The sequence below is a fragment of the Chlorocebus sabaeus genome, chromosome 16 (genome assembly GCF_047675955.1).
Source record: "Chlorocebus sabaeus isolate Y175 chromosome 16, mChlSab1.0.hap1, whole genome shotgun sequence".
NCBI lineage: Eukaryota > Metazoa > Chordata > Mammalia > Primates > Cercopithecidae > Chlorocebus > Chlorocebus sabaeus.
This window is the reverse complement of record NC_132919.1, coordinates 78,939,588-79,061,483: the sequence shown is the minus strand read 5'-3', so window position 1 is coordinate 79,061,483 and position 121,896 is coordinate 78,939,588. Positions and strand designations below refer to the sequence as shown.

Genomic DNA, 121,896 nt, shown 5'->3' with positions numbered 1-121,896 from the left:
GCCCCGGACTCTGGCTCAGGCTGGAGGGACCCCACCCCTAAGACCACCCTAACCCATTCCAGTCACATGACCCTTTCCTGGCCTGAGGCTCCATGCCCTGAGGGGCTACACAGGGGGCAGTGGGGAGGCCTGGTCCAGAAGCCCCAGCTCTGGGAACGAGAGGCTTCTGCTGAGCCCCGGGAGCCCTGGCCCCCCCAGGAGTACCGTGGGACACAGGACCCTGGACCCCCGAAAACCTGTACAATAGTCCATATATTTATTCTTAAGCAAGTTATCAATAAAAAATTTGATACTAAAATGCTTTTACATAGTCTGCTGTTCATAAAACCTTTGTGTGTTTTTTTGTCCATTTTGTTTTTAGTGTTTACATTGGAAAAAAAAATCCAACCATCCCCTTAGTTTACACATTTACAGGAATCGTGCTTTCGTCACGTTAAGCACGGCGAGAGGGGAGGGGCCACACCAATCGCACGCACACAGAAAGGAAAAAAAGAAAAAAACAAGGGACAAAGCGGAACCCAGCAGAGGTGGGACAAAGATGAGGTGGCTGCGCCCTCCTCAGCCTTCCCTGGAACTCCAGTGGCTTGGCGTACCCCCAGTGTGTTTCTCTTCACTTGACGTTGTTCTGATCCCCGAGCCTCGAGCAGGACCTCGTACAACCACCTCCCCAGACAACCACCGGGAATGAAATATTGCACTCATGTGAGACAAAGGCTAGGCTCGGGGGTGGGAGCGGGGGGCTGGGGGCAGGGACCCCTGACCACAACGTAAGCCCCCAGCCTTGAGCTTCCTGGGGAGCCTCCGGGAATGGCCCTTCAGGGGGTCTGCCCAGCAGGTGAGAAACAGGCCCTAATGGGCCCAAGAAAAATAGGGGGGCCAAGGGGACCTGGGATTGGAGCACAGGGCACCCGCCAGCACCCCTGCTTCCGAGGCCTGTGGTGTGTGGGTGACACAGAGCTTGTCCTAGGGCAGCGGCTAACTTGGGGGGGCTTTCCTGAAGCTCCCGTGGGGCCAGGGGAACCTTGGTGTGGGAGGACACGGGGAGTCCGTGGTCCCCCATGCATTTCTGAAGCTGAAGGCTGTCGGGCTCAGGTCCAGACGGCCCTATGTATCCTGGGCTGTGGGAGAAGGGGAGGGGTATGAATTCTCCTGGGATACTGGGGTAGAGCCCCTGAGGGGTGCTCCTTGCACCTGGGGCCAAGATGTGGGTTCGGGTGGTCAGAGGGACCCTTATTCTATGCCCCGAGCACGCCCATCTGCCCCACCAAGTGGCACTGAAAAGACCAAGAAACCTCTAAAGGCGTTGGGGCAGGCAGAGGGGTCCGAGGGCCAGGCAGATTCGGCTGGTGGAAAAGGGGGCCCAGGAAGGGGCTTTCCCCTGCTTGGGGTGGGCCGTGGGGCAGAGTCTGCACTTTATTTTCTTCTCCCTTGGCCACAGCACTGCTGGCCTGGCCTCACCACCATCTACCCAGCAGGCCAGGGGTTTGGGGACACCGATAAGGTGGGTGGGAAAAGGGGTGTCTTTTGCATGCACTCTGCTGGGGGTGAAGAGACAATCTGGCTGGACTGTGAACCTGCCCTCATAGGCCCAGAGCCCTGCCCGGTTCAGGATCCTGGCCAAGCTGCCCCTTCACGCGGCACCTGCTACTTTCAGGAAAGTTAAGACCCCAGGGGTGAGGAGGGCTCAGAGCTGGGCCTTGCTTCCTGAGTGTGCCAGGGTGGCGAGGGTGAAGGGGGCGAGGGGCCAGCCCCTCCCTGCTCTGGGTGGAGGCCAGACTCCTCGGCCTCAGACCAACTGGCCCCGGAAACAGAAATCAGATATAAGTTGGAGTATGATTCAGGAAATACAATCCAAACATCACTTTTTCTTATCAATACTTTAAAATATTTGTTCGTCTTTGTCTTGTTTTGAACAGAGGTGAGATGCACGCGGCTGCTGTCACACTCCCTGCTCTGGGCTTTGCCTCTTGAATTCTTTCCCTACACACCCCTCATCACCAGCCCCTGCTCTAACACTTCTTTTCTAGGAGACGCACTGACAGCAGATAAACTCGACTGACTTTCATCTTACACGGTTGTCCCCCCAAGAGATTGGAGGGTGCCACCAAGGGTCCCACCTGACCCTCCCGTGGCCTCTGCCCCCTACCCCGAGCTGCCTCTGTCATCCCAGGTGCCCCCATTAGAACCCAGCTGGGCTGAGAACAGTGCATTTCCAAAGGAAACCCCAGGACAAAAATCGCCACACACAAGTACACACACACACGCGCTCACACACACCTTGTCACACGGACGGGGAAAAACCCTTTTCCACATTTTTCCATAAAACTTCCCCGCAGAAATACAATATTTACATAGAGAAATAAATAGACAACACACCTGATTTCTGCTTTCCCTGGTGGGAGACAGTCGGAGGTACTAGGGAATATGGCTTGGATTCGAATCTCCCGTGAACTGCCGGTGCGGGAAACGGAGGGTGCTGTGGGCGGGGCGGGCCAGGGACCCATCAGGGCCACAGCCCGACCCTCCACTGCGGATGGGACGGGACTGGGTTCCGACACCTGGAACGCTCTTTCCAGGGAAAACCTAAGAAAGCCTGGTCTTGCCCTGTGGGCTTTTGCATATTTGCTCAGACTCGCCCCTGGGAGGCTGGGGCTGCCTCCTGCCCGGCGGCTTGGCTGATGCCAGGCTCCGCACACAGGGTCCCTGGCACAGGTGGGAGGCATCTGCGGTGGGCGGCTCAGCATAGGATGGGCACGCCATCGGCTGTCACGAGGCGCCCGGTGGTGGGGTCGTAGGTGCCCGCCAGGTAGTAGAGGTCCTGCCGGTCCTGGCACTTGCGGCTCCGGGCCATCTGCTCGTACTGCTCGCGTGCCACAACCTGGCACTTGTGGGAGATGGTCTGCACGTCGTTCTCATCCTCATGGCAGGACTGGTACAGTGCGTTCTGCGGGCAAGGCGCGTGGGGCGTCAGCGGCCAGCCAGGAAAGACCCCTGCCCCCCCATGCTCTGTAAGGGTCACCGGACGGGCCTCCCACTGTGTGACCGGAACAGGGCAACCAGTCCAGAGGCTGAGGAGCCTGCCGGGGACCCTCTGGGGACTGTCGGAGTCAGAGAAATACTAATTTCCCTGGAAGATGGACACGTCACACGGTCTGGAAAACGGCTTCTTCTCAGGGAGGAGCAGAGGGCGTGCTGAGGGCAATTTTTGTCCTGGGCTGGCATCGCAGGCAGGGAGGACCCACGGGGTGGGGGCTGCTACACATCCCAGGAGTGAACTGGGCCTGCCGGATGCTGAGCACTGCCGTGGGCCACAGCCCCCGACAGTGGGGAGGGACCCGGGGGCCCTGCTCTAGGGCATGGCTACAGGCTGTGTGGCTCCCCGCGGGGCCGTGGCACCTGCTGAGCGGGAGATGTGTGGTGGGGCCAGGTGCCCTGTGTTGGAGCACAGCGCTGGCTGCTGGCGTGCCCCCTCCCCAGGGCCCCAAGGGGGGCTGGGTCCCATAGCTGCCTGGGCCTCACCTTGCCGTCGCACTGCCTCTTGCCCAGCTTGGTCTCCTCGGGGTGGTAGAACCACTTGACCTTGACCACCATGTTGCTGCCCCAGGACTCCCACATGCTCTCGATGCGGCCGATGTAGGGGAGGTTGGGCCGGCCAGCTGACAGGAAGACGGCGCAGTCCCCGACACGCAGAGTCTCCTCCCCCCGCACGATGGCCTTGTAGAACAGCTTCCGGGCCTTCCCCTTCATGCCACGCCGCTGTGGGGGACATGGGCAGGGTGGCTCTGAGAGGCTGGGGGCGGGGGGGACAGGTGGCAGCCAGGAGGCCTGGAGGACGTGGTGTGGTGTGTGTCTGAGTGTGAGAGTGTGAGTGTGCAGGGCGCCCGCAAGGACGGGAAGCGGCAGCACCGCGGCTGAAGGCCATGGCAGCCATGGATCCGGAGCAGGGGCTGCGCCTCCCCTGAGCCTGCACGTGGAGTCATGACGTCTGGACACTGGATCTGGGGCAGGGACGTGTGGACGAGACATTCACCACAGTGTTATTTACGAGGGCAAAAGACCCATGAGCAGCCCCACGTGCGTCCCTGAGCAGTGACCTGGCGAGGACAGACGCTGGCATCTGAGCGTGGGGATCCACAGCTCTCCAGCTGGCCGTGCCACTATTGACGTGGAAAAGTGAGGCCATAACATGTGGAGTGCAGCTCGGGCCCGGCGCTGACATGAAGTCGTTTCCACTGTCACGCAGGCCGTGGGCTCCAGCGAGGGGCCAGCGGAAGTAGCTGTCTGCCTTACTGGGTCATGGATGGGTTTTTGTTCTTCCCTTGAGTTTTCCACATTTTTTAACTTGAAATCAAGTAGGAAGATGCAAAAAGGAGAGGAAGGGCAGCAGGGGCGCGTGAGCCCGCCCTGGTTTCCTTGGGAACACGGAACTCCTCCTGCCACCCACTGGGGACCTACCTGTGTGGGGTTCCCCGACCACTTCCAGAGCTGCCGGGCGGGCAGGAAGGCTGAGATCTTTGGCCGGTTTTCCACGGAGGGCAGCCGCTGCCTCCGGGAGAGCTCTTTGGCTTTGGAGAAGCTCAGGGCCTCTTTGCGCTTGAGCTTGGATCTGCTGCTGCTGGGGCCTGAGCCCGCACCGGTGCCAGCCACCGTGGCCCTGGACAGGAAGCAGCGCTGGGCATGCGCGTGAGGGCCGCCACCCTTGGAGCGCAGGGCCTCGGGCTGGGCCAGGAGGGTGGGCACGGGGTGGGTGAGGCAGGTCTGCAGCAGCAGCGCTGGGTCCTCGTCGTCTGAGCTGTAGGACGAGTCCTCGTTGTCAGAGGAGCAGAGGCTGGAGGTGGACATAGAGCCTGAGGAGGAGGAGGTGGACGAGCCAGAGGAGGACGACGACACGGACAGGCGAGCGAGGAAGCGGGAGGGCACACCGGCCGCCAGCCCCGGCCCGTCCTCGTCCTCGTCCGAGAAGGAGCTGTGGCAGTCGCTGTCGTAGGGCAGTGGGAACTCTGCCTGGCCCGCGTACTTGCGCAGTGCCAGCCCCATGGACAGCGGGGGGATGGGTGCCCGCCCCTTCTTGTCCTTGCCCACAAGGGCCGGGTGCGCATAGCTGGGGCTGGGCAGGGGCCGCCCGAGCTTGGGGCCGAAGTCCTTGTCCCCCATGAGCAGCGCCCTGCAGGTTTTGTTCTTGGGGGACGTCACACCCTCATGGTCCAGCTTGACCAGGAACTCGCCGCCGGCCCGCCGCCGCCCACCCTTCTCGGCCTCCACCCTCTCGGCCTTCTTGGCCCGAAGCAGCTTGTGGGCTCCCCCGGGGAGGCCCGGCCCAGTCCCCCCGACGAAGGGCGCGTAGGAGCTGGCCAGGCTGCTGAAGGAGTCAGCGCGGAAGCCGTTGCCGAACACGGGCGTGGCCATGCTGTGCATGGGGAACAGGGCCTCTCGGGCCCGCAGCTTCTTGCTGCTGCCGTTGAGCTGGAAGAGGTTCTGCAGCACCCCCGGCCCCTTGCTGGCCGCTGCCACTGCCTTCCGCTTGGTCTGTGCCACTGCGGACCAGCTCAGCAAGGGGCTGCCACGGCGGCCCAGGAAGTGGTCAGAGGCCCCCGTGGGGGATTTGGCACCTGAGGTTAGGAGTTCGGCTTTACCTGAGGGCAAAAGCCCAGCGGAGTCAGCCCCAGCTGGGCCCACAAAACTGCCTCCACCTGCCCCTCCCTGGACCCTGCGTGCCCCATGGGTCTCCTCATTCCCCCAGCCCCCAGAGGATGCCTTCCCCCATCTGGGTTCTGGGAAGTCCAGCAAAATACCAGCTTTGTCTTTGCTAATGGATTTCTTCCCGGGTGTCTTCAAAGCTTCGGGGCCATCCTGTGCTTTGGGGGACAGGCTGGGGGTGGTGGCTTCACTGGGCGGGGGGGCCTCGCTGGACGCCTTCTTGGTCCTCCGGCAGCTGCTAGACACTAGCAGGGCTGGAGAGGGCTCTGTGCCTGTGGACAGCATGGGCCAAGGGCTTCAGTGCCATGGCTGTGGGGTACTGCCACCCCAACCCTTCCTTGGGAGCCTGTCTGGACACAGTGGAGCCCAGGCAGGGCCCTGCCCCACGCAGGTCCCCGGCTCACACTGGATCTTGAAGTCAGGCGGCAGCAGCCTGACATTGGAGACAGCGATGTGGCCGGTGTCCCCATCGTCAAATTCCACCACTACCGAGTCCAGGTCCTCATCTTCGTCACCAGAAGCCCCTGTGGACGGCACACCTGAGCTTGTGGCTGGAACCCCCAGCAGGTGCCCGAAACAAGGAGGCGGGGCTGCCAAGGCCGGTCGGGAGCGTGAGGGGAGGGCTCCAGGGTTCTTCTCCTTGACCACACGGAGGGTGGAGCCGCCCTGCAGCCGGGGCCTCCTCTCCAACTCCTGCAGTGCCTCCCATGCGATGCCACCGTCGCCCCACCCCGACCGGAACCTGACCTCCCCACACGTGCTGATGCCCACGTGCCCACCTCCCAGCTGAGTCCCTCCTGGAGGCACCTCCCACCTGCCTGGCCACTTGCCTGTGGGATCTTTGTGCCTTTCACCCTAGGAACCTACATGCCCTGCCTGTAGTCAACCGATTTTGCCCAGGGGAGCTGGTGCCCCCCGATGTACTCTGTGACCCCCAGCAACAGTGCTCTGGGTCCCTTCCTGCTGGGCCCTTTCTGCTTGGCTGGAGGCCGGAGCCCCCTCCCTCCCTCCCCACACACACTGTGCTTTTTCACGGCGCCTGGGGAGCTCATTTTATTGTCGTACTCTGTCTAAGCAAAGAGCTGGTTCTGCCCTCGCCAGCCTCGGAAGTCAGGCTTTTGGGGCCAGACACGAGCCTGTGGGTCTCAGAAGGGCCTGCCCCAGCTCCCGCCTTGGGTATAGCTTACCCCGGACCACGTTGCCCGGGTACAGACATCGAGACTTCTGGCTCCAGTAGGCGCAGACCCGCGTGCCGGGCGGGAGGTACCGGCTGGATTGTGGCCGCACGTCAAGAACCTGCAGGAACGCGGGCGGCGGCTGTGAGCAGGTGGGGTCCAGCCCAGGGTTGCCCGAGAGCCTGGTCCCTGGGCCTGGGAGTGGCTGTGGCCCAGGCCAAGGCCTTCCTTTGTCCTGGGGCGAGTCAGCCAGGAACCTCCCCAGGGCAGGTGAGCCCGGTCCTCACCGCTTCCTGCAGCAGCTGCTCCAGCGAGTAGATCCTCTGCCGGTTGCCCCGCTCACCCTCGATGACGATGCTATAGCTGGGGGCATTGGAGAGTGTGAGGCGTCATGGGTCTCGGTTGCCCTCCAGGCCCCTGCCCTGCCCCACCGTGCCCAGGCCTCACATGTCGGGTGGCTGCAGGGTCCTGACGCTGCCCGCGTACAGCAGGCTGTCTTCCTTGGGGATGAGCACGGGCAGCCCGTCCCGCAGGTCCTCCTTGTGGATGGCACATGAGCGCGCTGTGGGCACAGGGTGTCAGCAGCCAGCATGGCCTACCCACTGTCCCTCCCCAGGTGGCTGGCACCTTTCCTGGCCCTGCTCACCCAGGGCGGCACTCTGCTCTGCGCTCAGGGGGCCGCTGTCCTCCTCCTCTTCGTCCTCGTCCTCCTCCTCTTCTGAGAAGCTGCTGTTGTCAAACTCAAAGTCGTCCTCCACAGCGAAGCTTTCCAGCAGGCGGCTCACGGCCCGGCCCTTGCCCTGGGGGCCAGAGGGGTCAGGCTTGGGTGGGGCGCAGGTGGGGTGTAGGTGAGTGCACAGTGGGCTCCCAGGGTTGGGGGCGCTGCTACCTGCTTGCCGGCCTTGCGCTTCACCTTGCTCAGCTTCCGGCCCTTCCCCAGGATGGCCTTGGCATTGCGTGCAGCCAGTGTGATGGACAGGGCCCCGTTCTTCCGCTGTGCATGGGCAGGCAGAGAAGGGGCTGAGCCGAGGGTGGTGGGACAGCTTCGGGCTGACCCAGGGCTCAGGGGCCGGCATGTGGGGGAGGGCAGGGAAGGCTTTTCCTCACAGGCACCCACCCTCTTGGCCCAGCACCCCAGAGCCCAGCCTCACCCGCAGCACTGGCTGCAGCACCGTGCCCTTGCGTGTGGCCCTCTTGAGGCGCTCGCTGGCCAGCTGGCTGCCCTCCTCACGGCAGGTGAAGGCCCGAGAGGGGCTGAAGAGGGTGTCCCTGCTAGAGGTGGCCCCTGGCTCTACCCGCAGGCCGCCCTTGGCCTTGCCCTTGGCTTTCTTCTTGCCCAGCGCACCTGGGGGCCTCTGCCCTGAGGCCCGCTCCAGGGTGGTGCCCACCTTGGCCTTCACTGACCGCCTCTTGATCTTGACCTCACTTTCAGGGCTGGACAGGTGACAGGCCCCTGGGGGAGGGAGGGAAGGCCGTCCCAGGGATCCCCATCCTGGAGACCTGGCTGGTTGGGCTGACTGTACCTGTCCTCTCCTCTGGTTACCTAGCAACCCCTGCCCTCCCTCCTGGTTACCTAGCAACCCCTGCCCTCCCTCCTGGTTACCCAGCAACCCCTGCCCTCCCTCCTGGTTACCTAGCAACCTCTGCCCTCCCTCCTGGTTACCCAGCAACCCCTGTCCTCCCTCCTGGTTATCTAGCATTTCCTGCCCTCCCTCCTGGTTACCTAGCAACCCCTGCCCTCCCTCCTGGTTACTTAGCAATACCTGCCCTCCCTCCTGGTTAGCATTTCCTGCCCTCCCTCCTGGTTACCTAGCAACCCCTGCCTCTCCTTCTTCTTCTTGGCCTTCTGGTTGGCCTCCATCTTGACCACAGAGGAGGGCGAGGGCCCCAGCACGGCCACACTGGCCCCGGCACGCAGCAGCAGCCCTGCCTCCCTGGGTGGTGCCTCTGTCCCCAGGAGACCCTCACAGTCCTCACTGTCATAGCCACTGCCTGGGAGAGAGGCAGAGGGGTCCCGATGACTTGATGTTAAGCTGTGCCATTGAGAGGTGGGGGAGATGACCCTCTGGGCATGCGGTTATGGCGGGGCTGTGAGTGGAACCAGTCACTGTCACCCTCTGGGCTGCTCTGTGGGGCTGCTTTGGGGGCAGGCGCCTGAGGTCCTGGCCTCCAGCCTGAAGGGATTTGTATGGGTGTGGGGACATGGGATTTTTTCTTTATACCCTGGGCAATGGGGCACCTGCCTGGCAGGGCTGGTGCCCCCTCCCCAGGAAGTCCCTTCCCCTCTTTCTGCTGTCCCCCACCCGCCCAGATGGCCCTCTGCCCCTCCCCCAGCCCCAAGCAGCCCTCCCTTTGTTCTTTCTCAGGCGTCTGAGACCTTGGGGGAAGGGGCTGGCAGAAGAAAGGAAGCTTCTATTTTTCTAGGCTCCTGTTTCTGGACACACGTGTTTGCTGGGGGGTCAGATAACGCCTCAGGGTCAGCCCAGCCGGACGCTACAGTTGCAAGGGCTGGGGCCACTGGGAGGGCTATTTTTAACCTGGACGCTTCCAGGGGGCGTCCTTCCTTCCCCTTCGGCCCCGACATGGGGGTGAGGCACACTGAGAGCCACTGAGCTTGCCTTGCGGATGGGGGTCTCCTGTGAGACATTCGCTTTCTTCCCCAGCCTGTCTAGTGAGAAGGTCTCCTTGGACCTGTCACACCCCACGAGCCCTGACCCAGCCCTGGTGGTGGCCGTGAACCTGCCGCCCCCTCCTCCAGCCCCCCAGTGACCATGACCGGGGCTCCTGGCAGTGGCCACTCACGCCAGCAACTTGCCTGCCTCCCGGGACGCAGCCACGGACGGCTGGGCTGGGCACCTGGGTGTCTCCCGGTTGCTGTGGCCCTTGGGCTGTGGGTGCCGCGTGGCCCCAGACACCTTGGCACTCTTGGCTCGGGACAGCTTCTCCCGGATGCGCCCCCCGGGGGTGGCCTCCTTCTGCTGGAAAGAGCTGAGGCCTGCAGGCAGCCCTTTGCTCTTGACCGTGGGCTTCAGCTGGGCCACCCTGTGGGCCACAGAGGGTGCCAGCCCGCCGGGGCAGCTGCTCTTCTTACACTGTGCCTTCTCCTGTGAACAGGGAGGGGCAGCTGCATTTTCAGGGTGCCCTCTGCAAACCGCAGCCCCTGGGTGGTTAGGTGCCTCTCCGTTGATGCCCAGCTCAGAACTGGTACCTCCCAGGTCCCTGCCCTCGATCCACAGGGACTGAAGGGATGTCTGGCCCAGAGACACAGGGCCTGCCCCGGAGCCTACGCTTGGGCCTTTCCCACCCACTCCACTGCCTACCAACTGCCCACCCCACTTAGGGGGCACCGAGGAGGCTGAGGGCCCAGTGGCTGTGGGTTGTGGGGCCAGGCCATTAGCTTTTCTCAAGGCAGAGATGAAACAGCATCTGGACAGACAGGCGAAGCATGCTGGGGCCCACCTCTCACCCGGCCCCGAGGCCACGGAGAGGGGAGGGCAGGAGGCATCTGCTGTGCCAAGAAGGAAGGGGTGCCGGCAGACGGGGGAGTCCCCGCCACACCAAGTGTGCCCCGGGCCACCTGAGGAAAGGCAGGGCCCCGCTCCGGGGAGTCTTTGTGAGCAGAGCGTGGCCTCGGCATTTGCTTTCCTGCTAGGGTGAGACGAGGAGGGTGGAGACACACGGGCAAGTGGCAGCAGGGCCACCCGGTCAGACCTTCCCACACCACAGGGTCGGGCTCCTCCTCCTGCCATTGGCACTCAGAGCTCCCCAGCCTTGGTTCGCTTGGTTCTGAGCAACGGGTGTCAGCACAGGGCTGGGGAGAGTCCGCTATTTGCTACCTGCCCAGGAAGGGACCTGAAGGGCCCTGGGGCCAGGCGGGTGCTTCGGCACTCACTACAGAGGCGGTCTGCAGGCCCGCGTAGACGCTCCTCTCCAGCTTGCTCCGTTTCTTTGCAGGCTCGCCCCCGCTGCCCCCTCGCAGCTCCGCACACAGCAGATCCAGGCTTGTCCGCACCGCCCTGGGGGAACGGGGTGGGGGGTGCAGGGCAGATGCAGTCCTGGCCGCCCCAGCCTTGTCCCCCTACTGTCTCTGTAGTGGGTCACACTCCTCCAAGGGCCCTACGTCTCAGGCAGACAGAGCTGAGGGTGAGGGGCCCCGGGGGCTGAGCCAGCTCTGACTTCCCCTCAGCACTTGCCTCCAGCCAGCCCCTCTGCCTGCCAACCACCAGCCCTCAGCAGTCCCTGCATCCTCAAATCCACCCCATTCCCCACTAAGCTATATTGGAAGCACGCTTCTGTTACCCGAATCCCATCCTTCCAGCCTGCTAGCAAGGAACGCCCTGGCAGTGCTGTCTGGTCCTAGCTATAGTGACCCAGAGGCCAGGTGTCCGGGGCTGGGGCCGCTGAGGGCTCTGAGGGGACGCCCAGTACTCAGGAGCCAGGGCTCTGCTGCTACTGGGGCTCTAGTGGGGCTGCAGCCTCAGCCTTGGCACCTGGAACAAGGGACAGCCGCACATGCGCCGTCTGTGAGTCTGAGGCAGGGCTTATGCAGGCTGGGTCCGGCCCTTGGCAGGTGTTCAGGGCCTGATGCTACCACCCTTAGGAGTGGGGTGGGCACCAGGCAGGTTTGTGAGAACTGCATCCACATTTCTGCCATAGCTGGAAGAGGACACGCCAACTGGAGTCCCACCGGGGCGGCGGTAGGGGCAGGCGGGCGGGGCAGGGTCCAGAGAAGCCTAGGCTTTCCCCTGAGTCCCCAGGGACCCCACTGCCTGGCTCAGGCCCTCCCAGGAGCCCGTCCTGTCCTCCACGCACGTCTTGAGGACGGAACTATGCATCCTCAGCCCCTCCCAGATAGAGCCCTGGACACTGCTGGCGCCGAGCCTCAGTGTTCCCCATGCCCCACAGCTGTGCTGTCCCCTAGGCTGGGAGCTGGAGCAGAAATCGACTCCAGCCAACATGGGCCTAGCAGCTACCTCCAGATGCCCCCAAACAGGTCCCACCTGATTCCCCCACATCCCGGACTCCCCATCTTGTGCGGGTGACCCGCTCTCCCCAGAACCTCCCACTGCCCCATTTCACATGGGGAAGCCAAGGTTCACGGTCTTTCTGCCTGTTCCTGGCTAGACAGGGGCTGGGGGCTTGGCCTCTCACCTTTCAACCCCCTGACTCACAGGTGCAAAGGGAGCCCCAGCTGCTCATGAAAATGAATCACAGATGGAGACAGAGAGCCCTGCCTGGCCCTGGCTGGCGCGGCTGGACATCCCTTTCCACCTTCCTGCCCACCGAGGAGGCTGGGCTTCTGAGGGCTGAGGGGCCAAGCAGGAAGCCGTGGGCCAGAAGACGCCCCTGGGCCCCCACTCCTCAACTTCCTGCCCGTCCCGGGGCCAACTGCCTCCGCCACCACTGCCTGGATGAGTGAAGGCAGGAGGTGGAAGGGTGAGATGGGGCCCTGACCCTCAGGAAGAGGGGTCCTGGACTCAGTTTCCCTGAGGTCCTGAGACTGCTGCCTTCTAGCCAGACCCTGGCTTCCAGGGGCCCTGTCCTGCCCAGCAGCTCCCACAGTGCTGGCCGGTTCTCAAAGGGAGACCCCAGGAGACCCCCCAGGAGACACCTGGGCAGGGCAGGGGCAGCTCTGGGGGGCTGCCATATGGTGACCCCCTCCACTGCCCACAGCCACGCAGCCCCTCCCTATAACCTTCCCTGCATTTGCTAATGTTTTGTGACATAAAGCCCTGAGATTAATTTTTTGCCTCTGTCTTAATTGAAGGAACCATTTAGTGCCGATTTAACTATTATTACCAAATCATCAGGATTGATGCAGTGCGCACACGCACGCGCCAATCGTGTTTGGAGGAGCTCGGAGGATTTATGCAAATGGGCCTGCCGGGAGAGGCAATTTGTAGCCGAGAAGGACAATTATACCAGGCCCGGGAGTGCACCAACGGCTGTGCCGGGCGGGTAATGGATAATAACATCGCGCCGGCAGCCGTGAGCAGCGCCGCAGCGTGACCAACGACTTTATACAGTGCAGATAAAGAGGCCTGCACGCAACGCCGCCTCACACTCCAGGGGGCCGGGTGGGGCACGGGCGGGGACGATGCCACAGCCAGGTGTGCAGAGCCAGTGTGGCCGGGCCTGGGAGCTGTGGCTTCCAGAGTGGGACCTGGGCCAGGGTGCTGCTGGGAGCTGCCAGCTAGGCAAAGCCTGTCTGGAGGAGGGCTCTGTCCACTGGTCAGTCTCGATGGTCTAGGAGGGGCAGGGCCAGGCCTTCAGAGTGGCTGTGAAGGGGCACCAGCAGCCCCGGAAGCCTCAGAGGAGCTGGACCCTGCTGCCCCAGCCTCGAGGGCCCAGGGCCAACCACAGGTGCCCTGCGATGCCAGTGCCCAGGACTCACTTGACTTTCTTGCCATCGCTCCTGGGGAGCGGCCCCGTGGGACGTGGGGCAGCCAGTGAGCTTGAGTGTTTGCGCTTCCTCGGCCGGCCAGGCCCCCGCCGCACAGGGCTCCGCGAGCTCTCGTCTCTCCTGGGGGCCACAAGGGGGATGGTCAGAGGCTCATGCAGAATCCAGCGCCCCAACAAGGTTCCAGCCGAGGGCATTGGCCTTAGATGGCTACTGGGTGCCGGGAAAGGTGGGGCCCAAACTTGGCCTGGGGAGCCTGACCCCTCAAGCAGAAGGCAAGGCCAGCCAGGGCCCCCGCCGCCCCCACCTCCCACCAGCCACATACACTGGTCAGGCGCTGCCCCTGCCCTCGTTGCAACTGCGGGGTGTCCCCTCCCCCAGAGAAATTTCCAACTTCTGCCCTGGCCCCCCAGCGCCCCTAGTCCTCCCTACTCCCCTTTCTGCCACTGTCCCCTCACCCGCCACCCTGCGGCCGGCCTCCTGCACACCAGGCTCTGCCGAGCGGCTCTTCCAGATCCCCAGTTCTGCCGCTTGGTCCCACCTGGCCGAATGCCTCCCTCCTCGGGCCCCACTGCCTCTGGGAAGGCCTTCCTGACAGACCCCAGTGTCTGCCCACAGGCAGGGTGCAGAGCCCAGTCCTGGCCCGTTCCCACATCGGCCACAGCACCGTGGGCACCTCCCAGGGGTGGAGGTGCAGCGACCCTCCCAGGCCCTCCCACCACGCCGGGCGTACTCATGGTCGTGCCTGCGCTGCAGGCGGGCCAGCTCCCGCTGCTTCTCCTTGTAGCGCCGCTGCAGCTCCGCCAGCTGCACACGCATCCCCACCTCTTGTGTGTCCAGCCGGTCGATGGCGGCCTTCAGGGGGCACACCTGGTGGGCAGGGGCACAGGGGCCTGTGAGCCAGGCCAGGGCCCAGGCTGGGGCTGTGTGGCAACACATTGGGCAATGTGGGCACTGGGACCCCTACTCACAGGCTTGGTCTTGGGGGTCCAGGTGTCCTTGCGCTGCAGGATCTGCATGCGGGGGGTGAGCCTGGGGCCGCTACAGGGGTCGGCCGTGAGTGGCTGTGCCGGGGCAGTGGTGCTGTCTAGGCCAGCGGCCTCCACCAGGGACCAGGCTGTGGCCAGCGTGGCCAGGTGCTGCAGGTTGAAGACTAGCACGTCCTCTTCCTCCTCTGTAGGGCATGGGAAGGTCAGAACGGGCATAGCTGGGCACACACTGCCCCTCAAAGGCTCTTGATGTCAGCCGTGGCCCCCTGAAGCCACCCAGCCGTGAAGACCAGGATGAGGGTCAGGAGGCCGGGAAGAATGAGGTGGGCATCAGGGTTGGCATCCAGCACCCGTTTGGTTCCAGGCTGGTTGTAGGGCTGGGCCAGCTGGGAGGACCCAGCGGGCAGGGTCCTCCGTGTCACAGAGCAAAACAGGCCCCAAACCATCTAAGTAAAAGCAAGCTGCTCATTACTGCTTCTAACAGAAACACCTGGGGGTCCCCCCACCGGGGGTACGCTGCTTCGAGGCAGCTCTGGGAAGGGACACTCGCTCTGGGGCCCTCAGAGACAGGCAGCGCTGCAAGAGGCCACTGAGGCTTCCAGCATGGAAGCTGTTGAAGTTCAACCAAGTTCCATTCAGTGGCTCAAGCCCGCGGTTCCCTCAGACGTCTGTCCATGTGGCTTTAACCAAGTTCAAAGTCACATGGAGAGATGGCTTTGGAACTGTGGGCTTCCGTACCGGGGCATCATTCAACCCAGGTAGTGGAAGCTGGTGTCCCCCAGCAGCTAAGATGTGCCACTGCCCGTCCTTCTGCCCATCAGTCCTTCCATCTACTCGCCTATGTAGACACCTAAGGAGCAGTGGCTGCAGGGAGGCCAGTGGTCAGTGCAGAGGGAGGGACAAGTCCCTTCGATACCTTTAGCTTTGAGACAGGCCCTGCTTTATTGCCCGGGTTGGAGTGCAGTGGCTCCATCACGGCTCAATGCAACCTCGAACTCCTGGGCTCCAGCACCTCCCACCTCAGCCTCCTGGGTAGCTGGGACCCCAGGCCCTCAATTCCTTGTGAGGAGGGCAGCGGCAGGGGTTTCTGGATGCAGCCTTACCTGCTGTGACCCTTCTCAGAGGGGCCCCCACCATTCCTCCATCCTCCCTCAGGGCACCAAACCCCTGCCCCTGCCCCGTCTCTGAACACAGTGCTGGGCTCTGCCAGGCCCTTTCCACACACTCCAGCCCTGTTGCAGGCAGGAGGGCCAGGGGTTGAGCACAGGTCAGGAGGGGGGGCTGCCAGGGCCGCATCCTCTGGGACCTCAACCTGGGGGCGGGGACGGGGGAGCTACCCTCACAGTGACTGCAGGAACAGCGGCAGCCCAACAGCCCAGGGGGTGGCCCGGGGAAGGGATGGCCCATCTCGGGGTCAGAGCTTGGGCCAGCAGAGGCTGGCATCATGCAGGGGAGGGCCCAGCATGAGGATTCAGGGCCTGAGTAGGGGGACCCAGCCCTGGGGGCTGACAACACAGACTAGGAACAGGGCCCCCATGGACTGATCCCACAAGGACATCCAGCAGGAGATAGGGGCTAGACAGCTTGCGGTAGGGGTTATGGCCAGGAAGGCGGGAGAATTGGGGGACCCCTGTGGGGTCAGAGTAGAGGTGCTGGCACCCCCGGGAAAGCCTAGGAGTAACGATAACCTCACAGCAATGAGCACCCTAAACCTGGTCTCTGCCTCTGAACCCCATGCTCCACTTAACGGACTTGGGCTCCCTAGAGACATAGTTGATCTCAGCCAGAGGCAGGAGTGCGGGGTGACCAGAGCAAACCCCTTCCCTAAGGGGGCACATCAACGCCTGACCGCTGGGGGATGCACCTGAGATTCCACCGAAGGCATCGACCTGAACGCCCCGGCCGGGAGGCGCTCCACGGTGTGCAGCCAGTTCCCTCCTCAAGTACAGGGGAGGGCCCGGAGGCCACAAGCCCAGCCCAAGGGTTGATCCATCCCCAGAGGTCATTACTCAGAAGCCAGGAGGAGCTCGGAGGGGCAGATGCTGGGGTGCAAAGCTCTGGGCCGAGAGCACAGATCTGGTGGGGACCATGGGAACGCTCAGGCTGCTGGGTCCAGGGTCCACAGGGAACGGGAGGGGAGAGAGGGCCGAGGGGGGTGGACTGAGCAGCTGTAGCCATCAGCAGCTGGGAAGATGCATCTGCAGGCCCCTTCCACTGAAGGCCCCAGGTCTCCTGGTCTCCGGGTCACTGCAGTTGGCCAGAAGTCTCTCTGTGCCTTCCCTGCCCTTGCAGGCTACAGGCGTGTGGCCCCCACATGGCCTCACCCAGATGGCTCTGCCAGGCCTGGGGGCTCTATGCCTGCCCGGCCCCGATGCTGGGGACTTTTTCCCCACTTTCCCCTCTGCAAATCCTGCTGTCTGAAATCCTGCTGTCTGGCACAGGACAAAACCAGTCTCCTAATTAATTTCAACCAAAGTGGTCACTATACTTGTAGAATTGAGCTCTGAGCCCAGCAGCTGCACAGACCTGCCCATTAATTGGGACAAGGAGAGGGGAGGGGCGAGGGTGGGGGCCCAGGAGGGGACCGTGAGGTGGAGACCCGGAGGGCAGAGCTGGCCCTGACTCTGCCTCTGCACACCCTGGTGACTGGGACACCTGGTCTGGCCAGTGTGTGATAATATCCATGCTGGGTTAAGCCACATGGCTCCCCACCTGGGACACGTGGTCTACACCTGATTATTCATGCAGTGAACAGGCTCCTGTCCTGCGGGCGTTCACACAGGCAGACGGGCCACGCTGGCCACACACACGGCACCTGCTTTCTGTTGACGCCTCCTCATGCTGCCGGGTGAGGGTCCCCGGCAGCTCAGGCCATGCCCCGAGGTGCCTCCACCTCGCCCTATCTACCTTCTCATACACCGCCGGCTGGAGGCCCAAGGGAGGGCCTCTGGGGGGTCCCGGTGGAGCCCACCCTGACTGGACTCCAAGCTTCCTCAAACCCTCTGCACAGCCCCACCCAGAGGCAGAGACTCTGGGCCAGATACCCCCGAGGGCAGGCAGCTCCCAGCACTGTGGGACATCCCTGCCGGGTGCGGGCCAGCAGCCTCGTCCAGCAGAGGGTGACCAGAGGCCCCTGGGGAAATGCACTGTTCGAGAACATTCTCTTGATCGTGGTGGTGAGATTTATGCATCCACAAAGCAGTGGCCAAGCCCTGAGGACTGTCAGGTTCGTGCTGTGAACAACCACGGCACCGTGCCCGGCTGGGGGACACCCTCCACCCTGGGGCTTTCTCTGGGGTCCACAAGGAAGACGGCAGGAAGCAGGGGCTTTCCCGGGAGCGCTGGACCGCAGGGAGTGCCCAGACCAAGGGCTGGGGTGGGCTAAGCAGAGACCCGGCCCTTAGGTGTCTCAGGTGATCTGGCCCCGCCCACCATTGTCCAGCTGTCCTTGGGGCCTCTGGGTGGGTGGAAGAGCCCAGGAGCTCCCGGTCCCATAGGCCTCCCTGCAGCAAGAGCCCCAACCTCCTGCTTCCCCCCCTGGGCCTGAGTGGGGAGCCGCCGGTTCCTGAACTGGACCCCCAGGCCAGGGCAGCAGCCATGGAGCCTGAGGAGGTGGAGGCCTAGCAGAGCAGGAGGCAGGCTCTCCTGTCCTCTTGCCAGGACACGGGCCCCTGTTCAGCCACTTTCAATAGGAGGTGCTGCCCGAGAGGCCCTTCCTCTGAAACCACCATGCAGGTGAGTCCCGCTCCCAGGACCCCACCTGGGATAGGGGGATTTGGAAATGGCACACCTGCCTCGGACTTCCACGGATGAGGGTCGGCAAGGGGAGGTGGACACTCTCCAGGGGACCCACCACACTTTGGGGACAACTGAGCGGGGCCCAAGGCTGCCATCTGGCCAGGTGACCCTGAGCCAGGCCTGTGGGTCCCACCGCTGGGGCTTTGGGGGGTGGCGGCAACCACCGGGCTTACCTGGCACAGCCCCCTCACTCCTCTGCCGCTGGATTGCCAGGTCGGCCAGCTCGCTGAGCAGAGCGATTCCATGAGTCCCTGAGCTATGGGGCAGGGGGGCTGTGCTGGGGGGCCCAGAGGCTGCTGGGGGCTGAGGGTCTGGTGGGCTGTCGCTGGGCAGGTCCCCCAGGTCGATGGTGGCGGCCACCAAAGCATCCAGGCCTGGTAGTGCCCTGGGTGGGTGGCTGTTGTTGGGAGCTCCCCCACAGTCCTCCTCTGAGTCCTCCATGCTCTGCTGCCCCAGCTCATCTTCCTCCAGCTCGTCCTCCTCAGCAGTCGGCTGCTCTCCCTCGTCCTCAGGGGCACCCGGGCTCCCTGCTTGCTGCTGCACGACTTGCGGGGAGGCCCCTGATGAGGGCTCCTGCTCCCCCTCCTCCCTGCTCCTCTCTTCTCGTGCCCCTCCCTGAGTAGAATGAGCCTGGCCGGTGGCCTCGGGGCCCCCTGCCTCGAGGAGGGCCCCACATTGCAGTTCTTGTAGCCCCTCAAGTGGGCTGGGGTCCGCTGCCTTCCCCTGGGGTCCCCGCTCGGCAGGGTGGGGGGGTGGCGGCAAGGTCCTGGGTGGCCTCCCTGGCCCCTGAGAGCAGCCCGGGCTCCTCCAGGCTCCTGGGGCTGCAGGAAGGTGGCTCCCCAGGCAGGAATGTCCTTGTGGGCTCAGGCTGGGCCCCCAGGGTGGCGGTTTGCATAGTTTCAGGGTCCTCGAGGTCAGAAGAGTGCACGTCTGAGGGTAGGGAGAAGCCCAGGCCAGCCACGGGGCGCAGGTATCCGGGAGGCAGGTCTGCAAAGGAGGGGACAGGTCAGCAGGGAGCTGGGAGTGGTGGTGAGGGGGTGTCCTGCGACAGGACGGAGGACAGTGACCTCGAACCCTCAGACCCAAGCCCATGTGGAAGGGTCCTGGGCTAGCTGCAGGTCTGCAAGACTGGTGGCGGGGAAAGTGTTAACGTTAATTAAGGGGGCAGCCTGGCCGGGCACAGTGGCTCACGCCTGTAATCCCAATACTTTGGAAGGCTGAGGAGGGAGGATCATTAAGGCCAGGAGTTCAAGACTAGCCTGGGCAACAGAGTGCACGAACCACTACAAAAAAATAAAACAACAATTAGCTGGGCGTGGTGGTGCATGCCCGTGGTCCAAGCTACACAGGACGCTGAGGTGGGAGGATGGCTTGAGCCCAGGAGGCCGAGGCTGCAGTGAACCATGTTCGTGCCACCACACTCCAGCCTGGGCGACAGAGGGAGACACCCTGTCTCAAAAAAATAAAGGAAAAAAAAAAAGTGTGAGCAGCCTGAGGCCAGCCCCTCATTCCCCTGCCGAGTGGCTCTAACGCTCCCCCAACAATCCTGGCCGCCTGGGCTGGGGTGGCCTCAGGAGCCATCTCTGGCATGCTGTGCTGTGGGCAACCAGAAAAGGGGAAATTTGTAAAACATGATGCTTGAATCAGGGTTTTCCCTGAACCAGAACGAGCCGGCAGCATGTCAGAGGCATCACGTCCCATTAACTGCAGGAAAGAAAAAAAAAAAACTAAGGGAGAAAAACTGAAAGCCTCTGCTGGCTCCGTCTCCTGACCGTGAAACTAGGACGGGTTTTATGTTCGCCACACAGTTTCCAGTGTGAACTCAGCCCCATTCAGACAGAATCAAATAGGCTGGCGGGGAGCGGATGAGCGGGTGGCAGGGGCCGAGGCCAGGTCCGAGACCCCCCCACCCGGGCACCCCGCCTCACTACCCCGCCCTCACCCAGCTTTGCTGAGACCCTGAATGGCAGCCTGGTCAGGTCCCACGCCCGGTGCCCCCCAGGGTGCCAGCACCACCACCAGCAGGCCCTGCCTTCATTGCTGGAGCGTCCCCACGACGGCCAGTGGGACCGTCCTCATTGCGCCTTCGTCAGCCCAGGGCCAGGAAGGAGGCAGCTGGGCCGCTGTGTGCTTCTCCCATGCCCATTGGGAGGGTTGGGAAGAGGGAAGAGAAAGGAAGGGAACAGCCACGCTGCCCTGGGCCTGGGCCGGTGTGGAGCAGCCCTGCAGGCAGCCCGGATTCAGCCCTGCCAGGCAGGGGTGGGAGGGCTTGGAGCGGAGCACAGCAGACCAGGCCAGCCGGCTGCTCTCACCTGGTTCGGACGTGACGATGTCAGCCGTGGACTGCGGACCCTCCCCAGTCTTTTCCTCGGCGCTGGGCACCCGGGAGCCAGGCCCGGGGCTGCTGGCAGGGCAGACATTTAAAGTGCACGGGGCGCTGGGCCGAGGTGGTGGGGTGGGGCAGCTGGCAGGGGGCTTTGGGGCGGGCGGGTGGCAGCAGGGTGGCAGCTTGGTGGGGCCTGCAGCGGGTGAGGGGGCGCCTGGGGCCGTGGGGGTTAAGGCAACTGGCTTGTGAGCAGACTTCGGGGCCTTCTCCTGGGCGGGCTCCTCCAGATCCAGGTGCTGGTCTTCGGGCTTCCGCTGTCAGGGATGGGGGAAGCTCAGGCAGGCTCAGGCTACCCTGACCCCATAGGGTCCCCTGCTTGGGTTCATCCTGCCGGAGGGCAGGCGTGCAGGGGTCTCCCGGAGCCAGGCTCAGCCAGGCAGGGAGGGGGAGAAGTGCCTGGCCCAGGCAGGCGTGGCTGGGGGCGGTACCTGGAACTGGGTGGCCCTCTGCTGCTGCAAAGCATAGAGCTCCTGCTGCCGGAGGAGCTGTGGCCTCGAGTACACGGGGAGCTGGCCGGGGTGCTGCATGTGAGAGGCAGGGCCCCGGCCCCCATACATGGGGGGCCACAGCGAGGCCTGGTCCATGACATCCGCTGCGGGCAAGGCCCAGGAGGGGTCAGCCTGGCTGGGGAGGGGACAGCTACGGGGCTGCTTCCCCGAGTCCCCGTCACCCTTTCCTTAGCCCACCAAGCCCACTGCTCCCTCCTGAGCCCTGGCCAGCCCACCCCCAGCTGCCCCTCCTTCCAACAGCCCCCCGAGTGTGGCAGCCTAGACCAGGGGCCCTTACCAAGTGCGTGGGGGGTGCTGTGGGGTGTGGGCTCTGAGGGCAGGATGACCAGCTGCGTGGGGGCGTCCTGGGGAAGGGGGAAGACAGAGGGCACGGGGCCAGCCACGGAGGCGGGGAAGCCGGGGGGCAGGTTCTGGTGCAGGGCAGGGTGCCCCAGGCCTGGGAGGCAGAGGGCACAGTAGTCAGGCCTCCCACTCTCAGGGACCAGGAGGGAACCCCCCGTCAGCCCCAGGCCAGCCCCCGCCCTGGGATCACTGACCGTAGGAGTGCCCCCCCATCCACAGGGAGGGGCTGCGGGTGCGGGGCAGCCAGGGGGGATGCGGGTGGGTGTGGGGGGCTGGGTCCCCGCCCAGCTGGCTGCTCTGCATCATGAGGTGGGGGGCCAGGTCCCCAGGGCAGCTGCTCGGTGGGTGGATCCGGGCGAACTCTACGCGGTCTTTGCTGTCCCTGTAAGACCCGGGGCTCAGCCCTGCCGCCAGCGCCAACGCCCAGCTCCCCATCCCACCCCCGGCCCTTTGCTGTCCCTGTAAGACCCGGGGCTCAGCCCTGCCACCAGCGCCAACGCCCAGCTCCCCATCCCACCCCCGGCCCTTTGCTGTCTCTGTAAGACCCGGGGCTTAGCCCTGCCACCAGCGCCAACGCCCAGCTCCCCATCCCACCCCCGGCCCTTTGCTGTCTCTGTAAGACCCGGGGCTCAGCCCTGCCACCAGCGCCAACACCCAGCTCCCCATCTCACCCCCTGCCATCAACCTGGGAGAGAGAACGGGACCTGGAGGCTCAGGGAAAACCCCAGGCTCCAGCCTCAGTGCTCTGCAGGGCTGACTGGGGGCCCTCTCCTGGCCCCTGAGAGTGGTAACCTGACTGTTGCAGGGGGTTAGCTGAGACCCCCAACTCAGGATGAGACCCCAGAAAGGCTCTAGGGGTGGGTAGAAACCCACCCACAGCCAGCCATAGAATCTGCTGCCCACAGCCAGCCATAGAATCTGCTGCCCCAGCCATGACCACCCTCTTCCTCCACATGGCTGAGTGGGGAGCCCCAAGCCCAGGCCCAGCCCCACTTCCCAGGGCCACAGGCCCAGCTCTCACTGCAGCAGCAGCTCACGGCCGGCGAGCCCCAGGCGGTCATCACATAGCCGGGTCCTCTCCTCCTCGGCCTCCAGGTCCAGCGCGTGTGTGGAACGGGGCCCACCGCCAGCTGCACAGGGTCAAGAGAGCAGAAAGGAGAGGGTTGGGCGGCCAGGGAGCCACCAGCTAAGGCAAGCAGTGACCCCGCTTCGAGCTGGTGGGCCTGATGCCCTGAGGAGGATCCCCTGGTCCTGGGGCATCGGAGGGTCTGCCAAGGGCAGGTGTGGGAGCTGGGGAGCGGGGGCGCGGGGCAGGGCCAGCTGGACATCCTAGACTGGCCCGGCCTGCCTCCCTCTCTGCGCAGGGCCTGTACCTTTGAAAGCGGGGGCGGCCCGGCCCTGCCGCGCGGTGTTGGTGCCGTAGGCTGCCTCAGACCGGCTTGCCGTGTCCTTCTGCCTGGCCAAGGCCACTGCGATGCCCACAGGGGGCTGCCGCACCTCCCCGTCACCGTGCATGGTGTCATGCTCCCGGCTGCGGGCACAGTCCGGCCTCTCCGACTGGCCTGGGGCCTTAGAGGACAGGAACTTCGCTTCCTGCTGGACACAGCTGGCCTTGAGGCTGCCCAGGCCCACCAAAGGTGCCTTCTGGCCCACCACTAGGGCCTGGCTGCTGTACTTGAGCAGGTTCTTCATGGCCGAGACCTCATCCGGTGGTGCAGGCAGTTCCTGGGGCAGAAGGGCCGCCTGCTGCAGGCCACTGCCAAAGGGGTCCAGGTAGGTGCCAGCCTTGCGCTCCTCGCTGATGGCCATGGCGGTGCCCGGGCCTGCCTGGACACCCCATGGGGGCAGGTGGGGCCCGCTGTAGCCCAGGGATGCCAGCTCCAGGGACTTGCGCTTGGCCTCAGCCCCAATGCCCCCCTGTTCCACCTCGGGGGCCACCAAGTGCTGCTGGTGCCGGATCCGGGCCACCTTCTGTGCCCCTGGGGGGCCGGCCGGGGCTTCCTTGCCGGCAGTCTTATCTAAAGTGCAGCAGGCCTGGGGGGCCTTCCCGCCCAGTGGGTCCTGGTGACCAGGCCGGGCACAGTCCTGTGAAGAGGTGGGCAACTCGAAGTAGCCGCTTTTGTCCAGACTACCTTTAGGGAGTCCAGGGAAGGAGGCCTCAGGGCCTGCGCTGCCGAGATAGTCTAGGCCCTTTAGCCGGGGGTTGAGGGCCGCCTCAAAGCCCCCAGGCCGCCGCTCGCCCTTGCTCTCAGCCTTCAGGTGGGCATAGGAGACTCCATAGGCTGCAGCGTGGTCAGGGGCCATGGTTCCCTCCAGGTGCCGGTCCTTGCCCTCCCCTGCCACAGCGCAGGCCTCAGTGGCCTGGAAGGGGCGGCCTTTGTCGGCCAGGTGTCCCACAGAAGGCACGAAGGTGGGCCCGCTGGCCTTTAGGTCCCGGGGGACTTTGTCCTGCAGCGGGCAGAGCCCATCAGGGCCCCCGTGCAGCTGCAGGCAGGGGAAGGAGCCAGCGGCCGTGCTGAGGGGCGGGGGCGGCCCGGCGTAGGACGCGGTGTGGTGTAGCATCTGCCGCCGCTCCAGGCACTCGCTGAAGGCCGGCCCGGGCTCCGGGGGGCCTGCTGCCTCCTTCGCACAGCGCCCAGAGGTTGCCACCCCCCGCGCCAGGCCGCCCCAGCACACCCCCTGCACAGCTGGCTAGCGCGGCCCTGCCCATCTCGCCATTGAGCACCTTGGTGTTGAGGAGGCAGGAGGTGAGGTGCTTGGAGCGGCCCTCACAGGCTCCTCGGGGTATGGGGCCACCCTCCCTGCAGTGCCCGTCAGCCGGCACGGGCAGCACCAGCTTGTGCCGCTCCTTGCCACCACCGTCCTCCTCTGCCGCCGGCCGCTCCTTGCCCTCAGCCGCCTTGCCCGCCTTCTCTCTGCCCAGCTCTTTGCCCACGAGGAAGCGGTCGAAGTCCTTGGGGCCCTTCTGCAGGGAGCCAGCCTCGCCCCGGTCTCGATCCCGGGTGCAGGAGCCCATGGGGTGGGCAGGGGCGGCCCGGGCCACGCTGGGGAAGTTGTGGTTGGCCGGCAGCAGCGTGGGCTGGGGCGGTAGGTTGCGCAGGTAGAAGTTATCTGTGTGGGAAAGAGCCAAGGTCGATGGGAGGCCTTAGGGGTGAGGCTGGAGGAAGACTCCCTGAGACAGGTGCTCCAGGTGCCTCCCGGACACCAGCTGGCACTGACCCCCAGGTTACAGCCTAGGGAAGGTTTTTGCTGTTTTTTTTTTTGAGATGGAGTCTCACCCTGTCCTCTGTCACCCAGGCTGGAGTGCGGTGGCGCGATCTCGGCTCACTGCAAGCTCCACCTCCTGGGTTCACGCCATTCTCCTGCCTCAGCCTCCCGAGCAGCTGGGACTACAGGCGCCGCCACCACGCCCAGCTAATTTTTTGTATTTTTCGTAGAGATGGGATTTCACCGTGTTAGCCAGGATGGTCTCAATCTCCTGACCTCGTGATTCGCCCACCTTGGCCTCCCAAAGTGCTGGGATTACAGGTGTGAGCCACCACGCCCGGCCTATTCTTTTCTTTTCTCTTAAAGACAAGGTTTCACCATGTTGCCCAGGCTGGTCTCCTGAGCTCAAGTGATCACCCGCCTCGGCCTCCCACAGTGTTGGGATTACAGGTGTGAGCCACCGTGCCCGGTCATTTTTTGCTTTTGTTTTTATAAAATTATAGTGAAATATGGATAACATAAAATTTCCCATTTTTGGTGCACAGTTCAGGGGCACTGGGCACATTCCCCCTGCCGTGCAGCCGTCACAAGCATTCATGGCCAGAACCTCTCGCCTCCCCGTACTGAAGTTCTGTCCCCGTGAAACACTCACCCTCCGCCCCCATGTTCAGCCCCCACACCTCAGAGATGGGAGATGCAAACCCGAGGCCCGTCTCTCCCCGACCTGGCCCAGTGCCAGTAGGGATTTTCGGGGGACACGGGGCAGGCAGTGAGTGTTACAGGGCATCCCCGCTGGGTCTTTACAAACAGGCACCAGGACCTTGGAAACCAGGGACAGGTGGCAGGCACAGCTCCTGGAGCCCCCGGAGAAGAGGCGAGAAAGGACAGGCGGTCATGGAGGAGGGGCTCACCCACCTGCTGGACCCCCTGGGAGCTCCCAGCCCCTCGGCCTCTCGTCTGGGTCTCAGTCTGGTGGGGCTAGGGTAATGGGTTGAAATGGAGAAAGGCCAGCGGCTCCGGGGGCAGAGAGCAGCAGCTATGCTCACCCTGCCTGGTGGCTGGTGGGTGTCTGGGGGCTCCCTCTGCCAGTCCCTGAAACAGTTGCCCAGCCTGGGCCCTCGGCCTGGGCCCGCCCTTCCCGGCTAGGGTCTGCCCCAAGCTCTCCACACTCCTGGCTGCCCTGGGGGTACCCATCACCCCCACAGAGGGGGCCAGGTCACCGCCTCTGGGGACCCTGGGTGGGGGGGGCTGTCCCTCTCCACGCCCAGCTGGGTGGGTGGGCAGCAGGGTGGTGCCAAGAATGGAGGGAGCAGACAAGGGGGGAAACAAAAGAAACATTTGGAACTTGTAAAATTGTCCTCAGGCATGTAAATTCCTTGTCAATTTCCTGCTAATTAGAAACAAGGGGGAAGGGGAGCGGGAAGGGGCTAGCCCCAGCGAAACCTAATTAGCTCCATTTCCAAAACCAAATACTGTTCTTGGACGTAGCTGCACCACAATATTGTGAAAGCCGAGAGGCCTGGCCGGCCCACTGCCCGGAGGGAGTCCCCTGTGCTGGTGGAGGGGTTGAGTTTCTGGGGCTGGGACCAGCCACCTGCCTGCCCTTGACAAACACTGTCAAAATAACTGCACGCGCAACCGGGCTGACGTGGGTCTGGGGGAACGGGGCCTGCGGGGCCGTCCTCTGGGCAACAGAGCCCCTCAGCCTGCAGCCACAGGAGCTGGGATGTAGGGTGAGGAGACGGGTTTAGGTGCCTGTCCTGGGTGAGAGCTGAATCCCCTGGGTGGGGCTGGTGGTGAGTTCCTGGCCCCCATGCCTGCTCCCCTGCAGCTGGCTGGCACGGGCAAGGCCAAAGCCCTCCCGAGCCTGAGCAAATCTCGGGCTCCTGCAGGTGCGGAGGTGCAGGCCACACAGAGGTCCTGGAGTGAGTGTGAGGTGGGGAGAAGGGGCTGATGGGCAGCCAAGCGAGGGTAGGCAGACTGGCCTCAGGTCCTCACCCCTCAGCTCACTCAGAGTTGGGGTCATCACGACCACAGGCTCACTGGGGTCCCCCACTCTGTTCTCTGCAGGGTGTCTAGTCTGCCTCTCAGGCCCTGCAGGGGCTTTCTGGGCCTTTCCTCTGCCCCGACCCGGAGCTCCAGCCCTAAACGCCAGGGTTCCTGAGCTCCCAGGGGCTGTGCGGAAGCCATTTGTCCCCACCTCCCTTCTCACCCCCCACAGCCTGGGTGTCCCTCTCCACAGCCGGGACAACCTCCCAGTCCACCTCTCCGCACTGACCGCACCCCGTGTGTTCAGACACCTCTCAAATCCTCCTGGGGAGACGTCCCAGCCCCTCTGCACTGAGGCAGAACTCACCCCCCATCCAACTGCTCCTCCCAGGTGCACCCTCCCATAGCCCAGGCCGGAAACTCAGGGTCACCTAGACCCCTCTATCCTTCCCTGCCCCCAGTCCCCCTCCTAGATACCACTGATGCCGGCCCCTGTGGGACCCCACACTTGTATTGCTTCTCATTGAAGCCCAGTAACTAACTGTCGGCTTCCTGCTCCAGCCTCCTGGTGTCACCCCAAGGGGAACTTTTTAAAATGCAAATGAGATGTCACCCTACCAACTTGGAGATAAGGACCCACACCCATCCCACCTCCAGCCAGGCCGTCTCGGGGACTCCGGGGGGGGACTCCCTGCCACCAGGACTTGGCTCTGCTGGGCCTGCGCTTCCTCTTCCCCAAGGCCCCACCGATTCTGATTTCTCAGCAAAGACTCAAACTCTGCAGCCCATCTTCGGGGATGCCTGCTGCCAGTAGGGTAAGCAGCCCTTCTATCCACCAGGACACGGGGCTGGGGGCTGGGGGCTGGGCCTCCTGCAGCCCAGCTCTAGCCCAGACCACTGAGTGTGTAAGCCAGGAAGTGCAGGCTTCTGTGGGCTTCCTCCAGCCCCCACCGGATGTGTCCTCCTCCTGAGCCACCCCACGATCCGGGAGCTGTTGGGGGCTGCAGGGCAAGGCCAGGTCCTGAGGAAGCTGGTGGGACTAGGGTGATAAGGAAGGTGAGCACCAGCTCAGCTGCTCCCACCTGAGCAGCGAGAGGTCTTGAGACAGCGTGATCTGGGAACTGAACCTGCGCCTGGGGGTGGTCCTGGGCCCCGGCTTTAAATCCTAAGGGGCAGACCCACCCTCTCCTCTAGCCCCCACCCTGGCCTCGATGACACCTGTGGGAGGGCTCACCTAGGCTGGCCTTTCCCTTATGACCCAGAAGCTCCTGTGCCCCCTCCCCACCTCCAGCATGCCTGCTCCCCACAACGGCCCCATGCTGCACTTGCCTTTTTGGGTTCCATAGAAACGGTGCTGCCCATAGAGAACGTTGCTGTTTCCATGGTGATCCAAGTGGCTCACGGGTAGGAAGGTGGATGCCAGACTCCCCGAAAATCTGGGGTACCCCGGAGCTAGAGAAGCAAGGAGACCCAGCTGCAGAGGCAACTCCCAGCCCCCGGCCCACACTCGCCCTGACCCCAGGGAGGCAAGAAGCCGGCAGGCAGCCCAGGAGTGATGCCCCGCAGAGCCCAGCACGCCGCCGCCGGCAGGGAAATCAACCCGTCAATACATCATATTAACTCTGACTGGACTAATGCCGTCCCTCCGGTGCGGCACAAATTGAATTGCTGATGGGCTGGGGAGAGGGGAGGACGGACGAGGGGGCCTCTGTGCCCTCCCAGCAGCACTCAGGATCACAGAAGCTCCCAGGCTGGGCAAGAAAAGGGACTCCAGGGAAGTTTTGTGGAAGGAGGGGGCACGGTGGACAGACACTGTGCCAAGGTCCTGCCCAAAGGACAGCCAGGCCCGGACTTGGCCTCCCCAAGGCAGGCCCCAGGGCCCAGTGGACAGCCCAGGCCAGGGACCAGTGCTGCTGGGGTGTGGCCAGCCTCCCCCGACCCTGGCTGGAGGTCACAGGTGTGTCCATCTGATGCCGAGTTCCCACCACGGCCAGGCCTCTTCCGGCTCTGAGATCTGCACAGGGTGGGAAGGGGACGGGGGCAAAGAGTTCCTTGCACAGGCCCCAGCCCCCAAACCCCAGGTGGTGACTCCGAGTCATGCCAGACAGTCCCCTCTCTAGGCTAAGGAGTCTGTCTGTCCCTCAAGGCAGCCACATTTCTGAGCGACCTGCCTCTGCCCAATACAGGAAAGCCAGCCACACCCAGCCACCCACGCAGCTGGCCCTGGGCCTTGGGACAGCTCTGGTTGTGTGGGGCACACTTGCCCCCACCCAAGGGGTGAAGCACAGCTGGCAGGTCAGGACAGGGCTGAGCATGACCTGGGAGGCCTGCGGGCACCAGAACCCAGCCCAAGGGCTGCAGAGAGCATGTCTGCTGGACACCAGAGACACCAGTCACAAGGAGTGTGGCTTCTGGTTCCCCAGCAGGAACCCAGGCCACGGGCAGAGTTCTCAGACTCAGACCTTCCCAGCCCCATCCCCAGCCCTGCGTGTAGTCCCGGTGGTGCTGGTGCTGGCCGGCCCGACACAGCAGCTGCCTGAACATGAGGGCCGAGGGGCTGGCTGTGGCTGGGGGTCTGGCAGCCCTCTATAAGCCTGAGGGGAAGACATTTGAGGCAGCAACCTAAAGCTTCAACCTGCCAGAAGGAGCCAGAATGAACCAGAACGAACGCAGCTGGGCAGGGCAGGACGGCAGGGTCCTCACCTTTTTTTTTTGAGACAGAGTCTTGCTCTGTCCCCCTGGCTGGAGGGCAGTGGCGCCATCTCGGCTCACTGCAAGCTCCGCCTCCCGGGTTCACGCCATTCTCCTGCCTCAGCCTCCTGAGTAGCTGGGACTACAGGCGCCCGCCACCGCGCCCGGCTAATTTTTTTTTGTATTTTTAGTAGAGACAGGGTTTCACCTCGGTCTCGATCTCCTGACCTTGTGATCCGCCCGCCTCGGCCTCCCAAAGTGCTGGGATTACAGGCGTGAGCCACTGCGCCCGGCCATGGCCTCACCTTCTAAAACTCCTGCTCCGAATCTTTCCTGGAAAATGGGCCCCCGAGTCCAACTGGTGCACCCCATACCCCAATCTCACTGGGACCCCTAGCAGTGGCAGGCACCACCCAGCTAGCGTTTGATCTTCTCTGGCTCAGTGGATCCCAGGGAAATCTGTGGAGCTTGAGCCCCAGGAGATGCTCCAGGAAACCCAAGCTCTGGGTCACCAGCTCTAAGCACGCACCCCACACCCACCCCATCTGGAGTCTTGTGCAGGGCATGAGCACAGGGAAGGCTCTGGGAAGTCCTGAGACACGGAAGCCTGCTTGACAGGGCGAAGTCCCATCTCCCTGTGAGGCCGCACATCCCAGGCCAAGTCTGGGGACCTGGGGAAGGCGCCCTGGCCCTGGTGCGGCCCTGCAGCTGCCCTCCAGCTGAGGACACAGGGCTGAGGCTTGAGCCTGGCCGACTGGCCTGGTCTGTGTGGGAGCTGCATCTGGAGCAGCTGTTTACCAGACTGAACTCTGCTCCTGGAAGACTTGACCAAAGCTGAGAGGGACTGGGTGGGAACGAACTGGGGCGGGGGTAGGGGAGTGGCAGGGAAAGGGGCAGGGCCTTGGGGGGCACTGGCTAAACCTCCGCAGCTGTCCCCCTTTAACTGGCTGCTGTTCAATGTTTTACGAGGCCTCGTTTTGGTAAACAGAAGTCTGTAAATTCCTCCTTCCCAGACATCGTTTCCCAGGCACGGAGCCCCTGTCCTCCAGTCCATCCACTCTCAGGGGGGAGCAGCACTCAGCTGGCTGAGGAGTGGGCTCCTTCCCGCCGGTCCCCTCTGCGGGCAGCTGAGGGTGGGCAGCTATGCATGTCCCTCAGCTGCTGGGCCTTGACTGGTGGCCCCTGGGCTGGGGAGCAGAGGGCAGCATTAGTCAGGGCCCTAAGACCAAAGGCCTGGCCGGTGCCCCCATCCTTGCCTGCTCAGTCCCCACCTCTGAGGCCCCAGAGGGGAAGTTAGGGAGCGGGGAGGAGGAGGGAGTAGGCAGATGGGATGCAGGGGCAGGGAGCAGAGAGGGAGGGGCTGGGGTGCCGAAGGGGCCCAGCCGGCAGGGTGGGGTCCTCTTTGGGCAGGGGGCAGAGAGAGGAAGGGAAGAGGTCCTCCTGGCCCAGCGACAGAAAGCCCCTTTCTTTTTCCCAACAAGACTGTACTCTCAAAACTGAAAAAGAAAATAAAAAAAAGATTTTCATGAATCAGAGCAGCTGTTTTGAGACCAGAAGCCAGAAGGCAGGGCTGCTGTGGCTGGGCCGGGGACACACCAGCATCCTGGAAGGGGCTGCCACTAAGGAGTGGGGGTGGTGGTCCTGGGGAGGGCTCCAGGGGGACCGCAGAGGCCCCAGATGGCATGGAGGAGACACTCCAGGGCCAGAGACCAAGAGGGCTCAGCCAGCAGGGCCTCGGGGCACATGAGACCAGAGCCAGAGGTCCTCAACTGCAAGTTCCTGCTAGAACACCAGGGCCCCAGAACCTCCCCTTCCCACACCCCTTTGAGACGGGAGCTTTTATGATCACCCCAGCAGACAAGGGCAAGCCCTGTGCTAAACGAACCTCCCAGAGAGGCGGGCAGGACTCAGGCTGCTGGTGCCCTCAGAGCCTGGCAGAGCGTAGGGAAGAACCCTGCGCGCAGTGGGGGTTGCACCGAGGTCCCCACATCCTGCCCCTGCTACTGTGGCGGGCAAGAGCCTCCAAACTCAGTCCCATGATGGGACGGACTACAGGAGACAGAGGCTCAAGGTCACAAGCACCTGATGGGTGAGTAAAGCCGGGAGGCCACACATGGGCTTGGCGGGGGGCACAATGGCCACATCCCCAGACCCCTCCCAACCTCTCCCAGGCCTGAGCTCACCATGTCTGGGGAGGTCAAGGGTTGCAGGTAGGAGGCCTGTGGTGTGGGCAGGAGAGACAGTGGACAGTCGGGGGGGGGGGGGGTCAAGGCTGCCCCTGGGCAAGGCTGAAGGACAGAAGAATGGGAGGGCACAGTGCCAAGAAATGGGGGCTGGGGGCAGCCAGGGGTGAGGGGACCCTTCCTCTCCTCCTGCCCACCTGGAGAAGGGAAGCCTGGAGGCTTCTCACCCCTGGGGAGGGAGAAGCAGCCCCCACCCACGGCACACAGGGCCTGGCCCAGTGTCTCTGCTCACACCAGCCCTGGCTGCCTGCCGGGCACCCCCACTCTAGGCACCTCATTTCCCTCATCCGTCCTGCATTCTGACACATTTTCCCGGCAGCCCAGTGCGTTGAGGCCCTGCCCTCTCCAGACCAGCCCTGCGCCTTCCTCCTCTTGCAGACTGGAGAGGTGGCCACAACCCACTCCCCCAGGGAACATCCCTGCAGTGGAAGACCAGGGGGCTGCTCCTGGGTCTCTCAGGATGCTGGACTTGGGGTGTCTTCACGGCCAGGTCTAGGAGGGAGGACGCCAGCCAGCAGAAAGACTGAGATCACCCGGGGAGGGTCAGGGGACTTCCCACTGCAGGGTCATCCAGGGAGCTCCACTTGGGGCCACGGAGCTCAGGGCCCGGATGCTGCAGGCTTAGCAAACTTCTGGAGGTGCTGAAGTGCACCTCAAGCACCCTGCCCCAGCCCCCACGCCTTTGAGGACAAAACCTTCTGCAGCGGAGACCCCACCATCCTGACAAACAGCAGTGCCTCCTCCCTGGGGGAAGGACTGGGCACCTGCGTCAGCCACGCCGGCCTCCCACGGCTGAGCCTCGACCTGTCTCCCACTGTGGTACCACTTCGGCTCCCACATGCAACTGGACGGGCGGGCAGTGGTCATGCAGCCAACTGAGCGTGGCCCCAGGCCTGAAATCTGCACGTGGGCAGCCAGCCTGGGAGGCCCTGGGGAACATGGGAGGCTCTGGGGACTGTCTCAAATGTCCACCGTCCAGTAAGGGCCCATCCTCCGGGCTCAGAAGCAGACAACCCTCCTCCACCTCCTGCCAAGTCTGCCAAATCCCCTGTTACTCCTCCCACAGTGACCCCAGGGGAGTCCCGGGAGACCCCTGGCCTGGCAAGTGGTCCCTGCTCTTCTTGTGACCCCATACGTCCCCCGTCACGTAGGATGTCCCTGCCTCCCTGCCATGCAGCCACATGCATGCGGCTCGGCCTGGCCTCCACCAGCCCGCAACTCGGCACTGGCTTTTCAGGGGACACCCCCTTCACTCAGGTGTCAGTGGGTTTCAGGTGCAGTGCACGGGTCTATCTGATGACTGCTAGTCCCCAAGTGCTGGGCTGACACGGATTCTGAAACCCTGTCCGCATGCGGCACACAAAGCGCAGTAGTCGACTGATGACGCCTGCCCTGGGCACATGGGGGCCTCGGTGGGCTGATGACGCCTGTCCTGGGCACAGGAGGGGCCTTAGTGGTGACCACAGCTGCAGGCAGTTGTCACTCCCACTCTAGGGCTAGAAGGGCCTACAACCTTCCAGTGGCCCCTTCCCTAGTCCTGTCTGCTCTCTGCCAAACAGGCCTGCTCCTACACACAGGCCCCTCACCCCAGGTGGGCAGACCCCTGGGCGTCCAGGCTGTGTTTCAAAGTGCAGCTCCCAGGACCTGAGTGGTTGGTGGGGCCATGGCAGGAGAGTCCTTCTTGGAGCAGGACTGCCAATCTCTGGGGCCCCTTCCCCATCCACAGGCCTGCAGGGAACTGGCCCAAGTGGTGACCCACAGCTGCCTCAGGGGCCAGCTGCCGGGCCAGCTCCATCTGTTCCTAGGCTAAGAGCAGGGGCAGGTGCCAGGTTCCCATGGGAGCCTCTAGAACAAACGCAGCGAGCAGCCTGCCCAGGATCCAGGCACCAACTCCACAGGGAGGAGCACAGCCTTCCTGGGGATGTTGGGGGATGGTGGCCTGGGGATTGGGGGTACGGTGGGCCCGGGGATGGGAGGGAGCGTGGGTCCGAGGCTGGGGCCGTCCTCAAACCACGGGAGGTAATGGACAATCCTCAGAGTGTGGAGCCAGAAGCAACCGCATGACCCCCACAGCCTTCGCTGGCACCCTGGACAGCAGCTCTGACTGCCAGAGAACTCCCTCCCACCTGCCACCCGGACCTTCCTCACGTTCTCCAGGCAGCGTCCTTGACACACAGGTCACAGCCCCCGGGCCACACGCACAACACCAGCCAGCCCGACACACAGGCACACGGTGGACGGTGCACCTGCCGGGAGGGGCTGCACCCCCACCGGTCAGGTCCAGGGATGTCAGCCCAGGAAGGTCGCACCCCACCCCCAGTGACCAAGGCCACTAGCCCCAGCAGTGGACAGCCGCCACCGGACACGGGAGGGAAGTTGCTCTCTGTGCGTATATCACATGGGGTCTGGACAGCTGTTCTCACTGGTGTGGCAGATGGAGAAACTGAGGCTGGGCGTGTGAACTCGAGGCTAAGGCAGCTCTGGGTCTGTGAAGACCCCTGCACTGCCCACCTGCTCTGCACATGGCGGGGCCCATGCCGCATCCACCACCGTCCCGCCCTGTCCTGCGGTGCCTGGGTGTGGGCAGGGCCTTGGGTGCAGCCTCCTAGGTCCCAGAGCAGCCTCTAGCCCAAGTCCCTGGCCAAGTCCCCGGCTCTTGGAGAGTGGAGGGGGCACCCACTCCAAAGCACGGCAGGTCCGAGGGCAGGGAGAGGGTGAGGGGACAGGCTCTCAGTCACACACAATCCTCAGCCTCAGTTTCCTCACCTGTAAAATGGGCGCAAGCACCACTGTGCTGTGCGGTGTTGCCAGAGGGAGGCAGGTGCCGTCCCAGGGCCAGGCTCATGACAGAAGTGTTGTCATCCTGCCCAACCTCGAGCCTGGGCTGGCCCTGGGAACCCTGCAGCTGCAGGGACCAGGCCCTTTATCCAAACTAGGGTTGGACCCCTCCCCAGCCTCCCTGGGGCTCAGGTTCTACCACCTGGGATGCCCCTACCCTGGCTTCCCCAGGCCTGTGTCTCCCCTAGCCACCTCCATACAGCCCTCTGCCAGGTGAGGACCTGGGTGCTGGTCACCATGACCATGAGATGAAACCCCTGCCCTCAACAGTGACTGGCAGCACTCAGCCAGGCCGTGAACATGACACTCATAAAGTCTTAGCGGGCTGGGGTTCGGGAACTGCCAGGGCCTGAGGGTAGACTCTAGTGGGGACAGGAGAGCAGGGCAGCTGGCCAGGGCAGGCCATGGTGAGGGGCCGAGGGTATGGGAGGGCTGGCTCCAGAAAGCCACAGGATGCCTCCGGAGCGGGGATCACAGGCTTGGATGATCGCAGCCGCCCTCTGGCTGCGAGAAGCTGGCTGGAGGAGGGTCACGGACCTGGACGGGGCGGCTGCCCTCTGGCTGCAAGAAGCTGGCTGGAGGAGGGTCACGGACCTGGACGGGGCGGCTGCCCTCTGGCTGCAAGAAGCTGGCCAGAGGTAGCCAGTCTGGCAGAGCCCTTCTACCCCAACGCCAGGATCCCCACCCTGTCCTCCCATCCCCACGCTGGGACCCCCACGCTGTCCCCGCCATCCCCACACCGGGACCCCCACGCTGTCCCCTCCATCCCCACACCGGGACCCCCATGCTGTCCCTTGCATCCCAGGGGAGCCAGCTTGTCCTCACTGGCCCAATTCTCCCTCGCACATGGGAGGGGACAGAGGTCCGGGCAGGGCAAGTGCTCCCCCTCCCCCGCATAGATGTGGGGGGCCTGGAGTGAGCCCAGGTAGAAACGTCAGTGCTGGGGTGGTCAGCGGGCCTGTAGAGGACAGGTCAAGAGGCCGTTTTAGCCACTGAGGAAACCGAGGCCGGGAGAGGAAGGAATTGCTGAGAGGTCTGGGAGGAAGCGGCGGGTCCCGGGCAGGCATCACAGGAAGGATGGAGCTGGGGCTGCAGCACTTCTGAGGGCACTCAGGGTGGGTGGAGGCTGGTGGGATCTCTGTCCCTCAAACAGATGTGGTCCCAGCTCCTGCTCACTCCCAGCAGCACCAGCGAATCCTGAGACCTCAGAGGGAATGAAGGGGACGGGGGGGCAGCCAGCAGGACGTAGGCAGCTGCAGGGCTCTGTCGGCAGGGAGCACTCCACATGCGTAGCCCCGGACCCCTGGGAGCTGGCCAGGCCCAGTGAGAGGTGGCTGCTGGGGGGGGCGTAGTTCTGACCAAGAGGCTGGCCAGGCGGACAGCCAGCGCATGTGTGTGCCTGTCGCCGCCATGGCTCCCCCCAGGTGGCAGAAGAGACCACGAGTGGCCTCAGTGGGCGGCTCAGCAGCCCCTGCCCCCACCCTTCCCAGCTGAGCCCCCCAGGAACAGAATCCTCTTTCATTGGCCCTGTGGGTGGTCCTGGCCCGGCAGCTGGGGGGCGCGGTGGGGAGGGACGGGACCAGGCCTGCCGACAATAGGACCAGCTGTGCGTGCCTCCACCCCCGCTCTCACCCACCCAGGACAGGCTGGCCGACAGAAGCTCACCTCTGCCCCTGGCCAGTTCCGCTGCCCACCCCACCCAAAGCCCCAGGGAGGCCCACCGCTGGCGGGAGACCAAGCCTCGTGTGAGCTGCGGGTTGGGGGGAGCTGAACTGGCCAGATGTTTCAGGCGGCTCCTTCAGCTCCAGGCTGCCTCTGCGGCACCCCGGCTGCTCCCCCAGGGAAGCAGGAAGCCCTGGACCGCTCCAGGGGCTGCCCTGCAGATGGGGAGAGAGGAGACCCTGCCTGGCGTCGGGGGGTTCCTGGAGCTACCCCAACCTGGGTTTCTGCTGGCTTGCCCCATCCTGGCCTCCCTGCCCTCAACGAAAGCCCTGGGCTGGGGAAGGGGTGGCAAGCTGGCCTGGCGGGGCACTTGCCTCCTGCCCATCCTGGGCCACTGGAAGGATACGTGGGCGAGGCCAACCACCCAGGCAGCCCGCTGTGCCTGCTGGCCCCCACCCTCCAGCCGAGTCGCGTGCCCCCCGCCCACCTCGCTCCCCTTCCCCCATGAACACACACGGCAGAGAAACAGGCCCTGCGCACGGGGAGCCAGCTGGCACCCTGTCAAACTAGCAGCCAGGCATGCTGCCCGGGCAGCCAGCCAGCCTCTCACCCTGGCCCGCCCGCCCTGGCCTCTGCCGCTCAGCTCACAGTGCGGCAGCTCCATGCGGTCTGTGGGGGAGCACGGCTGCGTGGCAGGGAACCCCTGCAGGGAGGGGAGGGGATGGGATCCCGGGGGTGGGGCAACTGAACTGAAGACAGCGCAGGGGACAGCAAGCCGGAGCACAGGCCACACACCTGTGAGGCTCTGCCACCCTCGGGGGGTACCCACACCCATCCTCAGCCCCGGGTGGGCCCTGCGTTTTGGGGCCCAGGCTGGCGGCTCAGAGGCTACGTCCCACGTTCTCTTGTCCTGCCTCCACCTGTGCTGGTCCACCCAGTCCACTGTCCCGCACACATGTCCGCCCCAACCTGACACAGATGGCGGCAGATGCATCTCGCCCAGCCAGGGTGCCAGGTGCCCAGCAGGCTAGACAGGTGAACCTCCTCGGTGTGACACAGCCAGGGCCACTGTGGGCACAGTCCTCTCCTCCTGCTCAGGCCACCCCTGCCTGGAGGAGCTACTTCCCTGGGACGCAGACAGAAGGGGCTCAGAAACCCAGACGCCAGAGGCTCATGTCGACCCTTGTGGCAGGACACTGGTCTCCCACCCAGCCAGGGGGACTCCCAGGGGCTCGGGACCAGATGGAACCCGCCGATGCTGGGCCCCACGTGAGGGGCTGAGAGGTGGTGGGGTCCCCGGGGTGGGATGTGGTCAGCTCCGCCCAGGCAGCCGTTGGCACTAGGGGAAGTGAGTGTCTAGAGGCCGTTGTGGGTGCTGTCTGCCTGTGGGCCACCGCACACCCACCCTCTGAGCAGCCCCCAGAGGGGCGGGACGGGGGCTCCAAGGCAGGTGGTGCTACCCACAAACGGCCCTCCTTGCTGCTGGGGTCCCCCAGGGTGGGCAGAGGGAGTGGAATAGGAGCTCTCTCCTGGTGCAGAGAACACTGGGGATGGGTTAGTGCCCCTTCTGGGCCCTGACTAGGGGCCACCACTGCCAGGAGGGGAAACCAAGTCAGCGGTCCCAGGTGGATCTGTGCACCTGTGGCTGGGCCAGGACCAGGCAGCAGCCGTTGCATCTGTTGTGGGGGGGTTCACCACGGCTGCCGCAGGCATCGCCTTCCTGCTCCCCCCATGCCAGGCCACCCTCCTCCCTCCCGAAGACATCCTGGGAGCCAGATGCTGTGGCTGGCGGGGGCGTTTGCCCACAGACACAGAAGGCTGAGGCGGGGTGGGGGGTATGAGCCAGGAAGGCGGGGCCCCCACAGCCAGCCCAGGAGCCATGGCCAGCCTGGTCTCCCCTCCAGGAGGCCGCTAGGAGTGCAGGGGTGGGAGGAAGGGGCAGGGGAGTCTGGGCAGGGGAGTCTGGACCGAGGACCCCATGCTGCCCACGGCATCCCAAGGTAGCGGCCTCCCCTGCACCCAGGAAGAGGCTGTTCCTTGTCGCCTGCCCAACATGTGCGCCCTGCGCCGAAAGACCAGATTATTTCAGCAACTGCCCCTCACTCATCACCTGTTCTGCTTGGAAAACAGCCCCTTTCTTGTTGCACAAAGAGAGGTTTCTCTGCTTCCAGCAGTGCCGGGTGCTAATCTCCCTGCCTGGAACGGGGCGGTGGCGTGGTGTGTGGGTCCGCAGCGCTCTGTAAACACGACGCCTGCCGCTCAGCAGTCATTGAGTTACGGCAGTGCCGGGTGCCAGGAGCAGAGAGCCCTGTGTGCCCGCTGCCAACTGCAATTACCTCTCTGCGTGCCAGCCGCAGGGGGCGGGGGGAGCTTAACCCTTCCCACACTGCAGGGTTGGGGTAGCCGAGGGAATACCAGCAACTGTGGGCCCAGGGACATGGGGGCCCGGGGCCACTGCCTAGGCTGCAGGGCAAGGGCTCTGAGCAAGCAAGGGGATCCGGGCAGGGGTGCCCTGCCAGGGAAAGGCTGGGGGGCCTCCAGGGGCCTCCTGCTGGCCAGGCAGCCTGAGAGTAGCCAGTATTCGTGAGGTGCCTACTGTGTGCCCAGGGCTGTGTCCCATGGAGAGGCAGGTGGCCTGGGAGGAACTCTTTGTCCTGGGCCAGGCCCCACGGTGGCAGCCTGTGTGCACTGACAGCTCTCCCCGCCCCCTCCCCTCCCGGCTGGCAGATCTGGAGCCCACCTCCTAGCATCTGGGAAAGTGGGGTGCGGCCACTGTGAGGGTGAGCCCAGCCCGGCCGGCCCAGCTGTACTCCACATTTTCTCAGCTCCCCAGAGCCCCTCCTGGCTCCCCCGTTCCCCCTTGCTGCCCATCTGGAGCACACATCTGGTCAGGACCACTGCTGAACAGGCCGCCCTTGTTTCCAACCAATCACCACTTCCCCCGGGGCTTCCTCGGCAGGGAGGCAGCCTCACCAGAGCCTGCTTGTCAACGTCCACCGGCCAGGTTCCCACTGCCCTCGTGGGAGCCCCTCACCCGCCCCTGGCCCGGGCACCAGGGTCAGTCTCTTGGCCACCACGGCGTCGCTGAGAGCCCAGTCTGCCAACTTACCTTCGTGGGAGTGGGAGAACCAGATCTGGGAGGTGGCGGGGTGGGAGCCACGGTAGGCCTGCTCAGAGGGAGAGGAGCTGGGGCCGCTGGGGTGCGTGGAGGCTGCCGAGCCCAGGCTGCTGGAGAGGAAACTGCCCATGAAAGAGGAGGCCGGAGAACTTCCCATCAGGCGGCTGCTGGCTGTGGACACAGGGCAAGAGTGAGTCTGGGGGCAGCTCCCAGGGCGTGGCCTGAGGCAGGGCAGGGGCAACAGTCCAGCCCTTCTCCATGGGGGACCCTCAGGCCCCCATCGCCCCTGGAGTCTTTGTCTTTCAATATCCAAGAAACCGATGATGGGAAAGGCTACCCACATAGGCCTTTGACAGCCACACTCAGAGTCCTGAGTCTTTTGGTGCCTCAGGTGTCCCGGTACTGACACCCTCCTGCTGGTGCAAAACCCAAGAATGGCATCTTTGTTACAACCACATCACCACCCCCAGCCACATCACCTACCACTATCACCCCCAACCACATCACCCACCACCATCACCCCCAACCACATCACCCACCACTATCACCCCCAACCACATCACTACCACCTCACCCCCAACCGCATCACCCACCACCATCACCCCCAACCACATCACCCACCACCATCACCCCCAACCACATCACCTACCACCTCACCCCCAACCACATCACTACCATCACCCCCAACCACATCACCCACCACCATCACCCCCAACCGCATCACCCACCACCATCACCCCCAACCGCATCACCCACCACCATCACCCCCAACCACATCACTACCACCACTATCACCCCCAACCACATCACTACCACCACTATCACCCCCAACCACATCACCCACCACTATCACCCCCAACCACATCACCCACCACCACCAACCACATCACCCACCACCATCACCCCCAACCACATCACCCACCACCATCACCCCCAACCACATCACCCACCACCATCACCCCCAACCACATCACCCACCACCATCACCCCCAACCACATCACCCACCACTATCACCCCCAACCACATCACCCACCACCATCACCCCCAACCACATCACCCACCACCACCAACCACATCACCCACCACCATCACCCCCAACCGCATCACCCACCACCACCAACCACATCACTACCACCATCACCCCCAACCACATCACCCACCACCATCACCCCCAACCACATCACCCACCACCATCACCCCCAACCACATCACCCACCACATCACCCCCAACCACATCACCCACCACCATCACCCCCAACCACATCACCCACCACATCACCCCCAACCACATCACCCACCACCATCACCCCCAACCACATCACCCACCACCATCACCCACCACCACCAACCACATCATCACCACCACCCCAACCGCATCACCATCACCACAACACACCAACCACGTTACCACCAACCACATTACCACTAACCACATCATCATCACCAACCACATCACCTCCACCACCATGCCCCCAAACACATTACCACTACCATTACCACCAACCACATCACTCACCACCAGCACAACCAACCACATCATTCACCACCATCACCAACCACATTCAATGACAACCACATCACCATCACCATCACCAACCAATTACTACCACCAACAACCATATCACCATCAATAACCAATCACCATCAATAACCACATCACTCACCACCACCACCATCATCATCGTCACCACCACTACCACCCAGGTGCTGGGTACTGTGCCAAATCAACTTTCATGGCCTGTGGATGGGCCTCCTCTTCACAGGGAGAGCACCCCGACTCTCCTAGCCCACAGTGGTGGGCAGCTCCAAGGCCCCTTAGACACTGGCGAACTTGCTAAAAAGCCCAAGGTGACACATGAGGCAGCAGGGTCAGCGGGGCCCCAGCCATAGGCCATGTGTCAGTTCCACGGTCCCGCAGTCTCAGCCCCTCCAGGCAGCGGTGGGAGGAGCTGTTCTCTCTCCTGAGTGGGGTCTTCATTTCTCTACCCAGACCCAATAAACTGACTTGTCAGACAGAGGAATGCCCCAGTCCCAGGTGAGCGGAGAGAGAAACTGAGCCAGGCGGAAGACCGAGGGTGGGGGACAGAGGAAGGAAGGGCAGCACTGGGGACAGATCTGCTTCTAAAATCCCTTCAGGGTTCCTAGGGCTGGGCCCCAACTGGGCTGGCACAGAGCTGCGAATGGAGCTCACCTCTGGGTCAGGTGGAGGCAGCGAGAGGCTCCTTCCTGGGTACTGCCAGGATACCCTGCACTTCCCCTGGCAGCCTGAGTGTGGGAAATGGTGAGCCCCCAGGACCCCAGGCCCCGTCCAGCCCAGCCCTCCAGCCCATTGACCCGCCCGCATGCTCGCTTGTGGCCCATTGGCCGTGACCCCCTCTGCCCAAGTCCAGTGGCCAAGGCCAGCCCGAGGGAGCCTCCCAGGGTTGCCATGACTACCAGCTCCTGCACACGGAGGACAGCACACACAGATTTCTGCACACGGTGGCCCTGCTGCTCCATGGGTGGTCTGAGGCTGTCACTGAGCGGCTGCCACCCCAGCCAGGCACCCTGGCACCTTGTCATCTCCACTCCACGGGCGGCAAGCCTGGCCTGGGACCATCCCAGGAACCCAGGGCGGGGGCACTGCCCCCTCGGGAAAGAGGGGTATGAGGCTGAGTGTGGGGACACTGGGGGTCTGCAGGGGCCCAGCCCGAGGTGAGTCAGGACAGCCATTCCCCTGCCCGGGAGGCAGGGGGAATTTGTGAATTTCTGATGCCTCATCCAGCCTGGCTTGGCCCTGGGAACTTCCCAGACATGAGGTGACTCAGCAGAGGCGGTGGGGCCAGGGGGGCGGCGGGGGCTGCCCTGCAGGGCCCTGGCAGGCTCCTGCTGTGCTGAGCCAGTTCCCAGCCCAGGGCCCCCAAGGCCCCTTCCCCTCTCATGTGTGAACGCAGCCACGTGGACTCAAGGGGCCTCTCCCGGTCGTGGCAGCAGAGGAGGGGTCTGTGAGTGCTGGTGGGGGCCGTGGGGTGTGAGCTGGCCTCTGTGGCGGGTGGGCGGGTGGAGAGGAAGAGCCGGCCCAAGGGACTGTGGAGCAGGCCCAGGTCCAGGCCCAGGGCAGGGGGCGAAGGTGCCCGCGAGCCAGGGGCTTCCCGGACCACAGGGCTGGGACTGCCATGGGCCAGGGCCAGGGCCAGACCACAGGCCCGGCGGCCAGGGAGGGGACTCTGGGTTGGGAAGGGAAGTGCTGGCTTCCCCTGCTTGGGGACACTGGGGCATGCCTGTGGGGTGAGTGTGGGCTCCCCTCCGAGTTGGAAGCTTGCCGCTGCCTCGCCCAGGCCCGCCTTGAGTCCCCCAGGCCTTCCCACCCCCACACCCTCCTGGGGAAGTCCCTCCCGCCTCTTCCTCCCTGGGATGGTGGGAAGCAACTAAGTCCAAAAGTTGGGTCTGGAGAAGGGATTTCTCCAGGATCCTGGCCTGAGAACCCCGTACCTTGAGCTCTCCCACACCATGTCAGGCGGGGGCGGGACACACCCCGGTGTCCCACGGGGCCCTCAGTAGGCAACCAGCCTGTCTCCAGACTTGGGGGACCCTGCTGTGCTGCCTTATCTGAGCCCACTAAGGAGGGTCCCCAGCCCCAGAATCTGGGGAATGAGAGGGAAGGGGATGGGGGCTCCAGCCTAGCCCCTCCCTGCACCTGACCAGCCTCACCAAGCTGGGGGCCCCGACTCTGTGCCCAGAGTCAGGCAGGGTCGCTGACGTGGGGGTCTCTTTCACCTCTTTTCCCTTTCATTCTGGAAACGGGCCAGCTGGATTGCTGTCTCCTTGTCATACAAACATCATGTCTTTGTATTTTCACCATAATAAGCTCACGTAATAAAGCACAAGAGAGACCAGACACGGTGGCTCACACCTATAATCCCAGCACTTTGGAAGGCCAAGGTGGTGGATCACTTGAGGTCAGGAGTTCAAGATCACCCTGGCCAACATGGTGAAACCCTGTCTCTACAAAAATGCAGAAATTATCCAGACATGGTGGTGCGCGCCTGTAATCCCAGCTATTCGGGAGGTTGAGGGTGGGAGAATCGCTTGAATCTGGGAGGCGAGGGTTGCAGTGAGCCGAGATTGTTCCACTGCCCTCCAGCCTGGATGACAGAGTGGGACTCTGCCTCCAAGAAAAAAAAAATCACGAGAGAGGAAGCCGAGTCACCCAAGACCCCTGCCCCGAGGCCCTCGCGTGAGCATTCTAGGACCACTGTGGGCACAGCGGCATACATACTTCTCCGGTATCACACGGGGTCGCATGCTGCACCCCAATTCCATGCCCGGGCATCCTGGGTACTGAGCCTACCATGAGAGGCCTACCATCCCCCACAAGGGACTGGGGTGGCCTCTTTTGCTTCTGGAAATCCTGACTCGGGCGGCAGCTGCTGCCAGGGGTCCTCACTGGCGGCTCAGCAGGCCAGCACCTCCGAGACGGGACCAGGCAGGGGAGGAGGCTCTGCCCGGCATCCCCCTTGCCCCAAGAGCACAAGCCCTGCACATGGCTGGGGGCTCAGATGCTTACTCTAAAGGGGGGATTTCTCCCCCATGGCCCTGGCCTTGGCTTGAAACTTGGAAGCAGATTCTGCAGGCCCTGCCAGGTGGTCACTACTGTGGTGACCCCTGCGAGTGTGGGGGATGGGACTGCTGGCCACCTGAGGCCTTCCCTATCCCACCCAGCTCCTGAGGAGTCCAGGAAACCCCAGGACAGAGCATCACACCTCTACTGTCACCCCCACCTCCACGTGTTTGGGGATGGCACTGTGACTGGCCGGCCGAGCCACAGGCAGACCAGGCTGCCACCTCCCCAGCCCCCGCCTGCCGACCAGTGGCCAACCCCAGACAGAGCCTGGGCCTCAGCTGCCTGGGAGCCGAGTGTAGCCTGGGCTCCAGCCAGGGCCAGACCGCGTGGGACAAGGCCAGCCGGGAACTGGGCTGAGGGCTCTTTCCTCTTGGCAAAGTCCCTGTCTACCAAGTGCTGTGGTTACCAGCCCAGGAGGAGGCAGCTGGGGGCCGGTCTTGACCTAGGCCTCCTCAGGCCAAGTGCCCCATCCTGGCACTGCCTGCAGTGGCACCTTCCTCGCCTGGGGCTTCAGACTCATGTGACCTAGTGCCACCATGCTCCCAAGGTCGGTCGTGGGCCCACCATGGGACTGGTAAGAGATGGAGCATGACCGAGTCTAAGTTGCTGGTCCAGGCCCACAGCCCCAAGTGCTCTGCTGGGGGCTGAACATGGCCTGTCCCCACCTGCGTGCACGGTCAGGGTGCCCTGGCCCCGCAGAGAGCCTGCCTGGGGCCGCTCTGCCAGGCTTCCCATCAGCTCTCATCACAGAGATGCAGCACAAGTTTGGATGTTCCTGGGGAAGGGACCAGGAAGCTGGACGCGGTATCAGCAGGACCACCGAGGACTGCACATTGGCCTCCAGCCGGCTGCCCCCACTGCCCAGCCAGCCCAGGCCGGGTTTGCAACTCTAGATCCGGACTAGGCTCTGGCCCCAGCTCCAGGGCCACCTCAGCTCTGCCCAAGATGCTGCAGAGGCCTGGTTCGGACGCCCGGCTAGCTGAGGAAACAGTGTCGGGAGGCGGCAATGCCCGGAGGGCTGTGGCCACCCCCAGGTGGCTCAGGTCCTCGGGCCAGCCCCATCCCTGGCAGGCCGGTCTGACCTGGCGCCCAAGGTCCAGCCAACTAGACAGGGAGGCAGGCTGTGCCTGAACCTGCTGTCCCAGGGCGGCCCAGCAGCGGGAGGACTGGGGAACAGCTGCACAACAGCTGGGCTGGAGTCTCGATGCCCACTGAGCCCGGCCCCGGCCCAGGGCTGCTGTATGAGGAGGCTGGCACACAATAGGTGAGAGCTAGCCACATGGGCTTGCAGCAGAGGTGGCCCTAAGTGGCCAGGACGCCGATGGGAGCTGGCCTACCTCCTGCCAACCTGTCTGCCAGGCTCCCTGCCATGGATGGCCAAGAAAGGCAACACATGCTGGGCAGCCCGAGGGGTACAGAGCATGCTGGGGCCCTGGAGCCCAGGACTCCCCGGGGAGCCACTCCCTCCGTAAGGGTCGGTCCAGCAGCCATGCCAGCAGCTCCCATCCAGGGTTCCCGAGGACCCACACACCAGAGGCTGGGCCTGGGCAACCGGATGGCCAGGTGCCCACTGTGCCCCACCCCACTCTCCTGCCAGGCTGACCCTGCTCTGCCCTGTGGCACCAGACTGAAGACAGACGGAACAAGAGGACGGCAGGGCCTGGGAGCCGGGAGAGGCGGGCGCAGAGCCGGCAGAACGAGCATTTGTTTTGAGTTAAGTGAGCCGCCGAGACAGCCTCCTTTTCTGGAAACTGTGAAATGGGTTGTAAAAAAAAAAAAAAAAAAAAAAAAGCCTCACTGAGATGGCGGCAGCTCCAGAGAAGCAGCGAGGCCCTTCCCAGGCTCCCAGCTCCCGCTGTTTCCGGAAGCCCAGCTGCCGGGCTGCTGGCATGGGTCTCCCCAGCTCCGAGTCTGGCGGCTGCACCCGCCGCCTGCGCCAGCTCCCACCCCCGACCCACACCCGCTCAGGCTCCCCTCTTCCCTCAGCACTGGCTTCCGCTCCACACCTTCCCCGCCCCCGACAGGGCCCGCCCAGGCGGGGGACACCAGGCTCCCCTGGGGCTGTCCCTTGGTCTCCCCCAAGACACCAGGAGTGGCTGGGAATGGAGCGATGGGCGGTCTCAAGCACCCTTCCCACGAGCCAGGCTCCCAAGGGAGCTGCGCAGGAGGGGAGGGGAGGCAGGAAGGAGGAGCAGCCCGGCTGCTGGCCCTGCCCCACATTCCTCATTCCGGGAAAGGCGGGGGAGGAAGCCACGCTGCACAGGTTCCTGGTGGATGCAGAGGGGAGGTGCAGCCTGCTTGGAGGCAGGGGTGTAGCATCTGACCATTTGGCTGCCAAGGAAGAGGAGTGAGGGACAGGGGTGGGGAGACCAGGCCCTGCCTTGGGGTGAGAGGCCACTCTGGGACCGCCACCCGCACCAGGAGACCAGAAGCTGCTGTGGCAGGGGCTAGAGGCCCAGCCACATGCCACTCCAGGTGTGCAGATGTAGCTGAGACAGGCAGGTGCACGCTGGGTGTGCAGGTGTTTGCAGGCTCAACCCCCAGATACAACCCCATGATGCTTCCCCCACCCTGGCTGCAATCACTAGTGGTCCAAACTGGAGAAGATGTGGGGTGCACCTCACACTTGTGCACGCTCACACTTGCATGGAGGCAGGGGAGAGAGTGTGTGTGAGACTCACGGGGTGTGTCTGAGTGTGTAAACCTGTCTCGGCATGTGCACGTGACTATGGATATGAACACAAGGTCTGACTGTGCTCGCATGTCTCGGATGAGTGGCTATACACACACACACACACACACGTCTGTGGGTATGCACACCTTGGCAGACTCTGTTCTCGGGCACGGGAGCCACGTAGCTGGGCAAGTCTTCAAAGATGCTGCTTCCCAGGGCTCAGGCCTCCACCAGGCTTATCCCGTTACTGGCCTGAACCTTGGCAAAGGCTCTTGGCCTCCACTGTGCACAAGGTGGCATGGAAGGGGCACCGGGATGAACAGCTGCCCTGGGTCAGGGCACGTCCCAGTCCACTGGTGGTGGAGGGGGCCTCAGATCTGCACCAAGTTGCAGCTCCAGCCCCCAGTCCCCTGCTGCATGGGAGCCAGCCCCCCACCCAGCACAGCTGCTCAGTTCTGAGCTGCCTCTCCTGGGGCAGTGAGACCCCAGACCCTAGAGTGGCCCCCAGGAGTCTTGTAGATTCTGGGGCCGGCCAGCAGGTCATGTGGCCATGCCCAGTTCTCCTCTGCAGTGGAGCAGCAGGCCCCAGCGTTTCTTGGGCTGTCCTGGAGTCCTCTCCAATCTGAAGCCCTCTCCAGGGCCCGCAAACTGTCCAGATCCGGGGCGGCCCTCTGTCCCGACTGCACACCTGCTGCCACCAGATGTCCATCTGTCCAGCACGGCTCCCTCCACGCCTGGCGGGACACGGGGCCTGCCCTGCATAGCGTTGCCTCTTCTGCCCCCACAGCCTGGAAGTGTCTGAGGGTGTCTTGGCCCCCTGGGGTCACCAAACCTCCCCACCCACCCACAGCTCCACGAAGGAGGCTAGACAAGTGGAGACTGAGGCAGGCACAGGGAGAAAGGAGTAACAGAGAAGAAATGGGGCACAAAAGGACAGGAGCCAGCGTGGGGGCAGCGAGGGAGAGGCTGGAGGGAAGGCCAAGAGCACGCAGCCATGGGCTCAGCCCAGGATCTGGAGCAGCCTGTGGGAGGGGCGCCCGCCCAGGAATAGGAGCACGTCACCCGGGAAGCCCCTCGGCTCGCTCAGGAGAACCTTCCAGAAGCCTGCACTAGCCCAGAGGCAGCATCTCTCAGGCCTTAATAGGAAAACTCTGTGGTTTCTGTGTACCCAACCCAACCAGCGTGGAAACGGCCGGGAGCCGATGATGACAGAGGATGGGCTCAGCCACCGACAGCCCAGGACTAATAAAAGAAAAGGAAAATCGGATATAAGTCTGGTTCTTATTAAAAGGGTAAATTTAGCTTTTTGGCTAGGGCGGGGTAGGGGTGGCCGATGCTCCCCACGGGGTCCCTCCTTGGTCTCCCTCCCCCCAAGAGCTCTGGGCCAAGTGACTCAGAGCAGCCATAGCGGGGGCTGAGGGCGGGGCGCAGGCTGGCTCCCGCTCTGCTTCTCCGGTTCTTCACACCTTCTGCCATGTCTCTCACCCGCTCTCCTGGGTGGGCAGGTGGCCAGGACCTCCCCTTGCCCCCAAGACACCCTGGAAGGCCGCGAGGTGGCTGGCCAGGGGCGTGGGAAGGCATTCAGGTGGTCAGCGCCACTCCCTCGGCGACCCCCCACCACAGCTGGATGAGTCTCCCCACCCCAGACGGAACACGCCCCATTCCACCATCCTGAGAGAGTCAGTTGCGGGAGACGGACACGCCGGTGAAGATGTCAGGGGCACACGCACGCACACCCCAGCCCAGGTATCCACCCTGGCCCACAGGTCCCCGCAGAGCAAGGGAGGCCATGTGGACACCCACCCTGCCCTCCTGCACTCCGGCCTCTCAACTGGGGCCCCCGCCCCCTGCCCTGACCCAGGACGTGTCCACTCTAGCTGTGGACGTGGAGGGGACAGAGGGCAACGGATGGGGACCCAGGGCCTGCCCAGGCATACCAGCCACAGACGAGCCCCAACAGAGCCGGGCTGTCGGGAGACTCTAGTGCTCTTGGCCCTGTGTCCACACAGCCATGTGGCCTTGCTGGCCGGCCCCTCCCATCCTCCAGTGGACTAGCCACAGCCGCGGCTGGGAGTGTGCTCCTAACTCCTGCCACCTGGCCCACACAGGCGACATCAATGACACAGGCTCCATACCAGAGCAGCTGAAGAAGAGTGGGCAGAGGCACGTGCAGGCTCGGGGTGGCCGGGGGGCAGGCTCTCACCCTCCGGCATGTTGACCCATCCTTGTGGACATGCACACGCGCATACACCCATTCTCATGGACACACACACACACACGCATATACACCCATCCTCATGGACACACACACACACGCGTATACACCCATCCTCATGTACACACACGTACACACGCACATACACCTATCCTCATGGGCATACACACACATACACACACGCATACGCCCATACACACTCACATACACCCACCTTCATGAACACACACACACACGCATACACACCCATCCTCATGGACACACACATGTACACGCACTTACACATCCTCATGGACACACACACGTACACATGCGTATACACCCATCCTCATGGACATGGACACACACATGTACACAGGTGTATACATCCATCCTCATGGACACGGACACACACACGTACACATGCGTATACACCCATCCTCATGGACATGGACACACACACACACGTACACACGTGTATATACCCATCCTCATGGACACACACACATGTACACATGCATATACACCCATCCTCATGGACATGGACACACACACACGCACATGTACACATGCTCATACACCCATCCTCATGAACACACATGTACACATGCGTATACACCCATTCTCATGAACACACACAAATACACATGCATACACCCATCCTCACGGACATGGACACACACACACATGCACATGTACACACGCTCATACACCCATCTTCATGGATACACACACGTACACACACGCATATACACCCACCCTCATGGACACACACACCCACATATACACCCATTCTCATGGACCTGGACACACATACACATGCACATATACACACGTGCATACACCCATCCTCATGAACACACACATGTACACACGCACATACATCCATCCTCATGGACACACGTACACACGTGCATATACCCATCCTCATGAACACACATGTATACACCCATTCTCATGAACACACACATGTACACATGTGCATACACCCATCCTCATGGACACACACACGTGCATACACCCAAACTCACTGACACACACATGTACACACATGTACAACCATCCTCATGGACAAACACATGCACACACGCACACATGCATACACCCACCCTCATGGTATACACCCATCCTCATGGACACACACACATGTACACACGTGCATACACCCATCCTCAGACACACACACACGCATATACCCATCCTCATGGATGCACACACACGTGCATACACCCATCCTCATGGGTACACATGTACACACGCACACACACACATAAATACACCCATCCTCATGGACGCACACATGCACACGTACACATGCACATACACCCATCCTCACGGACACACATACACACATGCACACACCCATCCTCATGGACACACACGTACACATGTGCATAATACACCCATCCTCATGGGCGCACACACGCACATGTACATATGCACATACACCCATCCTCATGGGTGCACACACACACACTACTTGTTTCCCAGACTGGCCTGCCTGGAGGTGTGAGGCCCGTGGTTTCCCTGGCAGGGTGGGGTGCTCTGCCCACAGCCAGCCTGGGCTGTCTGTGATGGTTCTGTGGGTAGTTGCAGCCCCCAGAGCTGGGGTCCCTGCACCCAGGCGAGAGAAACGATGGTCTGTGTCAGCTTACGCAGGGCTGGGGGTAGGTCAGGGAGCAGGGACAGCTTCACATGCTGTGGTCACCACGTCCAGTGTGGTCACCACGTCCAGTGTGGAGGTGGCTGCTATGTTGGCCAAGAGAGTCCACCTGCCACCGAGAGGGCTCAGGTCACCCTTGCCCCTGGTGCTGAGAAGGACCGGGTGCCAAGGGCCTGACTCCCAAAACGAGGTTGGCTCAGGGTGCAGTATCCCAGGAAGGGGCTAGGTGGGGGCTGGGGCCAGGACAGGTCACTGGAGGCTGAAAGGGCAGGGACCAGCCCCAACTGAGGACCAGCCCCACTGAAGTGCCATTTTGTTATTTCCCAGCCAACTGCTTTTGCTACAGCTGGCTCCAGCCACATGGGGCCTCGCAGCTGTGTTACCCTTCCAGGGGGACGTATGCCCCTTGCCAAACTCTGTTTCTCAAGGCTTGGTTCACACCCAGCCACCTCCAAAAAGCCCAGCCTGCCCTCCTTCACAATGAAGGTCCCCCTTGGAACTCCCCACCACTGCAGGACCCTCCAGGCAGCAACCTGCTGTGACCCCAAGGGGCTGAGCACGCCTACTGCTGCTGTGTGGCACCGAGCCAGGTACGGGCTCTGGGCTATCCTAGGGTCCAGGGAGATGGGTGGAGGAGAGGAAGGAACCAGGAAGCTGCCAGCAGACGGGTCTCAGAGGGCGGGGGTCACCCGGCCAGGTGCCCTCCTCCAGCCCCCTCACCTGGGCCTGTCCCCAGCCCCCCTGTGCAGCATCTGGTGGCCCTGGAAGGGGGGCTGGGCGGAAAGGGCAGAGCTCCGATGGGAGCCCAGAGCAAACGTGTAGAGTGCACAGCCTCTGGCGAGGACAGGGCGCCGTGGTGGGTGACGGCCAGCCGGGTGGGGACAGGACAGGCTGGGGCGGGAAGACAGAGACCATGCTGGGATCCAGGGAACCCACGAGACTTCTCAGCGCAGTGTGGCAGCGACGGGAGTAAGCAGGGCTGGGCCCAGGGGGTGCCTGCCACCTCCACCAAAGCCTCACCCTGTCCCGGGGCTTTGGGGTTTGGGGACACGTGGTGAAGCTGTTATGAACCCCAGAGCCTCAGTCCTTCCTGCCCCGAGAGATGGGGCAGCGGCACACCAGGCCCTCCTGATGGCCAGCGCTCCTGCTGCACGGGTCCCACGCCCTCACAACACACACGTTCATCTTATTCATCTTATTTTTCACCTCAGCCTTCCGAGGTAAAAACTCGGCATTCCTAGGAACTCTGCAAGCGGGCGGGCAAGGCGAGTGGCTCAGGCAGGGACCTCTGGGATGGGGCAGACAGGGCTGGCCGAGGCGGCTTGGGGCCCGGGTGGGAGGCCCAAGGGAGAAAAGGCCCTGGTGAGGTCCGGCAGCTCCTGGTGCCCTCAGCACCTGGCCCTGCAGCTTGAGCTCCACCTTTGTGGGGTCTGGGCAGCGATGCTGGCCGCCTGCACACCCCTGCCGGCCTCACGGACCATTGGGAGAACCAGCACACTCCTGAGCCTCTGCTGCCCAGACAGGACCTGCCCCAGGGACCAGGGCGCCAGGCAAAGGCCCTCGCAGAAGGAGGTACCCCCACACTGTTGCCCCTGCCCCAGGACAGGTCCTGCCTTGGGAGGAGCCACTTTGCTGTCAAGGGGGACATCAAGGGGGCCATGGCTGGTCCTGGGCAGGTGGCTTGGGATGCTGTGCTGGGGCTCCCTGGTGGGGGTCAGGGCCCAGAAGGCACCCCCACAGCTTCACAGGAGAGTCCAGAGACATGCTCAGGAGGCCCAGCAGGCCAGGGCCAGGGCCAGCTCCCCATCCTGAGGGCACCCAGGTGGGCTGCCAGTGTCACCCCAAGGTGGGCTGGGGGAGCCCCCAGGGCGGCTGACGCACCTGCGCACCCCACCCAGGCAGGCAGCTGATGCAGAAACAGAAGGAGAAAGCGCTGCCTAGATCAGAGAACACAGCGGCCCCAGCACCCCACAGCAAGCCCTGCACTCCATCCAGAGAAGGATACCTTAACCCGGCTGGTACACGAACAGTTGCTGAGTGCCCATGACAGGCCAGGGTCACCGACCCTCGCCCTGAGTCCAGCCTGGAGTCCAGGGAAACCACAGGTGGTCTGAGCGGCCTGCCTCCTGCACGGGCCCTGGGGCCTTGCTACAGACCCCTGTGGCCTCGTGGCTGTTTTGGGTTCGGCTCGCTCCACCAGTTGGCAGAACATCTGGGAACGGACCTCCCACAGGTGCTGAGACGACACTGCGCCTGCGTGGACAGCACTGCCCTGGCTGGGGTGGGGACGGTCCACGGGTATCCAGGGGCCTGCTGCTGCGGAGGGGACAGCCCAGAGTGGAGGTGGTGGTGTGGTGTTGGGGGAAGAGAGAAGGGGGAGGAAGAGTGGTGAGGGATGAACAGGGCCAGCCTCGCCTCAGATGTCCAGGACCAGGCTGGCACAGCGGGTACAGAGACTGAGAGGGAGCAGGCTTCCAGTGAGTCCGGGGCTTGCACTTGGCCAAGTCACATGGAAGGAGGCCGAAGGCATGGGGCAGAGGACAGGCACAAACCCCTGAGGGCAGGTCTCCCCCAAGCAGCAGCCAGAGCCTGGGGAGGGCATGGTCAGCACAGGGGAGGCAGCCACAGCCACGGGTGGGGTCCCGATGGCCCACTCTGGGGTGGGGGAGGCTATGACTGCTGTGGGTGGCCTCAGGGAAGGTCCCGATAACCCCGGACCCTGGTGTTCACATTTATGTAACCAGCCCTTGGTGTGGACAGGACCTGGACTCATTTCTAGAAATAGGATATGGTAGAAGTGACACCACCAACTGCCCCCCAAGGTGAGGCCGCACCACACCGAGCTTCCGTCCTGCTCTCTCACTCTCGCCCTCCTGCCAGCAGCCAGCAAGAATCTGACACCCACGACACCCGGAGGGTGGCCTTGGGAGGCAACTCCCCACAGCTGGGTCTGGATATGTCCGAGGCCCCAGCCAACACCTGGCCCTGAGTCAGATTCCCGACTCACAGAAGCTAGGAAATAATCAATGTTCACTGTTCTAAGCCACCGAGTTTTGAGATAATGGGAGAGAGCCCCCGCTACTCATGCAGAGAAGAGACAGAGCCGCAGGGTGGGGCGGGGGGCGCAGACAGGGAGAGCCCCTGGGAAGCTATGGGAAGCACCAGGAGGGCGAGTCGGTGACTCCAGACAGACCTGCCTCATGCACGAGTCAGCCACTGAAGCCTGGTGGCTGTGCCCTGCCCTGGCCGACAGGCCCCAAGGGTCTCTGACCAAGGTGTGGGAAGCTGCCCCCAGGCCTTCGCAGGCCATGTGTCTCTCTCTGGCTTTTCTGGCTTTCAGCATTTTCAAGGGTGTCCACCCAGCCGCCTCCCACCTGAGGCCCTCCAGACTTAGGCACTTTGGATTTCTGCTAAGTATTTACCATCAAACTCTCAATGTGTTAGGAAGGATGGCATGGCCTCACATACAGTTTTCGAATTTTCTTTGATTTTATCTGTATTTACACACACTAAGAGCTTTTTAAGGGTTAGTCAAAAAATGCATTACAATTTAATTTTGGTATTACATTAAAATAAATTAAAAGTTTATTTTCAGATACCAAAGTGATGTGAAAACTCTCAGAGAGGGGACTGGCTTCCAGGAAAACTGGCCACAAGGCGACCTGCTGGACTGGGGTGACCAGGGCCCATAGCAGGGCCGGCTCGATAGGGTAGTCGTCCCACCACGGAGACCCGGCATATCCTGGGCGACCACAGAGCTGGGCTCTTTCCTATCACTCCAGGGCCAGTTCACCGGCCAGGGACGGGGGACCTGCCATCGGGCCTCCTAGGGGTCACTAGCTGAAGCCAGAAACCAGGAGGCCACAGGGCCCTGGTCCTACCCTCACCGTGGCCACACGTGGGTCTCTGTGCACCTGTGTGTCTCACTGAATGTAAATGCTTCCTGCAGCAAAGCTACCCTCGGACGCAGGGATACGATGCTGAGTGCGGAGCTGGAGGGAAGAGTGACCAGGGTGCGGAGGGGCAGGGACCAGGGCGGCACGGGGCTTGTTGGGAAGGACCTTGCTGAGGTGTGCAAGTGTGGGCAGAGACAAAGGCCCAGAGACCCAGGGAGGCTGGACTGGGGTCCCCAGAGCTCAAGGACTATGCTGAGGCCTCCCTGGCAGAGTGGGCTGGGCAGAGTGTAAGGGGAGCTGCCCAGAGGGCCTCAGGTCTAGGATGCCCCAAACCTACACCCCGGGCCACCCCACACCCTCTCCGGGTGGCCAGCAGCTCACCCGTCTTTGTGGGTGCTGGGTGGAGAGGCCTCTCAAGGAAGGAAGGAAGGAAGGCAGGTGGGGGTGGGGCTGGCCGACGACCTCAAGGACCCCGCTCCTCCCCAACCCCACCCTCCCTGATCAATCTGAATGCAGTGGAGGATGGAGCCAGCCGTGCTCCCACCCACAGGGCAACGGTGCCTCCCGTCTCCCCAGCCTCTCTTGGGCCTGGGCTGACTGCAGGTCCACCTCCTGCTGCCTGTCTGGGGTCCCGGTTTGGGGGCTGCCAAGAAGGGGAGCAGGCCAGGTGTTGACTGGGGAGCTACTCAACTGGGGGTGGCAAGTCCTCATGGGGCCCCACCAGGCACATGGCGCGGACCCTCGGCCTCAGTTTGGGGCAGAGACAGGACACGGGCACCTGCAGGCACGCGATGAATGGGCTCAGGCGGAGGACGGCTGCACGACTGAGAACAAGGGAGCGTGACCCCAGAGAGAGGGACCACCGCTCAGGCCTGAGGGGAGGCGCACGGGGGCCCCAGGTCTTCACACAGACACAGGGAGAGCAAAGACCCAGGCACAGCTCCGAAGCCCTCCTTCCCTGGGAGGGACCTAGAGAGCTCTGAAACCCACCCCCGGGAAGTGGAGTGTTTGATGAACGGCCTTCCACACCCCTGGACTCGGGGGAAGCACAGCCTGCTTCACTGTCCCCCAACCCCAGGCAGACAGCCCCACCCCGCCCGAGACTGGAGGTATACAGGGACATCTTTGCTCTTCTGGCTCTGTTGTCCCGTCGCACGTCATGTGCTAGTGTCTACCCTGGGCCAGTCCCCCTCTGCCACTGGGAAGCTCTCTGAAGTCCCAGAGCCCGGCAGACCCGGAAGGTCACGAAGGTCCCCCAGCACCCAGGCCCCATCTGGGGGTCCAGAGCGCCTGCACTGCCTGGGGTGCCCATGCACCCATGGTGCCTCAACCCGTGGTGCCTCAGAGCAGGGCCACATCTGCCCATCCCAGTCACATCCAATGCCCCAGGACACGCTGGAAGGTGGGCGTCCACCTTCATGCCAAGCCCATGCCAGCCCCTGCACAGGTGGGTAAGTGGGGCAGCTGGACCCCCATGCCAGGGCACAGGAGCCAAGGGCCCAGGTTTCCTAGTTCTGTGGCCAGACTGAGGCCTCAAGGTCACAGAACCCCTTGATGGACACACAGGGGAGAGGGCCTGGGCCTCTGAGGCACGAGGTGGGGTCCTCAGGAGTCTCACTGCCTGCCAAGAGCGGAGGTCCCACCAAGGGGCCCCAGACACAGCCGCCTCCTCCCCAGGCCTCTCAGTCTCCACGAGGGAAGGGCCGTGCACAGGCTGGCTGTGTGCCTCCGGCAGCTCGTGCAGGCTCCCAGGACCCCGCAGGTGACAGGGATGGCCGCAGTGCCCCCGGGAGGGCACCAGGGCCAGGACTGCATCCCCCAATCCCACTCAACCCTCCAGCAGGGCAGGGCCACTGCCCATTTTAGAGGTGGAAGGCCTAGATTCAGGGAGGGAAGAGGAGGGGCCACCAACCCCTACCCTAGGCCGGGACAGCTTGGCAGGGCCCCATCACGCATGTTCCCCTCAGCTCGGGCAGGCGCTGAGGCCAGGAGCTCTCCAGGGACTGAAGTCTGGAAGGCAAAACGCACAATGTGAAGGGCCTGAGGCAGCACTGTGGCCTGGTGACATGAGTCCCAGGGCCACGGCCTCCCCGTCGCTGGCACAGCCCAGCCTGCTGAGGAGATGCTTGCAGGACCAGCCTGTGCATAGAGACGTTGCAGAAGGTGAGGTAGCTGATTCGCACCCGGCCTTCTCCCCAGGCCCTGATTTCCCTCTGGTCGGTGGGAAGGGGAGCAGGCCCATGGGTGGGGAAGGAGCAGCCCTCCCCAGGTGTCCCTTCTCACCCACCAGTGCCCTATGACCCAGATGAAGCCATTGGCTTTGCTCCCAATCCTAGCTGTACCCCCACAACCCCGCATGGACAATCGGGGAGTCGCCTCACAGCCCCAGCCAGGGCCACGAGATGAAGAGGAACTGGCCCCCACCCTGAGCCCACTCCTGGCCCTCCATGGCTCTCCTTCACAGCTGTGGGCCGCCTCCCTCCACTCACACACACTTCCCCCCTTCCCCAGGCCACTCAGCCAGCAAAGCTCCAACTAGTCTTCGGGGGACAGGAGCCCCACCCCCACTTCTGTCTCCCACCACTTCATGTGGTGCTAATCACCAGAGGACAGCTCCATCTGTCAATCCCCTGGGCTCTGACACCCTTTAAGGTGTAGGGCACGCAGCCTCGGGAGCCGCCATGACAGCTGAAGACACTACAGGAAGGCCAGGGGACGCTGCCATGTCCCCCAGGCAGGTGGCCACACAGCCTGTGTCCCCATGCCACGGTTCAGTGTTGGGGGAACACCTTGATTTTTAATAAAGAGACCAGAGACCCTGGCTGGGCCTCTCGCCACTGCCACCTCCTTAGTTTTCCCAGAGTTAATCGTTCATCTTTTCCAGCATGGGGGTGAAATCCTAGGGGAAAAGCAGAGCTCTTCACACCCACACGTGTGCCTGTGTATGTCACCCGAGTGTGGATGGGCACTTATGTACCGCGGCAGGCGACGGAGGTCAGCGTGGCTCAGCCCAGCTCTGGGGACAGGAAGGGACAGAAAGACATGCCCCCCTAGACTCGGGAGCCTGCAGTGCCCCAGGAAAGGTGGCTGATATCAGGGGAAAGGCACTGGCCCCAAGCAAGCCAGAAAGGGGGGCTGGGCAGGGGCCGCTGCCAGACTTTGTGGGACAGATCTAGGTGGGTGGTCAGGGCTGGGAGGTCACAGAAGGGGACAAGAAGGGCTGCAGGCCCAGGAGATGCTGCTGCCAAGAACAGCTCAGCTGGTGTGGGGCATGGAGGAAAGGAGAGGTGGACATGCAGCAGTCAGGGGCCCCTCTCCACTTAGGGTCACATGGGGGCTCTGAGAGGATGTGACGCCAGGATCAGACCTCCAGGGTGGCAGGGGCAGGCACTGGGAATTGTAGAAGGTGACCAAGTGAAAGGCCGGGCAGGGGTAGGCCCCAGGAGGGCAGAGACGGTACCGGGGGCAGCTGAGAGGTGGGAGTGCAGGGTGGAAGCCTAGGGGGTGGGAGGAAGGTGGGGCCTGGGGTAGCCGAGCATCTAGGAACCTCTAGGACCCCACGCACAGAGGCCAGGGGTGGAGGCGGCCACACAGGACAGGAAGCAGCGCCCAATGCAGGCTGTGGCTTCCAGGACACCCAGACAGACTCAGAGCAAGCCCAGGACCAGACCTGACCCCAAGGCATTCGCCATGCACTAGAATTGATCTTGACGGGAATGTCCTCCTGCCGAGCAGGAGCTCAGGACAGGGCAAGGCCAAATTCAGCTGGAGCCTGAGGACAGGGTCCACAGGCACACTGTGGCAGCAGGAGGAAGGGGGCCAGGGAAGGCGCTGAAGGGAGGCTAAGCTGCAGAGGGTCATGCGGATCTGGGGCTCTGCTCCCTCCTGCAGGTGGCCAGGAACCATGAGCCAGGAGACGGAGGATGGAGCTGGTGCAGAGGACGTAGGGGACAGACAAATGCCCGTGCCAGTCACTAGGCAGCCTGGCTTTCCCAGGGGCCACTGGAGTGGGACTCCTTGCAGGCCAGTTGTGAACAGTGGGAGTGGGAGTGTGTGTGAGTATGCAGGTGAACGCCTGGCTCGTGGTGTGAGCACACAGAAGCAGGTGTACGTTGCCACATCTGTGAGTGTGAGCAGCTGTGAGCTTGGTCAGTGAACCTGTGACTGGACCCCGCTGGGATATCCTTCCTGGGGTCTACAGAGTGGGCCTCACCCAAGAGGGGGCCACAACTCCACCATCTGCAGGGCCAGGAAACCCCTGCCAGGCGGCAATGTGTGTTCATGCCTGAGGGGCAGCTGCCCTGCAGCGCCGCCCCTTCCCCCACCCACCGTGGCACCCCCATCCTGGGCTCAGGTCCCTTGGGTCTCCGGTCTGGGCATCCCCCATCTCTTCTTCCCTGGATCTGCTCACTCTCACCTATGCCATGTGTAAGAACAGGAGGGGCCTCTGCTTGCAGAAGTCTCAGGGGAAGAAAACAAAGCTTCAACTGTGCCCCAAGGACCAGAGGAAGAAGGAGTCGCACTGAGACCGGACTTCCCTTGAAGACGCCAGCAGGCTGGTTTCTTTCTTACTTAATATGGCTAAGGCTTCTCTTTTTTGGTGGGGTACGGCCCCACCAATATGGGGCACTGCCCCCCAATGTCACCCTCTGACTCGGGGAGCCCAGCCTGCCGCTCAGAGGACCCTACCGGAAGCACGCCCATGCCCCATTTCTGGAAGTTTCCACTGGAGAACCATGTCCCTGCACTGAGCTGGGAGACAGTGGGTCTACCACAGACCCCAGAGAAGGGGCAGCACTTCCGGACAGCCTCAGAGTCCCCACATGTCAAGACACTGGACTTTTTGTTGGGGGATCCTAGGGGAGAGGAGGGGAGGCAGGAACCCAACCCACCTGTTTGTCCCTCCCTTCCTCCCCACAGCAGGTCAGAATGAAAAAAACCCACTTCCTGGCTGATCCGATCTGGAACCTAATCGTGTGGATAGCTGCAGCAAGCCAGCCCGGCTGCCTCCCAGCTTGGGCGCTGGACGCCTCCCCACCAGACCTGAGGCTCGCTGCAAACCCCACGCCGACCTCGTAACAGGACCTGGGCGCCGCCTGCCCCCAGCGCCTGCCACCACATCCCCTCAGCCCACACCTAGCGCCCACCGTCCCTGGATTCTCCGGCGGCAGCTGCTCTGGGGCCACGGGAGGCAGTAATATCATAGATTACAACAAACAGGGGCAGCCCACTGACAAATAGGCCTGCGTGAGCGAAACGGTATATTATCCCATAAAAACGTCAGCGGGCAGAGCAGCGGAGCCAGAGCGGAGTGCAGCCCCACGCCCAAGGCCCTTCCAGGCCCCATCCTTTGCAGAAGGGCCTGGGCTGCAAGTGATTTTCCAGACACTGCACACTGGCTCTGATTTTGTTTTTTGCTTGTTCTACTCTGTCTTCGGTGAGGGGAAATGAGGTCCCAGAGGTTAATGGGGACCGGGGAACCCCAGGGAAGCTGTTCCCAGGTGGGCAGGGAGCGGGGGTCGGGGGGTGAATGCAGAGCTACCCAACAGACAGGGGCGTGCCCTGAGTCCAAGTCCATTCACAGCACATCTGCGAGGCAGAGGACACCTGGGGAGGCCACCTCCCCTCGAGGAGGCTGCCCAGGAGCTGAGGGTTTCGGACCCTCCCCTTCCTCCTCAGGGGAACGAGGCAGTGCGTCTGAGGGCAGGCTTCTTTTTGGAAACCTTCCATTCAGGATGAACCCATCAAGCAGACAGACAGCTTCTGTTGTTCGCGGGTGTCAGGAGGGCAACAGGGCACCCCAAAGGCTGGGAGGTATTTTCTCGAGGGACTCCCTAGGCAGAGGCTGGCCCCGCTGCCACCCAGGAGGAGTCCTGGTATCACTTCCACAGCAGCTGCTGGGCGACCAGGTCCCTCTGAGAAGGCCGTTCCAAAAGAGGGCATGTGCCATGTACTGAGCTCAGGGGGTCGGGGAAAACTCTCTGGTGGGGCTTTGGCCATGACAATCACAGTAGCTGCTTCACAGGATCCAGAGGGCAGAGGACAGAGGACAGGTCCCATTTGTTACGGGCCTATATTCAGATATTTATGGTAGGGAGGAAGCCAGGCTAGGGGGTGGCCAGAAGCCTCTTCCAGAAGGAAGGGTAGGGGGGCACAATGGAGCAAGGATTTCTTCCACCAGTAAAGTACTTATTCCCAGCGGGACTGGCTGAACTCTATCTGTGCTTGGGAATTCCCAGCCCAGGGATATGGGCTGTCTCGGCTCTGACCCTGAGTAAGATCAGGGTATTCTGGGAAATGTAGTCCTTTGGGAGTTAGAAGGGCCGGCCAGGATTTCTGGGCGGGGGAGGGGTATTGAGTTAAGAAACAGCCAAGGAAGAGGGGGGAGCATTGAGTTAAGAAACAGCCAAAGAAGAGGAGGGAGTAAAGGGAGTTACCATTACTCCAACCCCAGGGTGGATGTTCAAAACTCCTGGCAAGTGGCTGTATATATAAACATCTGCTGCCTCAAAAGACACCAGAGACCGGGCACAGTGGCTCACGCCTGTAATCCCAGCACTTTGGGAGGCTGAGGTGGGCGGATTGCTTGAGCTCTGGAGTTCAAGACCAGCATGGGCAACCTGGTGAAATCCTGTCTCTACTAAGTAAAAATACAAAAAATTAGGGCGTGGTGGTACATGCCTATAATCCCAGCTACTAGGGAGACTGAGGCACGAGAATGGCTTGAACCGGGGAGGCAGAGGTTGTAGTGAGCCAGTGAGCTGGGATCGCACTACTGCACTTCAGTCTGGGAGACAGAGCCAGACTATCTCAAAAAACAAAAACGAAAAGAAAAACAAAAACAAACAAAAAAAACACCAGACAATGCTGCCATTCTAGTCTCAGATCATATCCACATATGGCTTTTCTGATCAAGTAATTTTGAGGACTCTTATTTTGGTAGGGAGACCTAGAAAGTCCCCAGAGAGGAGGGACCCCAACCAAACCATCCAGGATGAAAGCAGCATTCAGTGATTCCCCATGATTGTTCTCCTCTGGCCCCTGCCTCCAGACACACAGAGAGAAGGAAAACAAAGGTGCCCGCCAGGGGACAGAGGTGCTACCTGCCATGCCTTGGCCTCCAGGAGAGAATGCAGCTGTCCCAAGCGCTCACACATTATTTATGCTCACAGCCAGCTCTGATGACATATGTAAGTTGACAGCGAACATCCTATCAACTTGCTGGAGTGTATCTTGATTGTTAAAACACTCTTAAAGGTGTACAATCATTTATCAAATTAAAATAGCCGTGCCTTGCCAGTTCTTTTTCTACCTTCCTGGATGGAACCCCCAATAGTCTCCATCCTCCTCTAACCTCCTGGGTAATCTGCCCTTGCACCCAGGCCCTGCTCCTCAGGGGACAGTGTCCCTGCTGCCAGGAGCCCCAGCCTCAGCATCCCCTCCCCACTCCGGCCCAGGCCAGGGCAAGCCCACTAATCGCCAAGAAGTGACAAACGCCAGAAGCCTCACCAATTAAATTTAAACTCATGCAAAGCTCAGTGGCTAGTAAATTATTATTTTTATTAGCTTGAACCAAGTTCCCGTAAGAGAGAAAGTCAACTTGCTCCCATGAATGGCTCTTGTATAATTTATTTAACTCTGTGCTCTTTGCCAAAGCCTGGAATATTTTTAGCTCGTTCTGTTGTTGGATTTGGCTTTTTTATGTGTGTTTCTGAGGGGTATTTTTAGCCTCATCCATGTTATTCTAACAGCCTCCTATGCATTTTGTCCTGTCTGTGGGGGCTGTTGAACCCTGTCTCACAGGGAGATGAGGGAAGATTTCTAAGAATAACCGGGGAGCGTTTGGGGGGACGCGCGTTTTCCAGGGGAGATGCGCTATTTGCACAACGCCGTTCTCTGCCTGGCTCACTAATTTGCCTTATTACTCACGTGACCTGGATATTCCTACAGAAAGCGCGGCGGCTCCGTACAGGGATAATCAGACATGGTGGCAGCACGAGCCCCACTGGGGGAAACCCACATTCCCAACAGGGCTTCGGCAGGGCGGGCGTGGCGGGCCACCGCTGCGGGTCCACGGGCCTCACATTCCCGGATTCCCGTAGCTCCTTTGGGCTCCAGGCAACTTTGATGTCTACCTCTGTCACTTATGGAGCAGGACGGGTGACGTCTTTGGAAAGTAACTCTTTTCACACCTACTTAATGTTGGTAACTGTTGCAGAAACACTCCATCGTGTCATGGAGTTAATGAGGTATTTAAGAAAATGTATTTTTTTTTCTTTACGAAAAAATACCACATGATGAGGGAGGGGAACCTGTGATGGGGTCTTTCCACACTAGGAAATTATCTTTTTTTTTCCTCTACCGAGTTGGGGGTATTTTTTGGTTTTGTTTTTTGGTGTTTTTTCTTTTCCTTTTTTTTTTTTTTTTCTTTTTGAGACTGGCAGTAGGAAGCACTTTTGTAGCAGGAAAGTAGTTTGCCCACCAGAAGGAGCCTCGCCTTTCTCCCACAACCACCCCAGGCTCAGAGCACCTGGTTTCCCAGGCCCCAGCAATTTACACCCCAAAGAAGACAAGAGAAGGGGTGGGAGGGGAATCTGAGCAGATTACTGAAACCAAGATGAGAAAGAGTGCCTTGGTGGAGGCGGAGCCCTGGCCCCTGGAGAGGGGAGGCCTACAGACCAGGACAGACAGGAGCTGGCCCGGTCAGAAGCCAGGAGGACGGTGGGCTGTCTATGTGGGCCTCTCCCCAGGACGGGGCTGCCTCTAGATCACACACACACTCCCAGCAGAGGCGCCAGCCCCAGTGGCTCCAGGCAGTAGCACTGATGAAAAATCTTGGGTTGGTTCTTGTTGATTTCTCTTTTTTCCCCCCTAGATTTCACAGCTTTGCCTCCAGACCATCTGTATTAGAGACAAAATCTAACACTGAACTAAAAATAATGATTCCAAACATTTTAATTGCACCTTTTGGTGACAAGGTTACTGGAACGGCACTTTACCATAAAACCCTACAGCCCGAGTCTACAGCTCCCAGCACTTTCATTTTTAGAAAAACAATGGAAGAAGCCGGACAGCCCCATATCCCAGTCATCAGGGCCCCTCAGGCTGACATTTTGAAAGTGCTGGGTGAGGTTGGGGAAGGGCAGCCCAGGCAGCCAGCAGGGCAGCCTCAGTCCAGCTGGGGTGGCAGTGCCAGGCCAGACAGGCACAGAAAGAGCAGCCCAGCAAAAAGAGGCAGCCTCGCAGAGGCCAGGGCCTCCATCCCCAATGGCTGGATCCTACTCCCAGACAGGCAGGAAGAATCCGGGTCAATTTTCCTTTCTGAGGGGCAGTCAGCAGAGGGAGGGGCGGGCCGGCTGCAGCTGTGGCCTGCGGACTGAGGCCATCCAGGAAAATGGGAAGCAAGGCGGCCAAACCGGCCATTTGGAAGTCTGCACACGAGATCCAAAAAAATTGTTTAACTTAATTATACTTTTTTCTCTCTAAACTAGATCATATATAGACACAGACCAAAGCAAATAATCTGGGGTATAATTCTTTTTTCAAAAAAATACATGCAGCTAAATTTTAAAAACCAATACAATATTTTGGCTCTTAGCAATTTCAAAAAGCTTTCTTTGAGCTACAGATGCTTCTAGCTGGATGTCTGTGTGGCCAAGTTGCCCATCACAAATGGGTTGAACATCTCCGAGCACAAGCGGTCTCTTCGGTCTGCAGTGGGGAGGAAACAGGGCCTCCAGGGACAGGGGACACATGGCCCTTCAGACCCTGAATGAGGTAGCCCCGAGGGGCCTCCAGCGCCCTCTAGAGCACCCTGCACTTAGGGAGGCTGGGAGGGCCTGGGATCAAGACGAAGCACGGAGGACACAGGCCAGGCCAGAGCCCAGAGCCGTTTCTCACAGCCCTCCTAGGCCTACACACCAAGAACCACGTGGCCAAACTTAGAATGAGCAAGACAAAGGGCTAGGCCACCCGACCCAGCGCCCACCTACCCGGGTGCTGCCTAGACCTGGAAGTAAGGGCAGAAAGGGGAGAATGCGGCTAGCCTGGACCTGGCCAGGATGTGAGCTAGGGCATGGGGTCAGGAGGCAGTGCTGACCTGACCTGATGGGGAATCTGGCCTGGCCTCCCGGAGGGGACAGCTCCAGCCCCAGCCTACCAACATGCAAGCCTCGGTGTCAGGGGCCCCTGTCTCTGTCGTGCTGTTACTTGCCAGGCTGGAGGGCACAGCACAGTGGAGATGGGGTGCACACGCTCCCCCTACCCCCAGTAGGGGCCACCCACCTGCAGCCAGAATTGGGGCTGGTGGGGAGGCTGGTGAGCTGTCCCTTCTGCCAGGGCGGCCCCAGCCTCAGCGCCCCGTGCACCTGAGCCGGGTGGGCAGCAGCTCCCATGCAGGGGCAGGAAGACAAGCTTGATAACCACAGGGACAGCGGAAGAGATATTTTTAAATCACCCATCGCTCAGGCAAGTGCTTTTTCTCCTCTTTCCAGTTATAAATCTAGAGGAGAAAAAAAAAGGGAGAAAAAGAAGGAAGGGCAACAGAGAGAAAAGGGCAGCTTCACCAAAGGCCCAGGCAGGGAGGGAAGCGGGTGTGGGCCAACTGGGGAAGCACTGGGGAGACCCCTCCAATGGGCGGCTCCCCGTTCCAATCTCCTGCGCTGCAAATGCTGGAAGCCCGTTAGCAATTAAGCAATTTCGAGTTTGTTTTTTTTCTAGGAAACGTACGTTTTTCTTTGAGTGCCCTCCCTTCTTCCGACGTTTTTCCTTCTAGCCCCGTCTCTGCCATCCGTTTTAATCCACACACTAATTGTAATCCCATTAAAGCAGATATAATTTTATTAGTATTCACAGTTCATCAAGCTACCAATAATAACTGTTACTGCCAATTTTTTTAAAGCGGTAAACATTTCTGATGTTTAGAACAAACTGTAAACAAAAGCCACCCATGTACGAGGGTGACCCGGCGGGTCCCTAGCGCAGCCCTGCGCGCTTCCCCTGAACTCCACGCGCGCCGCCCCGGTGACCTCCCAGGCTTCAGGCGTGGTAGCTGCCTCTTCCCTGACCTCCCTCGACACTCATATCAAAGACACCAGGAAGAGAGCTGCCCTGAAGGCCTGGGCCCGCTCTGCAAAGGACTGACCCTCTGGGGCAGGGAGTCCGAGGGGACGGCCACCGGGGGCCCAGCACCGGCGCCCCGCGCTCTCCTCTTAGAGCAAATCCACCGCGCTCTCCTCTTGGAGCAAATCCACCGCACTCTCGCCTGCACCGAAATCCTGAGCGCCGCCCCGCGCCACCCCCAGCCCGAGCCCGCGCTGCCCTGCTCCCCGGGCTGCAGGCTGTGAGGCTGGGCCGCACTCCGGCCACGCTTTGTCCGGCTTTAGCGGGATACCAGAGGCACTCGTTAAAGCAAATGCATCCCTGCAAACCCATTCTCGCCCTGACACTTCAAGGCTTTATATAGAAACAGGATTTGCTCGTCTTACACCGGCAGTCCCTATTAACGCTCGCCCGGCGCACACACCACCCTAATCCGCGAGGCCGCGGCGTACCCTGGTCCCCTCCCCCCGCCACAACAGCCGTTTTGTTCCCGCAGAAAGCGCCTCGTTGTCCCAGCCCCGGAACGTCTTAAGGAGGTGAATGCAGAATGCAGAAAAGAGGTTTCCGTGGAATTTAGATTTGCAGGAGGGGGCGGGGGAGGGTGGCGAGGCGCGGAAAGGCTTTAATTTCAGCCGGCTCCGGGGCTGCCCCTCCGAGACCCCCGGGGGAGGGTGGCCAGAGAAGGGCCGCTCTAAATCGCGGCGATGCAGTGTTGGGGGCTGGCTGGACGCGCAGCCCCGCTCAGCACCCAGGCGGCCACCGCGGCCGGGGCCGGGAAATGAAACCAAAGCTTCTCTCCTCCCGGGAGCGGAGCGGTGGGCACCCTGTTCCGCTCTCGAACGCTCCCGTCCCGCGCCCGCCCCGGCCGGGCACTGACCTGTGTGCGAAGCCATGGGCAGCGGCGACGGGAAGTACTTTCCCGGCTGGAAGTGCGCAGGGGGCTGCGCGGCGGGCCCGGCCGGGGCGAGGCGCGCGGCGGCGGCGGCACTGCGGTGACCCAGGCTCCCGCGCTCCGACAGCAGATGCGGCGGCGGCGCAAAGTCGCGGCCATCCATGCCGGGCCCCGGCCCCGGTCCGCCGCCGCTTCCTCGGAGCAGCGCGGCCGGGGCCCGGGGGCGGCTCGGCGCAGAGGCGGCGGCGTCCGGGATCACAGGCGGTGGTGGCGGCGGGGCCGGTCAGCACACGGGAGGACTGGGCTTCTCGGCGGGTGGCCGCGCACCGAGCCGGCGGCCGCTGTGCGGGTTCATGGTCTGTGGAGGCAAAAGCAGAGGATACACGGGTGACTGGGGGGCTCGGCTCGCCCTGGGGTCCCCGCCCCGCCCGCTCGCCCACTCCCCCCCCAGCCCCCACCCCCGCCGGCCCGAGCGAGCGGCGGCCAGGCCGGGTGGCGGGGCCGGGGCGCTCGGTGTCTTCCCGCGGCACGCGCGCGCAGCCCAGCACCTGGGACCCCGCGCGCGCACGCACCGTCCCGGCCACGCTTGGCCCGGGGCAGCTGGGGGAACCCAGCCGCGCTGCTAGCCGCCTCCCGTTCTCGTTCCCGCGGGTCCCTGCAGCGAGGGCACCGCGGCGAAGAGGCTGCTGGCTCTGCTGGGTGATAAAAACCCAAATCTGCGAAGCCATCACGCACACTCGCGCACACACACACACACACACTCACACGCACACCCTCTCCCCTCCCCCGCTGCCCAAAGGTGTCTCGGAGGAAAAGGCCTGGGGTCCACGCTCGCTCACTCTCTCTCCCCACCTCATGCCGAGATCCAGCTTTTACTGCATTCCGCTTAACCGAATAACCATGCTAATTAAGCGAGTAATTTTATTGATTGTAACTCAAGAGTTTTTTTTTTTTTTAATAACCTTCCTTTTCCCCCACTCCCATCCCCCCCATGCATCTTTCGGCCCATTCTTCTGAATCCGCTGTCGTCCTCCCTCCCCAGCCCCAGAGGGACCAGCTCCTGTCCCCAGAATCGCTCCAGGACCCCAGGCCGGCTCCTCAGAGCCCCAGGCGCCCCGCAACCGCCACCGGCATCACCTGGGCCGCCACGCCGCAGTGCCCGGCCTGCTGTCCCGGAGCCGGGAGCTTCCTGTTGAGGCTGTAACAATCACCCCGCCCCCCAATCAAATTCGCCCAGGATCTTCCTCTGCGGATTGGGGGCTTGGGGGTGGGGGGGGATGCTTTCAGAGTCAGAATGCTGCTCTCTCAACGGCCCAAATCGGCCCTAGGATTGATCTTCCTTCAGCGCCTGCCGGGGACCGCGAGCAGAGGCCGGTCTCTGCATGGCGGGGCGGCCTGGGTACGCGGGGTCTGCGGCGCCCAGTTCGGCCCTCCAGCCGGGGAAGGTGGGCCCGGCCCAGCACAATCTACTGCCAGCAGACCCCGCCCGGACCTCTGGCGGGGCCACCTAAAATGATCCTCACTTCCATTTTCTTTCACCCCCACCCAACGCGGAACATTCACTCAGGCGAAATTCGGGACAATTTCAGACTCTGGGTGCGGAGGGTCGGAGCCAGTGATAGAAGCTACGTGCACCACCTTGCTCCCAGGCGTTCCTCCAAAGGCGCTCCCCGGCCGCACTTCACATATTCCTCCTCATCTCCTAAATACGTATTGTTTTTAATGTTTATCGTCTCCAACAAAAGGGAGATGGATAGGCTTGATATTCTTAATTAGGAACTTTGCAGAAAACCTTGTGTTTTTGTAGCCATCCCACCATGACAACAAAGCGATTAAGATGTTTTCCATCTCCTGAATACCTTTTTAAATTGCGATATTTTATGCTCCCGGTTCTAAAACGTCTTATTTGCAGACTATTTTGTGTCTGATTTAATCTATAACCGAAAACATAATGTATTAAGTGAATACATATTTGCTCAGCTGATAAGCTTTTTTTAATATTTATTCGGAGAGCTTTTGCATTGTAAATAAATGGGTCTACACAAAGAGTTCTCTTTGTCTGGCAACTACATACAAACGCGTTTGGGGTTCCCTTCCCTCTGGGGATCGCCAGCTCTCTCCCCCGGTCTAACAAACAGCTCGGCTCCCAAGCTCCGAGCCCGGCCTGCAAAGCGAGTGCCCGGCCGCCAGGGCCGGGAGAGTACTCTGGCGAGGGGGCTGCGAGCGCTGGGGTCAGGGGAGGGGCTGCCCGGGCAGGACTAGGGACGTGGGGGCCCCCAGCACCGGCCGGCGCCTCCCGAGCTCCGGAGGGCGCCGGGCGGGACAAAGGGAAAGAAGCAAAGAGAGGGAGGTCAGAAACCTGCAGCTTCAAAGGCGCCGAGGGCCGGAGAAGCGCCGGGGGCGGCGCACGCGGGGGTGCCAGGCTTCCTGGAGGCCTCCGGGGAGTCGTGTGTGCTGTGCTTTTGTTTTGCGGTTGTTTTTTTTTTTTTTTTTCCAATGAGAAATTTCAAACTCGAGAAAGCGTGAGCTGCTGGCGATTCTCGGGACGCGGGCTCGGCTACGAAGCAGCAATTTTAATCTCGCACCCCCTGCGGGCGGATCGCAGGCCCGATTGTTCCTTTCTCACCAGCCGGCTCGACTTTTTAAGAAAACAGGAGGCGGATTACTGTCGCCTGCCTGCGCCGCCACGGCTCTGACCGGATTGGAGGGGGCTTTTCTTTGTGTTCTCTCCTCCCGGGGAGAGGCCGCGCCGCGGCTCCGCGTCTGCCAGCGCCGGGCTTCGGGGGCCTGGGGAGCCCGAGAAGGCCAGGAAGCGGGGCGAGGAAGGGCGGCCACACGGCCCGGGCTGGGAGCCCCACAGTCCCGCAGCCGCGACGCCGCCACCCGCCGAGTGCCGAGGCCCGGGGCCCACCCCCAGCCCAGCTCCAAGAGAGGCCGCGCAGGAGGACCGCGAGGACGGCGCCGCAGCGCCAGGTCAGGCTGAGCTAAGGGAGGAAACGGAGCGAAAAGTGATGGCGGGCAGAGGACCCCGGGCGGGCGGAGAATCGCGGACGAGGGCATTTCGGGAGGAGCTGAACCTCGGAGCACAGGGCTCCTTCCCGGGAAGGCAGGGCGTGACCCCGGAGTCGCGGGTCCCTCTTCCCGCGGCCCCAGGCGTGGCTGGCGCGCTCCAGGATCTGGGGCTTCTACAGGTTTGCTTTGTTTTCTGCTTTTGCATCTAAAAACCCGCTCTCTCCTCGCCCGCCTGTCGGAGACCCGGACTCCGACCCGTCTGCCTCCCTCCGGCGCCGTCTCCGGGAGCGCGGGCGCGGTGGGGCCTGCAGGCCGGGCTGGGACCTGGCGCGCCCGGGGGCGCTAGTGGCTCGGCCGCTGCCGCAGAACCCGCTCCCTGCGAAACAGCCGCACCCGCTCCCGAGGAGAGTCCTGAGAACTAGGGTCGCGCCTGACCCCCGCGCCTGAGGAAAACCAGCCCGCGGACCCCGCCACACGGGCCGTGACCCGAGCCCCGCGCGCTGTCCCGAACGCGCGGTGAAAACGCCCCGCTGCGCCAGCCTCGCTCGGCCCCCCTCCTCCACCCCTTCTCCGAAAAAAAAATTCTGAAATGGGAACGAAGACCGAAAAACTCGCCATGACCGTTTCCCTCCCCGGCCCCTAGCTTCGGCCCAGAAGGCCCTTCAGGGCAGCGGCCGTGGGTACCACGAGCCGGCCGGTTCCCCTAGCCGCGGACCGACCGGGCGGGGCCAACTCAGGACTGCTCCGGGGAGGGGAGCAGGGTAGGGGAGCGAATAGTAGGGGTTCGTTCGTGGGTCACCCAAAGCTGGGAGCACGCTGGCGGCGCCCGGACTTCGCCGACTGTCCGCCCGGTGCCACCCGCGCGGCTCGCGCCAGACGCAGCCTGACGGTCCCTGTCCTGTCTCGAGTATTTATTTTTAATGCTGGGTGTCGATCGAGACAACAAGCGTCCAGAGCAAAGCAAGGACGCATTACGGGGGGAATTTTAAACCGATCGATAAGATTTTTCAGAGAAAAAAATCGCTTATATAGTCCATATTTTTTAAGAAAAAAAAAGCTTCGACATTTTAACGGATTTTGTTAAAAGGGAAGGTATATATTTCTTAACATCACAACCCTGAATTTTTTGCTAAAAAAAAAAAAAATTGTAAAACCCCAAAGCCAGAATAAAAAATAATAATAAAAATACCAAAAAAAAAAAAATGAAAGCAATTTCAGTTACTTACTGGAGGCTGTTTCCTGGATACAACTGAATGCAATACAATTAAATCAGTAAATGTGACTTTGTTTTGTATTCCTATTGGTATTTTCAATGTGCTGACTGTTGCACTGTAAATGCACCGCTTCCACAACAACGACTCTAGCGAGCCCATCCAGAGCGGCTCTCAAACCTGCAGCCTGGCGCGGCGAGCCACGGGCCCTGCATACTAATAAGCTCGTGCCACTCAGCCCGGAGCAGCCAGCGCGCTGATTGGCCGCGCAGCCCTCCACGGCCGGGAGCTCGTGCCACTCATTCGGCGTAAACAGGCCTCCCAATAGGCTGGCGCCGGGCCAGGGAGCTGCCAATCAGGAAGCAGCGGGGCTACTACCAAGCCCGATGGCGCCTAATTCAAGCCCGGCGACTGCGCAGCTCCTCTGCGCAGATCATTGCTGCTGAATGGGAATGTGGTGGCGCAGGGCAGGGGAGGGAGCTGGAACCAGCGAGTGCGCGTGTCCCGGCGGAGGGGGAGGTGTATACACAGACACAGACACACACACACATACATGTTTAATCCAGCAGGTCTAACGTTTGGCTTCTGCCGCACAGAAGGCCAAAGGAAGAAACACCATCACCCCTTAAAAGTAGCTACTTTTTCTCCCTGCGATCTGTCTGGCAGGTGGCAGGTAGGCCAGACCTCCAAGCCCAGAGGCCTCCGCAGGTTGCCTGGCCCATCTACCGCTCTGAGGCTGCTGCCTGCCCGGACCCGAGCTCACGGATGCACGCACGTCCGCTGCTTGGGCAGTACAAGCTTTGAATAGCCCGCCCGGCCCTCTCCTCCCCCTGACCTGGGGATCAGACTCTGGGAAGTGAGTTCTGAGTCTCCAGCCGTCTACATTACTGGCTCTCAGTTTTATCTCCCCCTGCCACACTTTGCAACAGAGCAACTACTAAAATGAAAATCAGGGATTTATTGCGAGGACAAGGATTGCCCTTTCTTCATCTACACCTAAATTTAAAAAATATTTTCAGCTCGATAATGGGGGAAGGGGATATGGTGTGGTAAACCATGTATAGTATTTCTCAATGCTGCTCCCTGTCTGCATATCTGCTAAATCCTCACTCCAACTAAAGCAAGCTACTGAACAATTTTTATCGTAATCAGATGCAAACCACTTCTAAAATATTCTGCAAACAAATATTTCTGTTAGAATTTGGTTTCCCACCCAAATGCTATTTATTCTCAGGGAGTCGAGGTGATGTCTTAGTGGCGATGGATACATTTATTTTTGCTCCTCTTTCTCCCTGTGAATCTCTGCCTCCCCCTCTGGGGGAAAAAAGGATATTTAAACTAGAAGCCAAATGACAGATTCACACGCATTCGAAATTCTCCACCGTCTCATTCCAGCAGGGACACGAAAGAGTTAAACTCAAAGCCTGCTGTCTCTCTGTTTCCCCGCCCCCACTCCCGCTCCCGCGGGACCGCTGGGATTGGTTGGCACTCCGCCAGCGGACTGTCCATCACCGAGTGTAAACAAGGCGCTGATTGGCTGTTGTCCAGTCCGCACTGGGCCTCCTGAAAAAAGCAATTACTGGCTCCGCGGTTTCAAGGCGGCCCAAGGCCGCTTGATGAAAGGAGATAAGCTGGGGACCGTTTCCAGGATCCCCGCGGGCCGACCCGGGCAGCCCGGGAGCCGAGGTGCGGCGGAGAGCCCGCGGATCAAAGGAATCTGGAGAGAAAGGGGAAGCGGGCGGCCGGCCCCGGCCGGCCTTCCCCCCCGCAGGCCACGCCGACCTGGGGTGGGGGGCTGTGGGCCGCGGGTGGGGACTCCGGGATTTCCCGCCTGCCTGAGTCGGGGCCTGCGCCGGCGCCGGCGCCGGCTTTGGGCGGCGCGGCCAGGAAGGGAGCTCCGGAGAGCCCGGGGCTCGCAGGTAAGCGCCAGGGCTCCGCGGGCCGGGCCGGGGGCTCAGGACAATGCGCGGGGCCCGTCCCGCTGGCTCGGGAGTGGCGGTCGCGCAGGCCCGGGTCCCGGCTCCGGCGTCTCCCGGCTCCGGCGGCCAGGACCCCAGCGACCGAGCCCCTGGCCAGGCCCCAGGCCGGCGCCTTCGGAAGCGACGTCTGGCGGGCCGCGGGGCCCGAGGGGCAGAGTCGGGAAGCGTAAATCCCCGTTGCGCGCGGAGATGAGATTAGCGCGCGGCTATTCATTAGGGCGGGGACGATTGAATTAGGTCTCTGGGCGCGGTCGCCGGCTGGGGGTGTGTTTGGCGCCGACCCCCGGGCTTTGGCCGTGACATCGGGAGGCTGGAGTAGCGGCCCCAGCGAGTGTGTTGGGGAATCGGGCGCCTCTGGGTCCCAGCCCCGCGGGTGCAGGCGGAGGCTGCCCGCTTCCCGCGTACACTGAGGACGGCCGGCCCGGCTCCGGAGAAATGGCGCTTGGGAAAGGAGGGGAGGGGAAGTTCCCGGACCCTGCACAGGGACGGGTCGCCAGGGACCCGCGCAACCCTCCGGGGATGGAGGAGGCGCGAGCTGGAAGCGGCACGCGGGCCCGGGTCCGGGCCCGGGGCTAACACCGTGGGGCCCAGTCTCTCCTGGCTCGGGTGGGTAGACGCGCCCCGAGGCCCCGGGTCCACGCAGGGCGCCCCTCACAGACGGCGCGTTTCCTCCTCTCCTAAGGAACCGAGTTCCCATCACTGCCTCCGATGAGCTTGTTTCCGGATCAGGAACCTTTTTCAAGTTAATTTTTAAAGCCTCATTTGAATTTTTTAATATAGGAAAATATGTAGATGAGAAAAATCTTGGTTCCAACAAAGAGAACACCGTGGTGTCCCAGGACTTGCTCTGAGCTCCCCGCGTCAGGGCAGGGGCTCCACCTCAAACCGACCTGTGGGGGAAAGGGAGGCCTCAAGCCCCTGGGAGTCCTGGTCCCCTCCAGAATGTGTTGCAGGGAGAGTGGCTGGAAAGGCCCCACAGAGCCCCTAAACCAGCCTCCCCTCCCCCTTGGGCAGATTGTTCTAGGGTCCTGGAGCCTGAAGGATGGACCCTCAGCTTGCCTGCCCCCATCCCCAGTCATCGTTCACCATCCGAGAAATGCCCACTGCCAGGGACATGGGAGGGCAGAGAGTAGCTCACAGGTGCGTGGCCCCTATCTCCTGAAGCTAGTTTAGACCCTTCTAGCTCAGCCTCACCAGATTCCTAGGATGAGCACTGGCTTCACATCCCCCAAGTGCTGGCCCCTTCGTGTCCCCGAGAGAGGCTGCTCGGGCGGGCAAAGGCCCGAGGCATTGAGTGCGCCTTCCAGAGCAGTGCAGAGGCTCCCTGCGCTTCTCCTTCCTCCCCATTTCTGCCTCCTCCTCCCCCAGTGTTCACTTAAAACAAATTGTAGTGGGCTTTTTGTTTTTTTTTCAATACTGTTTCAAAACAGTTGTTACAGCAAATAACTGCAGACGGGTCTGCTGGACTCGATGGAGAGGGGCTGGCAGCTGCCCAGCACGGGCGCCTGGCCGCTGGGCAGCTCCCGCAATACCAAAATAAGCTCCCGAGTTCTCCTGGAAGACTTGGGCCGCCGGGAGCTCAGGCTGGCGATCTGCTTGGAGGAAACCTCCCTGGTTTCCTTTTTTACTCTTCCTGCTGTCCAGAGCTAACAAATGTTTTTAATTTTAGAGGAACATGGTGTGGGGATCTGTAGACTCGCCATCCACTGGGGAGAGGACCAGGGAGGGGACAGGAGGAAGAAAAGAGGGGGGATAATAAACCCACGGTCAGTCTTGATGCTGGAGTGCCCAGGTCTCCGAAGTTCCTGCAGCTTTGCAGATGAGTGGGCTGCAAGTGAGGCTGGGCCTGTGGATAGCCAGTGGGGCCTGGAACAGTGCCAGGAGTGGCCTTGAACCCCACCTTGATCCCTCTTCAGCAGGATCTGGGGTCACTGCCATGGGCCTGGCAGACACCACTCCAGGTTTGCCCTCTGGCCTGGGTAGAAGATAAACCCCCCACCCCACATAACTAGCTGCGCTTCTACACCTGGCAGGCTGGCTCACACATCACACTTGAATGCATACAGACACTTGTGCACAGTTTTGAGTGTGTGCACATACGTCTGCCTGTACACATTCATGTGCCAACATGTGAATCACTTGGAAGTGTACACACCCAAACCCACAGCACAGATGGGCAGACAGGTGAGCCTCACGCAGCATGTCACACTCCCACATGCACAAAACATGCCTGCAGAGGCACATGACACACGCAGAAGCACTCCCGAGAACCACCTTCTCCCTTCCAGCCTAGGGGCCCCTGTTCCCCCAGAACTGGGCCCAGCCCTGGAGCCCCCTCCAGCACTCCTCTCCCACCCCCACGCTCCCCAAGAATGGCAGCAGATGTAAGTCTCCCGGCTCCCAAACCACTGAGATCCTGCTCTGTCTGAAATAATCATATAAATAATTATTTTTTAATACAAGGGGGTGGGGGTGTCAGGTAAGTTACATGAAATTGTGAATTAGCCATTGCTCCAAATAAATGCCTGCTTCGGCCAGAGAGCAGCAGCTCGGTGCCCCCAGTAATCCTGTGTTAGATGTCTCTCCATTGTTCCCTGGGCCATTAGTCAAAGGGCAAATTAGAAACAATTTCTTGATGACAAAAATTGACTCTTAATTCTTCCCACCAGAGGCACAGGGGGACAAGTCCAGGGGCCAGGCCTGAGACTGGGACTGGCATCAGGAGGGGTAGGCAGGGGTCGAGGTGGGGGGCCTAAAATGGTTCACAGCAGAGACTTCCCTCAACCGGAGGGCGGCAGCAGCTCACCCCCACCCCAGAATCAGTGTTCGGGAGGACAGCTGGGGCGGGGGTTTAGGAACAATCGCACTCCCTCCCGGAAGAGGTCCTGACCCCCCACCCCACCCATCTGCCTGTAGAAGCCCCTCTGCTATGGACTGGGGGGAGTTCTTTTCATCAGGGTCTTTCCTGGTGCCCGGAGGGAAGAGGGTGTGGGGGAAAGGTCCGTGTGTTCCCCCCTCACCTCCCCTGCTCAGCAGTGTGACCTCTGGCTCTGGGGAGGATTGGGAAGCCCCAGGGTCTGTGCCTTGGAGTGGGGGGCAGCCTTTTCTCTGCCACAGCTTCTGCCTTCGGGAGCTTACCCTTCAGAGGAGCAGAACTGTTGTGGAGGGGAGAGGACAGCGAAGGTTCCGAAGCGAAGGGGGCTGCCCCGACTGAAAACAAAGCTTCCAATCACAGCCCCTTCATTTATCAGGACCCAGAGGATGAGGTGGCAGGGGAGGGGGCTGCATGGAGGGAGCACCGCACCCTCGTCCCCAGCGCCTGGGCTGAGGCAGGCCACAGAGGAGCAAGGCTTGTCAGCAGCCAGGCCTGGGTGGGAGATTGTCTTCCAGGCACACACAGCTCCCAGCCCGGCGCACAAGGCTGTCTGCCCCTTCTTGGGCACTCCCAGAGGGTCCCTGGCTCCAGCCTAAGCAGGGAGCCAGGTTGGAGATGTGGGAAGGCAGAAGTCCCAGGGATCCTGGGAGAGGCTCAGGTTGTACCTGCAGGCCATGGTCTCCTCGACAGACTCGGGAGGAGGTTGTAAGTTTTTTAAAGAAACCGGAGCAGCAGAGGAAAGGGACTCAGAAGCCCGTGGCAGGACTTTCTGGACTCCCCGTCCAGTGAGGGGGCTCCATTGCTGCAGTTGCCAGTTTTGTCCAACCAGGTCAGGAGGCTGCCCGGCCCCCTCCCCGCTCTCAAAGTTGCTTGTTAAACACAGAGTCGTAATTTGTGGCTAAATATAACCAGTGTGTTCGCACGGAAAGTATAATTCAGGGTGCTTGTTGTATGAAGTTATCAAGGAGACCCATCTGGGTTAAATTAAAGTGATTTTCATAAAGGGCAGAAGCACCCCTTTGCCTGGTTTCCTCTGCCTTTTTATTAGTGACAGTGTGATTGTTGCAATTATTAGAGGGGATCAAGGAAGGTGGGAGTTGCCAGGGACCCCCCTGCTGAGGAGGGATCCTCCCAGCCCCCTTCCACTCACCATTGTCCCGCTGCCCCTCCAGCCTCCTGGTCAGTCACCTCCTCTGCGGCTGGAGGACTGGAGAAAGGCCCAGGAGCCCTGGGAATCTCTACTGTGCCAGGCTGCCTTCCCTAAAGGCCGGCTCCTTCCCCACAGGCAGCCAGTCTGGGGGTGGACTTGGAGGGGCGGGGTTCTCTGGGAATCTCTGGGCCAAGGGATGCGCTTTGGGGATCCGCTGGAATAAAGAGTAATTGGTTTTCCCCACAGGAGGTTGACCCCAAACAGCCCTCAGTCTTCCTGCCCAGGAGGACAACGAGGACAGGAAGCCAGACCCGGGAGAGAAAGTCCAGATCAGACAGATGGGGGTTGGGAGGGCCTAGTGGCTGAAACTGCCCTGCTTGGGGACAGTGCTCAGGCAGGACCAATCCAAATGAGGGCACTGCTTATGTGGTCCTTCTGGGAGCATCCTCCAGAGCAGAGCCTGGCTTCAGGCCCTGCCTGCAAGGACACCTGCCTCCACTCCCTGCCAGACCAGGCCTGGCTGCAGAGGGGAAGGGGCGTCAGGGCTGCCTGTCTCCACTATTTGGCTCTCCACTGTTTGGCTGTGTTTACACATATCGCTGTCAGGGTGTCTGGACAGTGGGGCTCAGAGGGCCTTGCCGGCCCAGACTTCCCCAGGCCTATTCTCACATTGGTGGGAGGGCCCTAGTGGAGGGGTGCAGGCTGGATGGCGGGGCCAGGCCAGCGGAGACCTACAGGACCATGGAGCATTTAGGTCTCATACCCAACCCCACCCTGTCCTCTGAGCTTCAGTTACAGAACCCAGGCAGCAGGAGGGCAGGGCCCAGCCCCTTCTCACCCATCCTCAAGGCAGGCAGGAACTCTGAAGCCAGCTTCCACCAGGGGTTCCCTTAGCCCCCACCCTCCAAAAGCCCCAGACCCTGCCAGGCCTCACCCTGCCAGCATCGTGGCCCCAGCTGAGGACTCCCAAAGGCAGTTCCTGCTAACACAAGCAGGAGGCCTCAGGGCATCCCGCAGGGCACACACCAGATCGACCTGGGCTCCTCACGCACCTCCCAGATCTAGCCCTCTAGTGGGTCCTGGCCCACAAACCCCCACGCCCCGCCCCTGAGATGAGCCCCACCGCCCACCTGCCCTCCAGCCCTGGAGACTTTTCTCTCCTTTGGCCATGGCTCCCATTGGGAGGCTGCAGGCCCTCCCTGGGCTGGACCAGAGGGGACAGACTGTCTCTCCCCCGCGACTTCTGGGGGCACTGGAGTCCTTGGCCTGGTTACCTACAGCATTTATAGCCCTCCAGTAAGTTATTTGGAGTTGTCACCGAGCAGCATGTGCCTGGGGCAGAGCCTTCACCTCCAGCCCCTGGACCACCTGACTGCTGCCTCCGCCTGCTCCAAATACGGCCACCGCCTCTTTTGTTAACGGGACAGTTGATCCATTAAATTAAAAATCATTCAATAGATCATTTTTTTCCTGGCCTGCACAAATACGTATTCTACTTCAATTCATGAAGCATCAGTACTCGCTGCAGGGATAATTCCCCAGGCGGGAGAGGAGTTTCGGGGAAAGTGCCCCGAAAGGGAGACTCCCCAAAAATCCCTTTCCCAACAGCCAAGGCAGGAAGGCCAGAGGAGCCTGCCCCGGGCCAGGGCCCAGACCCGCCGCACAGCAGCCCGCTCTCCCGGCCACTTCCGCCGGGGCCTTTCCGAGCGAAGTCCATTAGGGCCAGAGCTCTGCGCCTCCCCTACCCGGGGTCCGGGCAATACGCAGCCCCGACCACCGCCCGCGGCCCGCCCTCGGCCCGGGGGAAGCGCAGAGACACACTGGAGGCATTTTCTTCCCTCTGGAATTGATTGTTTTTTGTTTTTGTTTTAATAGCAGGACTTTTCCAAGCAAAAAGTCTCCTGAGGCGGGTGGTAAAAAAAGCGTCTACATCCAAGCTCGGAACAAAAGCCCTTTGGAAATCCCGCGGCGGGGCCGGGCGCGGGCGGATGCGGCGGGAGGGGCGGCCGAGCGCGCCCAGGACCTGCGTCGGGAGAAGCTGCGCAGCGCCCACCGCGGGGGTCAAGTCCCGGCGGCCCCACCTGCTCCGGAGTCGGGCCTGTCCCTCCGTCTGGGGAGGCGGCCGGAGGCGCCATCACCGCAAATTTATGGCCCGGGTGACGTGCTTCCTACTCCCACAGTGGGGCCCAGTGACATTAAACAGAAAATTGACGAGAACGGAGCGAAGCCGAATCCCTTTCCCTCCAGCCCGGTCCCCTTCGCTTTTCGGGGAGGGAACCAGGGACCAGAGCAAGGGCGTCCCCGAGTTTGTGCGCTCAGGAGCCCGTGCCGGAGACTTCTCCCGGATTCCAGAGCCCAGGCCGCGTGCCTCGGCCGCGCGACCCCCGCCCGGACCGCACCCCTTCGCCGGCCGCAACCTCAGCTCCCGTTCCACGTGCCTGGGGTGGCCAGGCAAAGTGGGGTCCCGCACCGGGGTCGCTCCCGCTCGGAGGGCCCAGGCCGGATGAGGCTCCGACGCGCCCTCGGCCCTCCCTCCGCGCCCCAGCTCCGGAGAGCGCCCCAGTGCCTCCAGCACAGCTGGGGAGGGAGGACCCCGGTTGCCCAGCCCCCACCCTCGCCGCTGCGCCCCGCCCTCGGCCGGCGCAAGTGGGAGAAGAGAGCGGGAGATGAGCAGGGCGCGCCTGGGTGGCTGCCGGGGGTCGCTCCTCTGGCCTCGAGCGCCCGCTCCCTCCGCCCCCCGGCACCTCCTGGCACCGAACCCGCCGCGCCGCGTCCTTAAAGGCGCCGTCTGCTCTGCTGGCCTTTGTCCGCGTGTCAGGGAAGGTCACACTGGGGGGTGGTGCGGGGACAGCGACACTGCCGGGCGCCGGCATACCCCCTACCCCCCTCCCCCGCCCCTGGGGCACTTGCTGCGGCCCTGCAGGCGTTGGTCTTGTCGCACTTGTCCTGGCGTGCTGGGTTACACACAGCCATGACCGGAGCCAGCGCATGTGTTTCTCAGAGAAGAATCCAGGGAGCCCTGTGGGGGCTGCTTGGGGAAATGATGCTGCCATCCCTACGCCCCTGGTGCCAAACAGGGAGAATAAAGGAGCCCTGGCCTGAGGGAGACAGCCCCAGGGGACGGACAAAACCCTGGTTCATAGCCCAGAGAGGGAACGGGAGGGCCAGGCCTCAGCCACCTCCAATCCTGCGCTGCCTGAGCCAACTCCATTCCTCACCCCTCTGGCCTGCGTGGTTATCGTGGGCAGCAGGGGTACCAGATCCTGCCCTGCCTGTTCAACCCTCTAGACAGCCTGGGACACAGAGGGCATGGTGGCCATGCCTGTTTTACAGATGAGCAGAAGGAGACTGTGAGAACAAACAACATGCCCTTGTTCACACCTGGGGCCTGGGTGCATAGGCCCTGGATTCTTCTGGAAAACTAGTCCTAGGGTTGGCTGGCTTGTGGGCCTCGGACCACCCTAAGACTCATGGCTGGGGCAGACATGATGCATCCCGACTTCTACCTTGTAGACCAGGAGCAGAACAAAATGGGCCTCGTGACCAGCCATTGGGTGTCTTGGCCACAGCACCCACGGACAGATGTGTCAGGGTCCAGCTCTCCCTGGGAAGCCCTTCCGAAAGCTGGCGGCTGGCCTGTTTCTCTGTCACTGGGATGAGGCCCCAGCAAGGCAGATCGCAGCCTGCAGCCGGGAGGAACTGCTAATATATGGCAAGAGTCTGGAAAGCAGATTCCAAAAGGTCACCTTGGACTGAAACCAACAAGATTAGGTTGAACAGGCTGGATGTGAACCTCCACTTTCAGGTTCAAAAATCAGTTGTAAAAATGCAGGCAGCTTCCCACTGAAGACTTGCTGGGCCAAGCCACAGCTGTCTGCACCACTCAGGCAGCTCATCCACCCCCTGTCTCCCCGACACAGGCCCCCTTGTGAATTTCCCTGAGCCCCAGCAGCTGAGCCTGCGCCCTGGGGTGGGAGTGGGAGCTCCCAGGATGTCTGACCCGCTGTCTCTGATGTCAGGTCCGCTGGGGGAGGGGATGCAGCTGGGGACAGTAGAGAATGGGGTCCTTGTGCCACTGTCATCAGGCCCAGGGCTTCCATGAACACGGCTTTGTCTGCACCCATACCCCGTGGTGACCATGGGACCAGCGGATCAGTGGGCCTCTGAACAGGAGGGGCGTGCAGAGCTGCTTTTTGGCCTCAGTTAACTCTTAAATGGGTGTCAGAGGCACTGTCTTTCCTGAGCTATGCGCCTCGTGCCTGGGAGCCTTAGGGCCACGCGGAAGGGTAGAAATCAGTTTCAGGTCCCGAGGTCTGGAACAGCTTTTTTAAACCCAGTTTTTTTCCTATGAAAATAGCTGCAGACACTGGGGGAGGGAGAGGGTGGTCCTGAACCTGATGACTCTGAAATATGCTTGGCCTGTCCCAGAGATTCCTGCTCCCAACCCAGGCCCAGATGGCAACAGAAGCTCATGGTGAGTATGCACTGGTCCTGGTCTGGTTCCAGCATGCACCGCATTGCTGGGGAGGTCTTGGTGGTCCAGAGGAGGTAGCCCCCACCCTGGGCATCCATCCACGCAGGCCCCAGCCCCTGCAGGACGACCCCATTACAGAAGGGAGAAGTATATGGAGACCCCCGGCCGAGGTTGGGAGACCTGGAAGCTGGAGGTGGTGCACCTGGATATAGTGTGATGGGTTGATGGGTGGGTTATATTCTCTTCTTTAGAATTTTCTATGTTTTTCAAATTGCCCTTTTGAAATGTATTCATACTGTAATCAGAAAACAAAACAGGCCGGGCGCGGTGGCTCACAGCTGTAATCCCAGCACTTCGGGAGGCTGAAGCGGGTGGATCACCTGAGGCCAGGAGTCCAAGACCAGCCTGGCCAACTTGGTGAAACCCTGTCTCTACTAAGAATACAAAAATTAGCCAGGCGTGGTGGTAGGCACCTGCAGTCCCAGCTACTTGGGAGGCTGAGGTACGAGAATTGCTCAAACCCGGGAGGCGGAGGTTGCAGTGAGCCGAGATCTCGCCACTGCAGTCCAGCCTGGGCAACAGAGAGGGACTCCGTCTCAAAAAAAAGAAAACAAAGCAAACCAATGAACACTATTCCAAACAAATGTCCAGCCTCCCTCTGCCAGAGATCAGAGGCTGCAAGGTGGGCTCTGTCCCCAGCCACACAGCTGGGGAACCCACAGGGTGCCAGGCCCCCTCAGCCCCATCCCTGCCCCACAGGCTCCTGGAGTGATTGTAGGCTCTGGACTGTCTCAGTTTGCCCACAGCCTCCCCTAGGTGCCTGGGGAGCCACTGGCCAGCACTCCAGTCAGGGCTTGACGGGGAGACAGAAACCAGGCTCGAACTCCTTCCCATGGCCCAAAACGCCAGTGTGCACAGTGAGGGGAGCCCTGGCCAGACAGCACAGACGGCATTCCTGCCCTCGAGAGGCCCAGGGCCCCAGGGAGCCAGAGGGGCAGGGTGCCTGGCAGTATCCAGGCACATGGGCCCAGGCCCCCCGACACCGGGCTGAGGCCAGCCTCCCCCAGAGCGGTTTGGAGCCCCGCCCTGGAGGGGGAGTGGATCGCCCAGCATGGGAGCCACCAGGTGGTGAGGCTGCCTGGCAGGGCTGGACCCCCTTTTGGATCCCCCTTCTGATTTCTGCACCTCTGAGTCTTGCCCATGCCATAACCTCACCCTGCCAAGGCCAAGGGACAGGGGGGCAACAATGCCCTCACCAAGCTTGCCCTGGGACAGCCACCTCACTCGGGGGAAGCTGGGTTGTGCCGAATTTTCTGCATGGTGTGGGTCCGGGGGCTGGGGGCCACTTCGCCTCCCTGCACCCGTCCTAGGACCCTGGGGCCGAAGCAGGCTGGAAACCCTGTGGGGACAAGTGGAGCCCAGGGACTTCTAGGAGAGGGTCGTATGTGACAAGCGGCTCCGGCAGACATGGGCTTGTGAACTTGGGGGCTGGGGTGGGGTCAGGGGTATGAACAGTGCAGGCCTAGAAGCCTCAGACTCTGAGGGGCAGGAAAGAGTCCCCAACACAGAATCAGAGAAGGAGCCCCGAGTGGGGGAAAGAGGAAACAGGCGCAGTGGGCGCTGCCATCCTTCCTTGGGGCGCATTTCCTCCCTGCCCTGACCAAGAGGAAGGGACCCTCCTGCCTCCAGAAGGGACTTCTCCAAGCCCAGGACACACGAGGAAACCGAGGCTCAGTCACCAGGAAGCCCTCACTCCCTGTCAAGGCCACCCAACAGGAAGAAGGGGAGGCAGGATTTGATCCCAGGCTTCCCTCCCAGCCTACACGCTGCTGCACTACCCAACCCTGAGGACCCCAAGAGCCTCCAAGAATGTGGGATTTTGGTTCTGAGCCTCCACAGGGGCCACTGGTGGCCTCTGGTTCAGGACCACCAGAATTGGCCCAGACGCCCGAGCAGCCAAGCGGAGGGCTTTGTGGAGTGTGGGGGTGTGTCCTCCCCATGGCCACAAACAAAGCCCACCCCTCAAATGCAGGTGGGGTGGGGCAGGGGAGCGCCTCGGCTTGGTCATCTGGCCTCCAGTGAAGCTGCCTGCTCCTCCTCACCCGCACGGGAGGCTGAGGGTGGGGCCCTGGGGGAGGGGCTGCCCCAGGCTGTAGTGCCTGGGAGAGCTGGGGGTGGGGAGAGGACAGGCGGATGGCCCTCCTGCCTGGCCCTGGCTGCCCAGGTCTTGCTGCCTCTCCCTGTTGGGTGATTTAGATGATTATAGACCTGAGGTCCCGCTAGGCGCGTTGGCCGATGCCTGTAATCCCAGCACTTTGGGAGGCTGAGGCAGGTGGATCACTTGAGCTCAGGAGTTCGAGACCAGCCTGACCAACATGGTGAAACCCCATCTCTACTGAAAATACAAAAATTAGTGTGGTGGCGCGCCCCTGTAATCCCAGCTACTCTGGAGGCTGAGGCAGGAGAATCGCTTGAACCTGGGAGGCGGAGGTTGCAGTGAGGCGAGATCATGCCACTGCCCTGCAGTCTGGGCAACAGAGCGAGTCTGTCTCAAAAAAATATAAATAAATAAATAAACAAACCTGAGGTGCAAAGTTTAAAGGTTTGGGTGACACATCAGAGGCAGGCCTGGGGAACAGGCGTCTGTCCCACCCTCCCAGACCACATCCTCCAAGGGCTTGGGCCCCGGGGATGCTGGGTGGCCCCTTGGAACTGTGAGGAGCTGACACATGGGTGGGGACCAGAGGAGGGGCCGTGGAGCGCCCTGGTGAGGGTGTGGGCGCTGGTGGGGCCTGCCTGGTGTGTGATGGGGATAGGCACAGGCATGGGGGTGGCCCACATCCAAGAGAGTGGGCTTCTGCGGCCACCTCCTCTCCACACGGCGGCCCCAGGTCTAGCTCGGGCCTAACAGCCCAGCCATCCCTGAGAGCCAGCGCAGAGGGTACAGCAGCTGCCTCCTCTCGGGGCCCGCTGGACGGTTGCCATCCTGCCAGAAGCACAGGGCGGGAACTCCCGTGCCCATCACCAGAGAGGGAAATGCTCCTTGGTCTCAGGAGGTGGCGGGGCCCGAGACTCACACGGACCTGGGCGCAAGTCGGCCAGTTCCAGCTGGGCACACTGGGCAGGTCACCCACCTCCCGAGCCCTCCGTGTCCAGGCCATTGTGGGAAAACCCTCTCCAACAGGGGAGTGAAGGAACAGGATGGAGTGGGGGTGGCCCCAAGGCACGGGGAGAACCAGAGGCTGCGGGTGAGGCCCCACTGTGGGTGAGGCCCCACCGTGTGCCCTGTCCCGTCTCTTCCTCTGAGGGCAGGTGCCTCACCCAATCACCCTCCCGGCTTTCTCAGCCGCCTCTGCCTGGGCTTGCTCCTGTCTGGTGTTGGGTGACCTGCCTGCTGCTCTCAGGCCCCACACCCATTTGTGGTCTCGTGGCCATGAGTGGCCCTGTCCCCGACTCTGAAGTAGTGTAGGAGCTCCACTGCAGTGGGCACAGTGGTGGCCCCCAAATGATTGGTCCACCTGGAGCCTGTGAACACAACAGGCTTATTTGGGGAAAGGGTCTTTGTCCAGAGACAAAGGCCCTCAGAAGATAGAGGTCGGGGGAGATTTGAGAGGGAGGTGAGAGAGGCCGCATGAAGACGAGGCAGAGACAGGAGTGACACAGCCAAGGCGACAGGACACCTGGGGCCACCAAACGCCAGAAGAGGCGGAAGGAACCTGCCCTGCAGCCTGCAGACAGAGGACAGTCCTGCCGACAGCTTGATTTTGGTTCCGGCCACCAGGACAGGGAGAGAATAAACTTCTGTTGTTTGCAGCTGCCCCATTTGTGGTCCTTTGTTGGGTGGCCCCAGATATAATCCCAGCACTGGCCTGGCCCATGGGCAGCTGTCCCCAGCCCGGTGGAGGGTGTGGCTGTGACTTTCCCCCCAGCAGATCCAGGACCCCAGTCTCCGTCTGAGCTGCCATTGGGCTGTTGGGCGCCTGCCAGCCTGTGGCGGAAGGACCAGGACCTGGGGGCGGGCAGGGAGCAAGGGCTGCGTGAACTGGCTGGGAGGAAGGACTGAGGCCACACCGGTGCCCGGGGGGATGCAGACGTCACCAGTGTGGAGTCTGGGGCCGTTCTGACAGGCTTTAGATAGAAATTTCTTTTTCTCTCTGGAAAGGGTGGCGGGTGGACCTGAGTGCAAGGGAGCGTGGACTGGGAACTCGGGGAGCCTTGGGTTCTGCCTCATCCCCTACATCCCTGTGGGGCCACGCCCACTCACCGAGGGGTTCTTGCCGCCTTGACTGAGGGTGGCCGGGCACCAGCACCTTCGCAGCTTTGCCCCACACTTCGGCATGGGGGGCGGGTGGTGCAGAGTTCTCCTGTTTTACAGAGAAGGGAACTGAGGCACAGGGAGAGGACAGTTAGCCGCTGGTGCTGACCATGGACTCACCTTGTCCGGCCACCCGTGCAGCCCCTGCCCTCCATGACGAAGTGCTCATGTGTCCTGGCTGCCCCCCGACCCCACTCCCACCTCCCTGGCTAAACAAAGGAGACCTTGGCGCGAGTTCTCCTTTTTCCTTTCTGGAAGGAATGGCAGACTCTGGACATGCTCCTAGAGATGGGAGGTCAAAATGATCAATGTCCAGGGTCCCTTCATTGCAGAGGGTCTCGAGTCACCTCATTTAAAAGTGGGAAACTGGGGATCCTGGAGCCTCCCCTGCACCCTAGATGCTTCTGGGGCCCTTGAGAACTTGCCCTGAGCTGTCACTTGGCCTAGACTCCCAGCCACTTTCAGGGCACAGAGAAACTGCCCCTACTCTGAAAATGTGGAGACCAGGACCCAGAGAGGTAGAGTGACTTGCCCATGGCCACACAGCCTGTGAGGGATGGCCAGGTTTGGTCTCTGCCAGTTGTTCTGGCTCTGCTCCTGCAATCACAGCCACCACCCCTGAGGCTTGCCTGGGGTGGGGACAGAGGGTGGGGACCCGGGAGCGAGGGGCAGGGAGCTGGTGGGGAGCGGGGAGTTGGGGAAGAGAGGCACAGCCAGGTGCACGTTATGAGCTCAAGGGCAGCATCCCGGTCCATTTGTCCTTTTCAAAGCGTGGCCTGGGGCTGGGCGCAGTGGCTCACGCCTGTAATCCCAGCACTCTGGGAGGCTGAGGCAGGCGGATCACGAGGTCAGGAGATAGAGACCATCCTTGCTAACACGGTGAAACCCCGTCTCTACTAAAAATACAAAAAATTAGTGGGGAATGGTGGTGGGCACCTGTAGTCCCAGCTTCTCAGGAGGCTGAGGCAGGAGAATGGTGTGAACCCAGGAGGCGGAGTTTGCAGTGAGCCGAGATCTTGCCACTGCACTCCAGCCTGGATGACACAGCGAGACTCCATCTCAAAAAAAAAGAAAAAAAAAAAACCCCCACCAAAAAAACAAAGTGTGGCGTGGGACATCTCCCATCCACCCATATGTCACCCAGGACTGGCTCAGCACCTCCCACCCGCCACCACTAGCTCACCCATGACACATCACCTCCCACCTGTCACTGCTGGCTCACCTGTGACACCCCAGGCAGCTCAGATGCTCAGCAGGTCCTGCTGGTGAGAAGGAGGCAGCAACCTGTGCTGTCTGGGACCCAGGCATTGCCGGGCGCTGGAGGGACCTGGGACCTCTGCCACGCTGGAAGCTGGCCTCTCATACAGACGGTGCCTGCCAGATGTGGACGGGCTCCTCAGGCTCCTGGCGGCCCACCCCTGCATTCTCACCATTCCTCCTAGAAGTCTCCTGGCCAAAGAGGACTCGAGGCCTGTCCCATCTGTGCCTGGGGCTCACTGTGGCTCCCTTCAGTGGGGCTCTGCTCTCTCCCCACCTGCTTCTCCTCCAGCTCCCGAGCTCTGCCCCAGCACCCCCCCCCCGAGCCTCTCCCATTCCTGGCCCCAGCCTGGCCAGGGATCCCAGGGGGTGCCTTCGCCAGCCCAGCCCCTTGCCTGGTGGATCACCACCAAAGTGCTGGGATTACAGGTGTGAGCCACCGTGCCCAGCCTGCTCTATGACTCATTTTACATTAATTGTGGGGATGGGGTCACTTTCTTCTGTCAATGTCCAACCGATACTGGATACCTGGCAGGGAAAGGTCACCTCTGCCCCCTGCTCTGCAGAGGCCTTTGTTACCGATGGGCAGAGGGGAGGCACCGCTTTCTGGACCCGCCCTCTGGTCCAGGGTCTCTTTGCTTATTCCTGCGCCAATCATCCAGGCCCCGTACCGCCGTCAGTGCACCGCGGGCTTCAGCAGAGGAGGCTGAGGGCCGGGCTGTGGGGCCAGAGAGTTCATCGTAGTGTCCTAGGCCCCTAGGACAACTTGCTTGTCCTGGCCACGGAGCACAGCTACCTTGACAGCAGCCTCTGCAGTCATCCCAGGCGCTCCAGACAGGGGCCTAGCCCAGGGCCAGTCTCTGAGTATCCTGTGGATGAGGAAAGAAGCAGCTCTCAGGGAAGGGGCACCCCATGGGTCAGCCGGCTGCCTGGTTCAGTCACCACATGGGCACATAGGGCCAGTATGGGTGCACAGGAGCTGGGACACGGCACGGAGCCAAGCGCTGGCGCCTATGTTGTCAAGAGTGTGCATAGCTGCTCGAGGGGCTGCATGGGGGCTGCAGTGTTCAACCGGGCAGCCAAGGTGACCTTGGAGCACAGTACTGCAGGCAAGGAGGAGGCATACAGCTGGGGGGCATTTCTGATTAGGGGACTGGAAGGCACAAAGGCCCTGGGGCTTCCAGGAAGGAAAGGAGGCAGCGGGGCCTTCAGTGGGGCAGGAAATGGGGAGGGGAGAAGAGATGGGGTCAGAGGGTTCAAGCCGGTGGCTGGATTCCAGAGGTCTTGGAAGGCCGAGGGGAAGACTTTGGCTCCGGGACTGTGCCTTGGGGGGCCCGTGGAGTTCTTGGAGCCTGGGCTGCTTACAGGGAGGGAACCAGAGGTGGTCCCAGTGGAGGGGATGCAGGGCCAGGGAGGAGGTGACGGTGCTGGCTCGGGGAGCGAGCAGACTGGCTGGGAAGGCCCAAGCTGGACATTGCCTGAATTTTGAAGATGCCCCAGATCTGTTGTGGGTGTTCATGTGGGTGTGGGGGACACAGCCACGGGCCTGTGTTCCTGGGGCGGGGGGGCCCTCACTGAGTTGGGTGCCAGAGGGCCAGCAGATTCCATGGCAACTCAGGGCTCTGCATGGCCGTCTGCCGGGCTTAAAGAAGTCGTCAGGCGGCCGGTTCGAGCAGGAGCATGTGAGGGACGCCTACTTGGCTTGGAGATGTGGACTCCGGAGCCTGCCGCAGAGCACGGAATGGGAAACCAGTGTGGATGAGGTCATCTCAGGGACGCTGGACACAGGATGGAGCTTCAGGAGGGAGGAGGGGCCAGGAAGCAGAGACCAGAGACACAAGAATGCCTCCTGGAAGCCTCAAGAAGGGAGGTCCCACCAGGAAGGAGTCGTCCCCGGGTTGACTAAGAAGCCGAGCGGTGTCCCTTGGAGCTGACACCATGGAGGCCACGTGACCTGCACAGGCCCTGGTCCCCCCGACACTCAGGCTAAGTGCCCAGGCACAGGCCACATCCCTCCAAGCCCGTGTGGCCACAGTCCCAGGGCCCCTCCCTGGAACAGCCTGTTTTCTCCAGCCGCAGCATCCAGAGCTTTCCGGAACCCCACCCTGCGCTTCCTGGGCCCATGGGCATTCCTGGCAGGTGGAGCTCCCCGAGGCCTCCCAACCTGCCCTGGAGGAGGGAGGAGCCCTGTCCCATCCTGTTCCTGGGAGATCCCCCCCAAGCACTGACCCTGGGAGCAGAGTCCCCCTCACCCTCTGCTTCCCCAGGGGGCACACATAGCTGGGTCTGGGCCTTGATGTCCTCGGCTATGCAACAAATGGCCACAGACTGGGCGCTTCAATGGCAGGAAGTTCTTTTCTTACGGATTGAGGAGCCAGAAGCTGGCTACCGACGTGTGGTGGTGTGAATCCTTCCGGGGGCTCTGCGGGGAGGCCTGTCGCAGCCTCTGTCCCAGCTTCAGGTGGTCTCCAATCTTTCTCTGCCTCACTCTTTTTTTGTATATTCTTTCTAAAATTGTATATTGTCAGTGGCGAAACTGAATGAAGTATTTCAGTAACTTGCCTGGTAACAACGCCCGGGTTTGAATTTGTCCATTTGGCTTCATATACTCAAATGCCCTGCAAGCAAACTAGCACTTACCCTCGAAATCAGAACCATTTGCAATTTTTCCTTTTTTTGGTGGGTGTGTGTTTGTCTCACTAGGAGTTGACAGATGAAAACTGCCTGCGGGTGGTGCGGTCCCTGACTGTGTACACGCCCCACAATTTCAGGCTCCTAAAATTTTATGTGGTTATTTTTAAAATTGTGGTTATATATATAATTTACCATTTTAACCATTTTTAAGTGCACAGCTCATTGGCACTGGGACTGTCTCAGTGTCTCACTCATTTATTTATTTATTTATATATATATTTTTAAGATGGAGCCTTGCTCTGTCGCCCAGGCTGGAGTGCAGTGGCACGATCTCGGCCAACCACAATCTCCGCCTCCAGGGTTCAAGTGATTCTCCTGCCTCAGCCCCCCAAGTAACTGGGACTACAGGTGCACGCCACCACGCCCAGCTAATTTTTGTATTTTTAGTAGAGACGGGGTTTCACCATGTTGGCCAGGATGGTCTCGATCTCTTAACCTTGTGATCCACCCACCTCAGCCTCCCAAAGTGCTGGGATTACAGGCGTGAGCCACCGCACCCAGCCTCAGTGTCTCACTCTTAGAAAGACACCAGGCACTGGATTAGGACCCACTCTACTCCAGTCTGACCTCATCTTAGCTTGATTACAGCTGCAAAGACCATATTTCTTTTTCTTTTTTTTTTTTTTTTTTTTTTGAGATGGAGTTTTGCTCTTGTTGTCCAGGCTGGAGTGCAATGGCATGATCTCAGCTCACCGCAACCTCTGCCTCCCGGGTTCAAGTGATTCTCCTACCTCAGCCCGAGTAGCTGGGATTACAGGCATGTGCCACCACGCCCAGCTAATTTTTTGTATTTTTAGTAGAGAGGGGGTTTCTCCATGTTGGTCAGGCTGGTCTCAAACTCCCAACCTCAGGTGATCCGCCCGCCTCGGCCTCCCAAAGTGCTGGGATTACAGGTGTGAGCTGCCACACCCGGCCGACCCTATTTCTAAATAAGGTCACGTTCACAGGTATGAGGGCATCAGGACTTGGACATATTTGGGGGGCACAATTCCACCTTCTGAGTCAGGCTGAAGTGAAGGGGATGGATGACACTCTGGGCCAGTTCCTGACTCCGGCAGGACGTCAATTATGATATCACAAACTCTCAAAGTCCATTTCAGGAAGGGCTGCCTGCTTCTGGTGGAGATGGCCGGCTTAGCCCTGTCCCCCGCACCCCTGCCCCCGAGGCCAGCACCTCCTCTCCTTCCTCCTCCTCTGGGACCCGGCTGCCTCTAGCATGTACCTGACCTCATAAGGCACTGCAGTTTCCATCCAGATGTGGCTGCCCCTGGCTCCAGCAGGTTCCCAGGAACCCTGAGGATTTTTTTTTTTTTTTTTTTAGATGGAGTCTCACTCTGTCACCAGGCTGGTGAGCAGTGGCCCAATCTCAGCTCACCACAACCTCCGCTTCCCGGGTTTTAGCGATTCTACTGCTCAGCCTCCCGAGTAGCTGGGATTACAGGCACCTGCCACCACGCCCAGCTGATTTTTGTATTTTTAGTAGAGACAGGGTTTCACCATGTTGGGCAAACTATTCTTAAACTCCTGACTTCGGGCGATCTGCCCACCTTGGCCTTCCACAGTGTTGGGATTACAGGCGTGAGCCCCTGCACCCGGCTGACCCTGAGAATCTTTGCTCTAGGACCCAGCCTTGAGAGGGTTGTTTTGAAGGAGAAGGTTTAGAAAATGGGAAAAGAGCCTTGAGGGAAAGAAGGAAAAGGTGAGAGGCTTGAGGGTCAGAGGCCAGGCAGGCTCTGGGGTGCCAGGGACCAAGGGCCCAGGAACTGAGGCTCGGCGACTTCCCCAGGTATCCAGGGCTAGGCCCCCACCAGGAGTAGGGTTAGAGGCTCTGTCTGCAACAGGTCCCAGGACCCCACAGGAAACCACCTTCTCCCAGATCTGCCTGTGCCTGTGGGTGACCAGGTAGCTCCAGGACCTGCTGAGCCTCATTTGAAAATCAGACTTGGCTGGGAGGGGTGGCTCACACCTGTAATCCCAGCACTGTGGGAGGCCAAAGCAGGCAGATCATGAGGTCAGGAGTGCAAAACCAGCCTGGCCAAGATGGTGAAACCTTGTCTCTACTAAAAATACAAAAATTAGCCAGGCGCGGTGGCAGGTGCCTGTAATCCCAACTTCTCAGGAGGCTGAGGCAAGATAATCACTTGAACCTGGGCGGCAGAGCTTGCAGTGAGCTGAGATTGTGCCATTGCACTCCAGCCTGGGTGACAGTGAGAGTGTCTCAAAAAAAAAAAAAAAAGATCAGACTAAGCCAGGCACGGTGGCACATGCCTGTTATCCCAGCATTTTGAGAGACCGAGGCAGGAGGATTGCTTGAGGTTAGAAGTTCAAGTCCAGCTTGGGCAACATGATGAGACCCCCCACTCTACAAAATAAAAACAAAAATTTGCCTGGGTGTGGTGGCACGTACCTGTAGTTCCAGCTATTCCAGAGGCTGAGGCGGGAGGACTGCTTGAGCCCAGGAGGTTGGGGCAGCATTAAGCACTGATCCCACCACAACCTAGACAACAGAGTGAGACCCTATCTCAAAAAAAGAAAGAAAGGGCCGGGCGCGGTGGCTCAAGCCTGTAATCCCAGCACTTTGGGAGGCCGAGACGGGCAGATCACGAGGTCAGGAAATTGAGACCATCCTGGCTAACCCAGTGAAACCCCGTCTCTACTAAAAAATACAAAGAAAGGCCGGGCGCGGTGGCTCAAGCCTGTAATCCCAGCACTTTGGGAGGCCAAGATGGGCGGATCACAAGGTCAGGAGATCGAGACCATCCTGGCTAACCTGGTGAAACCCCGTCTCTACCAAAAAATACAAAAAACTAGCCGGGCGAGGTGGCGGGCGCCTGTAGTCCCAGCTACTCGGGAGGCTGAGGCAGGAGAATGGCGTGAACCCAGGAGGTGGAGCTTGCAGTGAGCTGAGATCTCTGGCCACCGCACTCCAGCCTGGGCAACAGAGCAAGACTCCGTCTCAAAAAAAAAAAAAAAAAGAAAGAAAGAAGAAAATAGGACTCACACAAGTCTCTCTCAGGGGGTGCCTGGGAGAATGAGGGGGGTCATCGGCTCCCAGCAGTGACCAGGAGCAGGGCCAGCCATGAGGAGGCACTGGCGCCCCTCTGCTGGGGTCAAAGAAAGGCTGACCAAGATCCACCAGGCCCGTGCTGCAGGCCATAAGACACACCCTCTGGGCATTTATCTTGCGTTTTGTTTGTCCTCGCCAAGTCTGCCAAGGGACCCCATCTGGATGCCAGCTCCTCACAGCCCGTTTCTCTGGAGCCTTCCTGTCCGGTCCCCCGGAGTTTCTGTGAAGCCAGATCATGGCCGGGGAGCTCCAGGGTACATTTGTGCACATGAAGAGCCAGCCCAGGAAGGGCCTGCAGCTGCCCCAGGACCTCCAAGCCTCCTCGTCTCCACAGAGAAGGCCTGGGGGCACGAGGGACCCTGAGCTCTGGTGAGGGTCCTCTGCCACCCCTCTGTACCCTGCCTGCCCGCTAAGGCTGCCATGGGCCCACTGGGCAGAGACAGCAGAGCTGTCCCTGGACCCTGGGGCTCTGTACTCTCCGCCCACCCCCAGCAGGGTGCTGGTGCATCACAGAGCTCCAGCCCGAGCCTGCATCCAACATGGAGAAGGAAGTTCCAGAGCCTTGGTCAGTGGGACCCAGGGCCCAGCCTTCCTGCACCACCTTGTTCTGCAGACCTACACACAGGGACACCGTCACCAGCCCCAGACTCCAGGGCAGACCCAGCCGGGCTGGGAGCGCAGAGCCTGGACAGCGGCCACCTGGTTCTCTCGGCACCACTCCGTGAAGGCAGCAGCAGGACCAGATCAGTCCCACCCGAGAATGACCGCCGGGGCCCGTCTGTTGAAAGGTGGCCCCTGGCTGGGCACAGTGACTCACACCTGTAATCCCAGCACTTTGGGAGGCCGAGGCGGGTGGATCACTTGACGTCAGGAGTTGGAGACCAGCCTGGCCAACAATGGTGAAACCGCATCTCTACCAAAAATACAAAAATTAGCCAGGCGTGGTGGTGCACACCTGTAATCCCAGCTACTGGGGAGGCTGAGGCAGTAGAATTGCTTGAACCCGGGAGGCAGAGGTTGCAGTGAGCCGAGATTGCGCCACTGCACTCCAGTCTGGGTGACAGAGCGAGACTCCGTCTCAAAAAAAAAAAAAAGAGTTGACCCCTGAGTTGTCCCACTGGGTAATCCCACCAACCCCGAGGCAGCCACCGTGATGCCGCTGTCCAATGAGCACCAGAAGTCCCTTGTCAGAGGCCCCCCAGCTGTGGACAGAGCCCAGGCAGCCCGACCCAAACACTGCACCTGCTGGCTTTGGGGTTGCCACGTGGGAAAGCACCACACGAGGTGGGCGGGGACTCCCCAGGGGTGCAGTCTGGGATAAACCGCCTCAGCTGCACCAGGCCTGGCCAGCTGGTCTTTGCATGGTCCACACTCTTGGCTGCACTCGGTTCTGAGGCCTCAAATACACATCGATGCCTCAGTGGTAGCTTCCGACGCCTTCCTTCTTACCACCACCCCTCCTCCTTGTGGGCCCTGGACACAAGGCCAGTCGGGGAAGCCTGGGCTTGGGGAAAGGGGCGTTGTAGGGGTGTCGAGGTGTCCTAGCGTCCAGATGTCCAGGCTCCAAGTGTCCAGACACCCGGGTTCCCTGGTGTCCATGCGTCCAAGTCCCGCTTGGACTGTCACCGCCTCCCAGGACATAGACCCTGCATTCATAGAGCTGGGGCCCCATTAATCTCCAGCTTCTAATTGACATCTAATTTCCAGACGAGGTCACCCTGAACTTAGGTTGGGCCCTAAATCCAATGATATTTAGACATTGGAGAAAGGGAAAGTCAAAGGGTGACTGAGACCCAGAGTGGAGACTGTGCGCCGAGGTGGGGGCGGAGGCTGGAGCCATGTGGGGGCGGTGCGCGGAGGTGGGGGCGGTGCGCGGAGGTGGGGGCGGTGCGCGGAGGTGGGGGCGGTGCGCGGAGGTGGGGGCGGTGCGCGGAGGTGGGGGCGGTGCGCGGAGGTGGGGGCGGAGGCTGGAGCCATGTGGGGCTGCAAGCCCAGGAGCATCTGGGGCCCCCAGAAGCTGGAAGAGACCATGAAGGATCCCCCCGACCCCGCCTCCCCGGGCGCCTCCAGAGGGAATGAGGCCCTCAGGCACCTTGATTCTGTACTTGTGGTCTCCAGACCCGTGAGAGAATGGAATTTTGTTGTTTAACATGAACAACTTTGTGGAAATATTTTACAGCAGTTTAGGAAAGTAAAACAACGTTGCTTTTACACCTCAAAGGCATAGAAGATTATACTGTTCAGGGACCCTCCAGGCACCGTTCCCCTCCCATTTGGTTTTAGGAAAGTCCCACCCACGGCACGGGCGTGGCACCTCACCTTTGTCCGGCGTAGCACCTCACCTTTGTCCAGGAGCAGCACCTAGAAGGTCTTTAACCGCTTGTCCACGTAATCTCCTTCTTCTCGATGGCTACCAGACTCCATGGCCTTGGCTCACCTCTCCGTTACCCAGCCGCCCCGTCCCAGGCACTTAGCCTGCGTCCAGCTCCAGGTGCCACCAGCACGTTCCCACAAATGTCCTGCCTCTACATCGTGGCACCCTCGTGGGACTTGGTGGTGGGAGAGATCCCTGGAAGTAGAATTGCTGGGTGAAGAGCATTTTATTGGTTGAGGGTGGCTGGAGGAGTCTCTCCAACAGTCACAGGCACCTCCCTTCCCACCCCCAGCTGGACTACTTCACAGGAAGGACTGAAGGACGGGGGACCTGCAGCCCAGGGCAGGCCTGGCTGTAGCATCTGGCACGCGGGGCTTCCTGCGGGGCTGGCACTCGCCGCAGCCCCTGCCCACGGGCCAGAGCGCTCTGGCTGCAGGAATCTGTGGCCATGAAGGCGGGAGGGAAGGCTTGGCTCGCTCCCCGGGCGTGTTGATGGACACGCAATTAACCTGCCTGTGGTTATGTTGGCACTGAACTGGAACAGGAAGTTAGCATATAAACCAGAGCCTTTCAAGTTATGACAAATTCATCAAACGAATGAACCTGTGAGCGCAGAGGGCGGTGTGCGTCCAGCCTCTGTGCGCTCCGGTGGAGATAAGCGTTCACTCCAAGGCTCTTTCCAGCCTTTCCCCTGAGCTCTAGGCCCACGTCTTCCCGGCCCCAAACAGAACCTTGCCCAGGGCAGAGACGGGGGCTGGTCCGGAGCAGACACAGGCAGGTGGTCCCATCCCACCAGTGACTCCACACGTCTCTCTGGGCCTCAATTTCCCCAGCTCTCTGGGGAGAGGCCGCTTCCATGATTGGCCCAGCAATGTCTGATTTTCCTTCTGAATTCCAGACGCCAGCTTTGACCCAGTCCTGCTAAAACGCGACAGCATCCCAGCTAACCCTGCTGCGAGAGCAGGTTCCAGAGCCTGTTCCCTCCAGGGGCGGGGTGCTTAGCAACACCCAGGGGGCAGCCCTCTCCGGCCTCCATGCCAGCCTGTGCTCAGTGACGGTGCTTATCAGGCTGGGGGTGTTCTTTAAGTCAGGGGTCCTCAACCCCTGGGCCACAGACCTGTTGGTGTCCTGTTAGGAACTGGACCATGCAGCAGCAAGTGAACTGCGGGCGAGCCAGCGTCCCGGCCTGAGCTCCGCCTCCTGCCAGGTCAGCGGTGGCGTTGGATTCTCATAGGCGCGGAACCCGAGAACCCTACTGTGAACTGCGAACTGCGTATGCGAGGGATCTGGGTTGCACCCTTCTTATGAGACTCTAACGCCTGATGGTCTGAGTTGGAACAGTTTCATCCCGAAACCACCACCACCCTCACTGTCCGTGGAAAAACTGCCTTTCACAAAACCCATCCTGGGTGCCAAAAAGGTTGGGAACCGCTGCTTTAAGTTGTAAGCCCAGCACAGGGTTCTAAATGGCCGGATGCTGCCGCAGAGCTGGAACAGCGGCCTCCGAGCAGGGGTGCTTGTGGGCACCAACTCAGGTGGGGGCCTCCAGTCAGCCCCTTTGCTGGACATGAAGGAACTGAGCCTGAGAGGTCTTGGCTCTCACTCAGGGTCACTCAGCTCACACTGCGGGCAGCGCTGGGACTGGGGGAAGCCCCCTCACAGACCCCCTGGGCAGTCCAGGAAGAGCCGCTCTGGCCTTCCCAGCCTGTTGGACCTGCGACCTCAGGCCACTGCGGTGCTGAGGCCGGAAGAAGTAAAGGCCGGAGCCTCTCTTGGGGCTGAGGGTGGAGGCTGGTGGCGTCGTGAAAGGGTCTTCAAGCCAGTGTCCCCCAGCTGTCACGAGGTGAGGGGCCCTCATCCCTGGGCAGGGCTCCTGCATCCCTGCCCTGTCCCGTGTCTGTGGTGCTGCCAGCAGCCCTCCTGTCCCCAACACAGCCGCTGCCCTGGCTGCCCCGATGCAGTTCTGGGCCCCTCTCTGGCTGTTGAACTCAGACACCACACCCAGGTATCTGGGATGACGGTGCAGAGAAGCCCTTTGGGCCTATTACAGATGAGGTTCCACCCACTGTGTTCCGGCACTGGGTCCCCCCAAGAGGTGCACTGAAGTCCTGATCCCCCGCACATGAGACTGCGGCCTTATTTGGAAATAGCATCTTTGCAGATGTGACCGAGTGAAGATGAGAGAACCTGCCTGCGACTGTGTTGGCAGCTGAACTGGAAGGGAATTTCGTTTTATTACCAAGGCCCTGATCCAGTGACTCTCATCCTTACAGAAAGAGGGACATTTTGACTGGGCGCGGTGGCTCACGCCTGTAATCCCAGCACTTTGGGAGGCTGAGGTGGGCGGATCACGAGGTCAGGAGATCGAGACCATCCTGGCTAACACGGTGAAACCCCGTCTCTACTAAAAATACAAAAAATTAGCCGGGCGTGCTGGTGGGTGCCTGTAGTCCCAGCTCCTTGGGAGGCTGAGGCAGGAGAATGGCGTGAACCCGGGAGGCGGAGCTTGCAGTGAGCCGAGATCGTGCCACTGCACTCCAGCCTGGGAGACAGAGACTCTGTCTCAAAAAAAAGAAAGAGGCCGGGCGCGGTGGCTCAAGCCTGTAATCCCAGCACTTTGGGAGGCCGAGACGGGCGGATCACGAGGTCAGGAGATCGAGACCATCCTGGCTAACACGGTGAAACCCCGTCTCTACTAAAAAGTACAAAAAACTAGCCGGGCGAGGTGGCGGGCGCCTGTAGTCCCAGCTACTTGGGAGGCTGAGGCAGGTGAATGGCGTAAACCTGGGAGGCGGAGCTTGCAGTGAACCGAGATCGTGCCACTGCACTCCAGCCTGGGAGACAGAGACTCTGTCTCAAAAAAAAGAAAGAAAGAGGGACATTTTAACACAAAGACAAGATGGAGTGGGGTCTACAAGGATCGCCAGGAGCCGCCAGGAGCTGAGGGAGAGGCCTGGGCCAAGTTCTCCTGCAGAACCTCAGACAGAACCAGTCCTGCTGACTCCTTGTTCTCAGACTTCAGGCCTCTAGAGCCACAAGAAAATGAATTTATGTTGTGGTTTTTTGTTGTTGTCGTTGCTGCTGTTGCTGTTTGGAGACGGAGTCTCGCTCTGTCACCCAGGCTGGAGTGCAATGGCGCAATCTCGGCTCACCACAACGTCCACTTCCTAGATTCAAGTGATTCTCCTGCCTCAGCCTCCAGAGCAGCTGGAATTACAGGCACGCGCCACCACGCCTGGCTAATGTTTTGTATTTCTAGTAGAGATAGCGTTTCTCCATATTGGTCAGGCTGGTCTCAAACTCCCGACCTCAGGTGATCCACCCGCCTCGGCCTCCCAAAGTGCTGGGATTATAAGCGTGAGCGACTGCACCCGGCCAAATTTCTATTGTTTGAAGCCCTCAGTTTGCGGTCGTTTGGTACGGCAGCCCCAGGACGTGCATATGACTCCCTCCCGTTTTCCCTTCCCTTCCCTTTAGTGCGAGCCAAAGAACCAGCTAGTGCCTTGCATGGTGGGAGGAGAGACAGGAGGTCAGAGAGGAAGCCATGCAAGCAGGGGAGCAGGGAGGAGGCATCCTGAAGGAGGTGAAGCCCGCTTCTCCCCATGGGCAAGGGGAGTCACAAAGGAGGAGGTGCCCAGCTGTGCTGGTCAGTGGAGATGAGAGTCTTAATCAAACATGGAAAGGAGGAAGGCTGGAGTCAGCTCTCTGGTGCTGGACTACAATTGCAGTATTGGTGTGAATGCATGTAACTTTTCTTTTCTTTTTGTTTTTCTGAGATGGAGTCTTACTGGGTCACTCAGGCTACAGTGCAATGGCACAATCTCAGCTCACTGCCACCTCCGCCTCCTGGGTTCAAGCGATTCTCCTGCCTCAGTCTCCTGAGCAGCTGGGATTGTAGGCATGCACCACCACGCCCAGTTAATTTTTGTATTTTTAGTAGAGATGGAGTTTCACCATGTTGGCCAGGCTGGTCTCGAAATCCTGACCTTGTGATCCGCCTGCCTCGGCCTCCCAAAGTGCTGGGATTACAGGCGTGAGCTACCGTGCCCGGTCTCTCTCTCTCTCTCTTTTTTGTTAAGGGTCTCACTCTTGTTGCCAATGCTGAGGTGCAGTGATCAAGGCTCACTGTAACCTCGAACTCCTGGGCTCAACTGATCCTGTCTCCTCAGCCTCCTGAGTAGCTTGGACTACAAGCATGAGCCACCATGCACGGCTTCATGCTTTTTCATACAGTAAATGAATATAGCGAGGTAGGGTGTGTGTGTGTGTGCAGTTCCCAGCTCTGCCTGTCAGAAGGGCCCAGAAACAATGAAGTCCCAGTAGTCATGTGCACGCCCAATGCCCTGCCCAGATCTCAGTTCCGTTTCCCACTAACAGGAACAGAGGTTCTTTGGAGCGAAGGCTACATCCAGGGCTGGGGCAGGGAATGTTTGAGATGAGCCTGGGATATCCTGTTGTGCCAGGAAGTCAGGAAGCACTCAAGGAAACAGGCTGGGCGTGGTGGCTCATGCCTGTAATCCCAGCACTTTGGGAGGCCAAGGTGGGAAGATTGCTTGAGCTCAGGAGTTTGAGAACAGCCTAGCCAACATGGCAAAACCCCGTCTCTACAAACACACACGCAAAAAAATTAGCCGGCAATGGTCTGTATTAGTCTGTTATTACGCTGCTAATAAAGACATACCTGAGTCTGGGTAATTTATACAGGAAAGAGGTTTAATGGACTCACCGTTCCACATGGCTGGGGAGGCCTCATAATCATGGTGGAAGGCGAAGGAGGAGCAAAGTCACGTCTTCCATGGAGGCAGACAGAGTGTGTGCAGGGGAACTCCCCTTTATGGAACCATTAGATAGGCCGGGCGCAGTGGCTCACGCCTGTAATCCCAGCAGTTTGGGAGGCCGAGGTGGGTGGATCACGAGGTCAGGAGATCGAGACCATCCTGGCTAACACGGTGAAACCCCGTCTCTACTAAAATATACAAAAAGTTAGCCGGGCATGGTGGCGGGTGCCTATAGTCCCAGCTACTCGGGAGGCTGAGGCAGGAGAATGGCATGAACCCGGGAGGCAGAGCTTGCAGTGAGCCAACATCGCACCACTGCACTCCAGCCTGGGTGACAGAGTGAGACTCTGTCTCAAAAAAAAAAACCCATCACATCCCGTGAGACCTATTTACTACCTCATGAAGACAGCATGGGAAAGACCCACTCCCATGATGCAATTTCCTCCCACTGGGCCCCTCCCACCATACAGGGGAATTATGGGAGCGACAATTCAAGACAAGATTTGCATGGGGACACAGCCACACCATATCAGTGTCACATGTCTGTGGTCCCACGTGCTCGGGAAGCTGAAGCAGGAAGATCACTTGAGCTGGGACAGTTGAGGCTGCAATGAGCCAAGATTGCACCGCTGCACTCCAGCCCAGGCAACAGAGCGAGACCATCTCAAAATAAAGATGGAGATGTGTCAAAAGGTAAGAGATGGCTCAAGGGGCTTCCCTCTGGCCAAACCTAGGACAATTTATACATAAATGGGGGGTGCAGCAGAAGGAATAATGGAATTATAAAACTTCCATTTGGCATGGCTGGGCATGGTGGCTTACACCTGTAATCCCAGCACTTTTGGAGGCTGAGGCAGGTAGGATCACCTGAGGTCAGGAGTTTGAGACCAGCCTGGCAAACATGGTGACACCCTGTCTCTACTAAAAATACAAAAAATTAGCTAGACATGGTGGCATGCACCTGTAATCCCAGCTACTTAGGAGGCTGAGGCAGGAGAATCACCTGAACCCAGGAGGCAGAGGTTGCAGTGAGCTGAGATTACACCACCGTACTCCAGTCTGGGCAACAAAAGTGAAACTCCGTCTCGAAAAAAAAAAAAAAAAAGTAGGCCAGGCATGGTGGCTCATGCCTGTATTCCCAGCACTTGGGGAGGCAGAGGTGGGCAGATCACAAGATCAGGAGTTTGAGACCAGCCTGGCCAGTGTGGTGAAACCCTGTCTCTACAAAAAATACAAAAAATTAGCCAGGCATGGTGGCACACCCCTGTAGTCCCAGCTACTCAGGAGGCTGAGGCAGGAGAATCGCTTGAACCCGGCAGGTGGAGGTTGCAGTGAGCTGAGATCACGCCACTGCACTCCAGCCTGGGCAAAAGAGTGAGACAAAAAAAAAAAAAAGAAAGAAAGAGAACTTCCATTTGGCAACCAGCATATTAATTGATTCAGGGAAGTGTGAACTCCAGCACTTAAACTACTGGTGAAAGGCCGGTGGAAGCAGGCAATCTGTGTAGCCTCAAATCTCCTCACATAGCATTTACTCTTTACTACTTGTTAATTAGTAAGCACAAAGTAAATTCATTAACTGTACAGTGAAGGAACCTGGCAGATACCACCTTAGCCAGATAATAAACTGTAGTATCACCGGGGTGGAACAAGTCCCAGCATATCATCATGTGGCTCGTGACACACTGCACCGAGGAGAACACCATCACTTCTGAGCTGTGCCTGCCCAAACTGCAGAAATGGTATCCAATCATCAGGAAGCCCTAGACAAACCCAAACTCAGAGATATTTTACAAAGTAACCAGTCTGCGCTGTTCAAAAATACCACAGTCATGAAATACAAAGAAAGACAAATTCAAAAAATAAAAATGGATCATGTTTTAAATTAGATTTTCAAAGAGTGGTCCTCTTGCTCTCTCACCTCACTGGCCTGCCTTATCAGTCAACAGTGACATTCAAGAGTTCCCAGTCCAGGCCGGCGCGGTGGCTCACGCCTGTCATCCCAGCACTCCAGGAGGCCAAGGTGGGTGGATCACCTGAGGTCAGGAGTTCAAGACCAGCCTGGCCAACATGGTGAAACCCTGTCTCTGCTAAAAATACAAAAATTAGCCACACATGGTGGTGCATGCCTGTAATCCCAGCACTTTGAGAGGATGAGACAGGCGAATCACTGGAGGCCAGGAATTCGAGACCAGCCTGGGCAACATGGTGAAACCTCATCTCTACTAAAAATGCAGATTAAATACAAAATACAGATTAAACACCAAAATACAAATTATAGGTGATGGGTGGCTATAATCCCAGCTACTCGGAAAGCTGAGGCAGGAGAGTCATTTGAACTCAGGAGGCAGAGGTTGCATTGAGCCAAGATCACACCAATGCACTTCAGCCTGGGTAACAGAGTGAGACTCCATCTTTAAAAAAAAAAAAAAAAGAGTCCCTGCTCCAGCCCTCAGTGGTCTTAGGGAAGGGCCAGTGAGCCCCCAAACCCTGCCACCTGTGTCACCTTGCAGTGAGAGCCTGAGCAGGCCTCTAAGCCTTCTGGCGTCAGTTTGCCTACCAGCTAGACACGCTCCCCTTGCCCTCCCCACCAGACTCCGAGCAGCCGACTCCAACTGTCAGACTCAAGTGTGGAACAAAACCCTTGCAGGACGAGCCACAGAGAAAGCTGTGAATTCCTCATTGAAGGAGGCGAAAGAAACACATTACAAACTACCACGGGGGCCTGGATTGGATCTGGACCCATAAAAGATGTCACTGGGGCCGCCCGTGAAATTCTCCTGGGGTCTGTGGTTCATGGTGATGTCATGTCGATATCTGGCCCTGGTTGCGATGGTCTGCGGTGGTTAAGGGGAGACACGGACGCTTTCCCTGTTTGAGGAAACACGCCCTCCAGTGATAAGGAACAATGGGCATTAAGTCTGCAACTTACTCTCAAATGGGTCAAAAAAACAGGGAGAGAGGACCAGACGCGGTGGCTCACGCCTATAATCCCAGCACTTTGGGAGGCCAAGGCAGGCGGATCACGAGGTCAGGAGATCGAGACCATCCTGGCTAACACAGTGAAACTCCATCTCTAGTAAAAATACAAAAAATTAGCCGGGGGTGGTGGTGGGTGCTTGTCGTCCCAGCTACTTGGGAGGCTGAGGCAGGAGAATCACTTGAACCTGGGAGGTGGAGCTTGCAGTGAGCTGAGATCACGCCGCTGGACTCCAGCCTGGGCCACAGGGCTAGACTCCGTTAAAAAACAAAACAGGCCGGGCGCGGTGGCTGAAGCCTGTAATCCCAGCACTTTGGGAGGCCGAGACGAGTGGATCACGAGGTCAGGAGATCGAGACCATCCTGGCTAACACGGTGAAACCTCATCTCTACTAAAAATACAAAAAAAACTAGCCGAGCGAGGTGGCAGGCACCTATAGTCCCAGCTATTCGGGAGGCTGAGGCAGGAGAATGGCATGAACCCGGGAGGCGGAGCTTGCAGTGAGCTGAGATCTGGCCACTGCACTCCAGCCTGGGCAACAGAACGAGATTCCGTCTCAAAAAAACAAAACAAAACAAAACAAACAAACAAAAAACAAAAACAGAGAGAAATAATTTAAAAAGGTGGTAAACTGCGAACGCTTGGTGATTCTGGGTGACCAGGATCTAGGAGCTCTTTGTACAAATCTAACCACTTTTTTTGTAAGTTGGAAGTCATTCAAAAGCATGAAGTTACAAATAACAAAACCTTGTTTAGGTATGAAAAGACAAAGTACAGACTGGAAGAAGATTTCTGTAAACCACAGATATCAAACCAAGGGCTAGTACCTAAAATATGTAAAGAATGCTTAAAGCTCAAAGGTGAAAAAACAAACAATTCAATTGGAAAGTGAGCAAAAGACATGAACAGACATTTCACTAGAGAGGTTAGACAGATGGCAAATAAGCACACGAAATATGTTCAGCATCATCAGTGGTCAGGAAAATGCAAACTGAAAACCACAGTGAGACACCAGCACACCTATCAGAATGGTTAAAGTAAGAAATAGTCACGAAACCAAATGCTGGCAAAGATGTGGAAAAACTGAATTACTCATGTGTTGCTGGTGGGAATGTAAGATGATGCAACCTCTCCAGAAGACAGTCCGGCAATTTCTTTTTTTTTTTTTTTTTTTTTTTTTTTTTTTTTTTTTTGAGGCGGAGTTTCGCTCTGTCGCCCAGGCTGGAGTGCAGTGGCCGGATCTCAGCTCACTGCAAGCTCCGCCTCCCGGGTTCACGCCATTCTCCTGCCTCAGCCTCCCGAGTAGCTGGGACTACAGGCGCCCGCCACCTCGCCCGGCTAGATTTTTTTGTATTTTTTAGTAGAGACGGGGTTTCACCAGGTTAGCCAGGATGGTCTCGATCTCCTGACCTCGTGATCCGCCCGTCTCGGCCTCCCAAAGTGCTGGGATTACAGGCTTGAGCCACCGCGCCCGGCCTGGCAATTTCTTTAAAAATTAAACATGTTAGAGAAACCCCATCTCTACTAAAAAATACAAAAAGTACCTGGGCGTGGTGGCGGACGCCTGTAATTCCACCTACTCAGGAGGCTGAGACAGGAGAATCATTTGAACTTGGGAGGTGAAGGTTGTAGGGAGCGGAGATCACGCCACTGCACTCCAGCCTGGGTGGCAGAGTGAGACTTCATCTAAAAAACAGCAGCAACAACAACAACAACAACAAATCAAAATTAAACATGTAAATACTAAACAGCCCTGCAATTGCATTCTTAGGCGTTTGTCCCAGAGTAAAGATTTATGTTCACACAAAATCCTAAACACCAATGTACATGCAGCTCTATTCATAAGAGCCGAAAGCAGAAAGAACCCAGATGCCTTTCAGTGGGTGAACGGTCAAAGACACTGTGGTGCCTCCACACCCTGGAATACTACTCAACAAATAAATGAATGAGCTCTTGGCCAGGCACAATACCTCACGCCTGTAATCCCAGCACTTTGGGAGGCCGAGGTGAGTGAATTATTTAAGATCAGGAGTTCGAGACCAGCCTGGCCAATATGGCGAAACCCTATCTCTACTAAAACTACAAAAATTAGCTGGGTGTGGTGGTGGGTGCCTGTAATCCCAGCTACTCAGGAGGCTGAGGCAGGAGAATCACTTGAACCCAGGAGACAGAGGTTGCAGTGAGCCAAGATCGCACCACTGCACTCCAGCCTGGGCGACAGAGCGAGACTCTGTTTGAAAGAGAAAGAGAGAAAGAAAAGAAAGAGAGAAAGAGAGAGAGAGAGAGAGAGGAAGGAAGGAAGGAAGGAGTGAGCTCTTGACACCACAGCCCGGATGGATTTCCAGAGAATTATGCTAAGAGAAAACAGCCCATCCCACCACGGGGCTCAGGAGAGGATAGAGGGCCGGTGGGTGTGGCTGTGAACAGGCGACACCGAGACTCTTATAGCAATGGAAAGCCTCAGTGTCTGGATGATCCCTATGCCAGCATCCTCGCTATCCTTGCTGGGGCATTGTAGTATAGTTTTGCAGGATATTACCATTGGGAGAAATGGGGAAAAGGGTATGTGGGATCACTGTGTTATTTCTTTCTCTTTTCTTTTCTCTTCTCTTCTCTTTCTTTTTTCTTTTTTTCTTTTTTTTTTTTTTTTTGAGACGGAGTCTCGTTCTGTCGCCCAGGCTGGAGTGCGGTGGCCGGATCTCAGCTCACTGCAAGCTCCGCCTCCCGGGTTCAGGCCATTCTCTTGCCTCAGCCTCCCGAGTAGCTGGGACTACAGGCGCCTGCCACCTCGCCCGGCTAGTTTTTTGTATTTTTTTAGTAGAGACGGGGTTTCACCATGTTAACCAGGATGGTCTCGATCTCCTGACCTCGTGATCTGCCCGTCTCGGCCTCCCACAGTGCTGGGATTACAGGCGTGAGCCACCACGCCCGGCCTTTTTTTTTTTTTTTTTTTTGAGACAGAGTTTCACTGTTGTTGCCCAGGCTGGAGTTCAGTGGTGCGATCTTGGCCTACTGCAACCTCCACCTCCCAGGTTCAAGCAATTCTCTTGCCTCATCCTCCCGAATAGCTGGGATTAGAGGCATGCACCACCACGCCCAGCTAATTTTGTATTTTCAGTAGAGATGGGGTTTCCCCGTGTTGGTCAGGCTGGTCTCAAACTCCCGATCTCAGGTGATCCTCCCACCTCAGCCTCCCAAAGTGCTGAGATTACAGGCCCGAGCCACCGTGCCCGGCCTACTGTGTTACTCTGATAACTGCATGTGAATCTACAATTATTCCAAATAAAAAAGCTTACCAAAAAAATCCTGGTGTGTTTGCATGTGCCCGTGTTCACGTGTATGCGTGTGTGTGTGTGATTTTACATAATCGTTACATATTGTTGGCCAAGGCTCTCCCTGTTGGCAAAACAAAACAAAACAAAACAAAAAACACATTCACAGCCAGGTGCGGTGGCTCACACCTGTAAGCCCAGGACTTTGGGAGGCTGAGGCGGGCAGATCACGAGGTCAGGAGATTGAGACTATCCTGGTTAACACGGTGAAACCCCGTCTTTTCTAAAAATACAAAAATACAAAAATAAAAAAATTAGCCGGGTGTGATGGGGAGCGCCTGTAGTCCCAGCTACTTGGGAGGCTGAGGCAGGAGAATGGTGTGAACGCAGGAGAATGGTGTGAACCCAGGAGGCAGAGCTTGCAGTGAGCAGCGATCATGCCACTGCATTCCAGGCTGGGTGACAGTGTGAGACTCCATCTCAAAGGGAAAAAAAAAACCATGTTCACCAGTTATTTGGTGGTACTCCCATTGTGGGTGGGTCTACACCCTTCCCTGGAATCAGAGCTGGCCTTGGTGACTGGTTTGGCTGGCTCAGAGAAGCCCTGTATCTTCCCTCTGGTTCTTGCGGGATATTTGCCTGCAGAGCCCGAGCCACTGTGTGAGAAGCCCCAGCCCCCGAGGCTGCCATGTTGTGAGGAAGCCCAGGCAGTGTCGAGGGGCCAGGGGCTGGTCCTTCAGTTGCTCCGGTAGACAGTTCAGCCAAGTGCCCCACTAATTGCCAGGAGCAACTGTCAGACATATGAAGGAAGAGGTCTCCACGTGATTCCAGTCCCCAGGCAGTTCAAGTCACTCCCAGCTGTGGAGTCTTCCCAACGGAGGCCTCAGACCTCATGGAGCAAAGACAAGTCAGCCCCGGTTGCCCAGTCCAAACTGCAGGCCCACAGAACGTGAGCACCATGACGTGGAGGTTCTAGTCACTCAGCTGTGGGATTGTTTGTGATGCTGCATTAGTACCTGGAACACAGAAGACACATCCCATGGTACAGCCCAAGTAGGTGCCCCGGGCTCCCCATCTGGATCTCAGGAGCAGCCTCGCCTCCTGTGTTGTTGGATGCCAGGATGTGCAGCTCTCTCCTCTGATCTGTGAGCCCACCTACACCCTCTCAAGTTAATTTCAAGAATTCTAACTGGTGCGGCCATGTTGGCCGCCAGGTGTCACGGCTATGCAAGTAGAGGCACCAAAGGACAGGAAGGAGGTTATGGCTGGGAGGATAGACTTACAAGTCCTCAACACGGGGGTGTGGCTGGAAATCAGACCCTGATGATACAGTCATCCTGAGAGAGCGGCAGAGAGAGGAGCCTTGGGCCCAGGGTACCACTGTTCAAGGGCTGGGCAGAGAAAGAAGGGCCCATCCAGGAGATCGGAAAGAAATAGAGACGTGGCGGGCGGGGAGGGGGGCAGGAGAGAGCAACGCCAGCAAAGAAAGCAGCAGAAGCCGCGTGGTGGCTCATGCCTATAATCTCAGCACTTTGGGAGGCTGAGGCAGGAGCATCGCTTGAGTCCAGGAGTTTGAGACCAGTTTGACAACATAAGAGCACCTCATCTCTACAAAAAATACAAAAATTACCAGGCGTGGTGGTATGCACCTGTGGTCCCAGCTGCTCAGGAGGCTGAGGTGGGAAGATCCCTTGAGCCCAGGAGGTCGAGGCTGCAGGGAGCCGAGGATCCCACCGCTGCACTGCAGCCTGGGTAGCAGAGCGAGACCCTGTCTTAAAATATATATATAAAGTCTGGGTGCGGCAGCTCACGCCTGTAATCCCAGCACTTTGGGAGGCCGAGGCGGACGGATCACGAGGTCAAGAGATCAAGACCATTCTGGCCAACGTGGTGAAACCCCATCTCTACTAAAAGTACAAAAATTATCTGGGTGTGGTGGTTCACGCCTGTAGTCCCAGCTACTTGGGAGGCTGAGGCAGGAGAATTGCTTGTACCTGGGAGGCGGAGGTTGCAGTGAGCTGAGATTGCACCACTGCACTCCAGCCTGGGTGACAGGGCGAGACACAGAAAATAAAAGGAACAAAAACAGTCAAGGAGGTGCCTGGAGATAAAAGCGGAAAAATCCTGGAAGCCTTGGAGGACTTTTGCCCTAGCAAAGCGGGGAGAAGCAGAAGCCAGGAGCTGCAGACTCAGGAGGATATGGGTGGCCCAGAAGTGGACGGGATGTGCGGAGCAGCGCTTCTCCCCAGGTGTGGCCTCAGAACAGGCCTGTCCTGAGCTGTGTGTTTAGTCCATGTCAAGATAAGCCCAGGAATGGGGAGGGCAAGTGTTCAGCGACTTGGATAGCCGGCAGGCAGAGTGATCCACGCCTGCTGAGCCGAATCTCACAGAATGAGGCCTGCATTTTGGGTCTTTAGGGTTCTTACTTCACTTTTCCAGTAATTCATTTTATTATCTTTTGCAAAAGTATTAGTCTGCAATGGCTTGGGAAAAAAACAAAAACACACGGAAGCCCTGGTGAAGACTGTTCTTTCCAGATGTTCTGCTGAGAAGAGAGGGAGCAGGACAGATGAACGGGGCATTTAGTGTGAAGGGAGGTATTTTTCATTCGTTGGTGTATTGTTGTTGTTTACTTTTAGGATGAGAGAAACTTGAGCATGTTTATAAGTTGAGGAGAGAAAGCAAGTAGAGAAAAACAGACATGACGGGATACAGGAGAGAAGAGAGAACCGATGGAGTGAAGTCACCTCCTGCACGGTGGGAAGAAGGAGGGTGTTTGTGTGCACATTACACATGGTGAATGAGAACGGAGGCCGAAGATACCAATGAAAAGTTTTGTTTTGTTTTGTTTTGTTTTTTAATTATGAGAACTCTAGGTACAACTCTGTGTCAACAAAATAAAAAAAAATGTAGACCACTTTCTAGAAAACAAAATACTAAATTTGACTCAAGAAGTAGAAATAACCGTGAAAGACGCTGGAAATGTGATCATGATCTACCCATAAAAATGCCACCAGGGCCGGGCGCGGTGGCTCACGCCTGTAATCCCAGCACTTTGGGAGGCGGAGGCGGGCGGATCATGAGGTCAGGAGATCAAGACCATCCTGGCTAACACGGTGAAACCCCGTCTCTACTAAAAATACAAAATATTAGCCCGGCACGGAGGCACGCACCCGTAGTCCCTGCTACTCAGGAGGCTGAGGCAGGAGAATCGTTTGAACCTGGGAGGCGGAGCTTGCAGTGAGCCAAGATTGTGCCACTGCACTCCAGCCTGGGCAACAGAGCAAGACTTCATCTCAAAAAAAAAAAAAAAAATTTTTTTTTTTGAGACCATCTGGGCCTGGTGGCGTTGTTTTTTGTTTTGTTTTGTTTTGTTTTTTTGACAGTCTCACTCTGTCGCCCAGGCTGGAGTGCAGTGGCACAATCTTGGCTCACTGCAAGCTCTGCCTCCCAGGTTCAAGTGATTCTCCTGCCTCAGCCTCCCAAGTAGCTGGGACTACAGGCAGGTGCCACCGCGCCCGGCTAATTTTTTGTATTTTTAGTAGAGATGGGGTTTCACCATGTCAGCCAGGATGGTCTTGATCTCCTGACCTCATGATCCACCCACCTTTGCCTCCCAAAATGCTGGGATTACAGGCATGAGCCACCGGGCCCGGCTGACCAGGCTGGTCTTGAACTCCTGGCCTCAAGCAGTCCTCCTGCCCTCCCAAAGTGCTAGGAGGAATTATAGGCGTGAGCCACTGCACCTGGCTCTTACTCTTAATTTCTAAGTGATTTCATTATAGTCAAAGAATGTGAACTGTATGGTTTCTGCTTGTAACCTATTGAGATTTCTTTTGTGGTCCAGTAAATGTTCAATTCTGGGGACTGGCTTATGTGTGAAAATAATACAGTCTGTGTTCAATGATTATAAAGTTCCATCATATAGATCCATTGGATCGTTGGCTATTTGTGCTTTTCTTTTCTTTTTCTTTTTCCTTTGAGACGGAGTCTCGCTCTGTCACCCAGGCTGGAGTGCAGTGGCACAATCTTGGCTCACTGCAAGCTCCGCCTCCTGGGTTCACGCCATTCTCCTGCCTCAACCTCCTGAGTAGTTGGGACTACAGGCGCCCGCCACCACGCCCAGCTAATTTTTTTGTATTTTTTAGTAGAGACGGGGTTTCACCATGTTAGCCAGGATGGTCTCGATCTCCTGACCTCGTGATCTGCCTGCCTCAGCCTCCCAAAGTGCTGGGATTACAGGCGTGAGCCACTGCGCCCAGCCTATTTGTGCTTTTCAAATCTATTATATCCCTAATTGCTTTGGGTCCGCTTGTGTCTCAATTTCTGAGACTAAATGTGGATTTATTAATATGTGTGCTTCTATGATTTTTTGCTCTCTTTGTTTTGAAGATATGTTGGTTGGCCCATGGTAGTTCATACCTGGTGTGGCAGACTCTGTAAGAAAGAGGCGGCCGGGCGCGGTGGCTCAAGCCTGTAATCCCAGCACTTTGGGAGGCCGAGGCGGGTGGATCACGAGGTCAGGAGATCGAGACCAACCTGGCTAACATGGTGAAACCCCGTCTCTACTAAAAATACAAAAAAAAAAAACTCGCCGGGCGTGGTGGCGGGCGCCTGTAGTCCCAGCTACTCGGAGGCTGAGGCAGGAGAATGGCGGGAACCCGGGAGGCGGAGCTTGCAGTGAGCCGAGATGGCGCCACTGCACTCCAGCCTGGGTGACACAGCGAGACTCCGTCTCAAAAAAAAAAAAAAAAAAAAAGAAAGAGGCTCGTCACCTACTCCCACCCTTCTCTTTGCCTTCCTCTTAAGGGAATTGTCCAGATTCCTGGTCTCCCTCACAGATAGGGTTGTCCATATGACCTGGTTCTGGCCAAGGAGATGTAGGTAGAAAGAGAGAAGCTTTGCGGGGATGGCCTGTTGCTTCAGCTCTTCCTTCTTCTGGAACAGGATATCTTGACTGGGGGGGCAGCAACCATCCCCCAACCACAAGGACAGAAGTCAAAAACCACCAAGAGACAGAACCCTTATCTGAGATGATGTCACAGGTGGCTGCATTCACCTTGGACTTCTACCCTCTTCCACTGTACTGCAGTAGACAAACCCGTGCGCTGGGAAGTTTCCTGTCATTTGCAGCTGGACGGTTACAGAAGCAGCCGATCCAGCCGGCATATCTCTGCGAGGGTTGTAGCGGAAATCATATGGGTTTCTACCCATCCCATATTTGTGGTCTTTATTTCTTTGTGTCTTTTATTAATATTATGATATCTGGTCCTTTTTTTGCTAGCAGTTGTCTGTTTTATTGAAGGATAATAAACATATATCAAAGTACACCTATTTTCAATGTACCGTCCTACGAATGCTCACGTAATGAACACACCCTTGCAGCCTACATCCGGGTCAAAAAACAGAACCTTTGTGTGGGGCGACTTTTTCCCTCTTTCCAGTTTCAGTGTTTCTGCATTATCTTCTTCCGGGAGGTGTGTGCGGGTCACAGAGCCTCTGCCTCAAACGGACCTCTATGATTAAGAAGCAGAACGTTTCACACGACTGAGATGGGCAGGTGCAGGGGCAGCACCCAGAGGCTTCTCAGCTCTGACTCAGGACAGGAGCAAGTCAGTTGGCAGGCACTGTGGCAGGGGCAGGTGTCCCATTTACACCCGGGGGATCCAGAGGAAGGGAGAGTGTCTCCCCCAGCAGCCCTGGGGCACACTGCCCTTGTGTCCAGTGTGCAATTCTTGCCCCACATCCACCCAGTCCGGCTGTGACCATGGTCACCATAATTGGCCTGGACCCCTCTTGGCACTGATGAAGTCGGTGGACCCCATCTCAAAAGTGTTTTTAAAATAAAGTATATAGGATTATAAAGAGAACCAATTACACTGAAATAATAAATGTATATGAGTTTGCATATATATATATTTTTTCTTTTCTTGCTTTCTTTCTTAATTTCTTTTTTGAGACAAGGTCTTGCTCTGTTGCCCAGGCTGGAGTGCAGTGGCACAATCACGGCTCACTGCAGCCTTGAACTCCTGGCCTCAAGCAATCCTGCCTCAGCCTCCTAAGTAGCTGGGACCACAGGCATGCACCACCATGCCTAGCTAATTTTTAAATTTTTTGTAGAGATGCAGGGCCTCCCCATGTTGCCCAGCTGGTCTTGAATTCCTGGACTCAAGCAATCCTATTTCCTCAGCCTCCCAAAGCAGTGGGATTACAGCATGAGCCAGCATGCCCCGCCCCTGCATATATTTTTTATACTTGTACACATTAATGCATATTAATTATACATATTAATGCATCACTAAAGTTCTGGTTCATGCAGTACATGTGTTTATGATGAACAGAAATAGTATTTTAAGGTATCTGTGGCCGGGTGTGGTGGCTGATGCCTGTAATCCTAGCACTTCGAAGGCCAAGGCAGGTGGATTACTTGAGATCAGGAGTTTAAGACCAGCCTGGCTGGCCAGGCACGGTGGCTCACGTCTGTAACCCCAGCACTTTGGGAGGCCGAGGCGGATGGACCATGAGGTCAGGAGATCGAGAGCATCCTGGCCAACATGGTGAAATCCCGTCTCTACTAAAAATACAAAAATAAACCAGAAGTGGTGGCGTGCACCTATAGTCCCAGCTCCTTGGGAGGCTGAGGCAGGAGAATCACTTAAACCCGGGAGGCAGAGGGTGCAATGAGCCAAGATGGCACCACTGCCCTCCAGTCTGGGTGACAGAGCAAGACTCCGTCTCAAAAAAAAGATATCTGCAATGATCGCAGCATGATTTGAGTCATTTTAGTTATTTCAGTCACGTCGTACATTCGTCACTGAAGGGAATGTCAAATTTTAGTTGGAGATCAGTGAAAATGAATAATGAGTTGGGGCTGATTAAAAAAAAAAAAAAAAGAAAAGAAAAGTGGGACGGGGTGTGGTGGCTCACGCCTGTAATCCCAGCACCTTGGGAGGTCAAGAAGGGAGGATCACTTGAGGCTAGGAGTTTCAGACCAGCCTGGACAACACAGCAAGACCTCATCTCTACACAGCAAACATGAAAAATTAGTTGGGTGTAGTGGCTCAAACCCTCTGGTCCCAGCTACTTGGGAGGCTGAAGTGGGAGGACTGCTTGACCCTGGGAGGTTGAGGCTGCAATGAGTTGTGATCCTGCTGCTGTACTCCCTGCCTCAAAAAACTCCACAAAACCAAACAAGCCCCCCCCAAAAAATTTTTTTTTTTTTAAATTTTTTGAGGCCGGGCGCGGTGGCTCAAGCCTGTAATCCCAGCACTTTGGGAGGCCGAGACGGGCGGATCACGAGGTCAGGAGATCAAGACCATCCTGGCTAACCCGGTGAAACCCCGTCTCTACTAAAAAAAAAATACAAAAATCTAGCCGGGCGAGGTGGCGGGCGCCTGTAGTCCCAGCTACTCGGGAGGCTGAGGCAGGAGAATGGCGTGAACCCGGGAGGCGGAGCTTGCAGTGAGCTGAGATCCCGCCACTGCACTCCAGCCTGGGCGACAGAGCGAAACTCCGCCTCAAAAAAAAAAAAAAAAAAAAAAAATTTTTTTGAGACGGAGTCTTGCTCTGTCACCCAGGCTGGAGTGCCATAGCGCGATCTCTGCTCACCAAAACCTCTGCCTCCTGGGTTCAAGTGATACTTCTTCTGCCACAGCCTCCCGAGTAGCTGGGACTACAGGTGCGCAGCACCACACCTGGCTCATTTTTGTATTTTTAGCTGAGATGGGCTTTTACCATGCTGGCCAGGCTGGTCTCTAACTCCTGACTTTGTGATCCGCCCACCTTGGCCTCCCAAAATGCTGAGGTTACAGGTGTGAGCCACGGTGCCCGGCCCTCCAAATAATTTTTTAAAGATGATAATGTCCTATTCAAGTCCACGTACCCTCTGGCTCTCCCATGAACTTCCTGCCTGCGGTCTTTCTGTGGGGTTAGGGACACTGGGCCGAGGCCAGCACCTGGGGCGGGCAGTGGTTGGGGTTGGTGGTTGGGGTTGGCCTCAGTGACAGTGCACGTGTGGATTGTGAATTTTTATCTAACCCGTGCGTATCTGTTGTTTCATGCATGACTGTGATTTGCTCACATTTGTTGAGATGACTGCATGGGGCCTCCTCCTGGCACTTGGCTCTGGGGTTTCAGTTGCCACATTTTCTTACTGCTCCTCTCTGCCTGACAGCCCCCATTTCCTGCTTTTGTTAGATTCATCAAGTCTTCTTTGTTCCATTTTTTTTCTCTTTTTTTTTTTTTTTTTGAGACGGAGTCTTGCTCTTGTTGCCCAGGCTGGAGTGCAGTGGCGCCATCTTGGCTCACTGCAACCTCTCCTGTGTTCAAGTGATTCTCCTGCCTCAGTCTCCTGAGCAGCTGGGATTACAGACGCATATCACTACGCTCAGCTAATTTTCGTATTTTTAGTAGAGGCGAGGTTTCACCGTGTTGGCCAAACTGGTCTCGAACTCCTGACCTCAGGTGACCCGCCCACCTAGGCTTCCCAAAGTGCTGGGATTATAGGCGTGAGCCACTATGCCCGGCCTGTCCCATTTTTTTCTTCTAATGGTTTGGAAGATTTACATATTTCTATTCATCTAGTGGTGACGTTAATTTTTTTTTTTTTTTTTTTTTTTTTTTTTTTTTTTTGAGATGGAGTTTTGCTCTTGTCCAGGCTGGAGTGTAGTGGTGCAATCTTGGTTCACTGCAACCTCCACCTCCTCAGTTCAAATTATTCTCTTGCCTCAGCCTCCCAAGTAGCTGGGATTACAGGTGTCTGACACCATGCCCAGCTAATTTTTGTATTTTTTAATAGAGACGAGCTTTCACCATCTTGGCCAGGCTGGTCTCAAACTCCTGACCTCAGGTGATCCACCCACCTCAGGCTCCCAAAGTGCTGGGATTACAGGCATGAGCCACCACACCCAGGCGGTTATTTTAAATGTTTAACATGTGCACTGTATTTCTCTCTTCCTACCCCCGTCCAGAGTTCCTCAGTCGTACATGATCCCCTCTGAAAAGACGCGGCCACTGTGCGGTTTTCCCTCCCTCCTCCTCCCCTCCCACGGCCCATGCTGGCATCATCCAGAGCCTCCTTGCAGACAGTTGTGTTTCCAGCATGAAGCCCCTCGCTGGCCCATGTATCCCTCATCTCCCTCTTGGACTTGTGTTTTGTTTTGCTAGGGTACCTCATCTAGTAATGATTTCAGATAGTACTTGTTGGAAAGAAACTCTCTGAGCACTCGGCATGACTGAAAATAGTGTTTGTTCTTCCTCCCCACTGAATGGCTGTTGGGCCTGGCATCGAATTAGAGCCTCCAAATTCTCCCTCTGAGCCGTGAAGGTGCCCCCTCCACAGTGTCTGAATCCCAGCTTGCCAATGTGTGATGTCAGATGAAGGCTTTTTCCTCTCTCCTTCCCCTCCTCCTTTCTTCTTTCTTTCTCCTCCTCCACCTCTTCTTCCTCTTCCTGCTCCTTCTCCCCTACTTCTTCTTCATTGTCTTTTTTGTTGTTGTTTAAACTCACAGGTTTTTTCCCCACTTGACACTTTTCTCTTTTTTCCCTGTGTTCCAAAACGTCTTCAAGTGTCTTTTCGGCTCTGGGCAGTTTTCTTTCTTGATTTCCTTTAACATTCTCTCCCTCCCGTTCCCTCTCCCCTGGAATTCCATTTCAGTGGATGGAGAAAACTCTGGGCCTGTTTTCCATGTTTCTGATCTTTTCCTTCACACATTATAACCTTTCTGCCCTGTGACCTGTGTTCCACTGAATTCTCTGGCTGGACCTCCCAGCCCACTCACTCGGGCTCAACTGAGGCCCATCGATTTGAGGATTTCCTGTTTCAATGCCCCATGTTTTAATTTCCCAAGATATCCAGTGGACTTTTGGGAAGTCTTCCTAAGTCTTATTTTTATTTATTTATTATATTTTTTGAGGCAGAGTCTTGTTTTGTCATCCAGGCTGGAGTGCAATGACGCAATCTTGGCTTACTGCAACCTCTGCCTCCCGGGTTCAAGTGATTCTCCTGCCTCAGCCTCCCGACTAGCTGGGATTACAGGTACCTGCCACCACACCTAGCTCATTTTTGTATTTTTAGTAGAGACGGGGGTTTCACCATGTTGGTCAAGCTGGTTTCAAATGCCTGACCTCAAGCAATCCACTCACCTTGGCCTCCCAAAGTGCTGGGATTACAGACGCAAGCCACTGTGCCCGGCCCCAAAGCTTATTTTTATTTGTTCACATGAATGTGGTTTTGTTGGTTATTATTTCTGAATCTTCTGTAAATTTTTGAATAATACCTAAAATTATAAGGAAAAAAGCAAAAATCTGAGTTCACGTCCCCAGATTCTTTTTTGAAAGAGCAAAATATCTTTCTCTTCTCTCTGAAGCTATAACTGGTGTTGTTTTTGAACATTGTGTGTTCCAAGACTCTTGCTCAGTGCAAGTTACACAACTGTAGCAAACAGACCCCAAACATAGCTGCCCACGCCAGCCAGCGGCTCATTTATCCCTGACCTGCCTGAGCAAATGCTCCTGCAGGGTGGGGCCTGGGTGGCCCCAGGCTGAAGGCTGCCCTGTCATCTTGCACATTTGCCTTCTACAATCTCTCTGATGTCCCCATTCCAGCCATCAGAAGGGGGAACCCTAAAAGCCTCCTGGAAGGTTCACGTACTCCTGAAACCGGCGCACGTTGCTTCTGCCAGATTCTGTTGGACACCACCAGTTATTCAGCCACACCTCCTGCAAGGGAGCCTGGGAGTGCAGAGCAGCCAGGGGCCCCATGAGAAGGGGTAACGGCTTCTGTTGGACAGCCGGACGGCGGCCAGCCAGCCCTTGGCCTCTAGACATCTGTGAGACCCACCCTTCCTTCCACACCTCGTGTTAGAAAAAGTCACCATCGTCTCCAGGGAGCAGACCCAGCCCAAAGCCTGCCTGTCTAGGATGGGCGGAGCCTTTCCGTGGGTCCAACTGACAGATGATTCATTAAAGCCATCTGCTCCCCTCCCCCGCAACCTGAGCCTTCATCTGATCTTTGCCGCAGGCCTGCACACTTTTGTTGGACTGAGCTGCCTGAGTGACAGGCCTTGAACAGCCACCATCTTTTCTCCTACTGTTTGAGGCATAAACAGTGGCTCTTTCAGCCTGGGAGTCTCATCTTTCTGGGATAACTCTAACTGCAAACCAGCCCTCACTTTCTGGAAACAGTGGCCAAGCTACAGGGAAGGGGCGCCTCGCACTAACCTTCTGGCTCTTTCCTCCCCCTTCCCAGCGTTCCCAAGCCTTTGCCTCGGCACACCAAGGGACGTGTGGCGTCATCTCCAATTCACCACATCCGTTTCCCTGTATCCCCAGTCCAACCACCGAGCCAGCGCCCTGTGTCGTGACTTCTGTGTGATTCGGGGCAGGCATATCAGTCGGCTATTGCCACACCAATGCTGCATAACGAGGACCTCAAAGCTTGGTGGCCAATTCTCATGCTCACAGGGCTAGGGCCGACCTCCACCCGGCCGAGCCCCTGGCCTTCGGGTTCTGGGATGTGGGCCGGGCTGAGGTCCACCCAGGTTTCTCGCTCCTCCTTGGAGCCCCCGTCAGTATCTGTGTTCTCCATCCTTCTCCATTCTTCTCTGGGGCACCGCCTGCTTGTAGTGGGTCCCTGGCAAGCAGGCTGCCCTTGCTGGCACATTCCAAGCCTTTGCCCACTTTGAATCTGCTACCTTCCTACTGGCCAGAGCACATCACTCGCCAAGTCCAAAGTCAAGGGAGGAGAGTCCACCCACCACCCAGAGGCCACGGCAAGAAGACGGAGGTAAAATTCTGCTACAGGGGAGTGAAAAACCAATGGTGAAATCGCTAATTGAATTGTAAGTTAAACTGCTCTAAGGCATAGACTGGTGTAAATGCCTAAACAAAAGAGAAGTGGATTTCTCTCTTGACAACCATGGCAGGGTTTCAGTTTGACAATGGCCAGTCATTCAGGGCCCCAGGCTGACGGTGACTCTGTTGTCCTCCAGCAAAGCTTCCTGTGTCACCCTGGTTGTTGCCAGGCCCTGGGAAAGGGAAAGTGAACAGAGGGCCTTTTGGACCAGTCACAGGAGAGGCACACGTCACTGCTGTCACCTCCACTGCAGGTGGCCACCTGGGCACACCCCTTGCCAGGGAACCTGGCGGATTCAGTCTAGCCCAGGCCCAGGACGAGGGGCACCCAGTCTCGCTGGACAGCGCCGGCTCTGCGCTGGTTTGTGTTAGTTCTTTGGTTTGTGGTGCGTCCTCGGGGTTGGTGATCCCAGCTTTGTGAGGAATCCCTGCTTGTCCATCAGCACGTGGTCAGGCACCTCAACTGTGACTGACGGCTTGGGGCCCATGACTCCCCGCTCCCATAGGTGTTATTCCACAATGGGATCTCTTCTCTGTCCACCGCCTGTGCTGAGTGTACTCAGCCAAGAGTGAGGCTGCCCTCCCACAGACACCCCCAGCCATCCCCCTACAACTGTCCCAGGGCCCCTCGGCTCCCCTGGGAGCTGCCGTCACCGGCCAGCAGGTTTCACTTCTGGGCACCAAGGCTGTCGTTTCTTCCCTCCAGCCAGAGCAATGTCCCCCACCCGTCTCCCCACGACTCCTCCAGATTTCTGGGCCACGGAAGGCACCCTTCTTATCCCTCCGGGTTATAACAGACTTAGTTTTTTTGTTTTTGTTTTTTTTGAGACGGAGTTTCACTCTTGTTGTTGCCCAGGCTGGAGTGCAATGGCACGATCTCGGCTCACCACAATCTCCGCCCCCTGGGTTCAAGCAATTCTCCTGCCTCAGCCTCCTGAGTAGTTGGGACTACAGGCATGCGCCACCACGCCTGGCTAATTTTGTATTTTTAGTGGAGATGGGGTTTCTCCATGTCGGTCAGGCTGGTCTTGAACTCCTGACCTCAGGTGATCTGCCTGCCTGGGACTCCCAAAGTGCTGGGATGACAGGCGTGAGCCACTGCGCCTGGCCTCAGTTTTTTTTTTTTTTTTTTTTTTTTTTTGTCATCTCCAGGGACTGGAAACAGGAGAGGAGTGTGTCAGGTTTTTTGGTTTTTTTTTATTGTCATCTTCAGGGACTGGAAACAGGAGAGGAGGGTGTCAGGAGGAACTGTATGGAGGGCTACCTTGATTAAATCCCTTCTCAGCTTCTACACCTATCCAGGTCTCTGGCCTTGGCTGCTTAATCCCTGGGAGCCACACCATTAAAGCCATATTGATCTGGGTCTGTGGGCTGCAACCAGGGCTGGAGGAGATCAGGATGTTAGAAAGTCCTGCCTGCGTCCCCCAGACCCTGGGGCTGCTGTGGACCTCAGGGGACACAGAGAGTGCCTGCCTCAGAATTCCGGTGACCCCTGGAGTGGGGAACCCCAGGGTGGAGCCTTAAAAGTTGCTGTCTAGTGGCTTTGGCAACAGCAGTTGAGTTGGATGGTAGCTTTGGTGACAACAGTGCCAGGGACGTAAGGACTGAGAAGGTCCAGGCTGGCCCGGCAGGACTCCAGCAGGTCCTGGGATGTTTGTGACAAGACTGTGTTCCCTGGTGCTGGCTCCTCTGCCATGCTGTGCCTTATTTATGCCCAGGGCTCCACTTACTCTGCAGGGATGGACTGGACCCTGCAGGGAGAGGCCCTTTGAAATCTCACAGTCAGGGGCTGCTTTGCTCCTGTTTTTATTCTGGTTTGTGATTTCACTTGGACAAGATTCAGAAACTTAGGAAAATGTGAAAAGCACGTTCCCTGAGGCCTAGGACCACTGACACCCACGTGTGCCTCCTTCTCAGGGAATTAGGACTGTGTCTGTTACTTTTAAAGAAGATGCAGGACGCAGCGGACTAAAGTCCTCCACCTCGAAGCAGACAACCCCCTTCACATGTTTCTGTTACAGAGAAGGCGACACTCACCAGCTCTTTGGCATCCCAAAGACAGTTTTGTCACTTTTTCCCCAGCCATGGTGCAGGCAATCAGGGATAGCAAGATAAGAAGGTCCGGGCATTCTCCTCCCCTGCTGCCCTACAGGGCCGGACTGAGGGCACAGGAGGCCCTTCCTTCATCTCCTGCTCCAGGGGAGATGTGCGCTCCAGCCTGGAAGAAGACCCCCTTTGGGGAGGGCGGAGGGCACAGGCCACGCCGCCTGGCTGTGCTCCGCTCCAGATCTCAGTCCCTGGGCCCTGCTGAGGGTGTCATGGCATTTGCCCTCAATGTGACCCAGCTCAGGCGACAGGGGTCACTCCCCCATTCGGGGTGAGCCTGGCGCAGCGGACGCCAATCTCACGAACCCTGTCCGGGCTCGGGGCCTGGGACGCATTTCCTGGACTCCAGGATCCCTTTGTACGGAGTCACAGAACACAGCGTTATCGCTCGTCCGAGCCCAGGCACCCTCCTTCCTTCCCGGGGCCTGCGTCGCCTGCACGTCTCTCTGCAGATCCTGGCGGAAACGTGCACAGCAGGGCTCTGAACCGAACCCAGGCTGCTCTGAGCCGAACCCTCTCCGGCCCCGGGGCTGACCACGTCCATTCAAGCCGCCGTCCCGCTCCCCGCAGCCTCGACGCGGGGTCACCTTCTCCCACCTCCCTCCCGACTCGGGCGCTTCTCTCGACAGCGGAGGGAGGGTCGGAAACCCACAACACGGCGGCGGGATCCTGCTGGCTGTAGCTGGGCGTCCAGAGAACACCCGCGGGCGCCGCAGTCTCCAGTCTCCGCGCACAGATCCCGGCCGCCTGCAGCGCCTCCCGCCAGCCACGCCCCCTCGGCCGCCCATTGGCCAAGCCTCCCGCGCCTCTGCGCGATCCCATTGGCCTGCGCCGGCGGCTCAGACAAAGGGAGCGGCCGCGGCGGGCGGTGATTGGGCGGGTTGGGGGGCGGGTCGGGCGAGAGCGCGGGTCGGGCGGGAGCCGCGCGCTGGGGAGGCGGGGAGCGCGGCCCGGGGGGAGGGGCGCGGCGTTTCGGGCTCGGGGCCGGGAGTTGCTGGTGTGCGGCGTGGCTCGGGCGCCTTCCCTCGCGGGGGCGGGGCGGTTCCACGTGGGTGGGGCTGGGCGCCCCAGAGGGCGGTGGCCGCGGGGCGCGGGGCGCTGGGATCCCGCCCGCTCCTCCGCTCGCCTTCTCCGCCCTGCACCCCTCCCGCCCCGGGGCTCCTGCCCGGACGGCGGCCGCCGCCGCCTCGTCTTCCCCGAGGGCTCCGCGTCCGTCTCCACATCTCGGCCGGCAACCTGGGAACGCCGGAACTCGAACCCAGAAGGACGTGCCCGAGCCAGGACCAGCCGCGGGGACCCTCTGGCCGGGAAGAGGACTCGGGCCCTGGCGGTCGAAGACGGACGCAGCTCCCGGAAAGGCGAGCCGGGTCTCTGGCTCCTGGAGCTTCCTGTGAGCTGACTCGGCGGGGTGCGTCGCCGGGGAGGGAGGGACTGGCCGTGGGGCGAGCAGCCGGGCGGGGAGTGGCTTCTGGGGGCCTTCGCCAGCGGAGGGCCCGCGAGGCCGCCCTCGGAGCGCCGCCAGGTACGTGCGTTTTCCTTGTTTCCCGCGCTCCCAGTGCGCACTCTCGGTAGGGAACGAATAAAATCCCGGTTGGTGTGTAAGAGCCTTTCGCTGCAAACGTGTCTTTCTGCGGGGTTCGGGGGGCCGCCGAACTCGGGGTAGACCCCGGCCCAAGGTATTCCTGCAGCTTCCACCCGGGACCCTTTTCCACCCTCACCGTGGGCTCGGAGCGGGTGCCAGTTTGGAAATGCTTGTCCCTTTTCTGCAGCTCCGATTGAATTCGCCCGGGAGGAGGTGCGCCCTGCCTCGGCCTCAGAGCTGGAATGACCGGGCTTTGTTCTCCGCAGCCCTCCCCACCCCGTCCTCCTGGAAAATCCGGATTTTCCAGGGATGCTCAGTTTTGAGGCGGTTATGTTCGGAGGAAACTTGGTTGGGAAAACCCGATATTGGCCCCAGTCTGGTGGGCAACTCCCCTTGTCTTGGAGCAGCCCCTCCTGGCTCCCGGAGCCCCGGACTTAGACGGTTAGAAGACGCCCATGGGTTTTGCAGGTATTCTGCGGGGTCCGAGGAGGCCGGGTAGCCTGAGCGGGCTCCTTCCCCTCCCCCATGCGCACGTCTAACAAAAGAATCTTCTGACAGTTTTGGGGACAGAACTCTTCGGAATGTGAGCCTGTAGTCCCCCCCGCCCCCCTTCCCAGGAAGGCAGGAAGGACAGGAGTCTCACAACAAAGGCAAGGCTGCGGTCGAAGCGGGCTGAAGGGAAGGAGCGCTGTTATTTTGGGGTACTTGATGAAAGAGAAACTCACTTTCTCTTTCTCCTCCCAAAATTAGAGGCAGCTGAGTCAGAGCTCTCCCTACTTTCTTAACTGATGAATGGGGTTTCACACGATGTTTGCATTTGGGGTGACTGGGTTGGAAGACTTTCAGAAGT

General features: G+C 59.6%; 1 protein-coding gene, 3 long non-coding RNA genes and 1 pseudogene across 4 annotated transcripts; 4 read left to right on the top strand and 1 right to left on the bottom strand.

The window, feature by feature from the left end:
- Positions 1-234: 234 nt before the first annotated feature.
- On the bottom strand, positions 235-67,299 carry BAHCC1 (BAH domain and coiled-coil containing 1). Its single transcript, XM_073005490.1, is given in 30 exon segments — positions 235-2,944; positions 3,520-3,756; positions 4,456-5,633; positions 5,793-5,969; positions 6,102-6,221; positions 6,885-6,993; positions 7,160-7,235; positions 7,320-7,434; positions 7,519-7,672; positions 7,762-7,866; positions 8,024-8,325; positions 8,682-8,860; positions 9,684-9,976; positions 10,765-10,888; positions 13,267-13,395; positions 14,006-14,142; positions 14,244-14,446; positions 18,233-18,809; positions 18,811-19,046; positions 20,372-20,699; positions 20,874-21,037; positions 21,232-21,390; positions 21,491-21,678; positions 22,318-22,426; positions 22,670-23,948; positions 23,950-24,407; positions 27,822-27,944; positions 39,036-39,215; positions 66,053-66,425; positions 67,205-67,299. Coding segments are annotated over 29 exon segments (7,824 nt in total). The 5' UTR covers positions 66,231-66,425; positions 67,205-67,299; the 3' UTR covers positions 235-2,737.
- LOC140708735 (uncharacterized) lies at positions 65,662-68,115 on the top strand. Its single transcript, XR_012088952.1, has 2 exons — positions 65,662-65,711; positions 67,110-68,115. It is a non-coding gene; the product is annotated as an uncharacterized lncRNA (long non-coding RNA).
- A 3,567-nt stretch (positions 68,116-71,682) lies between these two features.
- On the top strand, positions 71,683-81,656 carry LOC103243718 (uncharacterized). Its single transcript, XR_005238874.2, has 2 exons — positions 71,683-72,209; positions 78,170-81,656. It is a non-coding gene; the product is annotated as an uncharacterized lncRNA (long non-coding RNA).
- Positions 81,657-85,617: 3,961 nt separating this feature from the next.
- On the top strand, positions 85,618-87,084 carry LOC140708730 (uncharacterized; annotated as a pseudogene).
- Positions 87,085-120,454: 33,370 nt separating this feature from the next.
- On the top strand, positions 120,455-121,696 carry LOC140708734 (uncharacterized). The gene is made up of 2 exons (XR_012088951.1): positions 120,455-121,514; positions 121,605-121,696. It is a non-coding gene; the product is annotated as an uncharacterized lncRNA (long non-coding RNA).
- The last annotated feature ends 200 nt before the right edge of the window (positions 121,697-121,896 follow it).